The sequence below is a fragment of the Rhipicephalus microplus genome, chromosome 9 (assembly GCF_043290135.1).
Source record: "Rhipicephalus microplus isolate Deutch F79 chromosome 9, USDA_Rmic, whole genome shotgun sequence".
NCBI classification, from domain to species: Eukaryota; Metazoa; Arthropoda; class Arachnida; order Ixodida; family Ixodidae; genus Rhipicephalus; species Rhipicephalus microplus.
Window position 1 is genome coordinate 83,321,192 of NC_134708.1, and position 124,421 is coordinate 83,445,612.

Sequence of the window (124,421 nt, forward strand, 5' to 3'; positions counted from 1 at the left end):
TGACACGTGCCGGAGAGTACTTGTAAAACAAAGGGGGGGGGGGGGTTCACGAAGAGTGAATAGAAGGTGAAAATCACTTTTTTCCTCTTTTCAGTCGATGTTGAACGCCTTTCCCCTCTACGAAAACATATGCACCTCACGTACACTTGCACTGCGTCAGTGATCCACCCACATTTAACTAATATACAATGTCATGGAATGACGCCTTGCTAACGGCACGAACGTGACGTTGTGACGTTGTGGTAAAGTAATATGGCAATGTAATCACGGGATTTTCTTTTAGCATCACTCGATCGGGTTGATGGTGCCAACGGTCGAGAGAAAGAGAGAGAAGAAATATTAGGAAGGTATGGAGGTAACTACACGCTGCTCTATCCGTGGGTAGAAGGTACTAAGGGAGTAAAAGAAACAATTAGAGAAGGAGATGCACAGTGCACAGCACACGCACAGTGCAAGGTTTAACAGGCAGTCGCTCAAAAATGTGGCCCTCAAGAATCGTAAAATGGCTCATGTGGCTTTCTGGGCTAAATAACTGTGAGACAATGCACCCAAGACCTTTTCCCGAGTAAACGAACAATCATCCAGACTTCTCAAAGCACACTGGAAAGTCCGGCGATATTCCTCAGCCAGGACAGTGGCACAGGACGTGATCAAGGGTTCCTGCGCAATAGACGAATGATTTGCGCGCTTGAAGAGGCTTCTATGGCATTCGTGTCTACATCACTTGAATAGTTGTGTACCAACACACTGAAGAACTAGAATGGCAGATTTATTGCAGGTTCACGACGATATAAGTCACCTACGTAAAAATCCTTGATAGAAAAGCCAGAACTAAAAGCGAAAATTTTCGTCACTGACTGAAGGCAAAACTAGAGCAGTACGCAACTGTTCTGTTGCGAGAGAGTTCGGCTCCAGTTACTCTCTGCCCGCATAGTATAAAGCGCATTGTGAACCCACAGAAGGGTAGTTAGCTTCCGAATATCGCAAGACGCTCCCTAATCTCATTGCATTCGCCCTTCTCTAGGTTTCCTCTTCATTCTTGCGCGCTGACCAGCGCTGCGAACTTTACCCCACAACTATAAACGTAATTAGCTCGGGGCTTTACGTAACATTACTGGGTCTCACTGACGGGTCTTTCAGTCATCTCTATACGCCGATAACGAGATGAAATGGTACCATGGCTAGCCTCAGAAACAGGTTTACAGCCGTTTGAGACTTGGGAAATTTGTGCTGTCTGGGCGTTTGAATTTCTTACAAAGATTCTTCGCACATCTACTATTTCTAAGCTGGACCTGATCCGCTTGAATTGTCGAGCATGCCGTCGATGGCAACTCTTTCTTGTTCAGCTGCGAAAGCCACCTAGAGAATATAAGTTTTTGATTCAGCCTCTCCTGATGTCACTATATTGACGCAAGGTAGGCCGGCAACTATAGTAGCCAGCCTCTGAGGAGGACAACGAAGTAGTTCTGTGTGCGCGTGCTCTGGTGCTCGCGTTTCTGGCCCTTGGGTTACGAAAGTAAACGCCCTATTTTTGTAGCTGCATGCCTGTGTCTTTGTGACATTTTCTGGTGGAGTGGAGGTGCGGGGTACGGTAGATGATACGGTCGCCTGAGAGCACCCTGGCGCAAGTCCATTGAGTAGCTCAGCCGAGCTTACCCCTGTGCACGTACGTTCCAGCCGTCGTCTCCAGGGACTCGAGCCACAGCACGGTTTGCTGCCTGAACGTCAGAGGACTATCAATCAAACACCACCTAACGTCACCGCACCAGCAACAGTGCACCTGGTTATCAACCAGCCCAAGACGCCGAAGACATTTCATGGAGCTGCTTTTGAAGACGCCGTCGACTGGCTCGAGCATTTCGACCGGGTCGCCGTCATCAACGATTGAACCCCAGAGTGTAAGCTACGCTGTGTGTACTGCTTCCTGGAGGACTCCGCAAAAACGTGGTTTGAGAACCATGAAGCAGCGCTTACGTCATGAGATGAGTTTCACCGGCAGTTCCTCAAGGCATTTGCCCGAGAGAACAGGAAAGAGACAGCGGAGCGTGCTATAAAGGCAAGGGTTGAAGGCCCTAACGAAAGGGTGACGACTTTAGAGAACATGGATCGGCTTTTCAGGCGTGCGGAGCCCTCTATGTCCGAATCCAAGGACGTTCGCCACCTAATGCGTGATGTTAAAGAAGAGATTTTCGCCGGTTTAATTCGAAACCCGCCTGCGACACTTGCGGAGTTCCATGAGGAAGCCACTGCCATGGAGAGGGCCCTTCAACAGCGTGCCAGGCAGTATAACCATGGTGTACACCCAAGTGAGGTCACTTCTGTCACTCTCGGCAATGACATCAGCGCGTTGCGAGAGCTTATCAGAGCTCTCATTAAGAAAGAGCTACAAAAGATGCAGGCGACTGCTTCACCCGTAGAGCAGCTTTCCATTGCGGAGATGGTACGCGCCGAGCTACGGCAAGCCGTTCACGCTCCCCAACCATCCGAGGCGCCACAACAGAGGCACTGCGTCGAGATGAGCTACGCGGAAGCAGTGCGACGTCCTCCATCGCGCAGTTCAACCAGTGTATTCTAACCAAATGAGCGACACGCTCAGCGAATGGAGGTAGGCTTCCGTCCTCGCAGCTCACCGTTGATTGCCGAAGCAAGACCGAGAAAGAGTGACATCTGGCGTACACCCGACCACAGGCCCCTTTGTTTCCACTGCGGGGAAGCCGGACACGTCTACCAAACATGTCCATACCGTCGTGTGGGTCTCCGTGGATTTTCGCCTAATGCCCCTCGTCCACGACCTGGCGAGCGACCACTGGAAATAGCGAGTTTCATCTCGAATTGTCGCCGTATCGAACATCGGTCGCAAGAGTCTCACTCGTCGTAGCCTGCTCGCTACAGGTCACCGAGCCCAGCCTATTCACGCAGCGCTCCGAGACACCGTTCACCTAGTCCTTCAAGTCGGGAAAACTGATTTCAGCGACCTCCGGAGGTGAGGCCACTGACGCTGACTCTACGGAAGATCCTTCACTAGAACGACAGCGACGGCAGCAAAAAGATGTACAGACGCAGTCAAACGTGGTACGAAGAGTGGTGACATCAAACATTGCGGTAACTGTGGACGACGAAGAAGTAATGGCGCTAATTGACACTGGAGCAGACACTTCCGTTATGAGCATGGGTCTTGCCTGCAGGCTGAAGAAGGTTTCCACCCAGTGGGCTGGGTCGCAGATACGTACGGCAGGAGGCCATCTTCTCACTCCGGCGGGACGGTGCAAAGCGCGAGTCAGTATTGCCGGATTTACGTATCTCGAAGATCTTGTAATACTGCCGAGTTGCTCGAGGGACCTAATTCTTGGACTGGACTTTCTGCGTGATAATGGAGCCGTGATTGATTTGCGAAAGTCGCAGGTGACGTTTTCTACGGCACACGCTTTAGCGCGCAACCCTCACGGCAGTTACGTCAATGCTTTGAGAATTGTTGACGATGACGTCACGTTACCGCCGAAGAGTAGCGTGTTGGCCTTGGTAGCCCGCGACGTTTTTGATGAATTCAACGACCATGAAGGTATTGCAGAGGCAAATATCTCGCTGCTGCTCAAACGAAACATCTGCATAGCCCGATGCCTTGTTCGGTTAGAAAATAAACGCTCTCGAGTTCTGCTGACCAACTTCAGCAATGAGTTTCAACACGTCCTTAGAGGCGCTTTTCTCAGTGAAATCGCCAACTTTTCCCATGTCGGCACATTGGATACGACTTCACCGCATAAAAAAGCTTGTGCTGACCTGGGAAGCCGCATTCACGTTAATCCAGACTTGCCACATTCACGAAAAGAACGGCTGCTAAACCTTGTGAGGGAATTCTCGGACAGCTTCTCCACAGCATCGAAAGTTCAGCGTACCACCGTTACAAAACATCGCATTGTTACCGAGTAGTCGGCGCGGCCTCTTCGCCAACATCTATACCGTGTGTCCCCGAAGGAAAGAGAGTTGATTAAGCGTCACGTTAAAGAAATTTTGAGTGATGACGTCATTCAACCCTCGACAAGTCTGTGGGCGTCACCTGTTGTCCTAATAAAGAAAAAAGAAAACATGCTACTCTTCTGCGTCGACTACCGACGGCTTAACAAAGTCACAAAACGTGACTTTTACCCCCTGCCACAGATTGTAGACGCCTTAGACCGTCTACGCCATGCCAAGTTCTTTATATTATTAGATCTCAAGTCAGGGTACTGGCAAACTGAAATTGACGAGGGCGACCGTGAGAAAACTGCTTTCGTGACTCCTGACGGGCTCTACGAATTTCAAGTGCTGCTTTTCGATATCTGTTCCGCTCCCGCCACATTTCAACGCATGATGGACACTGTACTTTCTAGACTAAAGTGGCAGGCGTGTCTTGTATACTTGGATGATGTCGTTGTGCTTTTAAGCACGTTGACGAACATCTTTATAGGCTAAGAAGTGTCCTCACAGCAATAAGGAGAGCAAACCTTACTATCAAGCCCGAAAAGTGATTCTTTGGCTATTAGGAACTCAAGTTTCTCGGCCATGTGGTGAGCCCGGGGGGTGTTCGACCAGATTCGGAGAAGTTTGCTGCCGTTGCCGATTTCCCTCGTCCTGGAGAAAAGAAGGCTGTTAAGCGATTACTCGGACTCATTGCCTACTACCGCCGTTTTGTTGAAGGATTTTCGAAAATCGCAGAAGCTCTTACAAGACTGACACGGCCAGATGTGTCCTTCGTATGGAGGGAAGAACAACAACAAGCCTTCGTAGAGCTACGCAATCGACTGCAGACAGCTCCAGCGCTGGCACATTTCGACGACACTGCCGACACCGAGATCCACACAGACGCCAGCAATGTAGGAACCGGAGCCATTCTAGTTTAATGGCAGAACGGCGCTGAACGTGTGATCGCTTACGCGAGCCGCAGTCTCACAAAAGCAGAGGCTAATTACTCTACCACCGAAAAAGAGTGCCTAGCAGTCATTTGGGTCATTAGCGAATTTCGACCCTACCTGTACGGCCGGCCATTTCAAGCGGTCAGTGGCCACCATTCGCTCTGTTGGCTTGCCAAACTACGGGATCCATCAGGCCGCCTCACCCACTGGAGCGTCCGCCTTCAAGAGTACGACATAACGGTGGTCTACCGATCAGCAAATAAGCATACAGATGCTGACTGCCTGTCTCGTGCTCCTATTTCCCCGACGTCATCTGACACTGAACAAGATTTACCGTTTCTTGGCACCGTCGATGTGGTGCGGATGGCTGAGCTTCAACGTGAGGACACTGAGCTACTTCCTGTCATCCAGCATCTTCAAGGAGAAAACGTTATCGTCCCACGCCGGCTCTCACGGGGTTTAACAACGTATTGCCTGCACAACAATGTTCTCTACAAGAGAAATCTTGAGAGCAGCCAGGAAACTTTCCTCCTCGCCGTTCCAACGGCACTGCGTGAAGAAGTTTTGCAGGCGTGCCACGACAATCCTTCGGCCGGTTCCTTAGGCTTTGCCAGTATATTAGCGCGCATCCGGCAGAAGTACTACTGGCCACAGCTGTATTCGTCCTTTCAGCGCTATGTCCGCCCCTGCCGTGACTGTCAGAGGCGTAAAGTTCCACCCGCAAAGCCCGCTGGTTTCCTCCAACCTTTAGATCCACCTCGAGCACCATTTCAGCAAATGGGAATGGATATTCCTGGTCCCTTCCCTACGTCATCCTCAGAAAATAAGTGGATAATTGTCGCAACCAACTATCTGACTCGCTATGCAAAAACCAAAGCTCTGCCTAAGGGAACTGCAGTTGAAGTCGCCAGATTCTTTGTCCACGATATTGTTTTGCGCCATGGTGCACCTGCTGTTCTCATAACCGATCGCGGAGCAACATTTACGGCAGAGTTATTGCAACAAGTCACCAAGCTGACGCACACCAACTACCGGAAAACAGCAGCTTATCATCCCCAAACGAACGGCTTGACGGAGAGGTTAAACAAAACACTGGCCGACATGCTATCTATGTATGTTGATATGTATGTTGATGTAGAGCACAAAACGTGGGATGACATTTTGCCGTACGTCACGTTTGCTTATAACAGCGCTGTGCAAGAGACCACAGACCTAACACCATTCGAGCTTGTTTATGGTCGTCGCGTCACAACACCGTTAGACGCTATGCTCCCCGTAGACCAGGACACCAGCGGAAATGACAGCGTTGACGACTTCGTCGAGAAAGCCGAGGGAGCCCGCCAGCTTGCACGGAACCGCATTCGCACGCAGCAAGATATCGACGCTCGCCGTTACAACCAAGGCCGAAGGAACGTCCACTGTCTACCAGGTGACTATGTATGGGTGTGGACACCAGTTCGACATCGTGGGCTTTCGGAGAAGCTATTGCGACGCTACTTTGGCCCTTACGAAGTTGTGCGCTGCCTTAGTGACGTGAATTACGAGGCAGTTCCCCAAAGCTCCGACACCAGTTTAAACCGAAGACGTCCACGTCCAAAGGTAGTTCATGTAGTACGGATGAAACCATACCACGCCCACGAGTTATAAACACTTCAAACTTTTTTCTTATTATCCACAACAGCATGGGCTTTTTTTTCGTTGACGTGATGATTTTTTTTCATGGCCACCTCTAGCATCTCAGTCAGTCGACCGGGACGGTCGCTCTTGAAAATGGGGGAATTGACGCAAGGTAGGCTGGCAACTATAGTAGCCCGCTTCTGAGGAGGACAACGAAGCAGTTCTGTGTGCACGTGCTCTGGTGCTCGCATGTCTGGCCCTTGAGTCACGAAAGTAAATGCCCTATTTTTGTACCTGCATACCTATGTCTTTGTGACAATATTTCAGACCGGTGCCTCAAGTAGCAGAATAACTATCAAGAAGAAGGGTAGATCTTTCAGCGCTCGAAACTATGAGGGCGCTGTTGGCTACAAGAAGGAGTGGAGTCACCACCTGGCGGCTATCAGAAGCGCGCCGAGTCCGGACTGCTCCTTCCTTCGTCTGCTGGTCACGTCTTGTTTGCATATGCGCCTACATCATGCATGACCTCTAATGACGATTTGTTTCGTTATGTTATCGCAAGTGTATCTGCTTTTACGTATGATTAACACGGTGCACAGAAGCACTTGCTTTGCTAGGCTGCATGTGAATTGCAATAATGACCTGTGAGTGTGACTTCCGAGAGTGATGTGTGATGTCGTCGTACCCTCCGAACAGTAGTATTATTTCAAACTGGTTGTCGCTCTTTAGTTGAAGCACACGGTAAAGTACATAATCCCAAACGTGCATGAGGAGTAGTGTGAATGGAACGTTTTAGCGGCCCGGTGGTACACAAATTCAGGTCATGCACTTACGCGTAGTTGATAGCGGTAGAACTGCGGCACGTTTATTGGTTAGGTAATAAGCTTTATTTGTACTTTACGCGTCATTTTATTGTACGTTTGTGGTTCCCATACAAAAATATCTTTATGTCAAGTAAAGTCTCGCACAACGGTCATTAAACTGACTCCTAGAACACAGAAGGTGGGAGGCAACGAAGTGATAAAACGGAGTTGCCGGGCAAAGTTTCAACATTTGGTGTAAGTTATGCACAAATAGCCGTGTGCGTAAATTAGGTATGCATTAAAGAACGCATATGTGCATTTCAAATAGAGTACCTTACAGTTATGTCCTATTGACGCAAAACCTCCTGATCGTCTTTATTTTGTATTATCTTGGTCATCTGCGCGGCGTCGTTATAGACTGGTGAAAGGCAGCGGCCATTATTCATTAAAAAAACAGAAACATACTTAGCCCATAAAACAACCGGACCTTTTTTGCGTAACCTTGTAACGCGTAGTCAATCTATATTAGCTCTGCGCTGATCTGTGTCTTTTTTTTTTACTGTCACTGGGTCATGAACAAATGCGTACGTGCTCAATGTCTGCGTAGCACTAAAGTGATGTCAGTCACGTAGCGTTCGTGACTAAACTTATCAACCGCCCTAGCTTTAGCGGAGAAAGCAATAAGAAAGAAATGAGTATGCATGTTTCCGCGAATAGTGTTATTCAGGTCACCAAACAGCAATACGGTTTTTTTTTTCAGTATTCATACTTGCAAGAAGTTAGGTAAAGTAGTTCGGTCACGCTATAGCAGCGCGTACTAGGCGGGACATAGGTTTTTTTTTTCAGTATTCATACTTGCAAGAAGTTAGGTAAAGTAGTTCGGTCACGCTATAGCAGCGCGTACTAGGCGGGACATAGGCTAAGCACGTACAAATAAAACTACCAGAAACGTCCTATATTGTGAAAGCGCATACGGTCATCCAGGGCGAGCAGCCCTTTCATCGACAGATAGCACTTCTCTCAATAGTAATAGTTATGTTAGATGGGATTCGTGCATTGATTCGGCAAAGAGGATTGTAGAAGTAAGCTGCGGAGAACGCACTTTATTCATCGACAATCGGCTCAAACCACTCGCAAGAAAGCGCCACCATTTGAATTTCTATTCGCTCATCCGACCGATTCACGCTACCGCGGTAACAGTGCTCCCACCTATATCTTGATCTTGGGGCGGATCATAGCCTCCTAGATTTCCCTTGCCGGCTGGATTATCGGCGGTCACTTGGAAAGCGGCTGTCGTCAGAACTATGGGGGTGGCACCGCCTAAGTAGGGACGTCTTCAAACAAGTTTTTACGTTTTTGCTGCTTATATGCAACAAAAATATCGTAAGAAAGTTTTAAAAAAGCGTAAACGTAATTATAATTAACCCTACGCATGTGACGCCACCATTCACCAAGAAACTTCTTCAATACAAGGCATAGCCTCTAAAATTAGTAGCAAAAGCCATAACTGCCAATCTCAAAGGCCAAGTACAAGGACCCTTACTCTTACGTAGGTAGCGCCGCCATAGATTACGGGTGTTTTACGCTCATCCGGCAGGCAAGGGAAATCTAGGTGGCTATGGGCAGATAAGGCTAGTCCCTTAAGTGGTTTCGTAATCAGCCTAAGACGGCCTCAAAAATTTTCAGAAGCTTTCACGCGTCTGCTGGTTTGTCCACCGTCTCCATTATGTCAGTGCGAATTAGCTGTGCGATAGTTTATACATTTCCCCCACTTTGTCGAAAGGTTTAAGGAAGGTAAATCGGCCACTACCGGCTCGTAGCACGAAGCATGGTCTCCGAGACGCGGCTGGGCTAGAGGAGCAGCACGTGCCACTCCTCTAGCCCGGCCGTGTCCGAGGTTGTGCGCCTGTGCCAGTGAACCCACCTCGCATACCGTTGGCCTAGATACGCGTCTCGAAAGCCAAGGTTACACATTCTTCTCGCCCTCGTTGTCTGCGCCATGTTACGAAGATCACCTATGCGATGCACTGTAAACCCTTTCTCTCTGTTTAAAGCCTCCCCTTTCTTGCATTATTCATTCGCTGTTATCTCAGCGGACGATAATAAAATTTCAAGGAAAGGTGGGGTAAAGCTGGTTCTCGGGGCTGCTTCGACTCAGTGCCTCTTTAAGTTGGACAAAGTGTATCACTTTTTTCATAAAAAAAGAAATGAAAATGTGTTCTTCTGAGACGGGAGCTGTCCCAGTTTAAGAAACAGCAAAAGGTCCGAGTTCAGCTTAACTGATGCGTCACTCTCTTCGAAAGTGAATTCTGCGACGTGGTACTGTTGCAGTTCTTTGTCGACGCTCTCAACCTTCAAGTCACGCTTGACGGTGCCACTGAAACCCTCGTCGCTGCTTTGACGCACATGCCTCTGGTGATATTGGTGGAGACAAACGTCACCCTTGTTTGTGTGGACAACGTGCCTACCGACTCCTTACTGCAGAAGAATCTTCAGACCTGTATTGTAAGTAGCACTAACCTGCCCATTTATTTATTTCACGGAAGAAAAACGAGTGCAAGAGAATGTGGTGTGCGCGTCTTTGTTGCCCTTGAGAGTGTAAATTTCCATGCTTCGGGCTGATTGAAAGAACTAGCCCAATAGACCACGAGCGCGCCTGTTGGACCCGCGGTGTTCAATTGGCAAATACTTGTTGAAATGTTAACTGAATGGGGGCGCTGACGCAATCCCACGCCGTGTTTCTTCGAAGACCGACTTAAACGCTGCACTTTACCGGGTATGTCCTTGTGGCGCCATCTGCGTTCTTATATGGACTATACAGAGCAAAACGACTTCTCGCGATTTAGTAAAATAAGATTTTGCAATCTCGAAAAACAGCAGTCTTACCCCGACCTGACGCTTGGTAAGTCAGGAAATGAGTGACACGAAAGTGCGGGTGGAGCGGCCACAGCGAGATTCCCGAACCAAACACCGTGACGTAGTAAATTTTGAAGGCGTTTGCTGGGTCGTACATAGCTTCTATTCGAGAAAAATGAAGCACATTGTCTTCTGTGGGTGCCTTGATCTAGTATACGAAGTCTCAAAAAATTTCCTGGAGCGAATATGGCGAAAATACCAAAAAGACATTTCGAAATTTTCTACGTTACACACCGAGTTTCGCCGCAAAATTTAAAAATGAAACTTTTACCTTGCATTTCTTTACGAATAATGAACTTTTTACTATGAAACTTACGACGTTAGAGCTGTCCGAGCACAGTTTATAAATCTAAGCTAAGTCATTGTTTTTCTTTGTTGCCGTTAATAAAGCTACTTTCTTCTTAAGGCCGCTTTCACCTGTTGCGCAATATCTTCCTTTCATGAGCGCCGAGGATAACTCATGTTCCCGGAAAGGTCAAGTTATTCCGCATAACGGCCTTGCACGAAGTTTTCAGGAGGTAAGAAGCTTTCAAGCGTTTTTTTCCTGAGAATTCCCTGCAAATGGTGCAATAGCATCGTGCTATGAACAGTGGTTGTTGATTTGCCTTTCTTGATTCTTCCGGCACCGTGGGTTACTCTATACACAATTGATTTCTAATAATATCAGTCAAATGTAGGAGAGACGGGGAAATTCATGAAAGCTTTTAGCACTTTTCAGGCCTCCTCAAGTTGGTTAAAGTGTTTAAGAGGAGTCTCTTACCACCCTCCTACGACCGGCGATGGATAGCTCTACTCTTCTTAGTGATGATTCCATTATTACCCAGGTGGCCAGTCAAAAATCTGGTGACATCATCGCAAGTTGTATTAGGAACTAGTACTCCCTGAGTTGATGATTTGATTGATATATGGGGCTTAACGTACCAAAATCACCATATGATTATGAGAGACACCGTAGTGGAGGGCTCCGGAAATTTCAACCACCTGGGGTTTTTTAACGTACACCCAAATTTGAGCACAAGGGCCTACAACGTTTCCGCCTCCATCGATAATGCAGCTGGGATTCGAACCCGTGACCTACGGGTGTGCAGCCGAGTACTTTAGCCACTAGACCACCACGGTGGGGCACGTACTTCCTGAATGGACTTCGCAGCCTTATCAGACAAGATTTTGATGGATGACATGCTTGGCTGTTCAAACGGATCAGGTCGACTTTGGGAACAGAAGCGTGAAGCATGGTGAAGTGTATAGGGCAGCGTTAGGACGACGTCACTATAAACCCTAACCGAATAGCTCACCTTTCCGTGATGCTACAGTGTGAACCATGCTCGTAGAATATTCAGAACTCGCATCATGAGAGTATGGGTTTCTGAGGTTTCGACGAGCCTTGAACGCTTTGTGGGTCAATGACGTACGTCTAACCGGTGTGTTTGATATGCGCCTCTTTTTGGGCAATTTGTCTTGCTTGGCTGGTGTGGCCACCAAGCGGAAATACGTAGACTTCTTTTCCTGGCACCATTTTTTACCGCTTTCGTTGCTTTTATTCTTCCTTAAGAGTTGGGGTGTGCCGGATAGTTTTGGTCTCGTTCTCATTTCGCGCTTGTAGCGCCCGCAAAAGTGAACGTATTTTGGTTTGGAATATTGCCACAGGTGACCAATATGTTACTGTCTAGTTAATTGCTCCCTGGTACGCAATTACGCCCGTTTACGTGCATACGCTGACTGACACACGTGAGGCCGCTTTGTTTCATTTTGTGTTGTGAGGGCTCGCGACAACCACTTTGGTTTCGTTGGCAATAACTCGAAGATGTAACATAGGTTTCGGAATTGCTTTACTTTTCCGGTTGGGCTCACAACTACGCAGTTCTCTTCAGTGCACTCACCCACGCCGTTTGCTCTCGAAGAGCGCACCCGTTTGTGAGTCCACAAGTTAGTCTAGCGGCTATTCCTGGGATTGGCCGCTCCACTGCAGAATCTCAATTTTAATTAGCAAATGTCAGCCCGTCGTCCGAGGAGTTACTTGATGAGTGAGTGACATCTCAAAAGCGAGTACGGCGACACCACGCTGAGTGTATCGAAAGTGACTTTCTTTTCCCGTGTTTCCACTTCTCATCACTTCGCGCACTTATTTTTGTGCGTCTCTGTAGCACCAAGATGTTGATTTCTGTGCCTAATTTTTTAAGCCATATAGTTTGCTTTATCTTGCCGTTGCCAACCTCTAGATAATGTGTATATAACACAAAAGCTGCTTTTTTGAATGCGAAGCGTTTTCTTAACGAACTTCAGCGACGTTTAGCGTATCTATCTATCTATCTATCTATCTATCTATCTATCTATCTATCTATCTATCTATCTATCTATCTATCTATCTATCTATCTATCTATCTATCTATCTATCTATCTATCTATCTATCTAACTAGCCGCCTACGACTTTTAGCTCTCCTGGCCGCTTGGATAATGGTATTGATAGCAAACTTGGTATGACATAACATGACGGTATGACGAGCATATTCGACTAGTCATAGCATTAAAATAATGACGTGTGTGTCATGATTTAAATTTCATGGTCTTGCTGCTCTTGCGGTGGTCTCGTTTGCATGACATGTCGAAAACTGGTATGGTATGACATGATTGCACGGCGAACACAAGCGACAGACCCTGACAGGAAAAATATGCCATGTGTATCAAGTAACAACGTGACTACATGCCACGCTCATGATGCGCTCGCGGCCATTTCACTGGCGTCACATATACGAAATATGGTATTACGGTACGTGAATAGATGACGAAGGTATGTGACTGGCGCAAACAAGATAGTCGACATGCGTGTCATGTAACAACATGGCTACGTGGCACGCTCATGATGCGCTTGCGGTTGTTGTGCTAGCTCCACATTTGCCAAATTCGGTGTTACGTGACGCCAATGGATGACGAAGGTATATCACTGGTGCAAACATGATAATGATGACACGCGTGTCATGCAAGAACATGACAACATATCACAGATTCATAGCGTGCTCACGGCCGTTTGGCTAGCTTCACATATACTAAATTTGGCATCCCGTGACGTCAATAGATGACGAAAGTAAACGACACATCGAAACATAATAATCATGACACGAAAGTCGTGTACGGCATAATTTACCTCCATATCTGTACGTTGTGGAGATTTTAAAGTGACATATCAACATTTCTCATTCGTGCTTCGCATATCATCCATTGCCTTACCACTGCACGTGGAATCTGCCTTTTTTTTCATATTGCGATTACCGAAAAAAATTTTGACTATTTGTTTGTCAAATGAATTCGCCTGAAGGGCTTAGCTCAGCAAAGAGAAATTAACATTTTTCGGATCCTTTTCGGGAAACAAAATCACACTTCAAAAGGTTAAAGCTGCTACTTCCACGAGTTGGTACGAATTCATCTTGTAATGTCCGCATTGAAATGACTCGATGATCTGCTGGTGAGAACCGTTAGGGTTACGTGGAAACTCGGCCTGATGTCACTAGAGTGCAAAGTCGTAGAGAAGAGCTGTCGGTCATGCTATACGCAGAATAGTGACCGGAAAACCTAGAGTAAGATGGGTCTAGTGGGGTTAGCGAGTTCTTTGCACTGTATGAAAAGGGATTCCCCTCCTGTCAATCGAAGACGCTCGTTCTACTCTGCCGCAAGGGTGTCCTTGGAACTGAAGCCTTTCTTGCCACACAATCGCAGCATATTACTGAAGTGTTTTCTTTATTCAGGTATGAAAACTTTCACTTTTTGTTCTTTTTATTCCACAAGGAGTTCGCCCGTAGGCGTGTCATATCGTCTTGTACCTGCTTCGTGCTACGAGCCGGTAGTGGCCAATTTACCTTCCTTAAACCTTTCGACAAAGTGGGGGCGAAATGTATAAACTATCGCACAGCTAATTCGCGGTGACACAAATGAGACGTTGGACAAACAAGCAGACGCGTGAAAGCTCCTGAAAATATTTGAGGCCGTCTTAGGCTGAATACGAAACCACTCGGTTATGGGACTAGTCTTATCTGCCCATAGCCTCCTAGATTGCCCTTGCCTGCCGGATGAGCGCAAAACGCCCGTCATCTATGGCGGCGCTACTTACGTAGGGGTGAGGGTTTTTGTACTTGGCTTTTGAGGTCGGCAGTTTTGGCGTTTGCTACTAATTTCAGAGGCTATGCCTTGTATTGAAGGAGTTGCTTGCTGAATGTCGGCGTTACTTGCGATGGGTTAATTATAATTACGTTTACGCCTTTTTAAAACTTTCCTACACTATTTTTGTAGCATATAAGCCCCAAAAACGTAAAAACTTGTTTGAAGACACCCCTTTTTAGGTGGCGCCACCACCATAGTTCTGACGATGGCCGCTTTCCAAGTGACCGCCGATAATCCAGCCGGCAAGGGAAATCTAGGAGGCTATGATCCGCCCCAAGATCGAGATATAGGCGGCAGGACCGTTGCCGTGGTAGCGTGTATCTGTCGGGCGAGCGATTAGAAACTCAAATGGCGGTGCTTTCTTGTGAGTGGTTTGAGCCGATTGTCGCCTAATCAAATGCGTTCTCTGCAGCTTACTTCTACGCTTCTCTTTGCCGAATCAATGCACGAAGCCCATCTAGCATAACTATTACTATTCAGAGAAGCGCTATTTGTCGATGAAAGCGATGCTCGCCCTGGATGACCGCATGCGCTTTCACAATTTAAGACGTTTATGGTAGTTTTATTTGTACGTGCTTAGGCTATGTCCCACCTAGTACGCGCTGCTGTAGCGTGACCGAACTACATTACCTAACTTCTTGCAAGTATGAATACTGAAAAAAAAACCGTATTGCTGTATGGTAACCTGAATAACACTATTCACGGAAACATGCATACTCATTTCTTTCTTATTGCTTTCTCCGCTAAAGGTAGGGCAGTTGATAAGTCTAGTCCCGAACGCTACGTGACCGGCATTACTTTAGCGCTACGCAGACATTGAGCACGTACGCACTTGTTCCTGACCCAGTGACAGTATAAAAAAAACACATTTCGGCGCAGAGCTAATATAGATTGATTACGCGTCACGAAGTTGCGCAAAGAAGGTCCGGTTGTTTTATGAGCTAAGTATGTTTCTGTTTTTTTAATGAATGATGGGCGCTGTCTTTCACCAGTCTATAACGACTCCGCGCGGATGATCAAGGTAATGTAAAATAAAGGCGATCAGGAGGTTTTGCGTCAATAGGACATAACTGTAAGGTACTCTATTCGAAATGCACATCTGCGTTGTTTAATGCATACCTAATTTAAGCACACGGCGATTTGTGCATAACTTACACCAAATGTTAAATCTTTGCCCGGCAACTCCGTTTTATCACTTCGTTGCCTCCCACTTTCTGTGTTCTAGGGGTCAGTTTAATGACCGTTGTGTGAGACTTCACTTGACAAAATTATATTTTTGTATGGGAACCACAAGCGTACAATAAAATGACGCGTTAGGTGCAAATAAAGCTTATTACCTAACCAATAAACGTGCCGCAGTTCTACAGCTATCAACAACGCGTAAGTGCATGACTTGAATTTGTGTACCACCGGGCCGCTAAAACGTTCCACTCAGACTATTCTTCATGCAGGTTTCGAATTATGTACTTTACCGTATGCTTGAACTAAACAGCGACAACCACTTTGAAATAATTATACTGTTCGGAGGGTACGACGACATCACACATCAGTCTCGGAAATCACACCCACAGGTCATTATTGCAATTCACATGCAGCCGAGCAAGGCAAGTGCTTCTGTAAACCGCGTTAATCATACGTAAAAGCAGATACACTTGCGCTGACATAACGAAACAAACCGTCCTTTGACGCCATGCATGAGGTAGGCGCATATGCAAACAAGACGTGACTAGCAGACGAAGCAGGGAGCAATCCGCACTCTGCGCGCTTCTGATAGCCGCCAGGTGGTGACTCTGCTCGTTCTCGTAGCCAATAGTGCCCTCGTAGTTTTGAGCCCTGATAGATCTATCCTTCTGCTTGTTAATTTTCCTGCTACGCAAGCCACCGGTCGGAAATGTATTGAAATCAAGAGAGGCTGCATCAAAAAGTTATATTCTCTAGGTGGCTTCCGCAGCTGAAAAAGAAAGAGTTGCCATCGATTGCATGCTCGACTATTCAAGCGGATCAGGTCCACCTTAGAAAGAGGAGAAGGGCAAAGAATCTCTGTAAGAAATATAAACTCGTAGAAAGCACAGATTTCGCAGGTCTCAAACGGCTATCAACCTGTTTTTCAGGCTAGCCACGGTGCCATTTCATCTCGTTATGGGCGTATAGAGATGACTGAAAGACCCGTTAGTGAGACCCATTGGTGTTACGTAAAGCCCCGAGCTTACATCACTAACGTTTATAGTTGCGAGGTAAAGTTTGCAGCACTGGTCAGCGTGCAAGAATGAAGAGGGAACCTAGAGAAGTGCGCTTGCAATAAGATTAGGGAGCGTCTTGCGATATTCGGAAGCAAACTCCCCTTCTGTGGGTTGACAATGCACGTTATACTCTGAGATGAGAGAGTTCCTATATGTAACTGAAGCTGAACTCTCTCGCTACAGAACAGCTGAGTGCTGCTCTAGTGTTGCCTTCAATCATAGACGAAAATTTTATCTTTTTGTTTTGGCTTTTCTATTAAGGATTCTTACGTGGGTGACTCATATCGTCGTAGACCTTCAATAAATGTGTAGTTCGAATTCTTCAGTCTGTCGGTTCCAAACTATTTAGGCGATGTAGAGACGAATGCCTTAGAAGCCTCTTACAACGCGCAAATCAATCGTCGACTGCGCAGGAACCATTGATCACGTCCTGTGCCACTGTTCTGATTGAAGAATATCGCCGGACTCTCCAGTGTGCCTTGAGAAGACTGGATGGTCTTTCGTTTACTCGGGGAAAGGTCTTGGGTGCATGGTCTCACAGTACATCAGCCCAAAAAGCCACAGGAGCCGTTTTACAATTCTTGATGGCCACATTCTTGATGGCCACAGCTTTGTTCCGCCTCCACTCGGCAGTGGGTTTCATTGATTGTTTCATTATCAAAATAGCCAAGCCTCTTCGGGCCGCAAGCCCAGCGCCAAGCTCTGCGCACAGCGCCAACAAAGACTAGCGACCCTCTTGTGCCTTCATCTGCGTAGCAGTGCCACGCCAGCGGGAACCTCTGCACGAAAACCATGAGAGTGAGGTGGACCCCCTGCTGTACTTTCTTTCTTAGCCGTGTGAGCTTCCGACTCCACTCACACGTTGCCCGTGGCGGACCTCTTGGAAGTGGGGAGGGCATGATCCGAGGTCGCGGCTCCAAATAAGCTGGATTACGTGGGCCCGCCACCACCCATACCGTCCAGGCACTTGTATCATGGAATGGACCGGGAACTTCTCTGCTAGGTGTGCTAGGACCGACTCCTTAGCCGCGGCATCCACATACATTGGATTACAGAGGGACGCAAGCACCTCCTGCCAAAGCTGCCTAGTCTGGCAGGTCCTGTTTCAAGGAATGCGTTCCTAATGCCAGCGCTTCTGAGACGCCAGATTGCAGTAGCTTGCCATTCTCCCAGCCATTCCGGCACTGTTCTGTTCGCATAGCGAACAATGGAGTTAGCCTTCTTTGGGAACACACCATGGCAGAGTGGACCATTGTCCATTCGTGTGATCTTCGTTCTTTTTCTTTTCCAACGTACCTCGCCCCCAGACGCTGGGTTACAGAGGCTCGCCACCACCTCCGGCGTGGGTACAACGAGGTACCCGCCCAAAGAACACACATGGTGTTAGTGTGCACATGTGTCCTGTATATATTCAAGCCTTCGAGCTATGAATAAGTCAGTTGGAAGTGAGCGATGTGTGTGTTTGATGCCTGGGTGTGTGCCTGTGTGAGTGATCGTGTCGTGTGTTCGCGCTCGAATTAACTTTTAGAAACATTCCTGAGCGACTGCCTGTGAAACCCTGCACTGTTCGTGTGTTGTGCAATGTGCATCTCCTTCTCTATTTGTTTCTTTTACTCCCCCATTACCCTCTACCCACGGGTAGGGTAGCGAATTGCGCGTAGTGTAGTTGGCCTCCATACCTTCCTCATTTTCCTTCTCTCTCTCTCTCTCTCTTTCTCTCGACTGTTGGCATCGTCAACGCGATCGAGTGACGCTAAAGAAATCCCGTGATTGCCACAATACTTCACCACAACGTCACATATAAATGTTCGGGCCGTTGGCATGGCATCATTCCATGACATTGTATATTGGTTAAAGGTGGGCGGATCACTGACGCAGTGCAAGCCTACGTGAGGTGCAGATGTTTTCGCAGAGGGGGAAAGGCAGTCAACATAGACTGAAAAGAAGAAAACAGTGAGCTTCACCTTCTGTTCACTCTTCGTGAACTCTCCCCCCCCCCCCCCCAAAAAAAAGCGACGTTTTGTGTTTCTTTTTTTTAGTAGTACTGTCCGGCACGTGTCAAGGAAGAGCGAACTAAGGTGTTTGGCCACTTCGCGTGGCCTTGCTCTCTAACACGTCTATAGTGCTCGAGCAGGTACGTTATCGCAATGTTTCCAATAAAGAGTCGGTTCAGCGATGCACCTGCCCACTGCGGCATGCGCTGTTCGCCCCCCCTACCTGCTCCGTAGACTAAGTTGGCGTAATGAGACGAGACTTGTTTCGTTGTTTAACGGCGTTTGTACTTGTCTGTCTACTTGCTTCCTTTGAAGCTAACATGCAGTTGAACGGAAGAACGCGTACGGATCATCATTAGTTTCTTTTTTATAGTGTGGTAGTTGCGACATAAATTGAAACTGATTCATGTGGGTGAACAAGTGTCATTTTTATCGCTTGGATTCAACCAACAGCGTTGGAATTACGCGTCCGATGTCCTACTGGTTGAGCGTCACACGCGCATTTCGATGGCTGCGGGTTCAAGTCTTACCGGCGGAGAAGGTGCTTTTTGGGCTTCATTTCATTTTATGTCACAATTATTACACTGCAGTTAATGAAACAAGTGGCAATGCCCCCTTTTTGTGCATCTCTTAGTTCCCGCTTGAAGGTTCTTTAGACTTATGTTTTCGTTGGCTTAACAGTCTGTCGTTTTTATCGGTTGTGTTTAGCAATAAAAAAGCTACTCGAACTGTTCACCTTCTTAGTTGGCTCGTTTGAGGTTCATGCAATACCTTTTTTATTTTTATTTTCTTTTGTTTTCAGGTGGACTACATTACAGATTCTCACGCTTTCGAACAACATTTGTAATTGAAAATATGTTCACTAATCAACAGTTGTTTTTACTTATTCATGTAAGTGCTGAATTACCAACAACATATTGGCCGTTCCAACATGATTGATTGCAACGGCCACAGCGAACGCGCTAGAAAAGTGATCCGCCCAATGAAGATTTTCCTGTGGCTTCTTACACAAACGTTTCTCGGTCCAGGGGCTGCCCGTAATCGGGAAAATAGTCTTAAGCTGCAAAACACCACGGATCGCCGCAATCATTTATACACAACCTCACAAAAGACTTGGGCTGAGCTAAATTAATTTCTCTGATTCATTAATTTTCGTAATTATTGTGTGGTCACATTTGCGATTTTAAGAAGCAACTGCACGCAATTTTTTCACCAGTAATAGTTACAGCTACATAAGTAAGTTTTGAATTTGTGGTGATTTAGTGTTTAGAAAACAGGCTTGCAGGACGCCATACACAAGTGCTGCACCGACTAGGATTTTGAACGGATGGATGGATGGATGGATGGATGGATGGATGGATGGATGGATGGATGGATGGATGGATGGATGGATGGATGGATGGATGGATGGACGGACGGACGGACGGACGGACGGACGGACGGATGGATTGATGGATGAACGGACGGACGGACGGATGGATGGATGGATGGATGGATGGATGGATGGATGGATGGATGGATGGACGGACGGATGGATGGATGGATGGATGGATGGATGGACGGACGAGTGGGTGGATGGGTGGATGGATGGATGGATGGATGGATGGATGGATGGGTGGATGGATGGATGGATGGATGGATGGGTGGATGGATGGAAGGAAGGAAGGAAGGAAGGAAGGAAGGAAGGAAGGAAGGAAGGAAGGAAGGAAGGAAGGAAGGAAGGAAACACTCAGAGTACCCCCGTGTCACCGAGAAATCTGAAGGTAGACAATTCAATGCTGAGCTGAAATTGAATAGGACAATGTAGATTTTATAAAAATTAATAGTCAAGAAATATTGATTGATATGTGGGGTTTAACGTCCCAAAACCAACATATGATTACGAGAGACGCAATATTCAAGAAAACCACCAGGCTCCTGGGCAATCTTTGAGTGTAGGTGTGTGCCATCGGTACAAGGCGCTGCTCTACTCTACTCTCCTTTAACCAATATTGGATAGCCTAGCCAAGAACAAGCAAGTAACGTATGCTGTCGGGCTAGTTAGTGTGTAACTCTGCAGAACATCGTTGGCGCAAACTCAAATGACGTCGAAAGAAGAGACTCGGAAAAGCACACGTGACACGTTACGCGTGCGCACGTGCGCTTTTGCGAGTCTCTTCTTTCGATTTCTACAAGTTTGCGCCAACGATGTCCTGCACAAGAACAAGCAACATTTTGCCGCACCAAGCCGACATGGTAGGGCTGAGGAAGTGCGCGAAAAGACGTTGCAGAAGAATTGCGTAGGAACATAGGGTACACTCCTTCGAATTGGATCGAGTTCATGCAGATTGAAACTGTTCGACAGGAAACAAGATCACAGCACATCCACGAAGAGAGTGTTGATGAGTAAGCGAAACAATGTTATCTATCTATGTTACCGTAAATCAGCCGAGACTTGATCCCATCTCGCATGTAAATGTGTGACAAAGTGATGTACAGATATATAAAGTGTTTATCAGTCATTAATTGTCTATCTATCTATCTATCTATCTATCTATCTATCTATCTATCTATCTATCTATCTATCAAATCTATCTATCTATCTATATATTTATCTATCTATCTATCTATCTATCTATCTATCTATCTATCTATCTATCTAACTATCTATCTATCTAGCCGCCTACGACTTTTAGCTCTCCTGGCCGCTTGGATGGTAGTATTGATACCAAACTTGGTATGGCATAACATGACGGTATGACGAGCATATTCGACTAGTCATAACATTAAAATAATGACGTGTGTGTCATGATTTAAATTTCATGGTCTTGCTGCTCTTGCGGTGGTCTCGTTCGCATGACATGTCGAAAACTGGTATGGTATGACATGATTGCACGGCGAACACAAGCGACAGACCCTGACAGGAAAATTATGACGTGTGTATCAAGTAACAACATGACTACATGCCACGCTCATGATGCGCTCGCGGCCATTTCACTGGCGTCACATATACGAAATATGGTATTACGGTACGTGAATGGATGACCAAGGTATGTGACTGGCGCAAACAAGATAATCATGAGATGCGTGTCATGTAACAACATGGCTACGTGGCACGCTCATGATGTGCTCGCGGTTGTTGTGCTAGCTCCACATTTTCCAAATTCGGCGTTACGTGACGCCAATGGATGACAAAGGTATATCACTGGTGCAAACATGATAATGATGACACGCATGTCATGCAAGAACATGACAACATACCACAGATTCATAGCGTGCTCATGGCCATTTGGCTAGCTTCACATATACTAAATTTGGCATCCCGTGACGTCAATAGATGACGAACGTAAACGACGCATCGAAACATAATAATCATGACACGAAAGTCGTGTACGGCATAATTTACCTCCACATCTGTACGTTGTGGTGATTTTAAAGTGACATATCAACATTTCTCATTCGTGCTTCGCATATCATCGATTGCCTTCCCACTGCACGTGGAATCTGCCTTTTTTTCATCTTGTGATTACGGAAAAAAATTTTGACTATTTGTTTTTTAAATGAATTCGCCTGAAGGGCTTAGCTCAGCAAAGAGAAATTCACATTTTTCGGATACATTTCGGGAAACAAAATCACGCTTCAAAAGGTTAGGGCTGCTTCTTCAGCGAGTTGGTACGAATTCATCTTGTAATGTCCGCATTGAAATGACTCGATGATCTGCTGGTGAGAACCGTTAGGGTTACGTGGAAACTCGGCCTGATGTCACTAGAGTGCAAAGTCGTAGAGAAGAGCTGTCGGTCATGCTATACGCAGAATAGTGACCGGAAAACCTAGAGTAAGATGGGTCTAGTGGGGTTAGCGAGTTCTTTGCACTGTATGAAAAGGGATTCCCCTCCTGTCAATCGAAGACGCTCGTTCTACTCTGCCGCAGGGGTGTCCTTGGAACTGAAGCCTAACTTTCTTGCCACACAATTGCAGCATATTACTCAAGTGATTTCTTTATTCAGGTATGAAAACTTTCACTTTTTGTTCTTTTTATTCCACAAGGCATTCGCCCGTAGGCGTGTCATATCGTCTTGTACCTGCATGCAAGAAATCCACTGTTCGAATTGTTCAGTCTTTTGGTGCACAGCCTCGGCGAAGTTTGTGTACAACGCGCGAGCAGCAGGTTTTCGCTATGCGGCGTGACACCTTGGGGAAGCTTCGGGCTCTGATCAGGTGTGTCAGAAGCTTGCGTAGCCCAGCAGCAAGGTTAATCTCATCAGAGTCCGAAATTGCCCAAGGTGTCATCCCGCAGAGCTAATACTGGCTGTTCGCTCGCTCCACACAGACGTGACCGTGACTGTATATCTGTTTGAGTCATGTCAAAGCGAAAGCATTAGAAACCTCATCAAACACGAAACGTCAACGATCGGCGTCAGCGGCGTCAAAACGAGTGACGCAAAAAAAATAGCCAAGTGTATAAATAGCCGTATGACGTCGTTACCACATGATGTCAATCAATCAATCAATCATTTTATTTACTTTAAATAAGGTGGAGTACAGGACTAAAAGCTCAAGAGCTTGAAGAGGTCCTGACCCCGTTCACAAGTTGACAAAGCAGCAAGAATGGCAGTCAACCAAGCACAACAAATATGAAATAAACATATAGGTATAATAACATCACAAAAAAGAAATACAAAAAGTTTATGAAAACAGTGCTAAGATAAAAAGAAAGTAGTTCAAATTTATGGTCATGAAGTGGCATGAACATGAAAAGCAATAATAAAAAGGAAAGAAATGGGCATAAATTCTGAGAGATGTATCATTGAGGATAATGTACCAGTTCGGCGAAGTGTTTAATCTGACAGTTTTGTTCAGAGGAAGGATCGAAATCTTCGCGGTTTAAAAAGTTTAACAAAGAAAGTAGTCTGTAGGACAATGATTGTTTGTCATAAAAAGTTCTTGGGGTGGGTACAGTCCAAACTTCTTTGTGCCTGGTGAGTCGAACACTTGTGTTCACGCTAAGTTTAGCAAGATTTATTGTGGTATTGGTACCATGTTTGACAAACTCTTTATAGCATAACATCAGCCTGTAATTGTACAAAAAGATAACTGGTAGAATATCATATTTTATAAAAAGAAGTTTTGTAGAGGACAGATAGTGTTCAGCCGCAATATGTCGTACGGCCCATTTGTGTAGTAAATGCAACTTGCGCAAATTTGTCGCACCGGTTGTGCACCACACTAAGTTACAGTACTGTAACAAAGATAATACCAGTGCAATGTATATCATAATTTTCACCTTAGTGGGAAGAGGATATCGCATACGGGCAAGGACACCAATGGCCGATGACATCTTAGAGTATAGAATATCAACATGAACATAACACGTAAGGTGTCGTGAAAAATATACATCAAGAATACTAACAGAATCAACCATGTCTAACTGCTGAGAGCCCAGAAATAAGCTCATCTTATTTATCAAGGTTTTTCCTTTAGGCGTATATAAAATGACTTGTGTTTTTGAAGGGTTTAGTTTTAGTAAATTCACTGGAGCCCAGGTATCTATAGCAGACAGTGTTTCATTAGCCATTTCTTCTATCTCTATTTCCATGCTCTCTGCAATAAAAACTGTTGTGTCATCGGCGTAAGAGACAAATGTTGCGTTGTTTGTGCAGTGTACAATGTCATTAATATAAATCAAAAATAGAAGTGGCCCTAAAATACTTCCTTGTGGCACACCTACAACGACCGGCTTCCTTGCAGATATTTCATTGTTCGCATCTACGAATTGTGTCCTGTCTGAAAGTTAGGATTTTAGAAAAGCATGCGCTGTCCCACGCACACCATAATTTTTTAATTAGCTTAGAAGGATAGAATGATTGATTAGGTCAAATTCCTTAAAAAATCGGCGTATATGCCTAATGCCATTTTTTACGACTAAATACATCTATGAGTATTTCTTTATGAGTCAAGAGGGCTGTTTCAGTAGAGCGATGCTTCCTGAACCCATGTTGAAAATCTTGAAGCAAATTGTTGTGACTAAAAAATGATAACAATCTGATATGCATTAATTTTCCATTGCTTTTGAAAACGCTGGGATTATTGAAATAGGTCGATAATTGTTAATGTTCTCTTTAAAACCATGCTTGTAAATAGGAACAACGCGTGAAATCTGCAATTGTTTTGTGAATACACCTGTAGATAATATTAAACTATAAATATGGGTAAGAACAGGGCATATGATGTCAAGCACATGCTTTATGGGGCGAATCTGGATACCATCGGCGTCCAAGGAGCGGCTGTTACTAATAGTACTGAAGCAAGAAAAAATTTCCAGTGGTGTAGTTGGGGCAAGAAATAGAGTGTTACTAAACGTGTTTACAGGCAGGAACTGGGCATAGCTATTGAGGTCATCAACATTATTTAACTGAGGCTTCAATGAAAACAACTCATTAAACGCATTCGGTATCGCGTTTCCCGAACGTTTTTGGCCATTGTGACTCAAAACATCCGGAAGTACTGAAAGTGAAGTAGGCTTTAACAAAGAATTCAGTTTGCGCCAGACCACATCACTTTTTTGATTGACTGGGTCACTAAACATTGCTACGAAATAAGCATTCTTTGCAGACCTAAGCTGACTTGTTAGACTATTTCGATATTTTTTTTAAATTCGCTTAGGAGGGCTAGATCTCTAGACTTCACAAATTGAGCATACAGGGCATGTTTGCGTTTAATCATACGAAGAAGCTCAGGCGTTAGCCAAGGTTGGCGTGCCCTAGATGCCCATGCCACTTTTTTCTTGGGAAAATCATCATGGTAAAGTGTTTGGAAAGTGCTAATAAAAGCATCGTATGCAGCGTCACTATCTTTCGATTTGTAAACGCTATGTCATGCCTCTTGGGCAATAACTTTGTGAAATTTTTCAAGATTTGATGAGGTAATAGATTGAATAAGAACTGGCTTTGTAGTTTTACTAGCAATGAAGTGCATTCGATTTACCAGTAATATAATACCTAGGTAATCACTAATGTCAGTGTACACAACATAGGCCTTTAACAAGTCGATGTCAATGTTTGATATGAATACATCTAACAGAGATGTGCCGTCGATTGTCACACGTGTTGCAGAAGATATCGTGTTTGAAAAACCGTAAGTTGTGATGAGTGAATGGAAATCTTTTTGTAACGGGGACGATGAAAGCATGTTTATATAGACGTCACCACCTAAGACCAGGTTGATTTTCTCTTCTAATGAATAGCTGAAAAGCTTTTCAAGGAATGCAAAAAATCTTGTTGTATCACCAGATGGAGGTCTGTACATAATGGAGAACATATTGTTACGGCTCTGCACTGTTAACACCTCATAATCAGGGGTAACATCAGTAAATTCGACCATGAGCTCAGCCAAGATATTTTCCTTGAGAAAGAGTGCGATACCACCCCCTCGCTTATTACGACGATTTCGGAGGAACGATTGATAGCCAGGAAGCTGAAACATGTCCGATGTGGGCGTCAACCAAGTTTCAGTTAACATTATTACTGAAAACGATGTTCCGAAAGTGTCGAGTAGCAAGCTGAAATCGTCTATTTTGTTTGGCAGTGAACGAATATTCTGATGAAAAAACGTCAATTTTGGTTTTTTAGCTGAGACTAAATGTTTTATTCCGGAAGGCACGTAACCCATTATCAAGCCAAGTCGAACTTCGTTAGGTCCCATTAGCAAATTTTGGACAGGTCCTCTGTGCTTCCAATGACACACACTCGGCTGTCCTCCGTTTCCCTCGCCTTGATACGACAATCATCAGTCCAAAGAAACTTCCACTTTTTTTCGTTTTTCAGAGCTAATGCCCGCGCAAGAAGGCGCTTGTTTTCAGGCGTCAAGTGTTCATTGATATAGATTGGAACGGCCGGTGTCTGTGGAAGGTCAAGGTCTGCCGTAGTTAACCTAGCTTTCCTAGCTTTGCTGATAAAGTCAGCTTTCTTTGTTCTCACGAAAAATCGGGCTATTATGTTTTTGTCCTTCTTGGCGGGTACACGGTGAATGACCCCAATGTCTGTAGAGGTCACTGGACACCCTATCTCGTCCCTAAGCTTTTGCAAGATGACTTTACAGTCCTCCCCTTGCGCGCAGGGTATACCCTTGATTTCAATGTTGTTGATACGAGAGTATTGCCCCGAATTAGCAAGTCTTCTCGCTAGGTCCTCGTTTTCTTTTCTCAAAGTTTTGTTGTCCAAAGCTAACGCTTCCTGATCTTGTTTCATTTTTTCGTACAGTTAGTTAAACATCTCAAGGCTTTTGCGTATTTCTGCCACCTCTTTTTGAAGTGCGTAAACCTCACGCGACAATTCAGCATTCGTGACCGTGGTTCAAAAGAAAAAAAAAACACCGGGTTGGCAGCAGCAGGTATGGCAAATATGAACAATGGAAAGTTTCAATTGAATAAAACTAACCTGCGTAGTGAAATTCATTGGTTTAGCGACAGAAAGCCTGTTGCCAAAGCCACTGCTTCCAACCGTTGTCACGACGTCACTTATCACCGACGTCCACCTTGTCATCATGACGTCACTATGACGTGTACATGGGCCATCCATGGTTGGGTAAAGCATAAAGTTTCTTAAAATCAACTAGAGGAGACTCTGGCGCTGTTATCGTTCAGTGAACATGAAAATGATGGGTAGTACACAGATTTGCCAAGTCTTCGTACTTGCGGGCGGTGAATTGTACTTGCGGCTTCGTTTATTGCTGTGTTTCGGTTTTGTTTAGAAGGAAAGAACAAACTCTTTTGAACTTTGAGACTCAATTTGAAAAGGGAAGCCTAAAAAAATAAGGTGGTGAAGCACAACCACTGAACATTTGCTTATTTTTTGTTTTGTGAGCTACAAGCCACACAAACACACACGGAGCCAGAAGCAGGCCTGAAGTACGAAGATTAGACAAATATGTGTACTACCCATCATTCCCATGCTCTCTGAAGCGCCGTGCATTGCAGCTCCCATAGATACTTTTTTCTAGTGCATGTTAGGAAACTCTATGGTGTAAAGGTGGGCAGATCACAGAGGCAGTGCAAGGTCAACAGTGGCGAAGAAAGTTTCCAGCACCTCCGATCATGAAGCCCGTGCAAAAGGGTGGGGAAGGAACGATAACCTCGAGTGAGAAGAAAAAGAAAGTGACTTGCGCGAAGTTGCGCCATCACAGGTAATCTCCGGCACGTGCCCGGAATGGACGAGCACATGAAACGGCCGCTCTGTGTGCGCTGTCTGTCTCGACTGCCAATAGTGCTCAATTGCGCCGGTTATCGTGATGTCCCTGACAGAGATTCCTTGTAGGCACGATCTACGCGATGCACTTGGTCACTTCTGTATGCGCTTTTTGTCACTCCACCAACTCGCTGAAATAGGTGAACTTGATGGAATGAGGCTACGACGACGTACTGTGTTTGTACGTGCCGCGCAAGTGTCCTCCTGCACAAATGACACTGAAAGCAATGCGAACGTTTTTTGTCCTTCGTTTATTTAACTGTAGTATTTTATCTTGACCGAAACTGAAATGAATGAAAGAGGAGAAGCAAGCACTTTTTTTCCATTACCCCACTACCAAGTTTACCGTCGAATTACGCATCCAGTGCTCTACCAGCTGTGGATCAGGAGCGAAAAGTATCGGACGCATAATTTGAAAGTTGTGTGTCGTGATCTTACCGACGGGAAGAATGCTTGTTCGTTCGCTTGAATTTCTTTCAATTTTTGTTAGAGTTACTACAGTACAGTTTAGCTAATTGGTTGGGGCTTAACCCAGTTATGCCTGGGTGCGCGTAGCGAAAGATACGATTAACCTTATTGTTCAGTCTAATTCTCTGGATGACTACGCGTATCGAGGCGAGGTGCTAGTCCTTAATCCGTCTCCTCGGCTAACTGCTTCCTCTTATTTTCATTCCGACGACAAAGCTTGATTTTTTTTTTATTTCTGGGATTCACTGTCCATATCTGCTGACGATTCCCACTGAGCCACCCCTTTCACGTAAACGATGCAACGCTGGCTCCTCCTCTGTTCCTGCAACACTGCTTCCCCGGCGCGTCCTCGAACATCATGCTAGATGGTGTGGTTAGTTGCGCTGCCAGCTGCGGTGGTTGGTGGGCAACGAATGGGCTCGCGACGTGGCCACCGGCTACAGCGAAACGCCAGGAATATGGTCAATTCAGCCCTCGCTACAAAATATACTAATAACGTATCCAACGCTTTCATTGCCTTAGCTGTTCATCGTTGGTTGCGTAGAACGAAGAAACGACGTACTCGAACTGTTCATATTTTAGGTAGCTCGTTTGAACTTCACGCCACGCCGTCCTCGTTTGTAGCTTCTTCCTTTGTTTTAGAGCGGACTACATTTGAGAGGCCAGTTCTATTGAAAAATCAAGAACATTTGCAACTGAAAAGGTCTTCTCAAGTTAAACTTTTTTTTATGTTCTAAGTATCTTCTGATTCACCAATAACGCTATGGCTGTTTCAACGTGAGTGATTTCAACGCGCGTCAAGAAAAACAAGAACATTCATACGCCCAATAAAAGGCTTATGTATGGCTTTTTTCACGAAAGCTGCTCTTCTCTCGCCCCGGGCACGTAAGCAGTTTCAAGCTGCCAAACATTACGACAATCACCCACAAATCGGTTTTGTGTGACAGTGGGTTGGCTCCTCATGAATTTCCACTGTTACAAGCCGATAACCCTCGATTTCTTTGATATTGGTTGGACATCCATGGTCAAAGTCACGTTCCTACTCCGGGTACTGGGACTGAAACCTTAAACGCTGTGAATGACTCCACGAGAGATGCCAGGCAAGTATCCAAGCGTGAGCAAACTTGGTAGTTAAGCAGCAATAAAGACGGATAGTTGTCGCACGGAAGAAAAGTAGTTCTAATATTTTCATTTCTATCACTCGCTGCATCGTTCTCAACTAAGTGGGAACCAGCTGTTGTGTACCTTCATTTTGAGGGATGCAGTGACCTTAGGTAGTTGAGAGCTCGTATTCACCTAGATTTAAAAAAGCAAAGGCATGAACTGATACGCAAGGAAACAAGTACTGAGCTTGTGGCTAGTGGGAAAGTAGAGGAATTTAGAGTGTCACTTCAGAACAGATTGGAGGCACTTGAAGATATAACCAACGTTAGCGTTGGCACATTGAACGATAATCTTACTAGTATAATCTAGGGGTGTGCAACGAAAGTTGGAAGCACAATCACTATACACAGGTCACTGCGAAACCATCTCAAGAGACGAAAGACCTCATTAAGAGACGACAAACCATGAAAGCCTCAAATGCAAACAAAAAACAGAGCTAGTGAACCTTTCAAAGTTAATAAATACGCGTAAGGTAGCCAAAATAAGAAGGTGTAACATAGAAAAGTATTAGCAGGCTCTAAAAATAGCAGAAGCCTAAAATCTGCGAAGGCAGACTGGTGTATAGGCGAAAATCGGATGTATGCAATACCGAACAAGGAGGGTAAGAGAGTGATATATAGGGTATGAAGAAATGCAGGGAGCTTAACCAGAAAGCAAGTGTCTGGTTTGCTACCCTGCACTGGGGAAGAGGAAATGGGATACAGAAAAGTAAAAAAAAAGAGAATGAGAGAAAGAGAACGGGACGGAAGCGAAAACACACAAACACACTCAAACGTCACAAACGTTTGACGAGGCGAGTCAATTGCAGAAACTTCAGGAGGACCTTCAGGAGGCATGAAGCTCGATCTTCCCGGTATTCCAAAATTAATTTTTCGGAAAGCGGCTGTCCGTCGAGGCTGGCAAACATTGCTGACAGGGACTGTCTCTGACAGTTGTACTGTGGGCACTGACACAAAATATGTTCGATGGTTTCGTCAGCGCCGTAATGATCCCACGCAGCACTGTCTGTCTATCTGATGCGGCAAGCAAAGGCGTTCTTAAAAGACACCCCAAGCCACATGCTACAGGGAACGGTTGTCTCAGATCTGGATAACCCAGATGGAATATAAATTCGTACGTATGGGGCCAGACGGTGAAGATGGGCGTGAAGATATCCGGGCTTGTTCCGCAGAGACCTGGTAGCATAGTGCGCGAGCGTAATAATCCTTGCTGCTGCGTCGCTTCTTGACAGGGGCGTGGGATCTATGATGCCAATTTCATGAGCGATCTTTGCTGCAGCGTTGGCATGCTCGTTATGGATGATTCTGTAGTGGCCTGGTAAGCATTGAAAAGTTGCATCACGTCCTTTCTGTAGTACTCGTTGATACAATTGTCTTGTTTCTAGTACCAATTGGTCTTGAGGTCCACGACGTAGCGCAGTTCGAATACAATAATGAGCTCGTTTCGAATCGGTAAAAATGCACCATTTTAGAGGTGCTTCTTGATCAATCCTGCGGAGTGCACAGTGGAGTACTTCGAGCTCTGCGGCTGTCGATGTTGTTTTTGAGACGTTTGAAAATGGATGGTTTCGGCTTTTGCTGGGAAGATCACAGCTCTTGCAGAGCACCTGACTGTCGAACCAACCGTATAACGTTTAACGTGGCGTTTGTATCCTTCGTGCAGCATATGTAGAGTCAGCTGCTTCAAAGCTGGTGTCGAGAGATCCGCCTGTTTGCGAATTTCTGGCACTGTCAAGCAAAGGTTAGGACGGTCTAAACACCAAGGAGCTGTCAGGATAGGTTCCGGAGGTGTGTGGCTTGCTGAAAGGCACTCATGGTAACTAAATACTCGCTTACAGAAGAAGGCACTCGGTCGGTCTTCTGAAAGCGAAGCGAGGTGGCGAGTAGGGGCGTGAGCGAGGTGCCTAATACTGTCACGGGCTAAGTAGATGCCGGAGGATTACGACGACGAAGTGCTGAACGTGAACGTGCTCGGACTGCAGCAGCGTTGTACGCATTTGCTCGCCAGTATATTCGCCAGTACGCATTCGCTCGCCAGTGTATACTTTATTCCCCGTAACATCATAGATGGAAGGTGTGGGGTACCACTCGCTACACAGCCCAATGAGCTGAATCTTCGCAGCGGACGGCGCATTACAGCTACCACGATGACTGACCAGGCTACTCAATGTCAACAAGATCCGTCAGCCCCACAGCCGATCGTTGGGGTGCAACCTCGTGACCCAGGCCCATTCAACGGCACAAGTGGCATAGACGTCGATGATTGGCTGATTCTATATGAGCGCGTCAGCAGCAACTATTGGGATCCGACGCTTATGTTGGTGAACATCATCTTCTACTTGCATGGCACGGCGAAATTCTTGTACGAGACACATCAAGAAGAATTGACTAGCTGAGACGTTTGCAAGCAGAAATTGCGCTCTCTATTTGGGAAACCCATCGGACGTCAAGTGGCTGCAAAGAAAGAGCTTGCGACTTGTGCCCAGACATCCACAGAGCCGTACATCACGTACATCCAGGACGTGTTGGCTTTGTGCCGCAAGGTCGACAAGGACATGCTCGACGAGGACAAAGTCGGACACATCCTGAAAAGAATTGCCGATGACGCCTTCAATTTTCTCCTGGGAAAGGACTGCTCGACGATGAAGTCGGTCATCGAAGCATGTCGTCACTTCGAACAGGCAAAAAGTAGGCGCATAGTTCACCGATTTTACCGCCTTCCCAACACGGTGGCTACGTCCTCTTGCGAAGGTTTGCCCACACTACATCAACCACCAGCGCCGGAAAATGTCACCAGAATAGTCCGTCGGGAACTCGAGGCTATGGCACCCGCTATGTCCAGCGTCAGCGCGCCAGGACACAACCTCGATGCTGTTTCAATGATACAGGCCGTGGTTCGCCAAGAGATCGTGAATATGGGCATTTCGCCACCTCGTCGAAATGCCCCTGCTACTTCCAGCTCGGCTCCAGTCGTTGCGGCTGCCACTCCGAACCGCACGTTCGCGCCACGACGAAACCCAGCTGAATGACGCACTCATGATGATCGGCCCATATGTTTCACGTGCCATCGGATAGGACACATCACTCGCCATTGCCGCAGCCGTTGGACCTCATCACCTCGACCGAGCTTCTATGATTGGGGGCCTCGCTCCGAACGTGCACCTTATGCCCCGTCCTACCGTGCTGAGACAGGTGCAGAGCATAATCCAGAACGTGGGACCAGCCGCTCGCCATCGCCCGTGCGTCGTCAGTCCCACTCGCCCCAACCCCGCCGTTCTCGGTCTCCCTACGACCGTCACTCGGAAAACTAGCCGGTGCAGCCCCCGGAGGTGACGCTGCATACACGACTCGGACTGCAAATCCTCTGATTACTCCCGACCAGCGGTGCAATCTTCTTACGATTCTCGTTGATGGTTTACCTGTAACTGCTCTTATTGATACCAGTGCACAAATATGTGTGATGAGCTCAGACCTCCGCCGCCGCCTCCTGGAAAGCTCTGACGCCTGCGATTGCACCTACCGTTCGTACAGCGGATGGGAGTACTCCTGCTGTGCTTGAAATGTGCAATGCGCGATTAACGATCTCTGAGCATCAAACTTCAGTTCTGTTCGCTGTACTGAAAAATTGCCCTGATGACCTCATCCTTGGACTCGACTTTTTGACTTCCCACGCTGCGCTCATTGACTGTTCCAAAGGTCTTCTTCGGCTCGAACTACCATCCTTCTCAGAGACCATCTCTACCAGCCCACCTCGTCTACGCTCTGTCGATTTCCTCAGACTTCCGCCGCAAGCCGCAGTCCAAGTCCAACTCTCGCCATATCCTCCAGTACCCGATGGTGATTATGTTGCTGCCCCTATTTCTGACGTGGCCATGACACGTAATGTTGCACTCCCCAACATGGTGGTTACGGTTAAGGACAACCGAACTTCATTTCCTGTCCTCAATTTTGGTTTCTCAGCGCATGTTATTCCTCGCGGCATGTCACTTGCGCATCTGACGCTACTGGTCAACCACACAGTGTCCGCCTTAACCACCGATTCGCCACCCGATTTTTCATCAACGTCGCTCTCGTCACGTTCCTGTTCCGACCTTTTCAAGACAATGCTATCTGACAAGCTCACCTCTGAACAATTCTCTGCTTTCTGCCGTGTGCTTGCTTCTTATCAGGACATCTTTGACTTCAGCGACCGTAATTTGGGCCAGACATCTGAGGTAACCCATCGCATCGACACCGTTGACGCTCGACCCATTCGCCGACGACCCTACCGTGTGTCAGCCCCGGAGCGTGCTATTATACAACCAAAAGTCGATGAAATGCTTCATAAGGGCATAATCGAACCCTCATCTAGCCTCTGGTCCTCACCCGTTGTGCCTAATACTGTCACGGGCTAAGTAAATGCCTGAGGATGACGACAACAAAGTGCTGAACGTGAACGGGCTCGGACTGCAGGAGCGTTGTACGCATTTGCTCGCCAGTATATTTGCCAGTACGCATTCGCTCGCCAGTGTATACTTTATTCCCCGTAACAATACGCGCTTGAAGTACCTCTAGAGTAATGTGCACTGAAGCCGGATGATCTTTGGCGATTGCGATGGTCTCCGCTGTGGACGTGCAGCGTGGTAATCCAAGACAAACTCTGAGTGCATGACCCTGGGCGTTTTCGATCGTTCGCAAGCTACTTTTGCAGGTGTTTGTCAAAACAGGCAAGCTGTACCACAGGTACCCCTGGAACAACGCCCTGTATAGCTGCAACAGTGCGTTTACTGACGTGTCCCACTTGTTTACTCCGAATAAGTTGAAAAGTTGGAAGATGGCTGTTAGGTGCTTTTTCAGAGTGGCCCCATGGGGATTCCAGCCGAGATTTTGATCAATGGCGACTCCCAAGAACTAGTACGTGCTAGTGTAGCAGATAATTTGTCCTTTGATGGTGATAAAATATGACGTCATTGCCTTCCGCGTGAACGCAACCAGTGCTGATTCCCGAGGCTTTGCTCTCTAAGGTACGCAGAAATGGAGTTCGCAGCTTTCTGAAGTTTCGCATGTATTGGCGGACGTTTTATACCACATATCCAAACACCAATATCGTCTGCATAGATATATATCTGCACAGACTCTGGTGTAACTCCCGCGAGGCACACCATGACAAGACTGAATAGCGTGAGGCTCAATAACCACCTTAGGGAACACCATGGTGTATGTAATGCTTAGATGTTGGCCCATCATCAACTTACACAAACAATGATCTCTTATGAAGGTAGCAGCAGATCCAGCAGTACACTGGCCCACCCAAACCAACAGACTCGAGGGCATCAAGTATGGCTTCAGGGGGCAGACATTGTCGTAAGTTCCTTCGACATCCAAAAATATTGCTGCAGATAGCCGTCGGCTCATTTTCCGGGGTTGTACGTATGTCGCGAGATCAATGACGTTGTCAATGTAGCTACGAGGACGACGAAAGCCGGCCATGGTGCCTGGATAGACTCTGTATCGTTCTAAAAAGTAATCGAGTCTGGCAAAATTCATTCGCTTTATCAACTTGCCGACGCAACTAGCCAGCGCTGTTGGTCGGTATGACGTCAGCTCTAGAGGTGATTTTCCAGGTTTGAGAATTGGAACCAAATGGCTTACTTTATATTCTCTGAGGAGAGCTCCAACTCACCAAGGCTTATTAAACTCGTTCATTAAAGCACTACGTGTGAGATGACCGAGGTTGCACAATAGGCGGTATGATATACTATATGGCCCAGGCGACGATGACTGATTATAAGAACCAAGAGCTGCGTTCAGCTCTTCCATCAAAAAATCAGGTCCATGCACGAATAAAGGCAGTGTGGTGCGGTAGCAGTAGTAAGGACTCCTGTGCAATGCGATTGGTCAGCAATCTTCCTGCAAAAATATTCCGCTATCTCGATGTCCTTTGTACGTTGTAAAAGTGCCAGGGCATTAAACGGACACCATTGTTCGGGAAATGTGCATAAGCCTCACACGGTTCGCCATATTTGAGAGAGTGGTTCACGAGGCTGTAGACAATCGCTAAACTTCGCCCAACGTTGAAACTCCAGTTTATCCATACGGCGCTGGATCTTCTTTTGCATGCGCCTTGCCATGCGTAGATCATCAACGGACCTTGTGCACCGATATCTGCGCTCTGCACGCAGATGAATCGCGTGAACTCGCTCTAACTCCACGTCCACTTCCGGGGGCCTTGACGACCACGTCAGCATGTAGATCGCGTTCTGAGCTGCTGCTTTGATCGCTTGCTCAATGCCAGAGAATAAGCCTTTTGCACGTGCGTCTTCTATGTTACTTGTGAAGGCATACAAAGCGATCCTCCGGATAGTTTTTGTGGTTGACCACTGGCGAAACCTTTGATGTTGAGATAACTGGGGATGTGGTCGCTACCATGCCTCTCGATGTCTAAAAACCACTTGACGCTCGTCGCGAAGTGACGGGACACAAATATCAAGTCTATGCAGCTGTTGTACGTAAATCCTCGTAGAAATGTAGGGCTCTCATCATTAGGTAGAGAAAGTCGATGGGCCGGAAAAGATGAAGCCAGTTTTCCCCCTTTTGCATTGACTTTTTAGCTTACCAGATAGGGTGGTGGGCGTTGAAGTCTCCTGTAATTATTCATGGACTCGGTACGCTGGCAAGTATGTCATCCAGTTTTTTCGATCAAAACAAGCTGAAGGGGATAGGTAAACACACACTAATGTGAAGGCGAGGGTTTTTTGCTTCACAGTCAAGCAAACATACTGGTTTTCGACATGTGGCGGCACAGGATGAATAACGTAAGTAAGCTCGCTACGAACGTATACACAAGGACCTTGCTCCTTTAATTGCAGGTTTGGGACGGAATTGATATGTGTCCTGATGGTCTGATTGGGTTTTTTAAGTTTGGTTCACGAATCAGGATAATTGGGAAACGGTTCAAGAATACGTACTGACGAAAGTCGGCAATCTGTGATCTAAGTCATCTTGCGTTCTACAGTATAACTGATGCTTCTCTTAACTATTTGCGGAACGATTGTTGATTGCCTGCCATGGTTCAACGCGAGGGCGCCGAGGACTGATCTGAACGCGTCCAGCACCTGTAGGCCACTTTGAGCAGTTGGAGTTCACAGACTTCTCAAGAGGTCTGCAATGACAGCGACCAGGGATCGTAGCATCGGTATAATCTGTCAATCTACCCTTCACACATCCTCAACGAAAGTAGGCTCAGAGGAAGCTGTAGGGTGGGGAGGCCTGAGAAGGGGCTCCTTCGTAGGCTGCGTACGAGGAAGTGTAGGCCAGTCATCCGCAGCTATGGGCTTGTCCACCTCGTTGCGCTTCGGGCTTACTGTTTTACTGGTGTTCGAATAAGATGTGTTACGCACGACACCCTGCATTAAACGCCTTCTACAACGGCTGCGTCGGCTTTCGAGGTTAATCAATAGGCGTAAAGTAGCCGACACGATGAGGTATAACATGTAAAGAATTGAGCAGGCTGCAAAAAGCAGCGGCAGAAGCCTAAAAGCTGCGAAGGCAGGCTCATGCATAGGCAAAAATCGAATGAATGCATTGAAAAACAAGAAAGGAAATGTCAAAACTAATATGAATAGGATAGTTGAGATGGCGGAGGAGTTCCACAGAGAGCTGTACAGAAGCCAAAACAGCCAGGATAATATCGTGAGAAAAAATAATAGTCCAGAGGAATTCGACACCTACCAGTAGCGACAGGACAAGTAAGGAAAGACCTCGAAGAAATGCAAAGAGACAAAGCTGCTGGTTAGGATAAGATAACAATGGACCTCGAGAAAGATGGCCGGAAAATTGTGTTAGAAAAATTTGCGAAGCTATATACAGAGTGTCTTTTGACGGGAAGGCTACCGAAGTCTTAGAAGAATGCCAACATCAGCTTAACTCATAAGAAAAAGACGTCAAGGACATGAAAAATTACAGGCCGATCAGCTTACTGTCTGCTCTCTATAAACTATTTACAAAAATAATAGCTTATAGAATTAAGGCAACATCAACCAAAAGACCAAGCAGGATTTCATACAGGCTACTACACAAAAGACCATATTCATACTATCAATCAGGTAATATAGAAATGCGCGGAATACAACCAACCCCTATACATAGCTTCTATAGCATACGAGAAGACGTTCGACTCAGTCGAGACTTCAGCAGTTATGCAGGAACTACGGAATCAGGGCATCAAAGAACCTCACATAAACATACTGGAAGAAATATACAGTGCACCCACAGACACCACAGTTCTCTATAAAAAAGCATCAGAATCCCAATAAAGAAGGATGTAAGGCAGAGAGACGCAATCTCTCCGATGCTATTCACTGCGTGTTTATAGGAGGTTTTCAGGGCCCTAGGTTGGGAAGAGTTAAAGATAAGAGTTAATGGAGAGTACCTTAGTAACGTGCAATTCGCTGATGACTTTGCCTTCATGAGTAACTGAGGGAATGAATAACAGCCCATGATTACTGAACAGGACACGAAAAGCAGACAAATAAGTCTGAAAATCAATATACACAAAACTAAAGTAATGTGGAACAATCTCGGCAGAAAGCAGCATTTTGAGACGGGTGTAAAGACGCTGAAAGTTGTAAAAAAATGTTTCTACTCAGAACAGGAGGTAAGCGCGAAGCCGAACCATGAGAGTGAAATGACTAAAAGAATCAAGGATGGGGTGGATAAAATTCAGCAAGTGTTCTCAAATAATGAATGGAAATCTGCCACTAACCCTCAAGAGCAAGGTATATAAGAGCAGCATCTTGCCAGTACTTACCTACGGAGCAGAAACCTGGAGGCTCACAAAGAGGGTTCAGCTTAAATTGAGGATGACGCAGCAAGTGATGGAAAGGAAAATTATAGGTGTTAGCTCAAGATACAAGGAGAGAGCAGATTTAGTCAGGAAACAAACCGGGGTTAAGGATATCATAGTTGAAATCAAGAATAAATGGACATGGGCCGGGCATGTATAGCACGTAGACGCAATAACCACAGGTGATTAAAGGTAACTAACTGAATTACCATAGAAGGCAAACGCACGAAGGGGAGACAGAAAGTTAGGTGGGCCGTTGAGATGAAGAAGTTTGCAGGTACAACGTGGCAAAGGAAATCACAAAACCGGGTTGATTGGCGGATCATGTGAGAGGCTTCTGCCCTACAGAGGGTGGATTCTGGCTGATGATGATAGCCGTATGTCGCAGATTTTATGGGAAGTTAATAGGTACACAGAAACGTGTGCATAATGAGGAGACCAGAAAATGCCGATGCAAAGCGACACCAGCCTGACTGAAACGCCGGCGGTGTAAGGGTGCAGAGGCCGCAGCATGTACTATTTAAGATGCTCTCTGATGCCTGATGCCCACGGAACTCGCGACTATGGAGGGCTCAGCCTTCCATGACATCAAAACACTTGCAACACAGACGCTAGCTAAGCTAACGAATGGTTTAGTTTGACAATGAGAAAACATTTCCAGGGGTTCGGACTAGCCTGTAAAGCTCTTCATCGCTTACGCATGGCTCTGTTTTGAACCCGTCAATTATGTCATTCAAGACTATGGACTTAGATTTGTAGGATTGAGGTACTACAAGGGCCCTGGCATGTGCCGCGTCAAGAAAGGCAAGACTAATAACTCGCTGAAGTTACAGTCTTGCGACTACCGGATAACAATAACTCCAATCTAGCTAGAAGCTACTATATTCTGAGTCACACGCATTAACAAAGACCAAGATGGGGATCATGAAAAGAGCATATCTGTGGGCATGGATCTACCACGCTAAAAATTTGCCCACGACTTCACTCACAATGAGAACTCCCTGCTTGTCAAAGTCTGTAAGCCAGATTTCACTCAAAATCACGTGCTCAGAACCATTGTCAACTCTGAATATCAATTCGTAGGTGACGCGTGGCTAATAATGGGTCGCGCGTATAATGACGGCAACTAGTGGCTCACTCGCAAACAACTTGCCCAAAATTTGCATCCCTTGCAAGAAAAACGTATTTCACCTGAAGTTTAGAACGATGACTCACTCAAATGTTCATCCAAGGGTAGGTTATGGTTAGTTGACGGTAAGGAAGTCTAAGGAGTATGGCCCACGCAGTACCATGTATTTTCAAGACATTATCAATTTATGCAGATTGACACCGAACTGGTGGTTCGTTATGATATAGACACCATAGTCCAACAGGTTTTTTTAGCCTTGCAAGTAGGACGCACTATAGCGTCCCTCCAACAATACGATCAGGCAAGTTGCAACACGCTCATACGCCGCGGACTTCCAGTCAACGATGAGCGATATTACGGGGTACAGGGCAGAGCCAAAAAATTTTTCAGAAGCGCACTTTACTGCACCAAAGGAAACTTTTGCAAGTGGTCAATGCTCAGAACCATTCTTTCACAATAAATTGTCATTTTTTCACAACCTCATTGTGCTGTGAATGTAATTGGTTGTCTCTCAGCTTACACAAGAGGATTCCGAAAAAAACGTTCATTCGATTTATAAGCTTCACTACGTTGCACCACTACTGCAGTTGTGAAAGACAGCGAGGGGATAATACATATACTGTAATGAATCGTACAGAAAAGAAACAACGCCATTGCTGCGGACCTGATGTTCTTTTTCTGCTTTCTTCCTTCTCTGCTTATTCCATCTAGCTCCTCACATTCAGTACCCCAATTCCGCTGTTCTTAGTCATCACTCTCGGTCATGTCTGCGAGCACTTGAAGCTGCTGGCAGTGCTTCAGGTGGGCGGGGTGGGCGGCATCGTGGTGTTCGGCCGGGACCACTCTGGAACATCGATAGGAGATATGCGTGAAACGTTTGCGGTGGGTAATATTGGCTGCAGTGCCCGGACTCGTCCATTCTTGAATTTCCCCTGGAAATTTCTCGGAGCTGAATTCGGTGGCCGACACTGGGTGTGTCCCCGTGGTTGTTCGAAATAATGGTGAAAACACTGAGGTTTGGCTCGAATCTTTGCCGATAATGACTCCGGCGTATGACTTTGAGTTGCGGTGGTCTATAGCCTCGGCCATGCTGTGACGCTTCCAGTGTGTTTTCCGACGGACGGAATGAGTTTTGTCGCAGCCATCGGTCTCGTCCAAGATGCGACGTGTTTGGGAGACTTGTTTAAAACGGTTCTGGTCGGTGGCACTGACTGCCTCGTCTTGGTCGCAGGTTTATCCTGAAAAGCTGACGCTTGTCTTGTAACTGTTCTGGAGACAGGACAACATGAGTAACCTTTGAGCCTCGCGCATTGGGGCGTCTTCCACACGTCATACAGTGGATCGAGCTGCAATGGAATATCCTGCGAAGCATCTGTCTTACTAGGCGGACTATTTTCCGAGATGAGTTGCGACACAAGCCACGGTATGGGAGCCTTCTTAGTTGAACAGCCCTTTGAGGTAGTAGAGCTGGTGCCAATTTAATAAGCGCAATTCAATCAATGAATTTCGTTAACCCTTGCAGCCTCGAGGTGGTGCCCCTCCTGAGCCCCATCCTCGCTGAAAGTCTTGCAATCGCTGACAGCACCGGGAGTCCAACCGAAAGTAGCTGTGCGTTTGGAGCTCCACTCCATCCACAACTGCTGCTTCACGTCTTCATATCGGTGCCATCCCGCAGCACCATCCTGAAGGTGCTTAACACCCGCGGCCCATTTCCGTTGTTGCGTTCAAGCCTCGCGAGCTCCGGTAGTGTTGAGATTGGGCAGCAACCTGCAAAAATGGAGCAAAAACGGAGAAATCGCCAATGCGAAGGAGCCCAGCTGATCCGACATCTGCATAAGGCTATCCCGGATCTCTCTATGTTGCTCAAGTGGGCTGGTTTCTAGGTCTTGTGAGGCGGCTACGTTCAGCATGGCGTCAGCGGCGCTTAATGCCTGCCGCACGGCAGGGAATATCACAAAGGTCGGCGCCGTCAGGGCGTTGACCATGCCGCGGAGTCGTGTGATCGTCCGCCGCAGGTGCGCGGCACTGTTTGACGAGGCATCGGGACAATGATGGATCACGTCCGCGGAGTATGCGGTGCTAGTAGTACTCACGACGGCGACACGCACGTCCAAGGAAGCATGAACAATGTCTCTTGAATGTTCATTTGTTGTAAGATTTTGGGCGACGTTCTCAGATGAGAGCAGCCCATGCGCATTCCGAGATGAAGGTGGTAGCTTGCCATCTGTCAAGTTATACCCTAGAACAATCAAGGAGGAATGGACGCCGTCCGCAGAAGGTATGATGGGTAGCTGGAGAAGTGGTCGAGTTGCGGGCTCCATCACCAAGGAAGCGTGATTGGCGTGCCTTCTATGAGGAGCTGCGAAATGCCAATGACTCACGGAGACAGACTGCGACATAGCTTGTCACGCCAGAGAATGTGACGAGCTTGTCCAGCTGGGCAGCCTCTCGAGATGACGAGTGACGTGATGGCAACGCATCGTCCGTCAATGAAGCTGCCGCATCTCAACAGCGTGGCTGATGGGGAGAACTTCGTGCTTGCCGAGACAGACAAAGACGCCCAGGAGAGCACAGGTGGTGCACATGACGCCGTGGGCTCGTCCGCTGTGGCGGCACTACAGGACGACAATGAAGGTCGCCACAACGCATGCACTGCTGTGGGCCTGCAAAACATAAATGCCGCGCAATCCTTGGCGGCGGTTGAGGAGCTCTCCAGGAAGAGTCCTGATGACCTCTGAGGTGGCAAGAAGCAAACCGGTGGGGGCCAGACCAGTGAGCAGGATGTCGCCGTCAACGTAGTTGCGGCGGAAACCATGTGTGGAGACAGCACACGCCGAGACGAAATTGAAGATCGAGAAGGAGTAGCCAATGACGCAAACAGAAATTCAGAAGGCAAAGAAGCAAAGTAGGAAAAGGAAGAAAAAAAGTGATCACAAAGCGTGGCGCTCTGCTATGGAAGCCACGGAGCACGTCGGCCATGGAATACACGTGGAAGTGGATAGAGTGAGTATTGGTTACACAGACATTGACCGCCACGACAGCAAAGAAGTGGCGGAGGAGTTCCTGGATGTTGAAGGGGCAGCCGTCGACAAAAAGAAAGCCGAGGAGGACGCAGAAGGTGACGACGGCGCAGCTGTTTGGGAGATGAGCTGACAGCGCAGACAGTGATGACGCGGAGGGCGTGAATGACGTCCAGTACTACGAGTGCGACGGAACTACTGGAGATAGCAAATTGGCCTAGATGCAGGTCGTGGACGCCGATGATGCAAAGATGGTGGTTGACTTGGATGATGCCCGAGCGTTGAGGGTGAGAGATACACAGAAGTTTCAGACAACGACACTGAGAAATTCGAAATAGTCGAAAGGAGCGAAGCAGGAAAGCCTGGGAAGCCAATGCTAGGATCATGCGAGAAACGGTCTCCATTGGAGACGACGCTGTTGACTAAAGCTGTGCCGAGCCCGGCGTACGCCATATGGTTCAGTAATGACGCAGAGGGGGACCACAATGATGTCGAAGCGCACATCTTTCGAAGTAGATGTGGTACCTACATCAACAATAGCCGAAGAGTGGCCGCCGAAAGAACAGGCAGCCAAGCCTTCCCTGTCTACGTCACACATCCAAGGCTGCCGATGTCACCGGCGTTTTAGAACTCCTACCTGGGGCAGTGGCTGCCACCAACGCATGAAAGGCCGGGACAACTACAATGGCCACGACACACAATGGCTTACGATTCACCGGGACCGATGCTGTACGAGGAACATCAGAGTTCTGGCATGTGAATCAGTAGTGAGTCGGGTACGCCTCCGCCTTCGGGTGGCGGCGGCGGTGGCGGTGGCTCCACTGCATGTGGTCTTGTGCGTCACGTGCAGTCTACCATGGCCAGGGATAGCCCCTCCATCTATGCGGCATCTCCTTTCTTCTATTTCCGAGGGAGGCCTTTTTTCTGTTTCCGAGGGGAGGGGGCAGTATTAGAGCGGCGGCCGCGAACGTGCCGTTCGGAGGTATACGAGTAAGACGACAATTGCCAGTGAGCTCGTGGCACGCAGCAGACACTGGCAGCGGGCAGTTGTGGCCGAGGCTTGTGGGAATAAACAAGGTTCTTTGTCTGGCTCGGTGTCTTGCCTGTGGGTTCTGGGCCGAGCAGAATCAAAGTCCTACAATGTAATGACAAGTGATGCCAAGTTCTTCTCGACACCAGATAGTCACCTCTCACCATTTCAGCCATACTACCCCTTACAAAAATCCTGTATATGGACTTATATAAAATCAGGATTGGGGCATATCAGGCTTTATATTGAATCCCCATATATGGGCCTTATACAAACCGATGTGCCCAATTCCTTATGTAGCCGTATATGGGCCTTATACAACCTTATATACCTAATCCCTTGTATACCCATATATGGGTGTTGCTTTATATAGCCATATATGGCTGTAATCTATATATAGCTATATATAGAATCATCCTTATAAGGTAAACATGGCCCTATATCGACACCTTTATATATAGCTATTCAGATGATTCATCTATATGAGTTCAGCTGGGGTCGCCGGCAAAAAATATAGCTGAACAAATTCTTCTTCAGCTAGAAATATAGCTGTTTGTTGAAAGGTCTGCATGCAGTCACCATCGTCTCCAAAACAAAGGCAGTACATACCCCCTCAACATTCTAGTTCAATTAAGGTATCTTCATTAGATCTCGTGTTCTTAAAAACTAATTGCTAAAAATATAACTTGGCTACACATTTAAAGATTGTGGTGGGCACATGTCTCTGTTAGTCCACTTTCCCGGATGATATACATTCGTTGTGCTTAAATATATTGCTTATTCATCCATACGTTTTATATTTATCTATTTATTTCATTACCCAAAGCACCAATCAGAATTACAGTGGGGTAGCATTTACAAAAAGTAGAATACAAAACAGATACCTAGTCAGCCAAACTAATAATCAAACTCACCTGAATCACAATCTGCAACACAAATACATATATAAATGAAAATGTAACACACCCAAAAAATGCAACACACTAATTCTAACACGGAATAAAACAAATAATTTGAGATAGTACAGGCAATGCTACGAGGTAGTTGGTTCCATCCTCTGATTCTTTTCGTAAAATATTGTTACGAGGTTGGTTGCTTCTGAGCGAGATGTATTTGCAGAGTAAAAACTACAGGCAAGAGACACAATGGCTGATTGGCCCAGTCGCGCGCTTGTCAGTCGCACCTCTTCCTTTTCTTCCTCTCCGTAGCAGGACCCCCGGGCGTTGGAGCGCCGTCTCGGCGAGAGTCCGGAGAAGTGCGACAGAAGTAGGGTTTCAAGCGCGAAACATGGACAATGTCAACTAGTGACGAACTTGGTGACGTATTGGAGTGCAATGGCGCTATCTCGTAGGTTACGTCGCTAACTTGACGTAAGACTAGGTAGGGTCCGGCGTATCGGGACAAAAGTTTTTCGGAGAGACCTACACGGCGACACGGTGACCAGAGGAGCACGTGGTCACCTGGGGCAAACGTTATATTTCGATGCCGGTGGTCGTAGCGGGCTTTTTGCATATCCTGTGACCTGGTGAGGCGAGACTGGGCAACTTGACGAGCCATGTGAGCCCGATCAATGGCTTCGCGCGCGTACTCGGAAGGAGATGGCACGAGAGGCAAGGTGGTTTCAAATGGCAATATGGGGTCGCGACCATATAAAAGATAAAAAGGCGAGAATCCCGCAGTGTCATGTCGAGAGGAGTTATATGCGAAGGTCACATAGGCCAACGTTGTATCCCAGTCTCGATGATCATCGGAGACGTACATCGAAAGCATCTCTGTGAGCGTGCGGTTGAGACGTTCAGTTAGGCCATTAGTTTGTGGGTGGTAGGCGGTAGATAGCTTATGGGCTGTAGCACACGATCGAAGGAGGTCATCGACAACTTTGGACAGGAAAGAGCGGCCGCGGTCCGTAAGCAGCTGTCGGGGTGCACCATGGTGTAAGATGACGTCATGAAGAAGAAAATCCGCGACGTCAGTGGCGCAACTGGTTGGCATGGCCTTTGTTATCGCGTAACGGGTCGCATAATCTGTGGCGACGGCAATCCATTTATTTCCTAGTGTCGTCGTCGGAAAAGGGCCAAGAAGGTCGAGTCCCACGCGATGAAATGGTTCAGAGGGGACTTCAATTGGGTGAAGATATCCAGCTGGCAGCAAAGAAGGTCTTTTCCGGCGCTGGCAGAGGTCGCAAGTGGCGACATATCGACGTACGCTGCGGTACAATCCAGGCCAGAAAAATCGACGTCGCACGCGGTCGTATGTGCGGGAAACGCCGAGGTGTCCCGCTGTTGGTGCGTCGTGAAGTTGTTGAAGTATGGCAGGCCGTAGATGACGAGGGATGACAAGCAGAAGCTCAGGGCCTTCAGTGGTGACGTTGCGGCGGTAGAGGATGCCGTCATGCAGCACGAACATACGGGATTCAGCGTCATGGCTGTCAGACTGGATGGCGTCGATGATAGTGCGCAATGACTCATCCCGTCGTTGTTCGATGCGCATATCGCTGACGTCTGTAAACGCCATTACTCTGCTCTCCAGGTCAGGCGCAACGGGATCAGGAGGATCTACCGGATATCGAGAAAGACAGTCTGCGTCCTTGTGCAAACGGCCAGACTTGTAGCTGACGCTAAACGAAAATTCCTGAAGCCTCAGAGCCCAGCGAGCCAGACGTCCAGTCGGGTCCTTCAGAGAAGTCAGCCAACAGAGGGCGTGGTGGTCCGTAACGACAGTGAAAATGCGACCATATAAATATGGCCGAAACTTGGCGACGGCCCAAACTAAAGCTAGACACTCTCTCTCGGTGATGGAATAATTCATCTCCTGGGGAGAAAGCAGGCGACTGGCGTAAGCTATCACGCACTGTCTACCGTGGTGCCGCTGAGCGAGAACTGCGCCGATACCGTGGCCACTGGCGTCGGTGCGAACCTCTGTGGCAGCAGAAGGATTAAAGTGGGCAAGTATGGGGGGCGTAGTTAGGTAGCCGATGAGAGCGGCGAACGCTTGAGCCTGCTCAGGGCCCCATGAGAATGTGGTATCCTTCTTCAGCAAATCTGTCAGTGGCCGGGCAACGTCAGCGAAGTTTTTCACAAAACGGCGAAAGTAGGAACATAAGCCGACGAAGCTACGGATGTCGGATGTAGAACGGGGCACTGGAAAGCTACGGACGACGCGGATCTTTTCGGGATCTGGTTGGACACCATCGGCGTTTACAATATGGCCCAGAATGGCAATCTGACGGTGACCAAATTGACACTTCTTGGAATTGAGTTGTAGCCCAGCTGTTCTGAAGACTGCGAGAATTGCAGCGAGACGGGTCAGGTGGCTATCGAAAGTAGATGAAAAGACTATCACATCGTCTAGGTAACAAAGACAAGTAGACCACTTGTAACCACGCAGGAGAGAGTCCATCATTCGTTCGAATGTGGCAGGGGCGTTACATAGTCCAAAAGGCATGACCTTAAACTGGTATAAACCATCTGGTGTAATGAAGGCCGTCTTCTCGCGGTCCATTTCATCGACAGAAATCTGCCAGTAGCCGGACCGGAGATCTATAGACGAGAAGTATGTAGCCCCGTGTAGGCAGTCCAACGCGTCATCGATGCGTGGTAGCGGGTACACGTCTTTTCGTGTGATCTTGTTTAGGTGGCGATAGTCAACGCAGAAGCGCCATGTACCATCTTTTTTCTTCACAAGGACGACAGGGGAGGCCCAAGGACTACTTGATGGTTCTATGACACCTTTGTTGAGCATTTTGTCCACTTCTGCTTGGATAACTCTACGCTCAGTGGGGGAGACACGATAGGGGCGTCGGCGAATAGGACTGGCGTCACCAGTATTTATACGGTGCTGAACAGTGGATGTTTGCCCTAGAGGTCTGTCGTCGAAAGAAAAAATGTCGGTATATGACGCGAGAAGGCGATGGATGTCATTGGCTTGCGCAGGGTTGAGGTCGGGTGCAATCATCTTCGAGAAACGATCTGGCCGAGAACAGGTGCTGTTCGCTACTGGAGACTGAAGTAAATCAATCTCGGTGGTGAGCGCTGCTATTTCGAATTCGTCAGCATTAGATACGCTGGCCAAGAACATGCCACGAGGAAGCACTTGAGGGCACAAGCTGAAATTGAGAAGTGGAAGCGAGGTACAATTGTCAGTAACAGTCACAAGCGTATGGGGAATGGCAATGTTGCGGCTCAAGAGGACGTCGGCGAGAGGAAGGAGGACATATTGACCATCGGGAACTTGGGGCTGTGCGGTCAAAACGACGAAGGTGGCTGCCTGAGCTGACAGCCGCACATCCTGAAGAGAGCACAGGCGCGGCGGGGCAGTGGGGGGGTCAGCGACTATCTGAGGCAACTCTAGCTGAAGAACGCCTGTAGCACAATCGATCAGAGCAGAATGATTCGACAAGAAGTCCAGGCCTAGGATAATGTCATAAGGGCAGTGGTCAATCACGGCTAAAATGACAGAAGTAGTGTGGTCCTTTATACGTAAGCGGGCAGTGCACAGACCGAGAACCATCGGCGTGCCGCCATCGGCCACACGGAGCATTTGTGCAGCCGCTGGTGTCAGAACTTTCTTTAAACGTGTGCGTAGGCTTGAACTCATGACCGAAATGCTTGCGCCGGTGTCGACAAGTGCTTGTACAGGTTCGCCGTCTACTTTAACGTCTATTACACTTCGTCTGGTGGGAACGGAAAGAGGATTTGCTGCGGAAGTCGTCAATGCAGCACCACCTCCGGGGGCTGCATTTCTCAGTTTTCCGAGACAACGCGGCCGGAAGCCACGGGGGACGAGAAGCGCCGTGGCTGCGGCGAACGGGACGATGGGCGACGTGTTTGCGGCGATCGAGACTGGTGCCCACGTGGTGAAGGCGAGCGGCTGTACCAAGTGTTCCGAGAATGGTCAATGGCATTGGGCTCTTCGGCAGGTGGAAAGGTGCGGGCGGTATCGTCGAAACGGGTCATATTGGTCGTTGCGCGATGTGCCGAGGACCATGTGTTGCGGCAGTAACGGGCAATATGTCCAACGCGGTGGCAGTTGAAACATATAGGGCGGTCATCTGCAGTTCGCCACTCAGCCGGGTTGCGAGTACGTGGAGAAGACCGTCGGTCGGAGAAGGGCATCACGAAAGGGCGTTCGCTGACTCTAGGCGCGGTGACATGGCACACGGAATGCACTCCGATGTTTTCAAGCTCCCGGCGCACGATGGCTTGAACAAGAGGAACAGTAACAGGAGTGGCATCGGTACTGCGCGAATAGAACGCCGAGGGCGCCATAGCTTCCAGTTCACGACGAACAATGCGTGTAAGGTCTCCCGGCGGCGATGCACGTTGTGGTGTTGACTGGTCCTCGCAAGTAGATGTTGCAGCGGTGTTTGGGAGTCGAGCGAATGTTTGTAGAATGCGGCGACTTTTCACTTGCTCGAACTGACGACACTCTTTGATGATCGCGTCTACGGTGGAACAGCCCTTGCACATCAGGAGATTGAACGCGTCGTCGGCAATCCCTTTCAGAACATGTCCCACCTTGTCACCTTCTGTCATGTCGCTTTCGGCCTTTCGGCAGAGGGCCAGCACGTCTTGAATGTAAGCGAGGTATGACTCCGTAGGGGATTGGGCACGGCAGGCCAATTCCTTTTTGGCGGCGATCTTCCGACTGGCGGTTTTGCCAAACACCTCCCGCATCTTTGCTTTGCATTGGTCCCAGCTTGTGAGTTCTTCTTCATTGTTCTCATACCACACCTTGGCCGTGCCTCTCAAATAGAACAGCACATTAGCCAACTGAAGTGTGGGATCCCATCTGTTCGGCACACTCACTCGTTCAAACATGGCCAGCCAATCGTCAACGTCGACGCCATCGGTTCCGCAGAATGTACCGGGATCCTTGAGAGGCGTGAAAACGTACGGTTGCGACGCCATGTTCGTCGGAGACGCTGACGTTGACGCGGAGGGCTGAGCATTGGCCATGGCTGGAAGGGCGATGCGACGTCCGCTGCGGAGCTCCGTTGCCTGATGGTTACCCAGCACCTCTCACCAATATGTTACGAGGTTGGTTGCTTCTGAGCGAGATGTATTTGCAGAGTAAAAACTACAGGCAAGAGACACAATGGCTGATTGGCCCAGTCGCGCGCTTGTCAGTCGCACCTCTTCCTTTTCTTCCTCTCCGTAGCAATATCACATTGAAATACTTTAGTCATGTATGCGATTTTTCTTATCTTGAACCTATGGTCAACACGGTCTGAGACAAAGCACGGTGCAAGTAAATATTCCGCTTTATTGATTCCGACTTGACAATAATAAATAGCATAAAAGAACCCAATTGGAGTTTCGGAAAGAGATTTTTCACAGTGGGTTTATTTAAAACTTTTCTGGCGTGCCGATTGGAGCGTCCATAGTGAGTCAAAACGAAATATTGACTTGCTGTTGACCGTATGAACTGGTTGTGCATTGAATAACTTAAATAAGTTGATAATCAACCTTTAAGGAGTTTGGTCAAAAGCGATTGGTATGCAAGCTTGTCATGTACAAGTATTGTGACTAGGAATGGCCTATAGCGTGACTGCTAAAACTGGTGTCGATAGGTCTCTGTGCGCGTGGGAACGGAGGCTTTTAGCAATATTTCTTGCCAACGGGACACCTAAAAATGTCTTTTCTAAACTTAAGCCACTTTCCGTTCTGCCAATAATGCATCATTAACGTAACAGCGGTAAAGAGCTCGTTCTGCAGAAATTCCGGAGTAGGCATCGGTGGCTCTCAGTGACAAATCGTCTTGTCCATGACCGAAAATCGAGAGAATGCAAATAAAACGAATATTATTAATTTTCGGGTTTGAGTGATGATCGAAATCATGCAGGCCATTTCCATGGCAAGCAAGTGTTCTGCTACACAGATATGCATTTGCTTGGAAATAAAGCATGAATCACTTCCTTTGGTTGGAAATGCAAGGAAAACAACTCTCATGCTTAACAAATACACGTATCCTGTATACAGGTTTCACAGCACAACATTTGTTATCGCAGCAATATTGCACGATACAAGCGTGCATTGTCATGGGGCATCACAACACGTTATTACCAACGTGACTTCGCGGTCTATAGACAGCTAATCATTACAAAAGTACCCATACGTTACTGCGCGTATTCCCTCATGACTGCGTAATAGGTGCATAAAGTTCTAAAACATTTTACACACATAACATTGAGAAGCACGGTCTGCTGGGCGAGTTGGTAATTCATCTTAACTGAGTTGCGTGAAAACATTTCAAGTGCAAAAACAAGACACCTGGACACAGCGCAGCCTAACAACTGGAACTTTATTGGAGAAAACAGACATATATATGCGGTTACGAGAACACTTGAGGTGGGAAAAAATGATTAGATGAGCAGACTTCTAATCATTTTCTTTCACCGTGTGGACATCGTGTGGTGTACGGCACTGCGCTGTCATGTGGGAAGTATTATTTAGGACTCAATAATATAATTGTGGATCACAAACCTTCCCTAAAGGGACAACCATGCTCTAACAAATCATCACATTGTACAGAGTGTGGCTGCACGCCCTTGGTTGATGACATGGTAGTTAAAGCTAGATTGAAGGACAAGGTAGCGTGGAAAATTGAAGAGGCGTATCTCATAAACAAAGCTGGTAGTTCGTGTGTCGCGTAACTCTCGGTTATGTTGCTTGCCGCTGCGGTAGCTTTTCTGGAAGTGCATCATAAATATAATCTGTCTGCTCATCTAATCATTTCCTTTCACCGCACGTGTTCTCGTAACCACATATATATTTCTGTTTTTTCCAACATCGTTTCAGTTGTTAGTGTGCACTGTGTCCAAGTGTCTTCCTTGTGTATTCCTATTTTTTTTCGCGCAACTCAGTAATGACATAATATTGCTCGTGCTTTAAACTATGCTGCCCCTTTTTTACACAAAATGCAGTCATGTGAGAAACCTTCATTAGGACACCTTCAACTTTCTCCATTACACAGTACTATTCCGTAATTAAAATCGTTCAAGTAGCATCATGCAATTAAAAGTACACACTGAGTTATTATATTATGCACAATAACAGGATATTGCTATTGCGTTGAACTCAGAAAAACGGAGCTTAATGGTCCCCCAGTTTTTCACACAGTAGCAAGCCCTAATGCATCAGACTAGTTTATTTGTCGGAATGCGTTAAACTACAGGGCTCACGGATTATAACGTGACATCACTATATTTTGTGTAACTATGTATGCGGGTATGTGCAGTTCCTCAAGATAACCATGCGATGTTGCGACATCTGTAACAATAATACCGCCTGTGATGTACGCATTCCAGTCGAATTTACACTTATATCAGCCGAATTCTAGATGGTGGAAAAAAATTATGGACTATTCCCAAGTTTTTCCGTTTCAATCCGTGAGCATTGCACCATGTTTTGAAGAACCAAACTAGCAAAATATTTTCACTGCGTGTCTTTATCAAAACACATGTAAATATAAAAACAAGAGGAAATTAAAAGAAGAAAGACATTCAAATGCAAGACAAAGCAAAACGCAGGCTCATAAATCTTATGACACACTTGGAGATAAAGATGTGCAACTATTTTTTGTGTTTAATTGCGCAAGTTGCAATTTATTCTTGTCAATTCCAAAAGCGTTAAAATGAGAAAAATACAAGGCAACTATGTTTACATCAATATGTTTATGAAAAGTACAATAGCACAAAAACCATATTTTTCTGGTGTAGAGTTTTTGATTAAGTAGATCACTCTCTGGAACAAATAGAAAAAAATGGCCGCATATCCACGGGGTGAAAGATGGAGAGTGAGGCGAAGCATCCATCCGTCCATTCGTTGTTGCTTCCGTCCATCCATGCATCCATCTGTGTGACCGTCCACGCGTCCGCACGTGTTCTCGTCCGCACGTGTTCCATGTGTGCGTCTTTTTTTGACCCTTCTGACTGGCGCCCTATTTGTATTCTTTGTGTGCGCACCCCTTGCAAACTTGCCATCAGCTGCAGTGCGGTCAGGCTAGTTTTTTTTTTTTTTGGACAATGGACCTCAACTTCCCACCGCGGGCCCAGAAAGGTGCAGGTGCATGACCTTTGAGACAGGCATTTGGTGAAGCTGAAATCACAGCAAAGACGCGTTCCAGCCAGATTTTCATCTTGTTTTTGAAGCATGTATAATAGTAGTAATAATAATAATAATAATAATTATTATTATTATATTATTACTAATAATCAATTAAAACAAATTTAAAACAATACATTACAGACTGTCTACAGAAAATCAAATCAATATAAAGAGCAGAAACGCACCGTCTTTTTTCTCTTTTTTTTTCTCTTTTGCTCCTTCCCTGTCCTGCATTTTTCTGGTGTTGCGCTGTAAGTTCACGATGGATCCTAACCAACTGGCTCAACTTACCGTCTTACTACAATATATTTCTAGTACCCAGGGCTCTTTTCTATGTGTTAACTCGAGACAGCGCCGTGTTTTTCTCTTTTGCTCCTTCCCTGTCCTGTATTTTTTCTGATGTTGCGCTGTAAGTAAGTTCACGAGGAAAAAAACAATGCACAATGGGAAGGACAAAAAACAGAGTAGATATATTCATGAAAGGGGACTGAAAAATATTTTGGAATATACAAAACCATGCAGAAGGTTTCCTGAAAGATGGAAAAGGGAAGAATACGTGCATGTGCAAATCTACGTTAGCACAGGACAGCCCTCATTGATAAAAAAAATAACTGTAGACTATGAAAACATAACGAATCAAGAAAGTTGACGTTAGAGAGACTCGATATTCTGTAAAAGATAGTGTTGAAAGAAGCTGCCAGGTACATGCAGCGGTCGATTCTCTCTAGATAACTTAAGTTGAATTTGAAAAACATTACAACCGAAGAGGACACAATATGTCACCTTGAACTAGCTTGTATAGAAATAACGGCTCAGCGCGATTTTGACGGCCTGTTAAGTGATGGCAAAGACAATATTCTAGCAGTGTTGAAAAGATTCTAGCGAAACGATGGGGGTAAATGCTTATTAATTTTTTCTGGACTCACTCAGTGGAGTTACCACTGGACTTAGCAAAGCCATTCTAGATCAGGTATGCATATGTACTCAAGTTGATCACGACATATCGCGTTGCACAATTTGTAGGAGGCTGTAGGAGAACCAGATTCTCGAGAGATATTCTGCCAACAGGGAGAAAGCGAATGCCTTGCATGGCAGCACATTTAATGCAAGTAGAAAAAAATTAGCATGATATCAGAAAGAACACCAAGATCACTCACCTCATAAACTTTGCATAACGACACAGTATTGACAGCGTATAAGATTGATACGTTGGACGTTTTGCGAGATACAACAACAACAACAACAACAACAACAACAGCAACAACAACAAAAACAACAACAACAACAATAATAATAATAATAATAATAATAATAATAATACACTCATATCAATCTCACATGGCCGAAAATATGTGGCCACATTAAAGCAAATGCTAGTGTGCGGGTGCCCATGAATCTCTATACGCGAGTGTGTAATTGCTCATTTTGGTGGGCATGTACCGGCATACATAATTTATAAGTAGGGGCCAAGAGGGCAGTCGAAGACAGAGGGTTCCTGGACTAGGGAACCCTCCCACCTCAGGGTGACACGGGGCCTCGCTCGGAACACTGTTTTTCAATATACGTTTATTTCTCTTTCTCTCTCTCACCACAGTGTTAGTGTTGAAAGGATATGTTCGCAAGCAGTTTTAATTAATACGTGGTTGCACAGTGAAGGGCTGCTAACATAATGTAGAGTTTAGCTTAGGCATCAGCCAGCCTTTATTGGCAAAAATGTGTCATACTCATTATATTTGCAAGGTAAGGTTTAAGCTAATCCTGATGATAACACGATCGCATTAGTGACCTCGACCAAGTATAGACACACCCACACAAAATAGAAGAAGTTTTGTGAATTCGGAAGCCTACGTTAAATGTTGCAATAGAGCTTCAGCATTTATATACATGGTCCTTTAAATGTGTATCACGTGTGAGTCAGTTGCACCCTTCTTAGCATTTAAGTATGACAAGAGATTTATTTGACGGTTGAAAACACTACACCAAATAATTGTTTACTAGTGCAATAATAAACTTTTCGATAAATTTACTATCTGCACAACCAGGAGCGTTATACATAGGCAAAAGAAACGCAAGACGTATTTTTGCACTAAATTAGTACAACATTCATATTGAATTTAATCATAATATTACCAGGTAGTTGCATTCACATATGTTCTTTTTTGTATTTGAAGATACTCCCCTAAACATCGCGCTGTGCATGCAATTAAGGTAAATGGCCGCTGAACGCAATCGCAGACGGGGGTAAACAGGATTAACTGAAATCGTGTTATATGAAAGGAGCATATACCCATTATAACCTTGAAATAATCAGCAATTTTGTCCACTGATTTGAAAGATAAAAAGTGCATTGAAATTACTATTTCTTGCTGCCATTCCAAACAATCAATTCATGTGAACATTAAAAATGCATTCATTTCGTTTTTACATAGTACTATATATGATTGCTCTATAATATCAGTGAAGTTCAGGAGATTCAATATGTGTTGTGACCTGACACGATTCTTTCCTTGTAAAACAGGTCTGCACTCGTACACATTATTTACGTCGTATTAATAGCAACTTATTGTTTCAAACCTAAATTTCATTGAAAGTTTGTACAAGTGAAAATTCAGAATGCATGCTTAGTTGAAACTATCAAGTACACAAAGCTGACCGGAAATTAAGTTTGTTTTTTTAATGGCAGAAACAAAATATATATTTAATGCTGTTGTTGTAGAAAAGAAGCAGGTCACCTCTGTGCACGAATTGTTATATACGACAACAATCGCATAAAAGTGTGTGATTATGATGCTATATATATATATATATATATATATATATATATATATATATATATATATATATATATATATATATATATATATATATATATACGTGGTTCATCCCATATAAGGAAGCACATCGACAAATAAGGATCCACTTGATATGTTATATATGATGTGGCCGTGCCTTATAATGCACGGCTACACCATACATAACATATCTAGTATTTGATTCCTTATATGGGCCAACCACGCTCTATATAGCTGTATATAACCCCATTATGAGCTGACCCCTCCAGATATACATCTATATACGGTAAATGAAAGCCACATACACTGACATATATGCTTACATGTGGCCACATTTACATTTGATAGGTGCCATATATGGCATTTCCGTAAGGGGTAAGTACGTGCCGCTGCCACACACCAGCTTTATACTCAATGATGGAGCGCCCACACTGTTAGCAGTGACATAGGTGTGGCGTGCTCAAGTGCTTGCGTGCTGTGTCTAGGCAGGTGCTCTGATAAAGGAGCAGTGTATTGACTTGCAAAGCAGACGTACATGCCACCGCTACAAGCCGGCTTTATACTCAACGATGGAGCGCCTACACTGTTAGTAGTGACATCAGGTGTGGCGCGACCAAGTACTTGCACGCTGTGTGTAGGCAGGTGCTCTGATGACAGAGCAGCGTCATCATCATCATCAGCAGCAGCAGCAGCAGCAGCAGCAGCAGCTTGACTACGTCCACTGCAGGACAAAGGCCTCTCCCGTGTTCCGCTAGTTAACCCGGTCCTGTGCTTGCTGCTGCCAATTTATACCCGCAAACGTCTTAATCTCACCTGTCCACCTAATCTTCTGTCTCCCCCTGACCCGCTTGCCTTCTCGGGGAATCCAGTTAGTTACCATTAATGACCATCGGTTATCTTGTATACGCGCTACATGCCCGGCCCATGTCCATTTCCTCTTCTTGATTTCAACTATGATATCCTTAACCCCCGTTTGTATCCTAATCCACTCTGCTCTCTTCTTGTCTCTTAAGGTTACACCTACCATTTTTCTTTCCATTGCTCGCTGCGTCGTCCTCAATTTAAGCTGAACCCTTTTTGTAAGTCTCCAGGTTTCTGCTCCGTAGCTAAGTACCGGCAAGATACAGCTGTTATATACCTTTCTCTTGAGGGATAGTGGCAATCTACCTGTCATAATTTGAGAGTTCTTGCCAAATGTGCTCCACCCCCTTCTTATTCTTCTAGTTACTTTAATCTCATGGTACGGCTCCGTGGTTTTTACCTGCCCTAAGTAGACATGGTCTTTAACAACTTGAAGTGCAATATTACCTATCTCGAAGCGCTGCTCTCTTTCGATGCTGTTATACGTTATTTTCGTTTTCTGCCGATTAATTTTTAAGACCCACCTCTCTGCTCTCCTTGTCTAACTCCATAATCATGCTTTGCAATTCGTCCCCTGAGTTACTCAGCAATGCAATGTCATCGGCGAAGCGCAGGTTACTAAGGTACTCTCCATTAAATCTTATCCCTAGCTGTTCCCATTCTAGACCTCTGAAAACCTTTTGTAAGCACGCGGTAAACAGCATTGGGGAGATTGTATCCCCCTGCCTTACACCCTTCTTCATTGGTATTCTGTTGCTTTCTTTATGAAGCAGTATAGTCACAGTTGATCCCCTGTAGATTTCTTCCAGGATGTTTATATATACTCTATCGATTCCGTGATTTCGTAGTGTCTGCATGACTGCTGATATTTCTACTGAATAAAGCGCCTTCTCGTAATCTGTGAAGGCTATGTATAGTGACTGGCTATATTCTGAGCATTTCTCTATTACCTGATTGATAGTATGAATGTGGTCGATTGTTGAGTAGCCTGTTCGAAATCCTGCTTGTTCCTTTGGTTGAATGAATTTTATTGTTTTCTTATCTCTGTTAGCAATTACCTTTGTAAATAGGTTATATACTATGGAGAGCAAGCTGATCAGCCTGTAATTCTTCAAGTCATTGTCATCTCCTTTCTTATGTATTAAGATGGTGTTAGCATTCTTCCAAGACTCTAGTACTCTTCCCGTCAGGAGGCACCTCGTAAACAGGGTGGCTAGTTTTTTTAACACGATTTGTCCTCCATCTTTGAACAGATCTGATGTTACCTGATCCTCACCAGCAGCTGTACCTCTTTGCATGCTCTCCAAGGCTTTTTGCAGGAGCAGTGTATTGTCCAGCAAAGTAGACGCCCAGCTGTGCCACCAGTTGCTCAATATGCAGTGTGATCATCGCGTGATAGAGTTTTCTGTTGGTTGTCCACATTGATAGGATTATGCCCAGCTCAAACTACTCCACCTGTTTGAGCTAGATTTATATTATACGTAGTTATATGCAGTAAAAGAAATGCAAAAGTCCTATACATTGCGCAATAGCTAACTAGTTTTTCACCAAAGATAACGTATTCGTGAATGTTTTTTAAAATAGTTTTAGAATGCTTTCAAGCCCGCCACCAGCGATATATAAAGAAGCTTGCAGACGCTCACAAGTCCCAGTCTTCAACAAGCTTTTCACTTAGCAAGACCTCCAGAGGACACTCACAACTTTTTCGGTAAGAGAGTGTTTTTTGTTAGCTATGTGATAATCTGAAATTTTGCACATTTCACACCGAAACTATATGCCTACACAACGAGATGGTGCGGTCTCCGCAAATCGAAAACAATATGCCAGGCCCCTAAACCACCGACACACGTTTGCACCCACGTGCTCCTCTGCTAGCAGATTCGCGCGCTCATTACCTGTTCCCCTGGGGTGCTGAGGCAGGGCATTCGGAGATGTAGGCCGACGAGCTCACAAACACATTCGCTGCAGGCTTGTGCAAAACTGCCACGCCACTACTAAATTCAGAGGTCTGGGTGTATTAGCTGCCTTTTAATAATTTAAGGCTGACGCCTTATCTTTATTAGCATTGAGGAATACAGAACAGAGCCCAGTATTTGTTCAAATAAATAAAACCACAAACCCAGCATCGAAACCGCATGTTGAACAAGGTCGTCCCACCCCTTCCCGGTTATGATTAGATTGCAGCTGCTTCGCTTTTAACGCCAGAGTTAAAAATGACATTGAATAACCCTTTCTTTTCTCCGCATGGAATTTACACTTCAACATAATATAAGGAACACCTGTCTGGTAATTCAGGTCATCGCAAAGCCAGCAAGGGCAGACTAAGAGACTTAGACACCTCAAAAACAGCTCTGAATGAATGCTCGACTGAAGGAACAGCTTCGTCTTGCTGAAAATGGTCGTGGGGCCAACCACGGTCTATCAAAGCAAGCAAAAAGCGATTATCACTATCATTACTCCAAATTAGTAATACAACGCACTGCTTCCTTCCTTCCTTTTGCATTTGTACTGCTTGATATAGCTTTGCTGGTTGACGTCCACATTTTTGCTCTTTAACGGAGCCCATGGTAGAATCATGAAAATTTCAACGTAGCGATCATTGAGATAGATCACCAGGTGCCCCATTAGGAATTGTATTTTCGTTACATCATTCATATTCACTGGGACGAAATGTAACATTGATTACAACAAGAACTGTACCAATGGTAGTTATGAATTCATGGTGATACTTGTTCACTGTGATGGAGGAGGGCAAGAAATATAAAATCCAAATGTGTCCATACCAAGACCGAAATGTTTTTCTACTCTCCACTGAGCATTGCAGTTACAGTAACATCCAACAGAAGAAACTTCGCTCCCCCAAATAATCTGCGGTTCAAAACGGCGCATACGAAGTGTTGTTTTCACTGACTTTGTCATACGTCCGAAATCGCTAGCTAATTTCGTTTACAAACGCCAGTATGAAAACCTTTGTTATCCACTATTTTGATACGGAGCCTCGGGTATTGAAGTATACCAAAACGACAGGAAATTACTGGGTTGGCTATGTTAAGGACGAAAGTTTCAGACACCTAGAACGTATACTACACATGAACCAGCGAACGTCCGGAAATAGTTCCCCTGAAAATTGCGCATTCAATCGCAGCTGAAGCCCGCGGGGGTCAGATGAGCATCGGAGACAATGACGGGATACGTGCAAAAGAAGGAGGGTGCAAAGCGTCAAAAGCGCACATAAGTATGCTCGGAAATATTGTGCACGAGTGGATACATGAAAATACCGCCGTTCATAAACGTTGTGCACATACCCCGAGTGTCTGGCAAACGCGGCGTTTCTGTTCGTCAGCCTGGACGAAGAGAGCCTCCAATGAGCTATGCTGGTATTTAATGGTGAAATGTGCACTTACTTTGAAATGTTTATGTTCGCACAGGTCCTCCTTCATGCTTCACGCGGTAATCTCACTAAATTTTGCATAAATGTGCCCACGTGATTTCATGTTATGGAGATATTCAATAAACTGTCAGTTTGTGAACAACCTCTATAGTCTGGTCACAAAGGTGGTACCCAATAAAAACTGCATGAAGGTTGCTTCACCTGCGAGCATGGTAAAGGACATCATTAGCCTATCGGTTCATTTTACATGAACCATGGTACAATTCATCGCCATTAAGCTAGCTTTCTACAATTGGCCCACGTGGGCTCTCGCGTATTGGAATCACACGAGCCAATCTGCGGGTCTTCTGTTTTTTTTTTGTACGTTCAAGAAAAAGAAGTTTAGCGGAAAGGTATATTAGGTAACGGTCAATTGCTCTGCTCACCAGACAGTCTTCAGGACACCCATCATTGTGCTCATATAGAAGTTGATGATTCCTACAACCACCGCGCGTATTGCTGCAAATGGTGAGAGTGTCCTTTACTGAACAAGTACTACAAGAACTTCAGGCCAATGATTCTTGTGCTCCACTTGGACACTTTTGTTCTAGTAGAAACCTATATCGAAACGCGGCAGTAGGATAAAAAAATTATGAACCTGGCATAGGAGGCACTCCGTTAATGATCTGCATCTTCCAACGCAACCGACACCAGCAAGCGAAAAGGTTATATTTCCGTCAATTTAGCCAGACCGTCAGTTCAATTCGTTTGGTCACTCAGACAATCCAGCCAGTCAGCCACTGACCAAGCATTCGCTTTGCTTGGTCAATGGTTTGCGTTGTGCGACAACACCGGCAGGTGGAAAAGTTGTCAATCAGCCAGTGGGTTGGTCGGGCGGGCGGGCAGCAGTGAGTTAGCTAGCCAGCAAGTCAGTGCCGCCGGAATGCAGCGTTTTTTCGGTGTGCATGAAGCTGTTGCGTTTGCTTTAGCTTTTGCCATCGTTGTCGCTGATAGAGTTTAAAAACGGTATTGCGAGATGATTTCAGACCTCCCAGGCTCCTTGGGTCTCGACGTGACTCCACCAGACTCAAACGTACATACCAAATAAATTCATGACGCAGGTAGCCCGGTTGGTGGCGATCTTTATTATTGCCGCGAGTTAGGAGAGCATTGGAAGGTCTTCCAGTCTTTTCAGGATTTCAGTGGCACCGGCCTGCCGGGAGGAGAAGGCAGGCAGGCCAACCTAAAGGAAATAACCTGCGCGCTTCGTGACGCCAGCAGGAACAAAAGGAGTGTTACACACTCGCCGTCATGGCTGCTAGTGGCGCTAAAACTCTTTTGGGCTTAAATGCCCATGTACATCCCTCAATATCGATGGCGGATGCCCGTCATTGTAGCTCAGTTGGAAGAGCGTTGAACGCGTCATTATAAGGTCGCAGGTTTGATATCTGCCACTGGCATGTTATATCTTCGACCGCTTTACTTTCTTTTCATTCAGATCAGAATTACTACCTATAACACACACACCCTACATTACTTATGAATATTTTCTGTCCTTCCTCATTGTGTCTAACAATGAAAAGCAAGCCCTTCAATTCCTCCTTATTTCTGCAGGTCTGAATATCTAAAATGTCAATTCCCCCCAGAACGAAAGACATCAGGAATAGGTTGCCGTGATAAGCAGCAGAGATAGCCTCACTAAATGTATCCTCGATTTCACTGCGAGCTCTGCAGTGGTGTACTCACATGGTATGAAACAATATTATGAACCAACTTTACATTACACTGTCTGGTGTGTGGCTACGTAAGTACAGAGTGAATTGATTTATTGTAATTGATGCATTAACATCTTTGTTATCTACTAGAATATTGTATTATTCCCCTCTCCTCACTGTAAAGCCCATCAGTGCTACAGTTCCCATCACAAATAGGGGATTAACTAACAAAATAGACAAATAAATGAATAAAATAATTAACTAAATAAATGAATAATACGGGTTATGTTTTCCCGCGCCGCGCTGCAGGACGTGTCGGCAGTGAGAGACAAGGAAGGGGGTCGGTAAGGTCCGGGTTTCCGGAGGCCACCTTGGTTGCAGTTACGATTTAACAAGGAATGAGCCGGAAGGTGTATAGCTGCCTGTTTGCATGAGCTCTCGCAGTGAGCTAGCAAACAGGCAGGTTAATGAATCCTAATAATAAGAAATGTAAGATAACGCACGCATCAAGAACTAACTCGAATCATAACACCTACCATCTAAACAACATTCTCTTAGATTCCGTCATGTCTTATAAATATCTTGGCGTGCACATCACAAATAACTTAAGTTGGACAACTCATGTAGAGTACGTAATTAACAATGCTAATAGCATTGTTGCGACGTAACCTACAACGCTACTTACGACGTAACTTCTCCACAGCACCCTCTTCTTTAAAACTAATACTCCATGAGTCTCTCATACGCCCTAAACTCGTGTATGCATCTGCCATATGGGATCCCAGTCATGCTAATCTCATCACTTCTCTTGAACTAGTACAAAATAACTCTGCTAGGTTCATCCTCCCTAACTACAACCGCACTGCAAGTATGACTTCAATGAAAAATAACTTATCACTTATTCCACTGGCTCGCCGACGAAAAATCGCCCGTCTTTCCCTGTTTCATAAAATTTTATATTACCCAACACTTCATAATGACCTGATACTCCGGCATCGGTACATCTCAAACCGCGTTGATCATCGCAATAAGGTAGGAATCGCATCCTGTCACACTAAGTCTTTCTTTCAGTCATTTATTCCCCGCACATCTCATGATTGGAACCACTTTCCCTCGAATCTCGCAACCATCACTGACTTGAAACTTTTTCACGAAACATTAGCTGACATTGTATAACCATGAAAATCTGTTAACTAAGCTTATTGCTACAGTTTTTTTTATATTTTGGAAATAACTATTTTTGTACATTCTGCAGAAATGTTGATATTAACTGAGTCTTTTATTGTATTGTTTTATTTGTATTTTTCATGTATTTACCCACTCCCCTTTTAATTGCTTTTTTGGCCCTGAGGTTAATATAAATTAAATGAATAGTTATATTTAATTATTTATGTTTATTTATTAATTAAATAATATATTAAAAGTATAGCACGTTCCTTAAGAAAACGTTTCGTAATATCCGTTTATTCTCTGTTTCTCGACCCTATGTCTAAAGAGCCCGCAGTCTCATTCCTGACAACTTGGAAAGAAATGGTAGAAAGGGAAAGTTGCGGAAGTTAAGCAGTCCAGTATAATTGGTTTGCTACTCTACACGTGAGAACTTGATGGCGTGTAAGCTAACACGAAGTCCTCACTCTGTAGCGTCTCTGCGCGTTTCGTTGTTTCGTTGAGGTGCCTTGATGAGTGCCATACTGCTGGTGAAAGGAAAACATAAGCATAAGAGCATGCATCAGCTGACCGGTAAAAAAAAAGATGCAAAGAGTCGTCTATAGGCTCTCTTGATGCCTTATTTACAAATAATAAATTGGCTATTAAGCGCCTAAAAGCAGAAGCTTAGAAACTAGGCATGGCATCAACCTTACCGTTTCGACACCCAATGGGGTCATAATAGAGCCAATGCGGATCAAAGTAGCCACTAATGGCAACACTCTGTACCAGTATCAACAATGCTTCTTTCAATAGGTTGACGCAGAGAAGAAGAATGCTACAAGACTCTGCAAAATGCGGCTAAGTGATGCTTGTAACTGGCGTTTTCGTAAGCGAGCTAGCTTAGTTCTAGAGCAACGTGAGTTGGTGCCTTTTCTTTTGTATTTCCAGCTCGCAAAGATGAAGCTCGAAGTGGCCAGCACACGGAGGAGCCTTCTGGGCGAAGGGCCACACTGGGACAAGCGCAGTTCGACGCTGCTCTACGTCGACTGCCTAGGCCGGGAAGTGGTACGCTATGATCCCGCCTCCCGCTTGGACCCACAGGTCACACCTACGGGTGAGTGAACTCTTTAGTCTGCAAAAATTTATCGACCTGAATCGTGAATAAGCGGCGCGGTTGTCCCAGAGCGGCCAATTGCGAGAGTGCCGAGAAGCCTAGTGTTTTCTGCAAAATTTACTAGAGGAACTGTGACGTTACTTTAGTTCAGCTGCCATGCGAGTCAAGAGCAGGATTTGCTTTATCTTTGTGCTTGAAACTGCATTTGCATGTATGGCCATGTTTATTGGTGCTTTTTTTTTCGTATAAAAGAGTGGCTCGTTGTGAACCTCGGAAGTTGGTTCCAATTGGTCAGCCTAAAATGGTCAAGTACGGGAATTGGGACAGGTAAACATCACGTGATCATATTTTTGTGACAAAATGGCTGCAGTCAACACAAAGCCACATGGAGCCGAAAAAAACAAAGCTTAGTCAAGTCCACGTAATGTACTACTGGCCATTTTTATGCTGACTAAATTGTCATGCGGCGCCCCTCCCACAGACACTATATCCAGATTCTTGGCTAGTGTACTATAATGAAACTCTGCGCCAAGCGTAGTCCCCTTCTCATTGCGGCAGGGACCAGCAGAAATCGACCGATTTAGCGCTTGCCTGTCAGATAGCAAGTTATTTAAAGATGCAGTAGACCACTATCATTTTTCTCTGCATGAACTCGTTCCCGGTCTTCTTTTCAGCTAGTTTTGCGAGCAGTTGTCTTTTTAAAGACGATAGTCTTTCCTGGAACACTGCAATCAGGGAAGTTTATTGCATACCAGTAACAGCACTTCGGATGAGTACAACTCTCCGGTGTTACAAAATTGCTTAAGTGGCACGTACAAACAAAAGAGCATGGGCACGATGTAATTTACAACACTGCAATATTTTCATGAATCACGGGTCACTAAAGGAAACAAAATAAAAATAAACACGAAAGCACTAAGTTTGAATAGAATCACATCTTATTTGTAAAGAAACGTAACATATTTGCGTGTGTGTGTGTGTGTGTGTGTGTGTGTGTGTGTGTGTGTGTGTGTGTGTGTGTGTGTGTGTGTGTGTGTGTGTGTGTGTGTGTGTGTGTGTGTGTGTGTGTGTGTGTGTGTGTGTGTGTGTGTGTGTGTGTGTGTGTGTGTGTGTGTGTGTGTGTGTGTGTGTGTGTGTGTGTGTGTGTGTGTGTGTGTGTGTGTGTGTGTGTGTGTGTGTGTGTGTGTGTGTGTGTGTGTGTGTGTGTGTGTGTGTGTGTGTGTGTGTGTGTGTGTGTGTGTGTGTGTGTGTGTGTGTGTGTGTGTGTGTGTGTGTGTGTGTGTGTGTGTGTGTGTGTGTGTGTGTGTGTGTGTGTGTGTGTGTGTGTGTGTGTGTGTGTGTGTGTGTGTGTGTGTGTGTGTGTGTGTGTGTGTGTGTGTGTGTGTGTGTGTGTGTGTGTGTGTGTGTGTGTGTGTGTGTGTGTGTGTGTGTGTGTGTGTGTGTTTCGGTGTGTTGGCGTACCAAAGGAAAGCCCCAACCAGCGAAGCAAGGCAACTCGCAAAACGTTTGCGTACGTGCGCAATGTGCCCGACATAAAACGCATATGCGCCCGCTTTCGTTTGACCACCGTGACATTTGCGTGAAGCGACAAATTGAAGTCGGTGGCTCACGCGAAGATGTGCGTAGCTCTGTTTACTGCGTCCTCCCGATTCCTTTTGTCCACCTTCCCGTCTTGAAAGTACACCCCGGTGACTTTTACGGCATCCACGCATTGAATACTGCCCGGCAAAAAGCAACGAAAACCACCGAAATAAAGGGCCTCGCTTTTCTCCGCGTTCAAGCAAGCACCCGAGAAACTGGCATACTCGCTGAACAAATCCAAGAACGCACGGATTCTTGTTTGGCTTCACCTGAACACAGAGATGTAATCCGCATAAACAGTGATGTTTTCCTCAGTCCTGTCATCGGAAATCACTGAATAATATGGCATTGTGCCAGTAGAAGATCTATGCCCAGAAACTTTGGTCTGTCTGTCTCTCTGTTGGTCTCTCTAATGAACAATTTATTTTCACTCTTTGCTCAATGCCAACGCATGTCGATCAAGAAGCTGCGTTACTTGTGAAGTTTGTCGATCGGAAAGCAAATATTACGCATATTTTAAACGTGATATTAATACGTAAGAGTTACGCAGTGTGTGTTTTTGTTTAGAAAACGCGTGGAGGTGTAATTATTAAAACAAATGCCAGGCCTGTGTGGAAGACGCGGCACAGTCACAGCGAAAGCTAGGAGAGCGGTCTTTCAGAGCCTTTTCAAAACACTCATTGGGTAACTACTGCAAGCAGACTTGCTTGATAACCACTAGGTCATTATTAATAAATTTATTAGGGTGGTAGGCCGGCATTCGCTTTCCTATTTTTCGTCATTCTTCTGAGAAGCGTGGTATCTGCTAAACACTTGCAAGGAATTTTTTGCCAATTGTTCGTGCAGTGGCTCACGACGATGAGGAATTATGGCTGAAGTGGGTATGCGCCACTGTTAATAGGGTAACAAGCTTATGTATTGGGTTGAAGCATTGACAGCCCACTCGTTACGCTATCCGCATTGTGCGAAGACTGGTTGTTATTTCGCTTTTTTAAAACGCTTTGTAGGTCGTAATAACGTGATTGCTTTCCCGACATCAAGCCTGCCTAAGGCAAGTTTGACAACAAGTCACAAGCACTGCTGCTCGTGACGCCGATCTTGCACTGGAAGTTTTCCGTGATTACAATTTATACATCAGCCCAGCACGTGGTGCATCCGCTGTATGTTTTTTATTAGTTAAAAAGCACTTGAATCATATTTTGACGTCACTACATGTTGATGGGGAAGGACGCCTCATTTGTTGCGACTTATCTTTTCATTCCCATAACTTGAGGTTTATCTGTGTCTATGCTCCCTCCAAAGTGAATGAAAGGAATTATTTTTTCTTTTCTTTAACTTCGCTACTAAACACTGACAGAACTTTGGTAGTTTTTGGAGACTTTAATTGTGTTTCTGACGCTAGAGATCATTCATATATAACAAATTGTTATGATGCAAGTGCAGCTTTATTGCAAAAAATATTGAATGACCACAATTTAATAGGTGTGGGAGCGCATGCACTTTCCTCGGTGAGGTTCACGCACTTTCAAGGCATCGTCATGCTCGGCTTGACCGTGTATATGTATCTCTAAGCTTATGGTCTCAAATTTATAATTATGCTGTAAAGCCCACATTTTTTACAGACCATTGCTTGGTCACTGTTTCTTGGGGTCCTAAAAATTTTCGTAAAACCCCTCTAAACTGGGACTTATGGAATCTTAACGTACAGTTGTTGCGCGAAGATTGTTTTGTTAAAATAGTAAAAGAATCGGTACAAGAGGTAACACAGTGTCGACAGCTGCCAATTTTCGCTCAATGGGAAAGGTTCAAAGAAAGAGTCAAGTATCAGGCAATTAATATTTCATGCGAAATAGCGCAAAGAAAAAGAGCTGACAAGCGCTATTTTTATGAATTACTTCATAAGCTCCGTACTTTTGAAAGTCAACAGCCGGGATTGTACGGGGACGAGATAAATGTGATTCGAGCACAGATACAAAAACATGATACAGATTTATACAGAGGAGCTAAAATTCGTTCCGGTGTTACCCATTTCACTGAAAAGGAACCCATCAAAAATCTCTCGGGGATGAAAAGAGATATGCACTTTCTAAACAGATACTGAAAATTGAGTCACGGGGTTCCCTTTGCACAGAGACATGTGAAATAAGAGCCGCATTTGAAGATTATTACAAGTGTTTGTTCACCGCGGCTGAGCTTCAGGAGAATTTTGAGGAAGAAGCTAACCACTTCATTGCCCTTGTGTCTCAGTTACAAGATGATGATAGACTCACTGTAGAGGGGTCAATAACCAGAGAGGAAATTAGATTTGCAATAACAACGTCGCAGAAAAACAAAACTCCTGGCCCAGATGGCCTTAGTGGCGAATTTTACATAGCTTTTCAGGAACTTCTGATACCTTTCCTTGAGCAACTTTTTAAAGAGGCTTATGACCATGGGGAACTTCCTCCTTCTTTCTATCAGAGCCATGCAACATTAATTCCAAAAAGTGCTGATCCTGACGAATTAAAGGGAGTTAACGAATAAAGGCCTATATCGTTATGTAACGTTGAAAATATTTGCTAAATTGTTGACAAATCGGCTACAAACAGTGATTACTAAATGTGTAGGTGACCACCAAACATGTGGAATTCGTGGTCGCTCTATACAGACAAACATTCATATTGCACGTTCAGTTCTTTAGTGTATAGATGGTAGCATGGACCAAGTAGCCCTCCTTCAAATATACCTTGCAAAAGCATTTGATAAGGTACAGCATGCTTTTGTTCCGGCTCCTAAGACACCTGCAGTTGGGTGATGTACTATACAATGGTATCTCACTCTGTTATAAGAAGTGCACAACTTGGCTAAATGTAAGTCGCACACTTTCCAATATAATAGAGTTAAATTCATCTGTACGTCAGGAATGTCCGCTGTCACGTTTGATTTTTGCAATTTATCTGGAACCATTATGTTTAAGTGTGCTTCTAAAGTCCAGCATAAGAGGCTACCGATATGATGCTGAGGAAGTTAAAGTTCTAGCTTATGCAGATGACATTGCCTTCTTTTGCGCTGATAAACCCAGCGTTCAAGAAGCAGTAGTCAACACTACTTTACGTTTCTGTGAAGTCGCTGGCGCTAGCATAAATTATGATAAAAGTAGTGGATTCTGGCTAGGCATGTGGGCTACAACTCCTTTTGGTCTTCGCAGATATTCATTGGAATGCGACTCCTATGAAATACCTTGGTGTGCCTCTTGATAACTATCGTAGCAGCGGCCCACACTGGACCGCTGCGATAACTACTATCCGCCGAAAGGTGGCAACATGGTACGGACGGGAGCTTTCCATTTTCGCCAGAGCGAGAGCGTGCAATATATTCCTTGTATCGAAGCTTATTTATATTCTGCAGGTGTTGCATTGCTCTCGGGTACAAATTCAATCCTTTGATAAGATATTTGCCTGCTTTATTTGGAGCTTTTCCTGGGAACCCATGAAAAGAGACAATCTTTTTCTTCCACTTGAAAAGGGTGGCCTCGGCCTTGTGCATTTGTTCGTGCGACAGTTGGTGTTGCGATTTTTCTACCTCAAGGATGTGTGCCACACAATTCTATTAGCGGTTCTTCGTAACCGTCTATGTTACCACCTTCCTTTTATTCATGTCACAACAAGCGTTGCTAAGGAATTGCCGTTGCGGGGATTCCTAAAATATATTGTTGATACTGTCAGTTTTTTGAAAGCCAGGTTTACCTTAGAGTATTTGTATACTATTGACAGAACGAATTTAACTGCTGCACTTGTAAATAACCTTTTCACCGAACCTGTTTATCGAAAGCCATATTTACTTCTGCCTGGTTACGATTTATTATTTCGTGTACGTAGAATGTGTATATCTGCTTTAGCGAAAACATTTTTCTTTAAACTGCCCACTTCCACACTGCCAGTGAAAACGTGGCTGAATGAAAAATCAATATACGTACTCTGGACAGTGAATCGTAGACTCTGCAACCAACCTGAGACTATGGAGCATGGTTTTATTCATTGTCGTGATGCTTTTTATTTTTGAGACATTCTAAAAAGAACGTTAAGAAAAGAACTTCCGATCACAGGCCATGGTATTAGGTTCCTTCCGTTTAAAAAGAGTCTGACTGATAGTACTCCTTACGACTTGTTTATGTTGTAGGGACTTTATTTATTATGGAACAGTCGCATGATCGATAGACACGCCGAGCCACCACGGTCGACGAGATCTGTCTTCCGATAAGCAGCTGCTCAAGTGCGCAGTGTCGTCGAGTTCCGGAGTGGCTTCGCGTTCTTGACGCTTGTGTGTTTGCCTGACTTCTGAAGAAGTATGTTCTGTGTACTTTACTGGTGATAATTTCATTCATTAAAGAAAAAAAGCGGTGTAGCTCAGTGGTAGAACACTGGGCTGGCACACAGTGGACCCGGGTTTGAGTCCCGCTATGTCATTGGTGCTAGGTCAAGCCTGGCTAAAGCAAGTTTGTCAGCAAGTTACAAGCACAGGCGTAACTCAGTGGTATAATACTGGGCTGGCACCCGGGTTTTAGTGACCCGCTGTGTCATCGGTGCTGGTTTTTGTTTTTTCTAATTTCTCGCGATGTGGTTACGGACACCGGCAGCGGTGGCGGACAACTGCGCGTGACCCCAATTGTGATCTTATAACAACTTTCACTGCAAAACAGAAGGGTTAATTACGCTGCTCTGACAATGCGACGCTTTGAACGAAAAGAAAGGGATTTCATGCGCTTCGTTAAAAAAATTCAGGAACTTTCTACCACCTACCAGTGGCTCTGCATTCTAAAGAACTTTCGTTACTTCCCATTACTTTCAGTTCAGACCATATCTCCCACCGCGCCTCCAGACAAAAGACGATCATCTTTCAAGAACATTTGCAGAGAAGCACAAAGTTACGTGGTCATTTTTTTTACTTCATACCTTGCAGACCCTTGCTGATCGGAGGAAGGGCATTGAAACCTCTACCCTCTGCATACGTACCCTTTTTCACTCTTCATGCAAAGCCGGCGTGAAGCTCCTCAGTCGACACTGTCCTGCCCTACGTAATCATTGAAAGAACAACACTCTTCTTCTACATCCCGATTTGAAAGTGGTAAAAAAGGACGTACTCGTGAACTCCCATAAGGTTATAACATTAGCCCACTTAGAAATTAGTAGCGGCTTCGAGCACATGATTGAGTGTGAGCCTATCACCCCTCCCGCTTTTCCACTTTTCCCGTCAGTGACCTTCGGTTCTTTTTTTCTCTAATAAAAGAACTTACATACCTATTTATCCTAACTTCCACAAAACATTTTCCTGTCTGCGCTTTCGAAACGTGGGTATTTGGTGAGACACTTCCTGCCGGCCCAGTCTCCTTGGGAAATCGGACTATGCTTGGCGTTCTCCCCATCGGCACGATGGGAATAGCCACACTATGCATCTATATTCTGCTATTTCAGCCCCCGAAAATCCGTGGTGAACTTTTTCTGAGGTTACCATGTATACCTCGTCGCATGCGTTGCGTTTACGGCAACTACCGACATATAGCCTCATTATGATTGACCATCCACATGAAGGCAGCGAAGTAAAACAAGCTACATGCATGCCCACGCAAGCATCACTAACAGTTATAGTGTTTATTCACAATAATTAAATTGTATGCAGTAGTACGTATATTCGCCCTGTACGCTTTCCAGACAATTTACTGCTTCCAGCAGTAAGCACGGTGAAACTCAAACCATTGTATGTCTTGCTATATGATTTCGGTTTGATGACAAATGCTTTCCTGTGTGTGTGTGTGTGTGTGTGTGTGTGTGCGTGTGTGTGTGTGTGTGTGTGTGTGTGTGTGTGTGTGTGTGTGTGTGTGTGTGTGTGTGTGTGTGTGTGTGTGTGTGTGTGTGTGTGTGTGTGTGTGTGTGTGTGTGTGTGTGTGTGTGTGTGTGTGTGTGTGTGTGTGTGTGTGTGTGTGTGTGTGTGTGTGTGTGTGTGTGTGTGTGTGTGTGTGTGTGTGTGTGTGTGTGTGTGTGTGTGTGTGTGTGTGTGTGTGTGTGTGTGTGTGTGTGTGTGTGTGTGTGTGTGTGTGTGTGTGTGTGTGTGTGTGTGTGTGTGTGTGTGTGTGTGTGTGTGTGTGTGTGTGTGTGTGTGTGTGTGTGTGTGCCTTTTGCGCCGAGAAAAATACGGCATGGCACGTGAGCACAGTCATATGCCGTGCTCGGAGTAGCTCGCTGTCACCCGATTTCTTCCAGGAGTCTAAATTCCTCTATCTGTGACCGCATTTTCTGGCGACCACTTTTGGCGACATTGCCAGTTCAGTAATATTTCCCAGGTCTACCGCTGAACGCGCTATGCTCGTTGGCAGGTTCCAGTGCTTTGTTCAGCTTGACATTATGCTAGACTCTAGAAAACGGCAGGCCAGAAACTTGTACCCGGTGCATGCCTACGCATAGTGAAAGCACGCCAAAAGTAACAGTGTCGCTAGAGGAGATGTCTTATATTAAGACCCGTAGTGCTTACCGCCTTAGGCAATGAACTTCTGGGGGGCATTCGTTTTCACCTACTTGTGTTTTGCAGAAGGGCACATTGGCAACGTCATTCCCTTCGCCGAAGACAATCACCAGCTGGCTCTGTGCATGGAACATGGCCTGTATCGACTGGACCTGGGCGCCCGCGAGAAACAGTTGCTGGTCGAGATGGTCGACACCCAGTCACCGGTGAATTCCAGGCTGAATGACGGAAAGTGCGACGCACTGGGACGCCTGTGGACTGGTAAGAAAGAGAAAACTTCGGTTTATTCGTGAGTTGGCTCGCATGATGTCGTACCACGTGGAGGGCTCTGGGTTTTCTAGCATGTTTTGGTAGTGGCAGCTTGACCATTGTCCAGCGGCGCCATTCATTTTCTTATGCTGCATTTATTTAGACAAACGACAAAACATTTGTAGAGGGCCCCCATGTCGGACAGTGGTCAGAATGATTGGATGGTCGCCCGAAATTACAGGTCCCCTTATGGCAACATGCTCTATAATTTCATATGAAATATTTTTACGCAGAATCTCTAAGGAATGCGTGTAAACTTTTATTGAAGGCCACTATCGTTCCCAGAAGGCTGCTTTGGTGTTGCTGCTCATTATGGAAATTGCAACTGCAGGATCAATGCCCTCTATGGGAGTGCGGAATATGGTACCCGAGAAGTTCAATTTATGGTCTTACTCGAAGGGACAGCTGGAGCACAAGTTGGATGGGGTGACCATCTCCAATGGCATCACGTGGACGAACGACAACAGGATCATGTTCTACGACGACTCGGTGCCCAGACAGATCTACGCTTTCGACTTTGACCTCGCCGCTGGAGAGATTAGTAAGTGGGTTTGTCAATAGAAAGCTTAGCTCAATTACCTGCGAGAGACAATTTTGCAGCGGTCCTGTCGAGTTGTGTCGCACTATTCCTTATGATCTGGAGCTTCTGTTAATGAGGCAGTTAATGTATTATTATGAATAAGAGCTATACAAAACACTTTACAGGAATAAACGTTGTGGACGAGAGAAATGCTCACTTGTGAATGAGACATACTGAAAGATCCCAGGAATGCCGAGTGTGCGTGCATGCTTCACAAGCATGGCCCATACTTAAACGCACTTAAAAGTTTATTGTAATATCGTTTAGCCGGATAGCCATTTTTTATGTGTGTCAGCAGGACTGACGGTACAAGCACGCACATGCCTCATAGCGTGTGTGTTTGGCCAGTCTTTTCCTCAATATAAAATAGTTTAATAATTGCTCAGGTTTAACGAGCCAGAACCACAATTTGGTTATGAGGGTTCATCGTAGAGGAAGGCTCTAAACATGTCGAGCATCTGGGGTTTTTTCAAGCCCACATAAGTCTAAGTACACTAAACTCAAGCAGATAGGCCTACATCTAAAAAAAAAATTCATCGCGAATCCACTAAGCGAATGATGATGAGTGGGTGAACCGCGGGGACCACTTACTTGCTTTAAGCCAAGTAGAGGAAACGTTTCAAACGTTCCTGTCCATTCCTTTACGTGGTTCAAAGCGGGTAAGTGATATAGTTTTGGTGGGTGACTGCAGCAGTCCGTAACGCTTTCAGCGTTTTGCAGCCGCTTCCTGTGCTCTTGCCGCTTCCCAGTCCGCTTGCTGGCGTCGACGTGGCGCTTCAGCTTCGGAAGCCCGCATCTCTGGATCCGCTTGTCTGCGTTGCCGTGCGGCAGCCGCTCTGAGAGTTCTCAGCTACGCATGAACTTTCGCCACCTTGTTTTCATTTTCTTCGGTGTCGAAAAGAGATCGTGCACCGCAGCACCCATAGCGGCTGCTTTAAGTACTATGTCACGCCGATGGAGGGACAAGGATTGACGCTAAGGAGGTTCGCCCCTAAAAGTGGCCACCATGGCCGAGATTCGATTCCGCCTCTTGTAGGTCAGCAGTCAGACACCATTGACAAATAGACCACTGCAGTCGCTTTGTCATATATATAGTGATGCAGGAAGGAATGAATCAATTGTTACACTCTGAAGCTGCCATTTACAGCAACATCACAAAACGCAGCTGGCATTTTTGACACCACTGGCATGACGTAGCTAGAAAAATTGTGCCTAAAGAAAGCTACCCTGTATATGCGTAATGATCGTAAGTTTATAAAACTTATTGCAATCCGTCAGACAAGCACGTCGAAGACAGCTTTACCCCGAGTAGAAATTGCATTTTCGTTCCATTGCTCTACGCGTAGTAATAACGACTTCGCAATCACGTACTCGCATTGCCCGCGTTCTTCGTCCTGACCAATGAGGGGGCAACCTGGGTCGCCGCATCCCTTGTCCATTGAATATACTGCAACTAAAGACAAACACTTTCAAACACGTCCAGATCTCACAAAGATATATATTCTCAATTATCCACGGCCCTTGTCTATTAATAGTTTGCCAACATAATTATGCATTTTCCGTTCAGGTATGTATGCCTATCTCATCCCTCTCTAACCACCAGACCAGAGACGATTTATAATAGTAATTGCTGAGCATTGAAGGCGTTGCGGTTTTCAATCATGGAAGACGGTTGCATCGTACCGCCGTCCGAATGTAACTTGCCGCCGATGGAGTCGGTGTGAGCGTCTGCGCTGCGCTGCAAAGTGGTGGTTAATAGCCCGGGGCCAAAGGAGCGATCCGTGCCTGCCGGAGGCCTGTTCACTCGAATGCCACTTTCTCGAGCCGGGAAAGTGTTCGACGGTTTTTGAACTACGGAAACGATTGACGTATGTATCAGCTCATGTCGGACACGAGCAGGATCGTCGCTCCCTTGCAGAGATCGTCTCTTCGGCACTCGCTTCCCCGCGGTGCTGTGTGGCGGGACATGCAGGGGGCCAGCCTCCACGCCACTCCTGCTTTTAGCTGGAGTTTTTCTGTTCACGTCAGTTTTACGTGGGGTTTGAGGAGTATTTCCTCTTGTGCATTCACTCTTGCATTATTTTCGATTACTCTACATGCCTAAGCGCCTTCTGTTGAGTCGCCACAGAGCGCGGCCGAATTTTTATATGAATTTCTTTATTGTATTTTCTCGCACATAACCACAATGTTGGTTTGGTGTATGACAAGATTACCTGGTATAAGTCAGACGTTGACCATTTTCTCTTATAACAAGCAACACTGATCTAATTCGATTTGAATCCGGGATGTGAACTGTTTGCTTTTTTCAGCAGCGAGGTCATTTAAGCTTTCCTTCTACTGTATTGCGTGAGTGACGACCGAAGCGAGTGAAGCGAGAGTGAGGAAAAATTAAGTTGTAACAGGACCTTTTCATCTTATCTCACTGCATTTTCTTCTTCTGTTCTACAAAGAAAACTGTATACTGCTAGGAGAAACAAAAAACCGTTCGGCATCAGTGTGACGAGTGGTCTCCAATGGCTGTGTGATCAACTACGTCGTTTTCAACGTCGTACCCAAGCATGCGCGCCATTGGCTGCCCTGTAAGTGACGTCGTTCATCCCGTCGCAGCCATGGCGCTCAGCACGCGCGCATCATTTTCTGCTCGAAGCTTCCACACGGTAAGCCACAGAAAGCTTTAGAACAGCGCCGAAAGCAAAATTTTAAGACAGTTCGCGTTATTTGGTCGGATGGCACCGTCCGGGAATTTAAAAAAAATATATCGCAGCATACCGTCCAGCTGGGGAACTGTACGTGAAGTGCGTGTCCCGGGGTTTAGATATCTAAGCCGCATAGCGCAACCATGACGCTGCTGGGTTCTGTGGTACGATTTGCCGCAGTCTCGTAGGGCGAGTCCACGCTTTTGTTGACACTAGTTGCTGATTGATGTTTAGTAAAATGGAGTAAAAGAAGTACAGGTGCAACATCATGTTCCCGAGATTACCTCGGTTGCCGAGGCAGCTCTGTACATGACAGTGCAGGAGGTTGCCTCTTGTACTTTTCTTTAGAAAAAATTACAAAACGACGTCATAATGCAACTGCATGACTGCATGCACCACTGTTGCCTACTAGACACAACCAACTCTTGGCCACAATGCTTACATTTTTTTGTATGAAGATAACTTTCACTGGATGTGCTTTGCAGGATTGCTCATGACTCATGTAGCAGTGTCCAAGGACATGGACAAAGGCAGTACTACAGAGATTAGAGGGGGAGCAGGCACACGTTTATTTAAAGGGTCAAGCTCAGAATAAACCAACTTATTTGATAATAATTCGCTCAGCGCAGTAGGTTGAATATATTACTATTATTTACAGTTAAACATTCATTATTTGTTTCATTAGTTGCTCATTTTAACGACGATGCTCACACAGAGCTGCATACTGGCGCCAATAGCATGGGCGTCCACGCCGTGCTAAAGAGTTACCGAAAAAAATTATAGTTTTCAAATACATAATAAATGTTCCATTGCTCGCCGCATTTCCATGACACGGGCGGGCATGACTCCAGCTCCTCAAGAAAATTTTGTATGTTCAAGATGAGACGACAGCTGTCTAGGATGCAGACGCTCGCGAAATACTAAAAAAAAGCCTACTGTGGCACATCTCATTTCAAACACCTAATAATCAGTACTACTGAATCATACTTCATCCGTCTTCAACCCGTTTGAAGCCACGCAGCATCCGTGGCGCAGCATTCTCTCGCCGGCACTCGCACGCGTCGGACGAAGGAATCATGGGCTCCCGCGGAGCGGCAAAGGCGGTCTTTGGTGGCCGCGGAAACAGGATTACAGACGAAAGTGACAAGGATTATGAGATCATCTTGCCGAATTCGCCAACAGGACGTATTGTTGTGAACACAGTGTTTTTGCACGGTGATATTCGAGTGAGGCCTTTCAAGGTCGAAGATTTCCGGGATGCCCTGGACAAGGAACGACTGCTTCCCGACGTAATTGCATTGGACGCCTACCAGATGAACCATGTGTGGGCCGTCACCTTTAACAGCCAGGAGGCGACGAAGAAAATGACTGATTTGAAAGAACTCCAGGTCAAGGGACGCCGCTGCCTCGTTATTGACTCTCAGGAGCAGAATGTGAGGCTGCGGCCTCACTGGCTGTTACACAGAGTTTCGGACGAAGATATCCGCACGGCGTTGGCAGCGTTCGGGAAAGTTACAGAAGTGACCCGGGAACGCTGGCGTGTGGAAGGAGTAAATGAGTACAATTCGACGACCCGCACTGTTTTCATTAAGCTGAAAAGCGGTATGAAAGTCGAGGACCTACCTCATCAGATACGAGTCGCCGGTGAATTAGCCTTAGTGGTAGCCCCAGGTCGGCCTATGCAATGCCTGCGTTGCAGCGGAACAGGACATGTGCGTCGCGAGTGTAAGGTCCCTCGGTGCTCTAGCTGCCGGCGTTTCGGGCATGGGGACGCGGAATGCGTCCGTTCGTACGCCGCAGTGACCGCGTCAGCGGAGGCCGAAGATGCGTCAGAACACATTATGGACGTGACAGAAGCAGGGGACGCGGCTGAAGGTTGCGGAGATCAAGTCGCAGAAACTTTGAACTGCACATCTGCAACATCAGTAGACGAATCTACTCCGGCTCCTGTGGACACTCCACCAGGTTCTGCAGCTGTATCCACCGAAACAGCTGACAATGCAGTGACAGAGGCAGGCTGTGAAGTAGCCGGAGCGTCTGCCCATGCGTCGGAACAAGACAAAGTTGTCGATGGTGCCTCCTGTAGTGTTGGTTTCGACATGAAGATAGACTGAAACACGTGCAACGCCAGCCGCGTCTCTTGGCCCAGCGGTGCCGTTCCAGCCATTAAAATACCATTGGAAGAACCTGTGAAGACGGGAGACAAGAACAGTGCAAGTAGCGTGGAAGAACCACCGGCAAAGACGCCGACTGCAGACGCACCAGCATGAGAGCAAGAGCTGGTGGCACTACGGACAAGAAAGCTGTGAACAATTCAATTCTACTGTGCAGTGAAACCGGGCGGTCGGCCGGTCCTGGAGGCGTCTAGCGTAGCGCTAGACGTGCAAGGTAAGTGCCATGCTCCGGGCCTAACTCCTCCACATGGTTGTAATGGCGCTTCAAGTATCATTTAGCTTCGCCACGCTGAATGTTAGAGGCTTGGGTTCAAAGAAGAAGCAAAGCCAAGTCTACCGGTTGTTATCGGAAGAAAGTCTGGATGTGCTTGCAGTGCAGGAGACGAAAGTTGAACGCGAGGAGGAGACTGGGAGCATGGTGCTTAAGTTTACATCACGGTATTTTGCCACTGTGAGCCAGGCCATAGGCACATCAAGGGGATGTGTTCTTTTTGTTAGAAAACTGCCAGGATTAGTCATAAAAAATGTCTTTTCTTGCTCTTCAGGCCGAGTTCTGATTCATACGAATTCTTGCATTATTTTCTATTACTCTACATGCCTAAGCGCCTTCTGTTGAGTCGCCACAGAGCGCGGCCGAATTTTTATATGAATTTCTTTATTGTATTTTCTCGCACATAACCACAATGTTGGTTTGGTGTATGACAAGATTACCTGGTATAAGTCGGACGTTGACCATTTTCTCTTATAACAAGCAACACTGATCTAATTCGATTTGAATCCGGGATGTGAACTGTTTGCTTTTTTCAGCAGCGAGGTCATTTAAGCTTTCCTTCTACTGTATTGCGTGAGTGACGACCGAAGCGAGTGAAGCGAGAGTGAGGAAAAATTAAGTTGTAACAGGACCTTTTCATCTTATCTCACTGCATTTTCTTCTTCTGTTCTACAAATATATTCAACCTACTGTAATATATTCAACCTACTGCGCTGAGCGAATTATTATCAAATAAGTTGGTTTATTCTGAGCTTGACCCTTTAAATAAACGTGTGCCTGCTCCCCCTCTAATCTCTGTAGTACTGCCTTTGTCCATGTCCTTGGACACTGCTACATGAGTCATGAGCAATCCTGCAAAGCACATCCAGTGAAAGTTATCTTCATACAAAAAAATGTAAGCATTGTGGCCAAGAGTTGGTTGTGTCTAGTAGGCAACAGTGGTGCATGCAGTCATGCAGTTGCATTATGACGTCGTTTTGTAATTTTTTCTAAAGAAAAGTACAAGAGGCAACCTCCTGCACTGTCATGTACAGAGCTGCCTCGGCAACCGAGGTAATCTCGGGAACATGATGTTGCACCTGTACTTCTTTTACTCCATTTTACTAAACATCAATCAGCAACTACTGTCAACAAAAGCGTGGACTCGCCCTACGAGACTGCGGCAAATCGTACCACAGAACCCAGCAGCGTCATGGTTGCGCTATGCGGCTTAGATATCTAAACCCCGGGACACGCACTTCACGTACAGTTCCCCAGCTGGACGGTATGCTGCGATATATTTTTTTTAAATTCCCGGACGGTGCCATCCGACCAAATAACGCGAACTGTCTTAAAATTTTGCTTTCGGCGCTGTTCTGAAGCTTTCTGTGGCTTACCGTGTGGAAGCTTCGAGCAGAAAATGATGCGCGCGTGCTGAGCGCCATGGCTGCGACGGGATGAACGACGTCACTTACAGGGCAGCCAATGGCGCGCATGCTTGGGTACGACGTTGAAAACGACGTAGTTGATCACACAGCCATTGGAGACCACTCGTCACACTGATGCCGAACGGTTTTTTGTTTCTCCTAGCAGTATACAGTTTTCTTTGTAGAACAGAAGAAGAAAATGCAGTGAGATAAGATGAAAAGGTCCTGTTACAACTTAATTTTTCCTCACTCTCGCTTCACTCGCTTCGGTCGTCACTTCTCATTCAGGCCGAGCCAGAACCACAATTTGGTTATGAGGGTTCATCGTAGAGGAAGGCTCTAAACATGTCGAGCATCTGGGGTTTTTTCAAGCCCACATAAGTCTAAGTACACTAAACTCAAGCAGATAGGCCTACATCTAAAAAACAAATTCATCGCGAATCCACTAAGCGAATGATGATGAGTGGGTGAACCGCGGGGACCACTTACTTGCTTTAAGCCAAGTAGAGGAAACGTTTCAAACGTTCCTGTCCATTCCTTTACGTGGTTCAAAGCGGGTAAGTGATATAGTTTTGGTGGGTGACTGCAGCAGTCCGTAACGCTTTCAGCGTTTTGCAGCCGCTTCCTGTGCTCTTGCCGCTTCCCAGTCCGCTTGCTGGCGTCGACGTGGCGCTTCAGCTTCGGAAGCCCGCATCTCTGGATCCGCTTGTCTGCGTTGCCGTGCGGCAGCCGCTCTGAGAGTTCTCAGCTACGCATGAACTTTCGCCACCTTGTTTTCATTTTCTTCGGTGTCGAAAAGAGATCGTGCACCGCAGCACCCATAGCAGCTGCTTTAAGTACTATGTCACGCCGATGGAGGGACAAGGATTGACGCTAAGGAGGTTCGCCCCTAAAAGTGGCCACCATGGCCGAGATTCGATTCCGCCTCTTGTAGGTCAGCAGTCAGACACCATTGACAAATAGACCACTGCAGTCGCAGTGTTGCTTGTTATAAGAGAAAATGGTCAACGTCCGACTTATACCAGGTAATCTTGTCATACACCAAACCAACATTGTGGTTATGTGCGAGAAAATACAATAAAGAAATTCATATAAAAATTCGGCCGCGCTCTGTGGCGACTCAACAGAAGGCGCTTAGGCATGTAGAGTAATAGAAAATAATGCAAGAGTGAATGCACAAGAGGAAATACTCCTCAAACCCCACGTAAAACTGACGTGAACAGAAAAACTCCAGCTAAAAGCAGGAGTGGCGTGGAGGCTGGCCCCCTGCATGTCCCGCCACACAGCACCGCGGGGAAGCGAGTGCCGAAGAGACGATCTCTGCAAGGGAGCGACGATCCTGCTCGTGTCCGACATGAGCTGATACATACGTCAATCGTTTCCGTAGTTCAAAAACCGTCGAACACTTTCCCGGCTCGAGAAAGTGGCATTCGAGTGAACAGGCCTCCGGCAGGCACGGATCGCTCCTTTGGCCCCGGGCTATTAACCACCACTTTGCAGCGCAGCGCAGACGCTCACACCGACTCCATCGGCGGCAAGTTACATTCGGACGGCGGTACTGATTCAGTAACTGACACTGAATGGCGCATTATATGTGTTTATGCTCCAACTATTGGCCAGGAAAGATCGAGTTTTTTTTTCAATTTACGACAACATATGTGTACCGGTAGGAAACTCTTATTGGTGGGTGATTTCAACTGTGTCTTGAAAGAAAGTGATAGATCAAGCAGGCGCAACGTAAAAGATAGAAGCAGTGATGTCCTGGCACAGGTGATTATTGAACACGAATTAGTGGATGTAGCGGAGTGTTTGCATAGCTCCGGAGATGTGAAGTATACCCACTTTCAAGGCACAAGTAATGCCCGATTGGATCGACTTTACCTTACTGCAGATGCGATATCCCAGTGTAGCAGTTATAATGTTGTCCCTGTTTCCTTTTCCGATCACTGTCTTGTAAAATGCAATGTCGGGTCAAAAAAAGAAAGGAACGCCTTTTCTTGGGAACAGTGGAAAATGACCTCTAACCTCTTAAGGGATGAGTCGTTTAGCGCATCAGTTATTAAAGAAATAAGTAATATTAACATAGAGTGTATGGACAAAATAGGAGAAGAATGGGAGCTATTCAAGCAGCGAATCAAAATAAAAGCAATAGAGAGATCTAGCGTTTTATCTTTTGAATCTAAGAAGAATGAGAAGGACCTTAGACGAACACTTGAGAGACTAACAGCTTTTGAATGTGAAAAACCTGGAGTATATGGTGACGCTTTGCGGAGTATCAAACAGAGGATAGAGGTATATGAAGAGGAACGCTATCGCGGAGCGCTATAGTGCGAGCCAGCGCAACATCAATGACTGTGGATGATCGCCCGACGAAGCGAGCGCTTGGATTAGAGAAGAGTCATGCCAGACGAAATCATATAGATGCCATTGAAGTCAACGGTATCGAAGTTTCAGACAATGAGAGCATAGGACGAGCGTTTGGCAAACACTACAAAGGACTCTTCGCTGCCACGCCCATTGATTCAGAGGCATTTAAGCAGGAGTTCCTTAGCAGAATGCCGAAGTTGTCAGATAACACCAAATCAGCTTTAGAGCTATCTATAACGCCAACGGAAGTAGAAAGGGCTATAGATAAAATGAATCCTGGTAAATATCCAGGGCCGGACGGGCTTAGTGCTTCGTTTTATAAGGAGTTCAAAAATGAATTATCCCAAGTACTTGAAGATGTCTTCAATCAAGCTTATAAACCTAATGGCCTCCCTAGGTCCTTTAGTGAAGCACATACAGTTTTGATACCTAAAACAGAACACTCGGAGAAGTTAAAATTAGTTTCTTCGTATAGACCGATATCACTAATTGTGATTACAAAATTTTAATGAAAGTACTAGCACGGCGACTTCAAAGGGTAATCAAAGAATTGGTAGGGCCTCACCAAACATGCGGGATTATGGGACGCTCCATTGTGACTAATATACACAAGATGCGCTGCGTGCTCGAGTGTAGCGATGCCAATCAAGTAGGGGTAGCCATTCTACAGATTGATCTCGAGAAAGCTTTTGATTGTGTTTCCCACAACCTTCTGCTCGCCATTCTTGACCATGTCAACGTTGGTTGTGTAATCAGAGATGGAGTATCTATGGCATACCGGAACTGCACAACCCGACTGGTAATCAATGAGACGCTAGGAGATACAATTAACATAAAGCGTTCTGTCCGTCAGGGCTGTCCGCTGAGTCCCCTACTTTTCAGTTTATATATAAAATCGTTGTGCTTAGCAGTAGCTCAAAACAGTTGCATTCGTGGCTTTAGATTACAAGAATCCGAAGTTAAAATTTTGGCATATGCCGACGATGTGGCTGTTTGTTGTATCGATCAAGATAGTGGTACCACTACCACCAGTGTGGTTAAAAGGTTCGGCAAGGCAACTGGCAGTCTAGTAAACTGGGGAAAGTGTCTGGGTTTCTGGCATGGAGAGTGGTCGTCAAAACCAGACTATTTTGCCATTGTTAAATGGGTGACCACACCTGTCAAGTACATAGGGGTGCCACTGGAATTTTATAAAGATAATGAGAACTACTGGCAAGAACAAACGAAAGAAATCCGGACGAAAGCTAATAAATGCAACTGTAATCATCTGTCAGTGTTTGCTAGGGCGACTGTCTGTAATCTTTTCTTTGCCTCAAAACTTTGCTATGTGATGCAAGTATTGCATTGTTCAAGGGCAAACATACAGAAGTTCCATCGCATCTTCGCAGTGTTCGTGTGGGCTTCGAACTGGGAGAGATGCAGTTGAACTAATCTGTTTCGAAAAGTGAAACACGGAGGGCTTGGTTTAACACATCTTTTCATACGCCAAGTCGTAAATAGGTTCTTTTTTTTTTAGCTACACAAGGGACCCTTTTTTACGTACAGTGTGCCAAATGAGACTGATGCGGGCTTTACCTGGATATGTGGTTAGCACGAATGACATGACCGGTGCTGTGCGCGGGTATCTTAAAGAGGTTATTCTAAGTGTACGGTTTTTATCTGTTCGATTTTCCTATGAATATTTGTTTTCAGTGACTCAAAAGAAGTTGTACAAAGATGTATGCGATGTTGTTTTACCTGAACCGCTGTACCGTGCCATGTACGCTGGAGGTGAAGGGAAAGATGTGCTTAAACGAGTGAAGAGAATGCAAGTGGCTCCTGGCGCGAAGTCTTTCTTTTTCAAGCTGCACACAGGTGCATTATCAGTCAGGACATTTCAAGCAGACCGTGGTTTTTATTTACCTTGGGGGGCAAATCGCCTTATCTGTAAAAAACCGGAAAATATTGACCATGTTTTCTTACAATGTTGGGAGGGAGTATATTTTTGGGATGTACTTCAAAGGACGTTACAGAAAGAATTACCTTTAAATTCATATGGTATAAGATTTCTGCCAATAGTGGACGAAGAGGGAATGCCTTTTGATTTGATTATGCTATGTGGACTTCACTGTTTATGGCGGGCCCGTATGGCGGGTTTCTATCGCGATCAGGATGCACGGCCTGCACGAATGTATTTCCGTGAATGTATGGCCAAGTACGTTGAACTGCAGAAAATTCAGGAGATTTTACCTGAGTGGTTGTCGAGGGTGGAGCCCTTGGCAGCACTTAGGAAATTTTAAATTTCTGTCGGACTGTTACTGTTTGTTTTTGTTGTGCTTGTGGTATGATGTATGCGCCTATAACAGGCAATAAAGCAAAAAAAAAAGCAATCGTGGCGCAATCGGCTAGCGCGTTCGGCTGTTTACCGAAAGGTTGGAGGTTCGAGCCCTCCCGGGGGTGGCTGTTTTTTTTTTTTTACAGCCCTTGCTTCTTTTTTTTCTCATTTACACGACGCCACGAAAGAGTTTCCTAATACTAAATAGAGGGGACTTTGGCACTGCGATCGTTCAGCGAGCATGGGAATGATGGTAGAGTTACATATATTTGCCCAGTTTTGTGCTTGAGCGCTCCGAACGCAGTTGTGGTCCTGTCTTTTTTCTGTGTTTTGGTTTTATTTCAAATAAAAGCACAAATCATACTGAACTTCTTAACCCAATTTTAATTGGTGAGCCCAAAAGGTTGAGTTTTCGAAGCCTGACTGCTAAACTTTTTCCCATTTTTGTATCGTGAAAAAGCAGTTCCAAGCCGCGCGAAGCCAAACAGAGCCGGAAGTACGAAGAGTAGACAAATCCAGATACGACCCATCATTCCCATGCCCGCTGGAGCACCATGCGTGGCAGTTTTCATAAATACTAGCGCCAGAGTTCCCTCTAGTGTACTTAAAAAGAAACTCATGGGCGCCACTAATACGTCCATGTCTGTCGAACAGCCTCCCCATTTTAAGAAAAAAGAACAGGCAGACTTACTCAGCACTAAGCACAGTGCCTGTTTTGCATGCGACTGTGTTGTCTATTGTTGAACGCGCTACCAAAAACTAGTAAGTAAATACCTTACTCGTTGCAATAACAAAATATGAACGTGTTACTGCCCCATATATTATCTGTAAAGAAAGGTAACGCTTCACCTTTAACACACAAAAAAAGTAACGGACGTTACTTCGACCATTACTCTGCAGACAAACTTTAAACCGTGCGCCTTCGTTGCACCAACCTACAAACGTATATTTTTTTTTCATTTAGGTTTCCCATAAAACTTTGAACCCAGCACCGACGTTGTAGTCTATAGTGGCTAAGGTATTCGGCTGCTGACCTGCCGGTCGCGGGATGGAATCCCGGCTGCAGCGGCTGCCTTTTCAATGGAGTCAAAAATGCTGTTGGCTCGTGTGCTCCGATTTTGGTGCACGTTAAAGAACCCCAAGTGGTGGAGCCCTCCACTAGGGCGTGCCTGCTCATAATCATATGGTAGTTTTGAGACGTTTATATATCCCACATGCCAAATCTTCTAGCCCAGAGAAGGATTATTCTGAAAATGATCACTTGAAGAGCACTATTTGTACAAATGTATAGACCTCAGAAACGTTATAGCGCCTGTGTACACGTGTTATGGCTTCTCACATAAGGTACATAGTGAAGCCAGTTTTCTCAATGTGACATTGTGACACAGTATGGGATCCATTGATTCACGTTACTTGCTTTGAAAGCATCACTGAACTCTCAAAAAATTTACGGTAAATGACTTTTTATGCGTCCAAACAACATTTTCAGTGGATATCGGAATTGAAACTGGTGGTCCTTGACCTCCGCAATCATGCCTTCCTTATTTTTTTTTAAGGCGGGTGGCGGGGAAAGGGCATATTCAGATATCTCTGGCCCGCACCTGTCGTCGTGTTTAGGCCACTGAAAACCATGGCACGTGCCTCATCGACCACAGCTCGCATGCGCAGACTACTCACGCGGCAAAAAGCCCACCAAAATTACAATACCATCTGAGGTTTTACCTTTCAAAACCATCATATGTTTATTAGAGACACTGCAGTGCAGGGCTGCGAAACTTTTGAAGATCTGGTGCTCTTTAACGCGCACTGACACCGCACAGTACGCCCCGCCGCGGTTGTCTAGTGGCTAAGGTACTCGTCTGCTCACCCGCAGGTCGCGGGTTCAAGTCCCGGCTGCGGCGGCTGCATTTCCGATGGAGACGGAAATGTTGTAGGCCCGTGCGCTCAGATTTGGGCGCACGTTAAAGAACCCCAGGTGGTCAAAGCTTCCGGAGCCCTTCACTACGCCCTCTCTCGTAATCTTACGGTGGTTTCGGGACGTTAAACCCCACATATCAATCAACATCGCACAGTACACAGGCCTTATACATTTTTCCCTTCATCAAAATGCGACCACTGCAGCCGGAATAGAACATTTGACCTCAAGGTGCGTAACCGAGCTCTCTAGCCACTGTTCCATCGAGGTGGGCACTCAGCTAAATAGACGCGAAAATTTCCTAGTAGCGAATGAATTTTTTATTGAAGTAGTCATGCAAAAAATATCTATGCATAAACAATTTCGTTCGCTGTGAGCTGTGCAATTACCTCAAAATTTGCGAACGTTTCTCGGAGATTGTTCAAAGTAAGCCTCGCTGGCTCATGAGTTCGCTAGCCAAAATTCTAGCTGCCATTGCAGAGAGAAAGGAGCGGAATTTTTTTTTTCAAAACAAAGTTGGAAATTCTTATCAATGCAGTAGCAACTAATATACAGCATGTATCATAAGATGTCACGCATTCAGACATTTTTCTAAAGCAGTTTTTGTTGCTCTACAAATTTCATACAAGGTTACTTTACTGTCTGTTGTACATTCATTTCATGCAAAAATGCGTTCTTTGTAGCACTAATATTTGTGTGTTACATGGTCATGAACTTTTGTGAAATACAGGTTATAAAATTAGTGTACATCGCTGTTTAATCGGCTCAATATTTTTGCCGCGGAAATTCAGCAGTGAAAGAGAAACGTAAGTTTGTTTTCTGGCTACTGGGTGGTATGTGCATTAAAATATAGAATACTCAATCATATCTAAGGTATCTCTTTTCGGATTCATGTCAGTCTCTCATGGAGTCGCCTCTTTCAGATAACCACGGTTACAAGACTAACTGCGGTTACGTCTGCCGCATAACTGTAAGCGTGGTTAACCATGGTGTTCATGTGACAGCGGTATCATTGGGCTTCAGTTGAAGCAGACTAATGCTGGTGATTATGGTGAGAAATCTGGTATTTCGCATCCCCTTTAAGGGTGTTCTTTCTTGCGTGGCGTCACGCTTATTCTCCATGATGCGCAGAATTCTGTCGTGGCAGACTTTCGATCGGCAGCGCACCTGTAGATCGGTTCAAGCCACCGGCTGTGTCCTGGATGGGCCATGATTCCACATGGCAAGTCGATGACGTGGCACTTGCATAAGTTAGCAAACTCACGTCTAATTGAGCGAAATTTCAGTGAGTCTCCGCTAGGGTGGGTCCAGTTCAGGAAAAATTTGGTGAGTCTATGTCTAATGAGCCCTAAGGGTGAGGTATATTTCATGAGTTAACCTGAGTGAGCTACACATTGTTTAACCAACCTCTTGTCTTATCTACTCAATCTCAGCCTTACTCTCACCCCCATGTCGGCTCACGTCTATACTAATTATCTCTACACCAACATAATTGTTGTAGCGGTCATACACCAGCTCAATGTCAGTTGAATAGATGCGTTAGTTACGAAGGGGAGCGGGGTGTCGACAAACCTTGCCTTTTATTTAAAACGAGAGCCTTGTGAAAACATCTCGTGTGAGTCATCACTTTCTATAAAAAAGGCCTTATTGGATTCAACCACAGATAACTCGTGCTTAAAGATACGATATTAAAAAGTACAGCAGTGATTATGCGACCTATCAGTGTTGCAAAAGCGTTGACAACTTGGACGGAACAGCTAATAGCCCTCGAGCAGACTCTTAAGTCGATTTGCTCACCCCCGTATTCTAGAACGCCCTTCACTCAACGCTCCACCTTCACTTGAGAAAGCCGATGGGAGCGCCATCTCTAGGCAGGGCAAGTCACTGCATATTAGTGATAATTTGCTGCTATTCTTGAGTAGTGCAGCGTCATTTTCAGCCGAGCAGCGGCGCAGTGCTCAACCCTGTCAAGTGAAAAGGGAAAGTCGAGTCGAGAAACATTTGTGAATACGGGGGTCAGACTCAGAAAGAGCAGTGAGTCTGAGTCTCTATGAGTCCAGGTGAGTCTGAGTCTCTGTGGGTTCAAGGCAGTCCGAGTCTCTGTGAGTCAAAGGTGAGGTATCCTTTGTGGTTTAGATTGATGTGTTTATTTTTTGCCAACCTACGGGGACTTCTCAGATTCGATGCGGAGGTCTTTTACCGTTTTGTGCTCAGGAAGCGTAATCTTTTGTCAGTGGAACTTGAGGACGACGTGTTTATGTTACCGTAAGCCCTCGGGGAAGTTTTTTGTTTCCACCAATGAACGAAACGTCATGATCAACCCATGTTACGGAGTAACCAGCTCATGCGCTTTCCCTTCGGGCAGCCTCTTTTTGGGGCACGAAAAGACACATGTACCGGAAATCCACCTACTGCAACCCACTTGAAAGAGAAGCATCTCCGTACACTTTTTCAAGGCAGATTCGATGGCTATCTTCGATCTTTGCGTCACGATGGCAAAACTGTCTCCACCACGTCACTGCCTGACAGCTAGACAGCAGTCCGATGATGCCACAACAGAACGCGGCGGGGCCAGATCTGGGAAAATTGTACACACAAGTGATGAGTACCGTGACACCACAAGTTACCTAAAAATGGTAACATAAGTACGTTACCAGTTACATGTTTCGAAATTGTAACCAGTATATTACTTCGTTACTGAAAAAAGTAACGCGCTGTACCGACTACAGCGTTACTTGTAACGTGTTAACGCCAAAATTGTCCTTCATGAGGAGGAACGATCAATGAAAGCATCGTGAACCCCGATCTATGGCGTGTGTATTAGCCTGAGTCGCTTTTTGACCCGACGCTTCTGTGCACGCGCCCTGGCTCCATCGTGCGCAAATTGAGCGCGTACTCCGACTCCGGACCATTTGAAAATAGCTACATCACACACACACACACACACACACACACACACACACACACACACACACACACACACACACACGCACGCGCACGCACACGCACACGCACGCGCACGCACACGCACACGCACACGCACACACACACACACGCACACGCACACACACACACGCACACGCACACACGCGCACACACACGCACGCACACACACACGCACACACACGCACACATTCAGCAAAGATGAATAACAATAGAAAAAAAGACATACTATAACTACGGCACCACCGGTGTTTTGAATATTCACCTCAAGTTATTTTTTCCACCTCAATCAACCCCAGCCTGGTGTTCTTCCTAGCATACTCGTTGAATAACTTTGTGAAAATTTATCTTAGCATTATTTTTCCTGAATGTAACATCACTAATTAATCGCTCGATTGCCCAAGCTCGTGAGTCGCGTTTCGACTCGCATCTCAAAGCATCTTGCCCAACTCCAGCTTGGTACGTCTTTTGTACGGCATGCGTGTGAAGAACATTGGGCTTACAAGCCAGCCGATATGTACAACACGATGTATCCCGCTGAAGACGGATATACGACGCGGTAAAAATTACCCCTCCGTTCAGTTGCCATATGCGAATTAATAACGACTGCTCAATCACAAGACCTCCATACTGTCCATGTTGCTTCCTGAACAATTAGAGGCCAACCTGTCGCACCGAGACATTTGTAACGTCGAGCACACTGTGACTGCGGAATGCTATCTTCAACCATATTATGCCTACAGAACTTTGTATATAGTTGATCGGCTACTGCGGTGACCATAATTACATTGGCACAACATATATACTTTCCAGTCTCATGTATATAAGTTTATCTCGTACCACTCTCATCACTAGACTAGTGACGATGTGTACTAGTGGTGCTGAGTATGGAAGGCGTTGTGGGTTCGAATAATAGAAGACAGTTGCGTCGTGCCGTCGTTACGGCGAGACCCACCGCTCATGGAGTCGGTGTGAGCGCCCACACTGTGCCGCAGAGTGGTCGTTGATGGTCCGGGCCAGAGGAGCGATCCTGTGCCTGCCCGAGGGCTGCTCGCTCGAATGCAAGCCACTCGAACCGAAAAAAGTATTCGAAGGTTGTTAGGATTGCAGAAACGATCGTTGTGTGTATCAGCTCATGTCGAACACGAACGGAATCGTTGCTTTCTTGCAAAAATAGCCGCTTCACCAATCGTTTCCCCGCGATGCTGTGCAGCGGGACAAGCAAGGGACCAGCATCCACACCACTCCTACCTTACTCTGCAACTTCTTATGTTCAGGTGGTCATTATCCAGCTTTTCTACATTGCTGAAGGGTTGGAAAAAAAACTTTTGCCGCTGACACATTGAGCCCAAGTGAAAGCTAGGAGTTGAGAGTCGTGAGCGTAATATTTTAGAGTAGCAAGTAGCGATAAATAATGAATTTAGAGAGTTTGTCGAAAACTTCCGCGTGTAGAGGATTGTCGGGAACGAGGATAAGTGACCTTTGACTCACCGGAAACTGATATACCATGTTATGCCAGCGAGTCCTCGTCAAACGTCCGTGCCTCTGGAAAAGGCAATCTGGGTCAAGGCCAGCCCGCAGTCCGCCTGACGCGAACAACTCAACGGAGTGAACACGCGCGGCGCCTCTCTGGCCCACGTGCATTGAGTCAGCGGCGCACGTGACAGCGAGCCGGCGTCCTCGTGTCTGGTGGTCTGACGCATGGCGCGGCGACCCCATTGGAGGAATCTGCCCTGACGACCAGCGGCGCTTCTAATTGGACATTTTTGGTTGGACCCGGTGCCTATAAAAGAAGCCCTGCGGCGCGTCGCGATCGGCGGTCCTATGAGAGAGGAGTCCCCATGTCGGAGAGCCGACATGTGTGTGAGTCGGCGGTCTTAGGCGAAAAGTTGACCTATGTATTAGAGAGGAGAGCTCGGCTCTTCGAGTCTCTGTCGGCCCCAGTGCCGAAATTGTAACGCCTCTGTATATATGCTGTACATAAACCTTGTTTAACTCACCGTCGTCTCGTCCGCTCGTCTTATCAGCTCTGCGCAGAAGCAGTCGCGAGCTGAGAAACATACGCTACCAAACGGCTGGTGACCTTCCCGGCGGAGTTGAAAGCAGTGGCGCCTTCGGGGCCGTGTTGGCGTCCCCGTCTTTCGCAACAGTGGTGGCTTCGGCGGGATCGGTCCGTCTGTCGCAACAGTGGTGGCAGCGGTGGGATTGGTCCGTCTTTCACAACAGTGGTTGGCAGCTGCGGGATCGGCCGGCGTCAGCGACATCGATGCGGTGAGTGCCTGATGTTTTCCCCTCAGTTCACCAGACTACTCTAGCTCAGGTTGTCGTAGTTTAGAGAAGGGCTGTGTGAAGCATTGAAGGGAGCTTTGATCGTTTCAAGCCAAGTCGAAGCGCTTTGAAACCAAAGTTAATGCAGAGGGGGTAAACACGGGAGTGTGAAAAAATTGCTTGCGCGTCTTGCTAGTAGGCTTATAGTGGGTACGGCAAGTAGATTCTTAACAGGGGCAAACAGCAAGAGGCTAGTGTGAACGATGGAGAACCTTAAAGTGAAGGAACTCATCGAAATTTGTGAGGAACTCGGCATTACTTTGGGCCGTGCGAAACGAAAACAAGCGATCCTTGAGATCATGAAGGATGAGGGAGTGTCGGCTGAGGAAGTCGATGAGGCCTGGGTGGATATCAAAGCACGCCGCGAGGAGGCTGAAAGGCGAGAAGCTCGCGAACGTGAAGAAGCTGAAAGGCGCGAACGTCGTGAGCGCGAGGAGGCCGAGAGACAGGAGTGCCTTGAGTTGAAACGAATAGAATTGGCAATCCTACAGTGTTCGCAGGCGCCTAGCGTAGCTTCTCCGACGATTCAGGTCAGCGGTTTTAGAATTCGGGACCAACTGCCACCGTTTGTAGTAGGCGAGGACATGGCGAAGTATCTCGTCAAGTTTGAACACGTCTGTGAGCGAAACGCTTTGGAGCGGCCTCTTTGGGCGCGGAACCTGCTAGCTCTTCTTCCCGGCGAAGTGTCCGACGCGATAACTTGCTTGTCGAGGGAAGCGTTTGAGAGCTATGACGAGGTTAAGGAGGTGCTTTTGAGACGTTATAAGTTGTCACCCGAGGCTTTCAGGCAAAGGTTCCGGTATGCTGAAAAGGGGAATGAGTCACACGTTGACTTCGCGTTTCGTCTTAAAGCCGATTTAATTGAATGGCTCAAGGGCGAAGCTGTTTATGACGACCGCGATAAAGTGGTGGAATGCGTTGCATTGGAGCAATTCTACCGCTGCATCGAGGATAATGTCAGACTTTGGCTGCAGGACAGATTTGGGGAAGTACAGCTAAACAAGGCAGCAGAGTTAGCTGAGGAGTATTATACTCGCCGAAAGTTGCACAGCAGGGCAGTGCGCGTTGAAAAGGATGAGAAAAAAGGGGGCTTTTCAAAGAAACCTGATCAACGGAAACCCGCTCCGCACCGTAATTTCAAGGACCCGTCTCTTACGAAGGACAGTGTAGGGGAAGGGCAAACAGAAGCGGAGAAATCGAGTGAGGTTTCTACCACACAGGCATTTGAATCGGAAAACAAACGGAAGCCGCTAATCTGCTACAACTGCAAAAAGGAAGGACACATCGCGAGAAACTGTCAGGAAAAATTTGCCTTCGCAACAATCCGAGAATCAGAAAAAAACATGCGGTTGTTGGAGCCGTATCTCCAAGAAATCAGGGTGAATGAGAAAACGTGCCGAGCACTTAGAGACTCAGCGGCAACCATGGACGTTGTCCATCCTTCATTGGTGTCTCCGGATGACTTCACAGGAGAATGCGCGTGGATCAGGCAAGTCGCCGAGGAGCAGAGTGTGCGCTTACCAATCGCCACGGTTGTCATTGAAGGCCCGTTCGGTGAGCTTCGCACCGAAGCGGCTGTGTCTGCCGCGCTAAATGATCGTTTTCCTTATCTTTTCTCCAACAACTCGGAGCAGCTTCTCAAAAAGCAGGGCAAATCGTTCTTCCCCAACTTAGCGTGCATGGCTCTCACGCGATCGCAAGCGCGGAAGCTATCGCGGCAGCTTGATCTGGTTCAATGCGGTGAACTCTCAAGTGACCTTGTCGGCGGGTCGACGGAACCCCAGATAGGAAAGTTTCCGCATGAGTCATGTGAGCAGTCACGCGAGCGGTCCGTCGCCGAACCGACCGGCGCGGTTTCCGTAGAAAGGGGAGACGACATGGCGCCATTGAGTCAGAGCGAGAGGGTTGCAACGCTCTCGCCTGTAGCGGAAAGTTGGAGCGAGCTGCCGAGAGTTGATCGCGAGACGCTCATTCGAGAGCAGCGTGAGGATCTCTCGATTGAAGCGCTAGTGGAAAGCCAAATTGAAGCGCTAGTGGAAAGCCAGAAAAACGCGGCAAAAGTGCTGTCGAAGGAGCGCTACGAGGAATCGGTGAAGAAGCGTGCTTTTGAAGTAGGGAGTCAGGTAATGCTGCTGCAGCCGTTCAAAAAGAACAAGATTGAGGTTGATTGGGAAGGGCCCGCAAAAGTAGTATCGAAGCTTTCTGATACCAATTGTGAATTTAAATTAGGAAGGCGGCCGAACAAAGTTTATCACAGTAACTTGAAAGCAGTCGTAAATTTACTTTTAAGTGCTTCGGAGGAAGAGGAAGCAGAAATTTTTAGTTCTAGTGAGATAATCGAAAGGAAATCGGAAGTAATTTGGGAACAGTTGAGCCTAGAGCCTAGCTTAAGTGAAGGAGGGCCTGAGAAAGAGGACCTGAGAAAGATTGGTTCCGAGTTTGGAGACGTGTTTTCGGACCGCCCCGGAAACACGAGGGTGATCGAACACGATATCGAGCTAAGCGGTGAGGAGTCAATCCGTAGCAAGCCGTATCGTTGTTCCCCTGTGCAACGTCGAAAGTGTGAGCCGCTCTTTGTGCCGCATAGGTATCGTCGCCTAAAAGTGGCCGGTTACTGAGGTGGAGCACGTTGCTCCACAGCGCAACTTTGACGTTCGCTAAAAAAAAGGGGGGGGGGGGAAGCTAAACGCTAATGGAGGTGCATTGAGCAGTGCGTTCTAGCTAGTACCTTCTCAACCTTTCGGTTTCTGGCTGGCGATTCGGGGCAAAATTTTGACCTCATCACGACCTGGGCTGAGCGCTCTCGTTCAGAGTGATCTCAAGGGGCCAACTTGGTGGTATTCTAATTCGTTACGTTGTTGTACGTGGGAAAAAATTTTGAGTTGTCATTTTAAGAGTCTTTGTGTCCCACATGTGCCTCTTGATGTAGAGGGAACAAAATTCCGATAGACACGTAGATAGGTATATGTTGTACTATACTTTGTCTGGTGTTCTGTCGGGTGACCGAAGGCACTTGCGTGTGTCGTGTGTTGTCTGTTGTCGATCCGTTCTTGGCAAGTTGCAGAACCATCGACAGGTGCTGAAACCGAAGATGGTCAGAAGAGACGAGCGAAGCTGGCCGGAGAGTTGTGGCGACAAGCCAGTGGAGCTGGGATCCGTCGTCAAAAATGGGATGTGTTCCCGGAACAGTCTGGAGCTGTATTCTCCCCATGGCCCTGGAGGCAAACCTGGAGGGACCTGGCGAACGAGCGCACCTGACATCCGAGCCCCGTGGAAGCAGCTCGTCTTTCCGGTGCATTGTCTGGCGGCGGGGGTGCTGTTATGCCAGCGAGTCCTCGTCAAACGTCCGTGCCTCTGGAAAAGGCAATCTGGGTCAAGGCCAGCCCGCAGTCCGCCTGACGCGAACAACTCAAAGGAGTGAACACGCGCGGCGCCTCTCTGGACCACGTGCATTGAGTCAGCGGCGCACGTGACAGCGAGCCGGCGTCCTCGTGTCTGGTGGTCTGACGCATGGCGCGGCGACCCCATTGGAGGAATCTGCCCTGACGACCAGCGGCGCTTCTAATTGGACATTTTTGGTTGGACCCGGTGCCTATAAAAGAAGCCCTGCGGCGCGTCGCGATCGGCGGTCCTATGAGAGAGGAGTCCCCATGTCGGAGAGCCGACATGTGTGTGAGTCGGCGGTCTTAGGCGAAAAGTTGACCTATGTATTAGAGAGGAGAGCTCGGCTCTTCGAGTCTCTGTCGGCCCCAGTGCCGAAATTGTAACGCCTCTGTATATATGCTGTACATAAACCTTGTTTAACTCACCGTCGTCTCGTCCGCTCGTCTTATCAGCTCTGCGCAGAAGCAGTCGCGAGCTGAGAAACATACGCTACCAAACGGCTGGTGACCTTCCCGGCGGAGTTGAAAGCAGTGGCGCCTTCGGGGCCGTGTTGGCGTCCCCGTCTTTCGCAACAGTGGTGGCTTCGGCGGGATCGGTCCGTCTGTCGCAACAGTGGTGGCAGCGGTGGGATCAGTCCGTCTTTCACAACAACCAACAATTCGAGTCATCATCAGGGTCTTTCAACCCGTTACACGCCATCACAACAGTTCCAACCACTATAGCGACGCCGGCTCGAATGTTGCTCCCGGGTGGGGCTCGTCTCAACACCCTTGTGTGAAGGGGAGGTTGCAGTGCAAAAGAGAGGGTAGAGAAAAGATAGTCAGGACGGGGAAGCCTGCATCCAGCTTCTGCTGGCGGCACGCTAAACGTCACGGCCAATTTTCACGTGACTCTACACTCTGCCATCCAGCCGCCATCCGCTCACAATTCACCGAAATCGCAGCCAAGAGCTCAATAATGCGATATGCCGTCCCGTCTTGAGAGTGAAATTTTTGGTCGTTTTCCACATGATTGTTCAGTATTTTTTGATGGCGAGAGCATTAGGTGCTTCATCGGTGAAACTAGAATTCTAGTTTAGCATTTGTGTGATGACAAAGGTAAGTCAAGACCGGTCAAGCTACATATATTTAGTTTCTTTCTCACCTTCCAAACCACATCTCAAGTTCTGTACTTGAGATGTGTATGGCAAAAATAAAACAAACTCTAAATTTCAAAGTCAATATTGTCATAGTTCCGCAAAAATCTGTTGCGCACAGCGCGGTTTTGTACAGCAGTAGGGCGCATCCGATCCCAAACACTAACTGCCACGTCACCTTGTAAGGGATAAACTCGTTAAAAAAAATCAAAAGGAAACGAATTTCACAGGATATCCACAGAGTGAAGAATGGTGAGTGGCGCGACGCTTCGCGGGCTCTCACCTTGTCATCCGCCTGTCTGCGTGCGTTTCGTCGCGGCCTCTTGGACACGCATCTTCAACGCATCCGTCCTTCTGTCTATCCATCCGCCCGTCTATCCATCCGTCCGTCCGTCCGTCCGTCCGTCCGTCCGTCCGTCCGTCCGTCTGTCTGTCTGTCTGTCTGTCTGTCTGTCTGTCTGTCTGTCTGTCTGTCTGTCCATCCGCCCACCCATCTGTGCATTCATCTCTCTGTTCATCCGGCATCTGTTTCTCCGTCTGTCCATCTGTCTAACCGCATGTGAGTCAATCCGCCAATCGGTGCGTCCATCTGCCTGCCCATTCATTCGTCTGTCTGTCTGCCTGTCTGCCTGTCCGTCTGTCCGTCTGTCTGTCTGTCTGTCTGTCTGTCTGTCTGTTCGTCCATCCGCCTATCTGTCCATCCGTCCATCCGACCGTCTGTCTGTCCGTCTATGCGACTTCTGTCTGTCTGACCATCCATATGTCCGTCCATCTGTCTGTCTGTCTGCCTGTCTGTCTGTCTGTCTGTCTGTCTGCCTGTCTGTCTGTCTGTCTGTCTGTCTGTCTGTCTGTCTGTCTGTCTGTCTGTCTGTCCATCCGTATGTCCACCCATCCACCCATCTGCCCATTCATCCGTCTGTTTTTGTCTCTCTCGGTCCACCCATTTGTCTGTTCACCCATCCGTCGGTCTGTCTGTCTGTCCATCCGTCTGTCGGTCTGTCCGTCTATTCGTCTGTCCGTCTGTCCGCCCATATGTCCTTCTGTCACCCTGCTGTGATGGTCTAGTGGCTAAGGTACTTGGCTGCTGACCCGCAGATCATGAGATCAAATGCCCGTGGTGGCGGCGGCTGCATTTTCGATGGAGGCGAAAATGCTGTAGGCCCATATGCCCAGATTTGGGTGCACCTTAAAGAACCCCAGGTGGTTGAAATTTCCGGAGGCCTCTACTGCGGCGTCTTTCATAATGATATGGTGGATTTGGGACATTAAACCTTCATCATCATCATCATCATCATAATCATCATCATCATCATAATCATCATCATCATCATCATCCTGACTACGTCCACTGCAGGGCAAAGGCCTCTCACATGTTCCGCCAGTAAACTCAGTCCTGTGCTTGCTGCTACCAATTTATACCCGCAAACTTCTTAACCTCGTCTGCCCACCTAACCTTCTGTCTCCCCCTAGTCCGTTTGCCTTCTCTGGGAATCCAGTTAGTTACCCTTAATGAACAGCGGTTATCCTGTCTACGCGCTACGTACATGGTTCATGTCCATTCACTCTTCTTGATTTTAACTATGATATCCTTAACCCCCGTTTGTTCCCTAATCCACTCTGCTCTCTTTTTGTCTCTTGAGGTTACACCTACCATTTTTCTTTTCATTGCTCGCTGCGTCGTCCTGAATTTCAGCTGAACCCTCTTTGTAAGTCTCCAGGTTTCCGCTCCACAGCTAAGTACCGGCAAGATAAAGCTGTTATGTACTTTCCCCTTGAGGGATTGTGGCAATCTACCCATCATAATGTGAGAGTGCTTGCCAAATGTGCTCCACCCTATTCTTATTCTTCTAGTTACTTCAATCTCGTGGCTCGGCTCCGCGGTTATTACCTGCCCTAAGTAGGCATAGTCTCTTACAACTTGAAGTGCACTAATACCTATCTCGAAGTGCTGCTCTCTTCTGAGGTTGTTGTACATTACTTTCGTTTTCTACAGACTAATTTTAAGGCCCACCTTTCTGCTCTCCTTGTCTAACTCCGTAATCATGAGTTGCAATTCACCCCTGAGTTACTCAGCAATGCAATGTCATCGGCGAAGTGCAGGTTACTAAGGTGTTATTCATTAACTCTTATCCCTAACTGTTCCCATTCTAGGATTCGGAAAACCTCCTGTAAGCACGCGGCAAATAGCATTGGGGATATTGTGTCCGTCTGCCTTACACCCTTCTTGATCGGTATTTTTTTGCTTACTTTGTGAAGCACTATGGTAACACTTGATCCCCTGTAGATTTCTTCCAGGATGTTTATATATACTGGAAGAAATCTACAAGGGATCAACCCCTCATATCAATCAAAATCACGTCTGTCTGTCTGTCTGTCTGTCTGTCCATCCACCTGTCTGTCATTCGGTACGTCTGCCCATCCCTCCGTCCATCTGTCGGTCCGTCCATCTGTCTGTCTGTCTGTCTGTCTGTCTGTCTGTCTGTCCGTCTGTCTGTTCGTGCGTCTGTATGTATGTATGCATGCATGTATGTATGTATGTATGTATGTATGTATGTATGTATGTATGTATGTATGTATGTGTGTATGTATGTATGTATGTATGTATGTATGTATGTATGTATGTATGTATGTATGTCTTCTGGTCCGTCTGTCTGTCCGCCCATCCGTGGGCCATGTATTGAGCCCTCCGGGTACTAGGGGTGGCTCAACGGACTCGGCGAGTGCCCTAACGCCATCTAGTGAAACATTCTTGTACTAGATAGTACTAGAATACCCCCAGCGCCACCTAGTGAATACTCCGAGATGTAGAGGTGCTTACTACGACGTACGTGTCACTAACCCCCACCCTAAGGGGCTTCACCCCTAAAACTCGATATACTCACCTTTGTGCTCTTATGCAGTAATATTACAACGTTTTTGTAATAATGATAACTAAGTGGGAACCACAAACAAAAGATAAAATTTATAAGTTCCAAATTTATTCGCACAGTACATCTTTTTAGGCCTGAAAACACGCGAAATTGAAAGCGATCTCGAAACTTCGCTGTCATCCGGAATACTCGGTTGTGGAGAGTGCATCAACTGTCTGCGCAGCTTCTCACGCCGACAATTCCACAGACTCCATTTTTGGCTATCTTTCGACGTTCCATTGATTGAGGGGATCCCCCTGAACCTCAATTAATCAGCCCATACGGCTGCTCGTAGTTTTGCTGACGACACTGCCTTGGTATAGCGCGACTTTTCCTTCAGGTACAGGGACGCCTATAGTACGTGCAATGAAATTACTTATTTCTTTTACTTTAAATGAATATACTTAGAGCATCGACACACCAAGCTAAGCGAGCCGCACGCCTTCACTCTCAGATTCCTGCAAACTCCTGCCCTATAACCCAGTGTATCCCTTAGTAGCGTTTATACGGACATTTACCCGAATCAGTCATTAACGCGATAGCGCTAAAGAGCCCGTTTCGCATATATACCTATGTTGGCGTCGTTGGTTGTAGGCGAAACATTGTCATCTTATGCTTGACTGAAAAATCGAGAACGATGCATATAAAATACCATAAAAAAACCTGAAGCAGAGTGGGGACTGAACCAGGGTTGTTGGTGTCTGAGTGGGGATCGAACCCAGGTAGTTTGCGTGGCAAGCAGATGTTCTACCACAGGGTTATTCCTCTTTTTTCTTATTTCATGGTATTTAACAAAGTATCTGCGTAATAAAGACAAAATCAAGCAAACAAAAGTACAATCAAATGGCGATATTAGGCGCTCAAGCGTTACTCATAAACATTCAATGGCTAACACAGCGTGAGTTCTTCACATCGAGAGTTCTTCACATAGTGCTATGCAAACAAGAAAGGGGTGAGGTCAAACAGCTCTCTAAAATGAAGTACCAGTCTGGCCTGAAGTCTAGCTCGTCATGAATGTTTTTGAGGTGGATAGAAATTTGAATAAAGTGTGTGCTTGGAGGGGTGGTGGGTTCTGCATTGCGGTCTTGCATTCGTGTCTTCCATAAGCTGTACATACCCATGAGGAAAAACGTATCATATGGCACGTCATCAAGCATTGCTGGTAGAAGATAACGTTTTGTGTAAGAATTAATGACAAAACGTTTTTCTAGTGCTCGCTAAAGGAGATCCCAAAACAGTATGGCATCTTTGCCGGCTAACAAATCAATGTTCAATTGTTTTCGGCACATCACCTAGATGACAGTTAACATACAGAATAAAAATAACCTTTCTTTTTAACCATGCGTTTACCGCCAATGTTTCAGATTGGAGTTTATAGAAGAATGTTTTTGAATTCGGTGGAGTGTACATTGTGCGCACTCGCTTAAGCATATTGTGGCCTGGAAGATTAGAGTAGAGTGAGCGGTACAACGGAGGTGGGAAGAGTGTACTCAGTAGATCCTTATACAGCTCCTTCCACGATACTGTGTACAGGTATTCTACAGAAAAGCGAGCTTTAAGAAACTGAACTTCGAGGTAAACTTCCTGCGTGAATCCCCACAAGCATGGGCGTTCGGAGAAGTTTGATGTAAACAATTAAATCTGGTAAGCAATCCGCAAGTGTAACCTGCAAGAAGGAACGGATTACAGAATGGGAATTGTCTCGAAAAAAAAGAAGAATCGGGACACTATTTGCCATAGATAAAAGTCTTTTAATCCAATTTTATCATCACTAACTGGCTTGAATATATTATCACGACGCATGGGCTCAAAAGTCAAAGACCATATGAAAGTAGCGAAAATCTGAAGAAAGCATTGTATATAAAAGCTTGTGCAATGAATAAGTTGCAATACATAGTAAAGCTTTGTTGATAAGAAAGTAATGCAAGCTTCAGGGACGCATTGCTTCCAGTAATGCGCACTGAATCAACATGCATGCAGTGGTACACCAAGGTATGTTGGAAGAGTTCTTGTCCAATTAATCCCTGCGAAGTGGTTTGGTGTGTTACCCCACAAGTCAAACCACAGTCCTAAACTCTTAGAGGCATTGAAAAGTTTGGCGCAGTATCAGGAGCTCCTTTTGAAGGGTCATTCCTATGCATGTGAGAGTAGGGAAAAGAACTTCCTCTGCTTGAAAACGCAGTGAAAGTAGCTTTCATCCTCCACAAACACGCGCGTTCTGTATATATCCTTCACAATGAAACATGAAATATTGCATAATAATGCATGGTACAAGCGTCTCTTGCCAACGGGCGTCAGAATGGGCGATTATCATGATGGCTCCGTGATTGAAAGCCGGTACCCCACTACAAAAGGCACACACACTACTGCGCATATTCCCTCAAGGCGACGAATAGTGGGTGCATAGCAAAGTCGAAAAGGTTTCATGCACGAAGTGATTGAAATACGCATTAGGAACAGAATGTCGCTTCAACTCCTAAGGGCGAAGCTTTAGGGTCCTCTAATTGTTTGCGTGGCATGTGGCGAGGCTGCTACATTGCCTTTAGTGCTCTGAGGGCGTGGGTCACCGAGCCTTAAGTTTGCCAAGGAAAAGTGGGGTGCAATCCAGCGAAGTACCGTCTGTGAAAACCTAATCTTGACCTGTGATCTTGTGATGACACCTGTGATCGGGCCGGCAGGTCTCGACGCGGGATTAGCCGTGTGAGCATTTGATCGCGTCTGGCAGGATCCAACGAAAGTTTATTCACTCACTATCTCACTCACTCAATCGCTCACTTTTTCACTTACTCACTCAATCAATCACTATCTCACACCCTCAATCACTCACCAATTTGATCGCTCGCTCGCTCACTCCATGGATGACTCACTCAGTCGCTCACTCGCTCACCTGTTCGCTCACTCTTCGCTCTCTTATTCACTCACTCATTTCCATCAAATGTCAGCTTCATGTGATGTTGATTATGGAATATCCCCGCCGGATGCTTTGTCCTTCGACTAGCGCAATTCGCAAAGGAGTGATCGAGTGAGATTTTTTTTAATGTGCGATCGTACTATTATGTGTTCATTGTTTCCAGCTTGAAGCTGTCTAAGCTCGCAACCATCCTTTGTCCATTCAGGAAACCGGCGAGTGCTGGTCGACTTCAACAAGAAGCCCGGATTTCAGGAGCTGGGTCTACCGGATGGCATGACCATCGACGTGAATGATAAGATCTGGATTGCGTGCTTCGAAGGCAGCACCGTTATCCAGATTGACCCTGAGACTGGTGAGATATTGTTTTCGACTGTGCAGTTGATGAATCATGGCTGCTCGCTTTTTTGCTAGGTGCATAGACTGTACGGCTTTGCAAGTTATTTTTGGCAATGAAAGGAAAGTTATGAGGGTGGAGCTTTTAGGCAGACAAGCAGACAGATGGACGGGAGGACGGACCAACAGACAGACAGATAGAACGGACGGATGGATGGATGGGTGGATTGACACATGGACGGGTGGACGCATGGACGCAGGAATGGACAGACGAACGCATGGACGAACGTAGCAACGGGCGCACAGATGGACGCGCTGAGGCACGGACGAACGGATGGATGGATCCGCGTATGGGCTGACGAACGCTTCGCCCCACTAATCATTCACTCCATAATATGCTGTAATTTTTTTTCGCGTATACTGCTACGCGGAGTAGTCCTGCCTGGTATGCGTCTCATACCACTGTGGAAAGTGGTGGCTACGCGCGGACAGCCTTCCATACCGACGCAATAGGCGCTGAGCCATGCTCCCAATCAGGGCTGCAGAAGTTATGTCTTTTCCTTTCCTCAACTTCTCTTTCTTTTTACCGACGCATACGCCGCCTATATATCCAATATATATATCCATATAATATATAATAATAATATATATATAATAATAATATATATATAATAATAATAGAAATAATATATAATAATATATATCCAAATGAATGTTCGTTTAAGCTGCATTAAAAAGACCAAAAACTTTCTCTGACCTTTAAGCACGCTTCTTTTATCTGTAAAACTGAAGAGAGGCTTTTCTTACCCTTGAAAAAAACTTGAGAACTCGCTTTTAGTTTCGAAGTTAGGAGCTGCTAAATGAGGTGACCGGAACTTTTTTTTTGGGGTACAACGCTGGCTATATTGAAACCGTCAATATAATTCCGTATTTACTTTCCTCTTCAGGCCATGTGGCCTATGTGAAGCCTGATACTACACTGTCGTTACTACTACTATTCTACTGCAAATACTAATACTGTATACTGCACTTTTTTTCATACCTCATCCCATCTGTAGAGCAGCAGGCTATAGAGTGCACTAACTCCGGCCAACCTCTGTACCTTCTAACAAATTCTCACCGCGTCTGTCTCTCTCAGTGTGAAAACAATATTCACAGCATTAACCTTTCATCATTTGCAACTGTAAGCAGCCATCGTCACTGCGAGTTTTCCCGTTCAAATATTTGTTCAGGCAGCTTTGCCGAAGAACTTGGAGAACGCTTGAGCTTCTCCTTCAAGAGTAAAATGCGACAGCGCAATTGGGCGCCGTGCGTGCACCATCTCCTCAATTTCTAGAGCTAGCTTAAGCTTTTCGGTGGTTTTCTTAACCGTGGCGCAATCAAATGAGTGTATGGGCACGTAACATTGGCCGTTTCAAACTATCCTAGAATGTCTGTTGCTCGTACAGTTGCGAAGAGCCCACTGCACCGTCATTGTTCCTTTTACGAAACAGCGGGAGGCCTACAGCCCGTTCATAAGGCAGCACGCAAACATATACAGTTGGTCGCTTTGCTCATGGTTTTGCTCTTGGTGGCCATCGATGAGTATGTCTGAGCGCTTTGTAAAGAGTGAGCCTTTCAAACATCCTCTCGTTACGCGGTTGACGCGTTCTGACGGCCTAACTTGATTCTATTCTTCTGCCCCGCCGCGGTGCTCTAGTGGCTAAGGTACTCGGCTGCTGACCCGCAGGTCACGGGTTCGAATCCCGGCTGCGGCGGCTGCATTTCCGATGGAGGCGGAAATGTTGTAGGCCCGTGTGCTCAGATTTGGGTGCACGTTAAAGAACCCCAGGTGGTCAAAATTTCCGGAGCCCTCCACTACGGCGTCTCTCATAATCATATGGTGGTTTTGAGACGTTAAACCCCACATATCTATCTGATTCTATTCTTCTCCTACGCAATATTGCATGCGTTGCAGAGAGTCCTTCCACTACGTGACATTTTTATACTGTTTGTTTTTAATGTCGTTTCAAGCAATGCAGCTTTGCAATAAAAGCTCAAGCCGAAGAACCGAAGATTTTTCATGCTCATTTTGTTTGCATCTTTCTCAATTCGCTTCTCACGGACAGCGCTCATATTTCGTTCGCAACTAATGGCGCCGACGCCTGCGCCAGAATTTTTGCGAGACAACTCTTTGTCACTCTCGCGTTATTAAAACACGTCAATACCGCGACTGGGCTGCTGTCTTTTCAGGGTGCTGGAGGCGCTTGGGACTAATACGAATACTACGACGACGTTGGTGACAATGACAGCACAGCTATAGATATACGACAACGTCTCTGTAAAAAAAATACAAGAAACTTAAATCTGGGACTTCATGCTATTGTCTATGTGACTTCAGTCTGGGGTTTCAAAAATGAAACTTTAATCTGCAATTTCACTTCTCTTAGTAAACCTGTAAAATATTTGGCAACTTTAAAAGCCGACCCGAACGTGGGAACTTACGTCGACGTTTATTGACGTTCGCATGAGCTCAGAACTTGGCTACTTCATTCCGGGCAGTTCATGCTGACATGCTCCCTGGGCAAAGTTCGTCTCCTTTTTTTTCTGAAAACATAAACCCGGGGAGTTAAACATTTTCCCGGCTATGCGTGGTGTCTTGTCTGTGTGGTTAGACACTTGCGGTATCGCATTTCCCAAAGAGGCTCTGTATACGTGTTCTTGCTTCTGTTTCGTCGAGATGGCTTTGAGGTTTCTTCGATCGACCTTCTACTTCTTCTCGTGCTGGCCCTTCATCGGCCGAAACTTCTCTCGTCATTGGGCGGGGACCATGAAGACTTCTTTTCTGGCCAGCTCAATGATGTATGCGATCATGTCAACGGGCAATTTCAGCGCACACTGCTTCGATGGTTTCAGAAACTGGTGAATCTTGCCGAAATGGTCCAACGAATGTCCACGCTTTTAGATTTTACTTGCTCAGAAAGCAGTTCAGTAGCCTTGGCTTCGATTGTCGCAGTACATGGTGAAGTTGCGTTAGTTTGGTTGCGCAACAAGATACTCTCTCGAATCTCCTGGATGCCAGCACACTCCTACTTGTGCAGCCAATCCTATGCTCTCCGTGCCTTGGACAACTCATTCAGGCAATTTCTCTGGCCACCCGATTGTTTCTGACTTGTGGCTAGTCTGGATCAGCGGGCTCGCCACTGCGCGCTCTGGTCGTTTGGTTCATCCCTCCAATTCAGCATGGAGTTGTTTCTCGAACAACTCCTGTATCTTGAGCAGCAGGGGGAATTCGGTCTATAGCTCCTCTTTCTACGCAACCGACCACCTGCTCACCTCGTCCAACTCCCGAGTCAACTTTTTTTGCTTTCGACTCGTACTCCTTCGCAATGTGTGCCTGCTCAGCTGATCTTATGACGTTGTCAAGCTCATCTTCAATGTTATCATGCAAAGTTCGTTTCTCAAAGGGCAGGCGTTGAAGCCGCTTCATTATGGTTGCATGAAGCCTATGCTGCCGCTAACAAGAACTTTGCTTCTCGCTCAACTTCGATCGCAGCACAGTCATTTTGCATTTAGTCTAAGTAGCCGGCTCAACCACGTTTCTAGAACTCCTGGCTCATTCACATTTCTGTCCTGGATAAATCGCCTATGGTTAGCATGGCTGCCAGGCGGCCGGCTCCGACTTTTTTAAGTACGAACACGATCTCCAAATTGGTTCTCAAGGCACTGGAGTGCTCCTTTTGATTTCTCTCCATTCTGTACCGTTTGTTTTATCTAGCTGGGTAGTCATGTCTACGAATGTGGAGTCAAGTGTCTGCGATGATAATTGGAAACGATGCTTCCTTGAAACATTTACTAGAACTTTTACATCGTAGGCAGTGCTTTCTTGTTTCCAGGTCTACAGATTTCACTATTCAAGTTGACGTCTTCACGTGGCTTTCATCTTAGCTTACCTGGGTCGCATATACTAAACGCGTGACAACTTCTGCTTCTGGAGTGCGCTGTTTTTCTCCTGCAAGCCCTTGCGCGGCGAATTTCGCTGGTTCACCGAAAGGAACGCATGTTGGCAGAGAGAAGTTCCTTCTCTGGTCGTGGCGAGGGTGGTATGCCCATACCTAAGACTCCGTCAAATGCTGCATCGATTTATTAAAATCGCTGCTTGAATTCCTTGGAATAGTAGAAATTTCGTAAGGGAGCAATGGCGCTGCAGTCGCGATGCGAAAGTGAGGAATCTTGTCTTTAGAATGAGGCACCACATCGTGTTCTTTCTTCTCCCCATTGTCACTGATTTCGAGGCCCTCCACTTCCACAGAGATAAATTGAAAGATACGATCAAGTTACCTGGCATGCTGCACGTTGCCGGTGGAACTTGCAGCATGTCTTGTGCGAGATCTGTGGTATGCTGCGATGATGTCATGTGGGGGACATAGCACTGCGCGAAGTGGTCGAAGTCAGCGAAGTTCCAAAGGCATCACACACTTGGTTGACATTTTTGGGCGCTGAGAGATGGTTGTCAATGGTCTTCTGAATGCCAGCAATTCACTGCCGTGGTGGTCTAGTGCTTATGTAGTTGCACTTCCGACCCAGAGGTCGTGCTATCAAATCAAGACCACGACCACCGAACTTTGGTCGAGACCAAAATTTTGTAGGCCCCGGGGCGGAAACCAAGGTGGAAGTTAAATAACCCCATAAGGGTCGAAATTTTTAAAGCCCTCTAGTACGGCGTCTCTCCTAATCAATTCGTGGTTTTTGTTTGTGAATTAATAATAATATTATTACCATAATATTGATAGTATTATTATTATTAATAATTGCATAATATTATTAATAATGTTAAGGCGTTTACTAGCCGTCAACGAGCGAGAATATGTAATGGCGACAGTCACAGCCAAGCACGGGCTCCCAGCGCGAGCGGCGTCCTTGTTGGGTAGCCCCACTAGAAGGTACTAAGGAGTTCGACCCATTTCAGCGTTCGGAGGCTTCGCTACAATTACCCCGGGGTCGAAGAGGGAGCCGCCTGGCGACCTAACAGCTCGTTACTATGAGCGGGTCATAATAAGCCTTCAGGCGCTCTACGTTGACGATGTCTCGCCCACGGCGGCGCATGTCCGAAGATTGTTCAACGGGTTCGATGAGATAGTTGACGGGTGAGGTGCGCTCGATGACACGGTAGGGGCCTTCGTATTTGGGACGTAGCTTGGAAGAGGGGCCAGCTGCAGATGTCGGGATCGAGAGCCATACAAGCGCACCAGGAAGGAACGTGGGCTCAGAAGTGGTGGAGCCATCACGAATACTCTTCTGCCGCTCTTGCTCTTGCGTTGTAAAAGTCTTGGCAAGCTCGCGACACTCTTGAGCAAGCCTGGCTGTCTCGGAAATCGGTGTACACTCAGATGGATCCGGCGTGTACGGGAGTATCGTGTCCATGGTGTGCGACGGGTGCCTTCCGTACAGCAAGTAGAAAGGTGAAAAACCAGTCGTGCTCTGAGGGGCGGTGTTGTAGGCGTAGGTGACGAAGGGCAGTATATTATCCCAATTAGTGTGGTTGGCAGCGACGTACATAGAAAGCATGTCGCCGAGGGTGCGGTTAAAGCGTTCGGTGAGGCCATTCGTCTGTGGGTGGTAAGCAGTAGTTTTGCGGTGGACAGAATGGCACTCCGTCAGAATGGCTTCGACGACTTCCGACAAGAAGACACGGCCTCGATCGCTGAGAAGCTCTTGGGGTGGTCCGTGGCGCAGTATAAATCGATGCAGCAGGAAGGACGCAACATCGCGCGCAGTAGCCGCAGGGAGAGCGGCGGTTTCGGCGTATCGCGTTAAATGATCAACGGCAACGATGGCCCAACGGTTACCAGCCGACGTCAGAGGAAGTGGTCCGTACAAATCGATACCTACGCGCCCAAAGGGACGGTCAGGGCAAGGTAACGGTTGCAGACCGGCGTGCGACATGTGGGCTGACGGTTTACGGCGTTGGCAAGTGAGGCAAGAGCGAACGAACTGCTGCACATAGCGGTACATGCCGCGCCAAAAGTAGCGTTGTCGAATGCGATGGTAGGTCTTGAATACCCCAGAGTGCGCGCATTGCGGATCTGAATGGAAGGATTCACATATTTCTGACCGCAGACTGCGGGGTATCACGAGTAACCACTGCCGGCCGTCGGCGTCGTAATTGCGTCGGTGTAGAAGGCCGTCACGGATGGTGAAATGGCGAGCTTGACGACGCAAGGCACGCGTGGATGGCGTTGCGGATGGATCAGAGAGCATGTCGATGAGCGTGCCGATCCAATTATCCTTTCGCTGTTCGGTAGCGATGATGTCAACATCAATGGCAGAAACAGCAGCCGTGGATACTGAGCAGAGCACATCACCTTCAGGCAGAGGGGAGCGCGAGAGGGCGTCGGCGTCAGCATGCTGGCGTCCGTTGCGGTACAGCACGCGGATGTCGTAGTCTTGTAAGCGAAGAGCCCAACGGGCGAGACGGCCTGAGGGATCCTTCAATGAAGAAAGCCAGCATAGTGCATGATGGTCGGTGACGACATCGAATGGGCGACCATACAAATAAGGTCGAAACTTTGTAAGAGCCCAGACGATCGCCAGGCACTCTTTCTCCGTGACGGTGTAGTTTTTCTCGGCTCTCGTGAGCGTACGGCTTGCATATGCTACGACATATTCAGGGAATCCGGGTTTTCGCTGCGCCAGGACAGCGCCGAGGCCTACGCCGCTGGCGTCTGTGTGCACCTCCGTTGGGGCTGTAGGGTCGTAGTGGCGTAGAATGGGAGGCGACGTCAACAAATGGCGGAGCTTCGCGAACGCGTCGTCGCACTCGGATGACCATGAATTGAAGGGCCCGTTACTTCCAAGGAGCTTCGTCAGCGGTGATATGATCGTGGCAAAATTTCGTATGAAGCGTCGGAAGTAGGAGCACAGGCCCACGAAACTACGCAGTTCTTTGACAGATGCAGGTTTGGGGAATTCGGCCACGGCCTGAAGCTTGGCAGGATCAGGAAGAATGCCGTCTTTGGACACGACGTACCCCAGTATGGTGAGTTGCCGTGCTGCAAAGCGGCACTTTTTCAGATTTAGTTGCAAGCCGGCATTGCTCACACGTGCGAAAACTTCTTTCAGACGTTGTAGATGCGTGGAGAAATCCGGAGCAAAGACAATGACATCGTCGAGGTAACACAAGCACGTGTACCATTTCAAGTTGCGCAGAACGGTGTCCATCATGCGCTCAAAGGTCGCAGGTGCATTACATAGACCAAACGGCATGACGTTGAACTCGTACAAGCCGTCTGGCGTGATGAAGGCGGTCTTTGGTCGAGCGTCGTCAGCCAAGGGTACTTGCCAGTACCCCGAGCGCAGATCGAGAGAAGAAAAAAAATCGGCTCCATGAAGGCTGTCAATCGCGTCATCGATGCGTGGCAGTGGATAAACATCCTTGCGAGTGATCTTATTGAGCCGTCTGTAGTCCACACAGAACCGCACAGAACCGTCTTTCTTCGCAACAAGAACAACAGGAGACGCCCATGGACTGTCCGAGGGCCGAATAACATCGCGTCGGAGCATATCGTCAACCTGATCATTAATTACTCGACGTTCAGCAGGCGACACGCGATATGGACGTTGCCGTAAAGGTGGATGGGCACCAGTGTCGATGCGATGCGTAACAACGGACGTGCGACCGAGAGAACTTCGCCCGACATCGAAAGAAGAACGATATTCTTGCAACAGGTCCAGAAGTTGGGAACGCTGTACGGCCGTAAGGTTGTCAGCGATGGAGGGGCCAAATACATCAGCAGATGACGAATCAGAAGTGGAAACAGCATTGATGGTACACGACCTGGGACCGCGCGTGTCATCGGGTACGTCCAGGACTTGTGCGTCGTCGACTGGTTCCACTCTGCCGAGACATTCCCCTCGAAGCAAGGTAACAGCATACGGGGACGGGTTGGTTACAAAAATAGCAGTGTTGCCCTGGTTGACCTGCACGGTCGCGAAAGGTACTAGCAACCCTCTCCTGCTGCAAGCGCGGTCAGATGGCGAAACAAGTCCAATGGTGTCGGAGAGACCAGCGCAGTAGACAGACACAGCCGTCGTCGAGTTTGGAGGCACTGTTGTATCGTCTTTCGTTAGAATCTTGCTCAGTGTCGGGGGACTGTCTTCTGGCGTCAAATGCGAGAAGGGTGAGAGCTCAATTTCGGCGGCGGCACAATGGATGACGGCGTCATGGCGGGAGAGAAAGTCCCACCCCAGGATGACGTCATGAGAGCATGCCTGAATGACGATGAACTGGGCGACATACAGAACGTCGTGGATGACAACGCGAGCTGTGCACCCTGCTGTAGGATAAATGCGGTGCAAACTTGCAGTACGGAGGGATAACCCAGAAAGTGGCGTCGTCACTTTTCGAAGTAAGCGGCAGAGTTTTTCGTCCATAACTGATACGGCAGCTCCAGTGTCAATAAGCGCCGATGCACAAACACCGTCCACAAACACGTCAATGACATTCGAGGGGCTGCTCTGAGGGCTTTCACATTGCGATAGCGTCGCAGTCCTTGCCTCGGGGACTGCGACGACTAGTTTTCCCGCTCATGAGCTGCCACACTTGGCCGCATGGGGGACAGGGAACGACGTCGTGGAGACGGCGATCGTCGAGATGGACCTGGGCGAGATCGAGGTGGCATAGACGGCGGTTCTTCGCGATAAGGACGGCTGAGTTGGCCAGCAACAGGTGAAGAAATTGGAGCCGGCTGTACGCGATGGCAATAACGGGCCACGTGACCGGCGTAACCGCACGCAAAGCAGATGGGCCGGTTGTCGGGTGTGCGCCATCTGTTCACCGGGGTAGGTCTCACCCACGTCGCAAGGGCTGATGGACGGAACGGTGGCTGCATGGTGGACTGAAGCTGAGGCTGAGGGGTTACGTCAACATACGTAGCGGGAACACCCGCTGCAAAGGACGGAGGTCGAGCGCCAGCTTCGGCGTAAGTCAGAGGAGCGGTTGCTGGAACGACTTGGGGCGGCCTGGCGACCACTTGCGCGTAACTCAGGGGCGCAGGAGCCGGAGGCTGTGGGGGGTGGTACGCAGGCATTACCTCCGCTATTTCCTGTTCAATCGCTCGACGGATGGGAGGGAGAAGGGTAGTAGGCGATTGTTGAACAGTCGGTTGGTGGGCGAAGGGCAGGAGCGAGAACTGACGTGCGATTTCCTCACGGATGAAGGACTTTAGTTCTGCCATCAACGCCACTTGGTCACAACTGGCCTCCAAGCCAGCAAGCGTTGCAGCTCGTGGTGGGGAGCGTCGGGTCATCGAACGCTGCCGGCGGAGCTCCTCGTAGCTCTGGCACAGTGTGATGACCTCAGCCACTGTGCCGGGGTTTTTTGCGAGCAGCATCGTGAAGGCATCATCGTCAATGCCTTTCATGATGTTCCGGATCTTTTCAGACTCGGACATGGTGGGATTAGATTTGTTGGATAGGTCCAGGACGTCTTCAATATAGCTCGTGAATGACTCACCAGCCTCCTGAGCACGTTCACGCAAGCGCTGCTCGGCTTGCAGCTTGCGAACAGCAGGGCGGCCGAAGACGTTGATGATTGCGGTCTTGAAATCGGACCAGGTGGCAAAATCGGACGCGTGGTTGTTATACCACAAACTGGCAACACCCGTAAGGTAGAATACCAAGTTGGTCAGCTTGCCGTCCTCGTCCCATTTGTTGGGGACGCTCACGCGCTCGTAAATAGCGAGCCAGTCCTCCACGTCAGTGCCATCAGCGCCAGTGAAGATGGGTGGATCGCGGATTCTGGGGACACCGGGACAAGGGGGTGGCATTGGAGGAGGCGTTTGCTGAGAAGCGTCGTGGTACATAGTAGATGGCAGGGTACGTGATCGTAGCTCCAAAGGCATAGACAGGGATCGCAGCACTCTCCACCAAATTGTTAAGGCGTTTACTAGCCGTCAACGAGCGAGAATATGTAATGGCGACAGTCACAGCCAAGCACGGGCTCCCAGTGCGAGCGGCGTCCTTGTTGGGTAGCCCCACTAGAAGGTACTCAAGAGTTCGACCCATTTCAGCGTTCGGAGGCTTCGCTACAATAATTTTATTATTATTATTATTATTATTATTATTATTATTATTATTATTATTATTATTATTATTATTATTATTATTATTATTATTATTATTATTACGTAATACCAATGGTGATCTGTTTGCATCGCTTCCTTCAAAGATGGTGTAATGGTCAGTGACTAACCAACCCCACTTTGCTAGCCGCCAGTTCATACTTACAACTACTTTCGATTGCAGTGAGTAGGCAGCGTAGAGTCTTCCCCGAATTTAAATCTTCTAATGCTGATGATCTCTTCAATCATTTGATGCTACATTACAACAAATATTTGCTTCTGACTCATTCTTGTGAATTCCACTAGAATAGCTATGCATATGGCTTGACCTTAGTTCTCGAAGTGGTTCACATTGCTTTTTAATTGAAATACACATGCACGTGTTCTGAAGCAACAGCTGACAGCAAGTTCTTCATCGCTTGAGCTTTTGATATGCATGCTATAGGCAAAGTGCAAAGTATCAAGTCGTACATATGATATGCGATGGTTGCGAAAATGCTTGAGGATGCTGTACTTTGATTTATGTGCCCTGTAAGCAACCCTAGGTGGTTGAAATTTTCGAAGCCCTCCCCTATGGCATCTATCACAATCATATCTCGGTTATGGGACGTTCAACCCCGGCAACTAATAATTATGGTTAGGTATTCAAGCGTAGGCCGACAGTTTTGTATTAGGCAAGTAGCACTTTTTCATGCCTTCACCAGGGACGTAGACAATGGGGTGGCAGACCGGTCCCGTGCCCTCCCCCCAAAATTTTTTCGCCATGGCAGAGCGAAAAATGACCTTTTTAAGGGGGTGCCTTGCGCCCTCGAAAAAAAATTCGCTACGCTCGTGGCCTTCACAGGTTAGGACACTGTATTTACCTTGTGTCACTTGGGTTGCTAACAATATTTCGACGTCGCTGTGCCGTTAACATTCATTAGTATGTGGCTTTTTTTATTAATTCTGCAGCCACGATCCTGACCAAGATCGACTTTCCGGCCAAGTACACCACCTCATGCTGCTTCGGAGGAGAGAACTTCGACGTCCTTTACGTCACGACGGCCAGCTTTCGTCCAGACGCCAAGAGGCCCGAGGATGGCCGACTCTACAGGGTGACGGAGCTGGGCGCAAAGGGCAGGCCACCCTACGAGTTTGCCGGTTAGCCACGCCTTGCGTGATGCTGGCAGGAGAAAGTCAGAAGACGGGTCTTGTGATTGACAACGCAGCTTGAAATCACGGTGGCACATCCAGGCCGACGAAGTGCTACTTGTAACTACCATTATCTCACTATAAATTCGCAAAAAAGGCATGCGTATATACTTCACTTTCAAGGCAACTAATCCGTTCTTCACGACCTACAAACCCACCGTGGGGGAACAACACACGTCCTCCCGTGTGGCGTGGCCACGAACCAGCGTGCCATATGCTCCAACAAAGTTCCGGTACGAGTAACAGCAACAAAAACGACAGCTAATTCATGGTGTGCTCCACTTGAGAGGACGCGTTCACGTCGGGCAAGGTGCCCGTGATGCACGGAGCTTTTGGACCCATGTGCTGCTTTGCATGCTTCTCGTTGTTTCCTTTAGTGGGAAGAGAAGGAGTAGGAATCAACTTTAATAATAAAAAAACAGCAAGTTTAGCCGGCCGGGCCTTGGCCTCCAATGGGGGGCGTCAAGGCTCGACGCCACCTCACAGGCTTGCTCGGTCGCCCGTGTTTGGTCACCGAGATGGCGTTTTTTTTTTCATTTTCCACGGCTGCCCTTTAATATTTTGGTAAGAACCAGGATAACCGGCATCTCTATCTCCAAAATCAAAGCCTCCAAGACCAATAAATGTTCGCGACCTTGCCGCTAGGATGAAAGGTGCATGCGATGCGGCATTCTGAAAAAAGGGCAGATTGCGTGCAACGTCATGTGAGTGCATCCGAAGGCTTGAATCGCTGAAACTCTGAAGTAGCTTTTGCGGAACCTGCTTAGCTGGCAAAGCTATGTCCTGAACCAACTATTAACTTTGTGAAATGTTCTGTGGTTGTGTAGTCGGGACGGCATTATGCTCTCCCATAGTAGAGTACTTTCTACTCTAAATCGTTAAACACTTTTTCCAAACACACTTTGTGGATTATCGATTTCCCGAGTACAATGACATAATGTGCACAATAAACGAAGGGAATTGCACCTTGTAAAACAATACGCGTAAGGAACGTGATCGCATTGTAGTGCTTGTACGTAGAACAGGGGTATCAAACTCATTCCAGCCAGCAGCCCGCATACACAACATGCAGTCCCGCAAGTGACGGGGCAATGCGAGCGAGGTGTTAAATAATATGACAGCTAACGTCGACGTTTGCAAGGAAGCACTCCCCCTATATCATATAGGGCTGAATTTCAAACGAGATTTGGTGTCAGGATTTGAGGAACGTCGATACCAATCTGCAGAATGACTGAGATCAACGCCGATTTGGAAATGTGGAGTTTCGTTCCACGCCCTTGTCTCCACGCGTGTGGCATAAGAGATTGCCTATAGCGAAAAGAATGTTTGATACCGGTCATAACTGTGTAGCTCGTAAGCTCTCACACTTATTAAGAAACATTGAAAAGAAATGCGAGACAAAGACAGACATGTGCAAGCCGCGAAGCGCTGGCGTATTCTTCGAGGACCACGTGTTTTTGACCCTTGATGTAGTCAATATGAATGGCAGACGGGACGCTGCCTCTATTTGCGCCTACGTGAGCACCGCAACGCGCTTAAGTCTTCACCAACTTTGCGCTTGTCCACCCATTGCGTAAAGTGTGGCTGAACACTTACAAAGATACTTAAGCCGTGGGTAGTGTGTCCGAGATGTATGTATGTAGTAGTAGTAGTAGTAGTAGTAGTAGTAGTAGTAGTAGTAGTAGTAGTAGTAGTAGTAGTAGTAGTAGTAGTAGTAGTAGTAGTAGTAGTAGTAGTAGTAGTTGTTGTTGTTGTTGTTGTTGTTGTTGTTGTTGTTGTTGTTGTTGTTGTTGTTGTTGTTGTTGTTGTTGTTGTTGTTGTTGTTGTTGGCCACCGCCACGGCTGGACTAGAGGAGTGGCACTTGCGCACTCTTGAATTGAGAAGAAAACCCGCGCACGTTAATCATAAGTAAAAAGATAATTGTTTCTGATTCGCTAACCTACTTAGACGAGTATCGCTGGCTTAATCTCCAGTAAATGTTGCCTTGAATTTGATTACTAATGAAAATAAAACTAGTAACAGAAAGACGCGCTTTGAGATATCTGTCCTGAAAAGGTAGACACGACGAACTCGCTGGGCGTAACCTTCTTGGTTTTAGCAAGGTTGTGTCGGTCTGTGACGGACGAGCGAAACTTGTCTTTCGGCCGGCCTGGTATTGGTAGGCTCATGTATTGGTACGTCGGCAGAAATGCCCTGCCAACATGTAAATACTTGAAATGTACGTATTCATGTTTTATTTGTGCCCCCTCTTTATTTTGCAATATTTCTTGTGGATGTGTTTGTGTGAATCATCGAATGTAGATGTTTTTTCAACGTCATCTCATATCCATGTTCATGTTAATGACGTCTGTTTTGTCATCATCGTTATTGTATCTCTAAGAAGAAAATGTTCAGTTGAATGTTATTGACGTTTGTGACAATAAAATTTTCTAAACAGGTTGGGCAGCAGTGCCATGAACCAGCGGCGGTGAAAGCTGGAAACTAGTCGCGAAGCGCAGGTCGTAGTGCGTGCGTGCCGCTCCTCAAGTCTGGCCGTGCCACCTCTCGGTTAGTCCTTCAAATGTCCGCTCGATGGCGGTACTTCTATGTGATGAATATATGATGAAAAGTTGCGAGATGACGGTACTTGTAGTGTTCACTAGATGAACGGTTGTATGAACAGACGGACGGATGGACAGACAGATGCACGGATGGACCGATGGATGGACGCGTGGACGGACGAACGCAGAGACGGACGCACGTATCGATGCACGGACAGATAAACAGACGCACAGACCAACGGACGCACGGAAGAACAGACGAACGCATGGAAGGACCTGCAAACGGACGCATGGATGGACGCACAAGTGGTCGCACAGACGGACGCACGGATAGACGGAAGCAAGAACGAACGGTCGGAGGCGCGGACGGAGTGATGGATGCTTCACCCCACTCCTCATCATGCACTCCGTGGATATTCAGTAATTTTTCGTACACTTGTCATGACATGAGGACTGAGGATATAGCCTTTTTTATACAACGAAGAAGACTGTTATTTCTGTCAGTTCACCCTTTGTACCACAGAAAAAAAATTCCGCCATATCCACGAAGCGAATGATGATGAGTGGGCGAAGCTCCGGAGGTAAACCTGGTAAACCATGAATCCTCTGTACATTTTGCCCACTCGATTTTATAACATCGCTCCCCCTAGCGTACGTCGCCGCACTAAATCGAACGATTGCCTTCAACCAATGACACGCGCCATATGTGACATCATTTCTATTTTATAAGATCTCGCGTCTTTCATCAACTACAAGTACCGCTTTCTAGTTTATAACATCTTGCATCTTTTCATCATCAGCTACAAGTACCACCATCTAGTAAACACTACAAGAACTAAACGAGAGGTGGCTACATACAGGAGACGGTACCGCCATCTAGTGAACACTGCAAGAACTAAACTAGAGGTGGCTACATACAGGGGACGGTACCGCCATCTAGTGAACACTGCAAGAACTAAACTAGAGGTGGCTACATACAGGCTACAGGGGACGCACAGCCCACGCCCTAAGGAGCTTCGCCCCTAAAATATTAATTTAGTTTTTCTACAACACTCGATTTCAGTTGACATTACCTCCTGTGACCTTTTTTCCCCTCGTGTTCACTTGTACGTATGTCATGTACGATTCAACCCAAGTTTCAGTCTGCCCTTGCTTGAGTCCCAATCTGTCTTTGTCCCATTTCTTTGCGCTGCCCCGTTGTTGGCGGCGGTGCGCAGAGGCTAGCGCGGAAATGGTGCTGCAAATACGTTGTTTTGACGTATCAAGATCCGTCCTTTCCCGGCGATGTACCGGTGTCCACACTCGTATCCCAGCACCTGATGCACAGCTGTGAAAAAAAACTGCGCTGTCCGCCTGTCCGTCTATCGGTGAATTCATCAGTCCCTCCGTGTCTCCATCCTCTACACTAGTCAACGACTTCAACATAGGCCTTATGGACCTTGAAGCTTAGCTTCGCGCAGTCGTCGTCATACACTTCGTTAAGGTGCGCGTGTTTTCTTAACTGCCTTTGATATTTGAGTAACATAATCTTTGTTATATTTCAAAATATTTCCAAAAAAGAACCAATTTCCTACTTTCCGGGTTTTTCTGAGCTTCTTTTATTGTTAGTATTTGCTTGCTTGCTCGGTTGCGTGTGGTAACACTGCGTTCATGACAGATTGAAATTTTAACTGCAATGCGTGGGATGTTCCTCACCTTGTATCGACAAGAACGTGGACGGAATAATTAAAACCGAAGGGCGTTTCTTCTCTCTACTTATCCTGTCCTTTGGCCCCACCTCGGTGGTGTAGTTATCTAAGGTACTCAGCTGTTGACCCGCAGGTTGCGGGATCGAATTCCGGCTGCGGCAGCTGCATTTTTGATGGAGGCGTAAATGCTGTAGGCCCGTGTGCTCAGATTTGGGTGCAAATTAAAGAACCCCAAGTGGTCGAAATTTTCGGAGCCCTCCACTACGGCGTCTGTCAAATTATATGGTGGTTTTGGCACGTCAAACGCCACATATCAATCAATCAAATCATTATTCTGTCCTTTTAGTGCGAAGAACTTTTGTTGCCCTGGCTGTTGTTGCTTTGTTTGATGTCTCTTTTAACGTTGGAAAAACCATGTACTATCAGCGTCAAATGAAACCTGAACAGTGAAAAATCATTCGCGATGGTGTAGTGCACACCGTACAGTTATTACCATTGACAGGCGTTCGCATCCTGTTCGGCAGTGCACATATTCCTGCCGGTGCATGGTGATAAGTGGACGACACAAACTATACCAACGAGAAGGCTTGCCGCTATTCGAGTTTCACTTGAAGCTGATAGTACACTGTCAGTTCTTACGAAAGAGAACGCGCGAACGCATGGCCTGCACGCTCTGGCGGCTGCTTGCAGCGCGTTCCAGCGGTGGTGAGAGCAACCACAAGCTGTTCCTGCGTCATCAGGTGGGAAGCAATACAACCAGTCATGGGTGATACGGAATCAGTGGTAAGATTGCAGCCCTCTCCTCCTCCAAGGCAAACACGCAAAAGGCTAGGCGACTACGGAAAAGACCGGACTCGGCCACTTGCAGAATCGCCTTGAAGGGAGAGACAATTGTGAAATCTGAACCCATCCAGATTTCATTTTCCCTATTGAACATTTTAGCCATCTTTGACGCATTCGTATTCTGGCAACGGAGCTGGTGGCGATCTTCGAAAGCAAAAAGGACTCCTGTTTATAGACTCCTCTTATACGCGAAGCTCTTTAGGGTGTGAGTCGTTCCCTAGTACTAATATAATGTAACAACCACTTCTAGTTAGGTTTAAGACTTACTTACCAAATAGCGTTGTGTATATGTTATACCTAAATGTGTGTGCGCGCGCTCGCGTGTGGGTGTGTGTGTGTGTGTGTGTGTGTGTGTGTGTGTGTGTGTGTGTGTGTGTGTGTGTGTGTGTGTGTGTGTGTGTGTGTGTGTGTGTGTGTGTGTGTGTGTGTGTGTGTGTGTGTGATTTTAAACGAAAAGAAGAGAAAACTGAGCCCCGTAACTGTCTCTCAGGGGGAGGACACCTCAACAGTATACCTCACGAGGGGTGGGGGTAAAGAAGGGATAAAAATGATTGGATTAAAAGGTAAAGAGATAGAGAGGAAGTAGACAGCGAGGCGCAGGGACAGCGAACGACAGAAATTGACAGAAGTGAAGAGGAGATACGAAAGATTGACATGGTCGCAGGAGTCCGAGGACAGGGCAACACTCGGCGAGAGCTCTTGTCGGCATCAGAAGCTGGCGTAGGGCGAGCCCAGTCGGCAAGAGCTGCGCTGTCGTCGAAGATCGCGGGGGCACGACCGGTCGGCACGTAATCCAGAGAGCGAGTGACCTACATGCCTTGGAAATAATATACCGAGATGATGTTAGTGCTTTTCGTATAATACAAAATCCACAGCCTTCACAGAGTGTGTGATGATGAGTGGGCCGAAGCGTCCGTCCGTCCGTACAATGCATGCTCTACTGACACACAGACACACGGATAGATGAACGGACGGATGGACCGATAGACAGACGGACGGACGGACGGACAGACGGACAGATGGATTGACGAACAGACAGAGACAGACAGACAGAACCATGTCATTGCTTGGAACTCCTTGCGAAGAAAAATTTTTATATGAATGTCATGTAGCAGAGGAGTCTCCTTTAACGCATGTGAAGTTGCGTCCCAGTAGGATAGAACAGCGTGCGTCACATCTTTAGACGCGAATTTCACAACGAATATAGTTTTAAGACCCACAAATTAGCTCTCAAACACATTGAATTATAAGCTATGGCAAAATCGTCAGCAAAGTGAAAAGCTGTGAACTGGTTTGCAAAAGGCGGTACTTCGTAACTCTACTTGTAGTAGGCATTCAGCGATTGTTTTGAACGGCCTGTGCAACTCGGACAGATACTGCTGTCTTTACAACATAGTTGAGGTGTCCAGTGAAAAACGAAGCCACGCAAGCGATTGAGAATACGATGCCAATGGAGGCCGGTTAGGCTAATGCGTACTTCTTTTGAAGGCGCAGGTCAATTGTCCCCTGACCGACGGGAGGCTGACCAGGGTCGTGGAGTCATTTGTTCGTCGTATACACTTCGGCTAAGAAAAGATTTCATCAACCGTATGGTAATCTCACGATACCATATTCTCGACTTGTTACTCCCCTACCCTTTACTATGATGTGCCAACGTCATTTACCGGGTCTGTACCGCTATATACTTATTTCATTGCTGTCTTATCACCGGACCAGTGGCGATGTTTAGTAGTCGGCGCTGAGTATGGAAGGCGTTGTGGGTTCTAATAACAGAAGACGGTTGAGTCATACCGCCATCCCAACGTGACCCACCGCTGGTGGAGTCGGTATGAGCGCCCACGCTGTGTCTCAAAGTGGTGGTCAATGGTCCGGGGCCAGAGGAGCGATCCCGTGTCTGCCCGAGGGCTGCTCGCTCGAATGCCAGCCACTCGAGTCGGAAAAGTCTTCGATGGTTATTTGGATTGTAGAAACGATCGACGTATGCATCAGTTCATGTCAAACATGATCGGGATCGTTGCTCCCCTACAAGTATCTTTGCGTCGGCTCTCGCTTCGCCGAGGTGCTGTGCGGCGGGACCTGCAAGGGCCAGCCTCCACACCACTCCTGCCTTCATCTGGAACTTCTTATGTTCGTGTATTCGGTTTTTGCGGAGAGATACTAGAGTAAAGATTTTGCTGCTGAGATATACAACTTCTTTTAAAGCTTGAATATTAAGTTGATTAACGTAACGTTTTCAGCCAGAAGGTTGTGGGAAGTATTGAATTGAATGAGTTTTTCAGCAACTTCTGCGTGTACCGAATGTGCCGTGAACTAGGAGGGGTCACGTTTAACTCACCGTAAACGGATGTTTTAACCACTGTAGCCATCATCCACGTCTTTCAACCCGCTGCGCCACCACTACGGTTTCTAGAACCAAGACGAGTAGCACTGGCAGCGAGCAATACTCCTCGGTGGTGCACGTTTCAGCGCCTTCGTGGAAGGCGGATATTGGGGTGTAAAAGATATTGGGGTGTAAAGTATATTGGGGGGTAAGGTGGAAAAAAGATACTCAGAACAGGGAAGCTTTCGCCCTGCTTCCGCCGCCGACACGCTTCAAGTCACGGCTGATGGCGCGTAGCTCCGCCTGTCTGCGATGCAGCCCCCGCCCGCTTACTTATTTTATTTATTTATTTATTTATTCACATACTGCAGCCCATTAAGGGCTATAGCAGGAGAGGGTGAAAAAAAACAGAGCAGTGAATTACAAAAGTACCACTTCCGGGAACACACTACAATATAACACACGAAAAAAATACAATATACATGGCAATTCTATTCAGTACAAAAATAAACATCCAATGAATGGGCACTACGGGGCGTACATATTAACAGAACAAAGCAAGGAACTATTGGTTAGGTACGACTTTCAAGAGAAGGCAGGAATTGATCTCCAAAATTGCAACCAAGCGTTCAGAAATGCTGTGGGCCATCTCGTCTCACGGGTGTAATTTTGAGGTTTTCGTCATTTTTGTGTGTTTCTTCCGCATGTATTGCAGGTGAGGGCATTATAGGCGCTTCATGGGAGAATAGTGAATTTAGTGTTAGCGTGATCGCTGAGATTAAGGGAGTATTGTTATGAATCCGCAAAAAGTTTGAAATGAGTGCCAGGTCACCTCTTGAAGGGTAGATCTGTTTCAAAGATGAAAAAAACTGGGAATACTAGCCTGTGTGCCCTTGTAAAGCAATATCTTATTTTCTCGTGCAGCGTAAATCAGTTTTTTTACCAGACATTTTTCAGGGCCGAACATTTCAAAGGGGGAGGTATTTCGTTTATAAATTTCTTGATCCTAAACTTTCCTTTTTTCGCATCCTTGCGCATATCTTTTGCGGTAGCACATTTTTGGCGTCTATGACGCACATAGAAAGCCGAACCAAACGCACTCGCGCTGACGATGGAGTTGGTGATCTTTCAAACCACGACGCCACCACTTCACACTCCTTTTTACATAACCGGGTGGTGGGAGCTACAGCTGGCTGGCATTTGATATTCAAACAGCAGCCATTTATTGAGAGTGAAGGCATTTTAAATTTGTTGTGATATGCTCATCAACAAACAAAAAATCTCCGCCCCGTGATGAGGCCACCATGCGCTGCCTTAGCACCGTTTGCGCAGCTTGCGCCTGCTTCGCCTATAGCTGGACACTGCTACTGCTCGGACCCACTCGTTCGCAGCACACGTGACGCAACAGCCAACTGCGCATGTGCTTTTTTGCGTTCTACAAAAGCTGCTATGTGGCAGCTGATGCAGATGTGGGGGCATCGAAGAAGCATCGCTCTATCGATGAAGAAAGCCGCTTACCGGGAACGGCAGCGCGCTATAGAAAGTCTGCTGGACTGAGCCGTTTAAAGGGCCCCTAAATCACACCGAGTTCAAAGGTGAGCCCACAGTTTCTTTCTCGCCTTCCCTCCCCTTCCTACAAGTGCTATCGCTTCCTCGCCCCCTCTGTTTTTTTCCGAAAACGCATGGAATGTCCACACTACGCATTGGACCAGCCACGATTTCGCGCTGTTTGACTACATGCTTCCTCCGCTTCATCATTCTCATCATCAGCCTGACTACGTCCACTGCAGGACAAAGGCCTCTCACATGTTCCGCCAGTCAACTCAGTCTTGTGCTTGCTGCTGCCAATTTATACTCGCAAACTTCTTAATCTCACCTGCCCACCTAACCTACTGTCTCCCCCTAATCCGCTTGCCTTCTCTGGGAATCCAATTACTTACCCTTAATGACCAGCGGTTATCCTGTCTACGCGCTACATCCCGGCCCATGTCCATTTCCTCTTCTTGAATTCAACTATGATATCCTTAACCCCCGTTTGTTCTGTAATTCACTCTGCTCTCTTATTGTCTTTTAAGCATACACCCACCATTTTTCTTTCCATTGCTCGCTGCGTCGTCCTCAATCTAAGCTGAACCCTCTTTGTAAGTCTCCAAGTTTCTGCTCCATAGCAAAGTACTCGCAAGATGCAGCTGTTATATACCTTCCTCTTGAAGGACAGTGGCAGTCTACCTGTCATGATTTGAGAGTGCTTGCCAAATGTGCTCCACCCCATTCTTATTCTTCTAGTTACTTCAATATCGTGGTTCGGCTCCACGGTTATTACCTGCCCTAAGTAGACATTGTCTTTTACAACTTAAAGTGCACTATTACCTATCTCGAAGTGCTGCTCTTTTCCGAGGTTGTTGTAGATTACTTTCGTTTTCTGCAGATTAATTTTAAGACCCACCTTTCTGGTCTCCTTGTCTAACTCCGTAATCATGAGTTGCAATTCGTCCCCTGAGTTACTCAGCAATGCAATGTCATCGGCAAAGCGCAGGTTACCAAGTACTCTCCATTAACTCTTATTCCTAAGTGTTACCATTCTAGGCCTCTGAAAACCTCCTGTAAGCAAGCGGTAAAAAGCATTGGGGAGATTGTATCCCCCTGCCTTACACCCTTCTTTATTGGTATTCTCCTGCTTTCCTTATGAAGCACTATAGTAGCAGTTGATCCCCTTGTAGATTTCTTCCAGAATGTTTATGTATGCCTCATCGATGCCCTGATTTCAGTGTCTGCATGACTGCTGATATTTCTACTGAATCAAACACCTTATCGTAATCAATGAAGGCTATGTAAAGTGGTCGGTTGTATTCTGAGCATTTCTCTATTACCTGGTTAGTTGTATGAATGTGGTCTACTGTTGATTAGCCTGTTAGAAATCCTGCTTGTTTCTTCGGTTGATTGAATTATAATGTTTTTTTAACTCTGTTAGCAATTATCTTTGTAAATAGCTTGTATACTACGGCGATCGGCCGTAGTATACAAGCTATTTCAATCAGCAAGCTGATCGGCCTGTAATTCTTCAAGTCCTTGTCATCTCCTTCCTAATGTATTAAGATGATGTTAGCATTCTTTCGAGACTCCGGTATTCTTCCCGTCAGGAGACTCCTCTTAAACAGGTTGGCTAGTTGTTCTAACACAATCTGCCCTCCATATTTCAGCAGATATGATGCTACTGGATCCTCAACAGCAGCTTTGCCTTTTTGCATTCCCCCCAAGTCTTCTCTGATTTCTGTCGTTACAAAGGAATGTCATCTGGGTTACTGCTAGTTTTTATATTATGGTCATGGTCGTCCCTGCTACTGTACAGATCTCTGTAAAACTCCTCTGCTAGTTTAACTGTCCTATCCATATTGGTAGTTACTTTGCCTTCCTTGTGCCTAAGTGCGTACATCTGGTTTTTGCCTATCCGAACTTTTCTCTTCACTGCTTTGACGCTTCTTCCGTTCTTTAGAATGTGTTCAATTCTCTTAATGTTATATTTTCTTACGTCAGATACCTTACGCTTACTAATCAACTTCGAAAGCTCTGCCAACTCTATTTTGTCTGTTGTATTTGATACTTTTATGCCTTGACGCTTTTTAATTAGGTTCTTCGTCTCCTGGGACAGCTTTCCAGTGTCCTGTATAAGTACCCCACATGCAATTTCCACTGCGAACTCCGTAATGATACTCGTCAGATTGTCATTCTTCGCGCCAACGCTAAGGCTGGCTTCCTTGATAAGAGCCGAGTACCTGTTCTGAAGTGAGACTCTGAATTCCTCTACTTTCCCTCTCATTGCTAGCTCATTGATTGGCTTTTGTCGTATCTATTTCTGTCGTTCCTTTTACAAGAATTGGTTCATATTTGAGGTTTAACGTATCAAAAGCACTAATGATTATGAGAGACGCCTAGTGGAGGGCTCCGGAAATTTCGACCACCTCGGGTTCTTTATAGCACCAAAATTTGAGCACAGGGGGCTACAACATTTCCGCCTCCATCGGAAATGCAGCCGCCACAGCCGGGATTCGATCCATTCTATGGTCACTGCATCGTACCTTGCCAAGCACTTCCACATCCTGCACGATGCCTGG

General features: G+C 46.6%; 1 protein-coding gene across 2 annotated transcripts; it reads left to right on the forward strand.

Annotated features, from left to right (window-relative positions):
- The first annotated feature begins 9,401 nt into the window (after positions 1 to 9,401).
- On the forward strand, positions 9,402 to 113,743 carry LOC119163167 (regucalcin-like). Of its 2 annotated transcripts, none has more exons than XM_037415113.2 (6): positions 9,402 to 9,814; positions 63,410 to 63,575; positions 71,718 to 71,912; positions 72,292 to 72,501; positions 101,499 to 101,645; positions 112,678 to 113,743. In XM_037415113.2, exons 1-6 carry the CDS (start codon positions 9,716 to 9,718, stop codon positions 112,869 to 112,871), a joined length of 1,011 nt encoding a protein of 336 aa, XP_037271010.2. In that variant the 5' UTR covers positions 9,402 to 9,715; the 3' UTR covers positions 112,872 to 113,743. The 2 variants fall into 2 exon arrangements, with proteins under 2 accessions (XP_037271010.2, XP_075730114.1); XM_075873999.1 differs by lacking the exon at positions 9,402 to 9,814 and adding an exon at positions 57,806 to 57,935.
- The last annotated feature ends 10,678 nt before the right edge of the window (positions 113,744 to 124,421 follow it).

Excerpts from the sequence above, each read along its gene's own strand:
- LOC119163167 (XM_037415113.2), top strand. The coding sequence starts at position 9,716 with ATGCCTCTGGTGATATTGGTGGAGACAAACGTCACCCTTGTTTGTGTG. Across the intron at positions 63,576-71,717 it reads CCCACAGGTCACACCTACGG|AAGGGCACATTGGCAACGTC; the intron begins GTGAGTGAACTC and ends TGTGTTTTGCAG. Across the intron at positions 71,913-72,291 it reads ACTGGGACGCCTGTGGACTG|GATCAATGCCCTCTATGGGA; the intron begins GTAAGAAAGAGA and ends TTGCAACTGCAG.